The sequence below is a fragment of the Crinia signifera genome, chromosome 6, assembly GCF_055691185.1.
Source record: "Crinia signifera chromosome 6, ASM5569118v1, whole genome shotgun sequence".
Lineage (NCBI taxonomy): Eukaryota > Metazoa > Chordata > Amphibia > Anura > Myobatrachidae > Crinia > Crinia signifera.
Genome location: NC_139222.1, coordinates 244,362,301 through 244,463,586, shown reverse-complemented (window position 1 = coordinate 244,463,586; position 101,286 = coordinate 244,362,301). Strand labels below are relative to the sequence as shown.

Here is a 101,286-nt window from a genome sequence, read left to right as displayed (position 1 = left end):
GTTTAACCTGCTGCCATCAGGCAGACGCTACAGGGCTATTCCCACCAGGTCTACCAGAAGCCTAAAAAGTTTAAGGATTTAAGGACTAGCTCCAAGCTCCCAGTATCCTGATGTCGATGCCCTTGCTGTCCTGTGTATTTAGCGGGCGGCTTTTCTGGCTTGTTAAGCTGTCACCTCGGCCTGCTGGAGCTCGTTCGAGCTGGGGATTTGTGCGGTGTGCTGCACGCTCCTTTCCGCTGACAGGCAGTGCTCCCATGTATTGCTGCGGCGGCTGGATGTTACAAAGCCGTTCTCATGATCAATGTGACCGCACTTGATTGCTTGGCGAGCAGACCAGGTAGGAGGCCTCCACATTATCACATCACCTGCACTTTTATGCGTTTCACCGCTCACAGGGAAGCTTTTTCTACTACTGCCTTTTTTTTAATAAAAATAAATATTAACGACCTTCCCATTGTCCACTCAATGCTTGTGTTCACCTTTTGACCATGTTGAGCTTAGCCATGTTGACAGTTTTAATGTGTCGACCTTCACTGATCGCCCCAATGCAGGTCCACCTTAAGACTGTCGACCTAATGACCGTATAGCAGATTGACAGTTTCCAAATAGAAGGACTGTTCTACTAAACACCCTCGAGGAGTGAGGGTTCAGGGTATCTCATCTACTTCGTAGTGAAGCAGGCAGCATGGGGTGACCATACTGGAAATCACTATGCGATATGAAGGGTTTGGGGCTAAATTGTGCAAAATTGCATCAATTACTATCACCCCTTCCTTGCAGATCCACAAATCACGGTATTTTAAGGCAACGGGCCAGATGGGGCCCAATAATGTAACCGCTGCCCCATCTTTCAGAGTATAGGAGGCTGACTAAGCCTTGGCTGGCTATAGAAATCTGGCTTTAGAAATTTTGTCAGAATTCAAAGTAGGAAGATTCTAAGTAGGAATATACAACCTAGACTTAGCCTGGACTTGAACTGGACAGAAACTGAAGGAAACTACAATCAACATAAGTGCAACTCTTAACTGCTAAAACTTTTGAATATTACTCTTTCTGCTTGCATATGCACTGTCTGTTTTGAAAATGCACAGCTGTACCTCTAATGACTTCACCTCTCCTGCTCTTCCATTGATAATAGGTGTCCCCCAACATTTTATTCTTGGCCCTCTTCTTCTCTATCTCTACATGTCCTCTCTGGGTGAGCTTATTTGCTCACTTAACTTCCACTATCACCTCTATGCTGATAATACTAAAATGTACCGATCCTTTCCTGATCTCTCTCCCTCTATCCTCACTCATATCTCCAACTGTCTCTCTGCTATCTACTCCTGGATGGCCCAGCGCTTTTTTAGACTTAAAATATTAAAGACTCAGCTGACCTCTTCCCACCCTCCTGCATAAAACCTGACAATCTCTCAACCTAACCTGTTTAAGCTCACTTTTTCGCCTTCTGTGTCACCCCAGTCTGTCTAACCCTCCCCTTTTAGAATGTAAGCTCTCACGGGCAGGGCCCTCTCTCCTCTTGTGCCTTTCTTAGAATATATAAACCTCTGCCACCCTGATAATTGCTTCAGTGTCCTGTCCCCTAGTGCACCTATCCATATTAACCATGTACTTGTCCTAAACTGTCTTGTACTGTAATTTGTTATGTGTTTTTGATTATAACTATGCTCTGTAAAGCGGAATCTGTGTGCGCTATATAAGAAACTGTTAATAAATAAATCTTTCGAAGTGCCCAACAGCATTTCCTTTCTGGTCTCGGTGTTACAGTAGGCAAGTGTGCATCATAACCTTCATTACTGTAGTGTCCACATTATGACTACACCTCTCTATATATAATCTAGTCTTTACTATAACTTTTGTGATGGGTTATATTTAGCAGGCTGGAATTCATCTGGCATCCTATTTATCTAGCGTGCTCTTTATATGGCAATATAACCCAATAAAAAGATGTTTGCACATTGTTTTCCAGTGCTGGAAATGAAAACAAATGAACTACATGTACTTAACTTTGAATCCTCAATGAATCCCTGATGAACTGCCTTTAAGCAGCATATCCGGTAATTGCAGCAGAGCCATGACATGCTTGTATGTTGTGTAATTACCTGATACTGCTCCCCATCCAACTCTTCAAGTCTGCTATATGCATCCCAAATACAGCTTTTCTCTTTATTCTTCATTTACTGTAAGACCATATGACTGCCTGGCTCTGCGCAGATGTCTCTCACTCTCATTAGTCTTCTGTTTACATTCATTCAGGTGACTTGCCCTGAAGTAGGGGTGTAACTAGAAGTTTGTGGGCCCCATTGCAAAATTTTTAAAGTCCTTCCAGCCTTTGTCACTGCAATGTCCCTTAGGAGCAGGAGAGAGAGAGGGGAGTGAGAGAGAGATGGGGTGTCAGGGAGGGAGAAAGGGACTTAGTTATAGTGAAAGGGAGAGAGTGAAAAGAAAAAAAGGTCAATATGGTCAAAAGGTCGACACAAGCAATAGGTCATGGACAACGTGGAAAAGGTCAAGATATTTGTGTCTATGTCAACATAGGTCGACTCTTGGACACTGTGTACCATGGTTGTTGTATGACTGCACATGCGCTCGCTACACTGTGTGCAAGCCATCTGTACAAACAGCAAGCCAAGGCTAGCCTTCGCTGTCGGTATGCAAGGTGATTGACATCCTGCAACCATTTGGGGGCAATAACCCAGAGTTTTCTGGGAGTGCCCCAGAAAATGCAGGTGTTCCCCAGCCATTGGGAGGGAGGGTCGCTGACTTCATCAGCGGCCTCCTACGTCGCTGAGTAATTCTAGACTTACTCGCCACTTGCGAGCAGGGGGTGCGGGGGAAATCCATTCGATAGGTAATTAATTCATTATAAGAATGCTAAGCCAGACAAGTGAACACTTATCCAGGTGACCAATTGTATGGGTGATCCACTTGAATACCCGCATTTATTACCCCAAAACAACTCTTACTGCCGGAGGCGCTGCTACCCCTGAGGAAGCCCCTTGTTGGGCGAAACGCGTCGGGTAAAAACCACGTTTTTTCTTAAAAGACTTTTAATAAAGAGAATAACACCAAGTTATGGACTTTGTTTAATATATTATGGATTGAAGTTGAGAAGTGCGCCATTCCACATACATACATATATATATATTATATATATATATATATATATATATATATATATATATACATACACACACACACATACTGTCTCCTTAACTTAAATCACCTAATGTCTGGCTGGCTGTGAGCGGCTAGGCTGGGCATCTGCCAGCGACAGGAGGACCAGTGAGAGGAGGGCGGCAGGCTGCCGGAGCAGAGAGGAGTTCAACGGCCTGGCGGAGCAGCAGCAGAGAGTGCGGCCGCGGCGGGACTGCAGGAGGAAGACTCGCGAGATGATGACATCATCTTGCAAGCATCAGTCAAGTGCAGCAGCAGACGGTGAATGGCGGGCGGGCTGGTACTGGCCACTGTGGAGAGGGCGAGGCACAGGAGGCTTTTCTAGACACTCAGATTCCTGGAGAATCCCGGAATCTGGGAGACTTAAAAAAGCCTCCTGGGGGAATCCCGGAAATCCGGGAGAGGTGGCAACCCTAGGTATAACACTCATAGGGGGAAATTTACTAAAGGAAATTTGTAAAAAATAGGTGTATTTGTATCCAGAAATACACTTATTTTTGACATTTACTATCCCGAAAATACGGCAATTCGTATTGATAGCACATCAATACGAATTGCCGTATTTTCGGGATAGTAAATGTCAAAAATAAGTGTATTTCTGGAAAAAAATACACCAATTTTTTACAAATTTCCTTTAGTAAATTTCCCCCATAATGTTCAATAAACACTGAACAAGTGTATTAATGTCAACATTTCATGCGGTTATGCCCTTTATCAAGACAAGAAGAAATACAAACAAACATATACAAGCATATATACCTTGTGAATGAACCATGTGTGCAAAGGATCAGCTTACTCCCAGCTGCAGGTCTGTGATGTCATCCCCAGACAGTACTGACAGTGAGGGCGCTCAGTAACACTGTCAGATGGGGGGAGTGGCTGTAGTGGGTGTACCTTCAACAGGTGAACAATTACAATGATGAACAACTCAAAAACAATATATATCAAGCTAACAAATTTAAATACATATTGTTAAGCTGGCCATACAGCTAAAGATCGTTTGTCAGATTGGGCTGGTTGGAACAAAATCCTGGTAATGGAGGAGAGCAAATGACAGTTGACCATTTGCTTTGAAATGCTGGAAAACTGCCAAAAACTGTCATTCAGCTTATACCAGGTTTCTGCTCCAACCAACCAGATCTGACAATCGATCTGTAGATGTATGGTCATCTTAATTTTTTTTAGGGCTGCATAACCCAATGGTATTGATGGCTTATTATTGGCATTATTCAGCAAAATAGTTTTAGGGACACAGTACAGTATCTTGAGATATAACCATTGTTAGCGTTATCAGTCCAAAATCTATATTTGCTTCAAAACATTTTGGGCTGTAGGCATACCTCTTAACATTACCCTCTCCAGGAGGGACAGAATGCTCTATTCCAGGCATTCCCAACCACGGTCCTCAAGGCACACCAACAGTGCAGGTTTTGTAGGTATGCTGGCTTCAGCACAGGTGACTTAATTAGTACCTGAGTGATTCTGATTAATCCGTCTGTGCTGAAGCCTGGATATCACTAAAACCTGCACTGTTGGTGTGCCTTGAGGACTGTGGTTGGAAATGTCTGCTCTATTCCTGGACTTTCCCCTTAATTTATGATTACCATCACCTGTGTTGAAAAACCTTTCTTAACAATGAGCCTGTTTAAAACAGGTGATGGCAAGCCTAAATTAAGAGGGAAGTCCAGGAACAGAGCATTGTGTCCCTCCTGGAATGGGTCATGTTGGGAGGTATGTGTAGGCCAGTGTTTTCTGACTGGTTGGACAAGACGAAGAATCTCAGCCTCAATCTCCCGACATTCTTCAGAAGGTGGGCATTCTCAATAATCTGACCATACTGAGATTTACGAAGCCTTGGAGAGCGATAAAGTGGTGAGAGGCAAAGTACTGCGTAATCAAAAGGACGGCACATGAAAGAGGTCGACATAGTCAAATCATACTTGCCTACCTGACCCTCTCCATGCGGGAGAAAATACTCTGCTCCTGGACTTCCCTGGTAATGTATGATTGCCATCACCTGTGGTGAAATACCTTTACCTAGCTCCCCACAGGTGATGGCAATGATACATTGCCAGGGAAGTCCAGAAACAGAGCATTTTCTCCCGCATGGAGAGGGTCAGGTAGGCAAGTATGAGTCAAATGGGTCAACATGTAAAAACACTCAACATGCAATTTTTATGTTTTTGTGTTTATGTCAACATGGACACAGTATAACTGTACCGCATCTCCTCACATGGCTCGCCATGATTCGGGCACAGTGCCTCTCTGCACTCAGTACTAGGGTTACCACCTAGTCCCTTTAATTCCGGACACATATTAATTGCACAGGTTCTGTGGCTGGCTGACTTCAAGACTCCACTTCACCTGATTTTAAACTGCCACAGAACCTGTGTAATTAACATGTGTCCGGAATTAAAGGGACTAGGTGGTAACCCTACTCAGTACACAATTATAGTCTCCCTCTATGCCAGTGGTGCCCAATCCTGGTCCTCAAGTACCCCCAACAGTGCATGTTTTGCAGGTCTCCACACAGAATCACAAGTTCTATAATTAGCTCCACCTGTGGATCTTTTCAAATGTGCCTGAATAATGAGTGCACCTGCCGGGTGACCAGGAAAACATGCACTGTTGGGGGTACTTGAGGACCAGGGTTGGGAACCACTGCTCTATGCCCACTGGGATGGTAAAATATGAACTGTTTCTAACAAAAAAAATTCATGGAAAAATTAATGTCAACCCTTTTCCATGTTGACCTTTTGACACTGTCGACCTAATTTAGGTCAAAATTTTTTATGTGTTGACCTTTTGACCACTGACCTAGACACTGTAAAACGCATACCTCCCAACATGACCTTTTCCAGAAGGAATAAACTGCTCTGTTCCAAGATTCCCCTCTTTAATTATGATTGCCCTCAAATGTGTTCAACGCTTTAAGGACCATACACACTAGAAGATTATCTTTCCAATCTGGCTGGTTGGAACAAAATCAGGGAAATTTCTGGGAACGAATAACAATCAACCATTTGCTCCCAAAAGCTGGAAAATGAAAAGAAAAAAAAAAACAAAAAAACAGCCATCTGCATTAATGTAGTTAGCATTAATGACCATTTTTGTCTGTTTTCCATTTTCAGGAGCAAATGGTCAATTGTTATTTGCTCCCAAAAATTTCCTGATTTTCATTCCAACCAGCCAGATTGGCAAGACAATCTTCTAGTGTGTATGGGCCTGTAATCGATAAGAAAGGTATTTCACTACAGGTGATGACCATCATAGATTAAGAGTGAAGTCCAGGCACAGAACATGTTGTCCCCCGAGGAAATAGTCATGATGGGAGGTATCAATATGTGAACAAATTTTGTGTTCCACATTCAAACTACAAATTTGGGTCCGTTTTATAAAATGGAAAAAAACTAAATCAATAAAAACTAAATCAATAGAAATATTTTTTTAATCTCATATGTATAATATAAATGCAATATGTGCTAACCATATATTCTAAACCACACCTATCCATATAACCTGCACGCCCACACTCAGCAATTAAACCCTGAACTCTTACAGCTGTTATTTTCTGCCTGTATTTAACTATTTATATTTGTTCTAGATTTTTGTTTTATTATTTTGTCTTACCTTTATGTACATTGATGCATTTTATCAGTTACACAAGCAGTTTTTATTATAAAGAAAAGTTTCATAACAATTTCTATAGTAACACGAATGACACTCCCTTCAGAAAAAAACACGTCTGACAAATTGATTCCCATTTCCTTGTTAAAAAGAAAAAGCCAAATCATGTGAGACTTTGGTTTTCCTGCAGCTTTTTGTTCACATAGAGACCGCTTTCTATAGAAGGGTGAAAACCATCTCCTCAATGGCCAGCGGAACACAGTAGCCAAGTATTTTTTTTATATATATTTTGAAAACTTTAAGTAAACTTTTTGCTTTTCTGAAGACTCCGCAAGTGACACTCACAAGTGCAGCGCTGTAAATGGATAACAAGAAGACAGACTTTATAACTGGGGTAAGTCTTTAATGCTGGAGAACAGAACAAGGATTGTTGAGATTATTAATCATGTTGCTCAGGCCCCCTGCATTCCCCACTAGTTTTTGTTTGAGCTGTTTCTGAAGAGATGGCAGCACTTTGTTTTACTGGTAGAAAACCCCCTATCCTATAGTTGTAGGTACAAACTTGTTTAACCTTTTGCAGTTCACATTTTTTATTTTTTTTTTGCAAGTCAAAAAGTCTTTACATTTTTTAACGTTTTTGTTTTTTTTTTATTCAAAAATGATCTACATTGAACGATGTTAATGTTCTTATTTCAAAGTGGCCCACCATTGGATCTGCTACTAGCTCTAGGGCTGCTAAATAGATGTTGGACTTGAAAGGTTATGGTGTGTACACATGGTTGACGTCCGTGCTATTCTATCCTGATGCGATCAGATCAAATCGCACGGCAAGCCAGAAGACACACCAGCAATTTTGACTGTATAGTACAGATATGTACTATATAGTCAATGCAGCCCTGTCTATCTGGTTTCAATTTGTGCTGTGTGGGAGCACACATCGGGAGCGCAAGGTTAAAAAACCTGTGCGATCTGCATGCGATCCTGATACGATTTTCACTATATAGCCAAAATTGTATGCTGAATTGTATCATGTGTACACACCATTAAAGTGTTTACACACCATTTAAGTGTTTGTGTTATTCTTTAGTAGCAGTATTACCCCAGAATAGTGTAAGTATTTCCTTTACAGTTTCTTATTTTATTATAATGTTCCTTATGGTTATGTAACACAGAATAATGGGTTAGCAATCTAATAATTACAATAGTACTATATATATATTTTTTTCATTATTCTTTATGAATTAACCCCCACTGAGCACAGTGCTAGAACAGGATGTTGCCTGAGGGAATTCAACATAAAACAACAGTGTTGAATAAAAAATGTTTCTGATGTATTTGCAGTTTTCATACATTGTTTTTTATTCCCTGATTGTCCATAGACTAATGTGGAGAACTGTGTCTTGCTCGGTATTTCTTGTTGCTAATTTCATGTAAATAAAATAGCTTTTTAACTATTTAAACTCTCTTTACTTATTTTCATGGTTGGGGTATACAGCTCGACAGTACAGAGTGAATGGGATTATAGGCAGGGCTATTTTTCTGCAGGCTCCAGCAGGAACTGTGGCCCTTATTCTAGTTCACTCTTTCTGACTAAATATTTCTTAGATGGACAAAACCATGTGCACTGCAGGTGAGGCAGGTGTAAAACCCCACCCAAATCTAATTATCTCTGCACAAGTAACACCGGCCTCACCTGCAGTGCACATGGTTTTGTCCATCTAAGAAATATTTTGTCAGAGTGAACTAGAATGAGGGCCACAGTTCCTGCTGGAGCCTGCTGAAAAATAGCCCTGATTATAGGTGTGGAATTGCAGAGTTAATACAAATGTTTCTGGTTGTGTTATTGTGTTACAATGTCTCCCTGTTTATATGGAATGGAGGTTTGTGGATTACTGATATGTTACTGTATTCTATTTGCATATTTTTATTTTCTACTTTTTATGCTGTATATGTGACAGCGGAGACTGTTACTGAGTTTACAGATTGGACTTTTTGAGAAATCAGTGTAAGATACTTTCTGCATCTGTAGTGAACTCCTTTACCAGCAACATATCATCCGCATGGTTAAGGTTTATATTTGCCAACATGCATATCTCCTGAAGGCGTTGCCTGTTTCAGGTGTGTCTAGGATCAAATGCATGACTTGGGCCCTTATTCTAGTTGAATCGGACGGATCCGTATTTCGGATGGGCACCGAGTGTTCTTAGCCCCGCCTACCGTATGGATCTCTTACACCGTCCGAATGCGGTAAGATGCCGAGCGAATGGACCGCGAGTGGATGTTTCACATGAACACCTCCCCCATCTGTGGGAACCTCCCCCATTCTCCGATGGTCGCCCACCATCGAATGATGGACCGAGCGGTCAGACAGCTCCGAGTGCTCCAGACCACTCTGACATTTTTCCGTATGAAAGCAGGGATATGGGCGGGCAGCTGACATCCGGCTATGTCAGATGTCTGCTCCCACATGTGCGTCATGGCCGGATTACCATACGTACACCCAGCATTGTCATGGGAACGCCCATGAAATGCGGGGCGTACGCATATAGTAATGAGCCCAAACATCCCTTCACGCCCCTCTCCACCCCTTGCTCGGATGGTTCCAACCGATCATTTTTTGCACGGAACTCACGTAGTGTTCGGACGTGCGAGGCATTCGCACATGCGCAAACACAATACATCGGCCGTCCATCCGCACACGCAGCCATCCGACTCCAGAATAAGGGCCTTGGAGTGGACTTCACATAGAGGTTTAATGTAAAATATGCCTTTTCTAAAGACTGGTCTAGGACTCCTCAATAAATTATATATATCCCCCAACATGACCCATTCCAGGAGGGACAAGATTCCTGGACTTCCGGCTTAATGTGTGAATGCTGTCATCTGTAAACTAGGTAATAGATAAGAAAAGTGTTTCATCAAAGGTGTTTGAAATCATAGATTAAGAGGGGAGTCCAGGAACAGAGCATCTTGTCCCTCCTGGAGTGGGTCGTGTTGGGAGGTTTTATCTCTCTATCCTTTTCTACCACTGTGGATATAAAGGCTCTACATCCACCCAATAATTAGCTGGGCTGCCATAGAGCACTTACTGTTCTTTTATAATATCCATGTGATGTGTAAAGAGGATACAGCCTATTTAGTATGTAATAACATTTACTCCCAGCCTGGAACTCATTGGGAGTTATGTTCAATTACTAAGCAAGTAGTTACCAATGCGCATCTGTATTCATTGTCGCTAGATCCTTCATAGCCAATTCAAAAGTATTCTGGCGTATTAGTGTCCTGCGCGTCTTACTTCGACAGCCTTAAAATTGTCACGATATGTCTCACCTTGTGGTGATAAGTAGATGTGACAATATACCTGGCGCCAAAGTGTAAAACATATACATTTATTGAACAGATAAAAAGTGGAATAGGATTCTTACACCTGTGGGTATTTGGAACCTAAAAGAAAGGAGAGGGAAAGTGGACTCTCTTTGTGGGGCACTCTTGAAAATATGTAGTTAATTAAAACTTAACTTTTACTATTTAAATTTTAAAATATGATGGATAACCACACTAATTGGTTGCCAACAAAGCAACCAGGACAAACATATATGTTAAACAAACAAACATAGATTGCAGTGAGCCTTGGAAAAAATACGCTATGCAATGCAAAATATGAACGCGAGCTCTATTATAGTGGTATATTGAAATGTCAAACACAATATTTGAACCTATGCGTTCTTGACTGTAACTATTAAACACTATAGGGCTCTAGCGATCGAGGATGTGCCCAATTTGGCTGAAAATATCCTAGACTGGGGAGGATGTGCCTAGTCTGGCTGAAAGTATCCTAGACTAGGGTTAGTCTGAAGGCAAAAATAATAAGAAAAATTATATATATATATATATATATATATATATATATATATATATATATATATATATATATATATATATATATATATATATATTTGGAACCTGCAAGGATGGAATGGTGGCAGGGATGCAGTCCGGAAGTGCACCATGCCCGGCTCCAAATAGCTTTGCACGGGGTAGTCCAACAAGTAGGCTGTCAGTCCCTTCCAGGGCCGGCGCCACCACTAGGCAGCCTTAGGCATTTACCACTGGAGGGCGGCATCGCATGCTGCCATGAATGTACAGTTAATTTAGTTGAGCGCCTCCTCTAAAGAGGAGAATAGGGGAGCAGGGTTGAAGCAAGCCGCACACACGTGTGTCCAGTCCAGCAGCCGGCACTGACAGTCTGAGACTGAAACAAATGAAAGTAAGCAGTGCTGACAGTCTGCTGCATTAGGTGGACCTCCCCGCCCCCTCCATGACAGCCAAAGGTCGTGTGCTACCATTACCATTTGCTGCATATTGCCGGTTGCTTAATGTATTAATTACCCATAAACACCCCTTACCCCAGAAGTACCCTCACCGCGGTCTGGCGCTAGCAGCTCAGCAGAGCCAGGGAAGCGCCAAGCTCTCCCTGCTCTGCACCCTGCCAATGATGCTGCCGGCTGCTTAATGTAAAAAAATGAAGAACCAGTTTCTGGAACGCAGGTGCAGCCTAAGCCCTGTTCCCTGCAGCACCCCTACCTCTTCGAGGAGCAGTGTACTATAAGCGGGAGGAAGAAATTACAGCTGGCTCCATGTACAAAGCTGCTGCTGATATCCGCTGCTGACAGGAGTCAACCCTGCACAGTGGAGGTGGTTGTTCTACACTGCTGTTGCCCCGGGACAGGTAGGAAAAACGGCATGGAGATATAGGATGTGCAGCAGCAGCCCTTATTAAACACATGCTGCAGAGGGGAAGAACGGGGAGTGAAACGGGGTGGGGGTGGGGGGGTTTTGGTTGTTGGTGGTTAGCTTTGCCTAGGGTGTCTAGCCGGCTTGCACCGGCCCTGGTCCCTGCCAACACGATTCGAGCATCAAGTGCTCTTCTTCCTGGGCACAGTGACTGACCCATTAACAGTATTGACTTCTATAGCAAACACAGAGGTTCTGGATTACCGCTGCCAGAAGTATCGCAACGTCACTTCCGTTGTTGTAAAATGGAAACATAGTCAATATAAACTGTCCTGGATGTAAGTGAAAGTCTTGCAAGACCATGTAGGGTATAAAAACGTGTATAATTCTCTGCGCCGTCATCGGAAGTGCAGCGGCCCGCGGATTCCGGTATTTAGATGACAGCTTCCGGTTGGTGGCATGTATCTCCTGGTTGGCGGAAGAGGTTTTTTTTTTCATAGTGGATTCCAACCAGAAGGAATCCACTAAGAGAAAAACTTCTTCTGCCAACCAGGAGATACATGCCACCAACCGGTAACCAGAAGCCTTAAGGGCTGTTGTTGGGAACCTCTGTTTTATTGGCATGTCCATTGTCCCAAGTGCTGTATTCCCGAAGCTTAAAGCTGGGCAAACATTATTTTTTTTTATTGTACTAAACATGGGGTAGCCAACTCCAGTCCTCGAGAGCTACCAACAGTGCATGTTTTCCATGCCTCCTCACAGAATCAGAAGTGAAGTATTTAGCTCCACCTGTGGATCTTTTAAAATGTCAGTCAGTAATGAGTGCACCTGTGCAGCAGCTAGGTGGTCTGGAAAATGTGACCTGTTGGTAGCTCTTGAGGACTGGAGTTGGCTACCACTGGACTAAATTATATGCACGAGAAGTACTGTAGATAATAATATTGTTTAGTGTGTATGCACCATAGGCGAATCTAGAATTATGATAATGGGTGGTCCCAGATCCAGACACAACAGGAGGGGGACCTTTGCGCGGCGTAGCCGCGCTGCAAAAAGGGGGCGTGGTCTCATGGGAAGGAGGCGTGTCATCACAAAAAGGGGTGTGGTATTACACTTTAGACCATACACAGTAATGCCCATTACACATTTTAGCAAACTCCGTAATACCCATTACACATAAAGCCACACGCCGTAATGCCAATTACACATAAGGCCACACACCATAATGCCCATTACACATTGTGCCACATATCATGATGCCCATTACATACTATATAACAAACCGTAATGCCCATTACATATTTGCCACATAAGTGCTGCTTACCTACGTGCTCATTGCTAGGGGGTTCTTGCTTGATGGCACCATAGTACCCATTACACATGATGCTGCACACCATAGTACCCATTACACATGATGCCGCACACCATAGTACCCATTACACATGATGCCGTGTACCATAGTACCCATTACACATGATGCTGCACACATAATGTCCCTTACACATGATGCTGCACACATAATGCCCCTTACACATGATGCAGCACACATAATGCCGCTTACACATGATGCTGCACACCGTAATGCCCCTTTAAAATAATACCCCTTTCACAACAGTAAATGCAGGGATTTACCCGGGAATATGGTCCCAGGATCATGCAGGGACATTCCCAGGCTGACCCTTTATACACCAGCCTAGTCCCTGCATTTTCTGGTGTGAGGGGGAGAGACAACCACTCTTCTCTCCCTACCCCCCTTTAACAAACCAGCTATATCTTTGGAACCATCTGACCCATTTACATGAGACCAGTATCATATTGAAGAACTTTTGAGTTGGCTTCGAATGATTTTGGTCCCGTTAAACTGGGCTGTTTGGTTCCAGAGAAATCTGCCCTCAAAGAACATAAACAGTCATGAAAATACATTTAAGAAATAAAAAAAAAAAATGGTTTAACCTCAATATCCCTGGAACCAATTAATCCATATAGATCCAGCCTGGTATCAGATTGAAGGCCCAGCAATTTGGGTTCGACTAAGATCAACCTTGAGCTTCAGTGATGCCGAAGGGGGAACTGGCAGCCGTTGAACTGGGTGGGGGTCCCATGTTATCCTATAGGGAAAACTTTCCAGCTTTGCCTGGTCGTATCTCCGGTTCCCAGAGGGCTAGAGACACGGGGCTGGGCTCGTTGGAAAGCCCCATCCCTCAGCTACAAAATGGGCTAATGGGTGGTCCTGTGCACCCCCGGACCACCCCCTAGATTCGCCTATGGTATGCACTATATCGTTAAATGTGTGTGCTCCCATTGGACGTTATCGACCTCCTCTGTACAAACAGTCCAATCCGGTCACCAATGGCAGCATGCTCCTGGATGTGGCTGCTGAACGTTAATGTTCAGCATGTATGCACTATATCGTTTGTCCAGGAGTTCGATAAAGTTCAAGGGAACATCGTTATAGATATTGTTCATGTACATGTACAATATCCTCTGTTACCCAGCTTAACAGTTTGCCTAATGCTGACCTGACCTCTAGCTCGGCACTTTATACTGTATGTTAGCCACAATGAATGAAGCAGTGTATATGCCCAGTGCGTTGCTAACCAGTAACATAGTCCAGCAGCATGTGTTCCCCTGAGGGCTGGAGATGACAATAAGCACTTGTAGCACTTCTATACTAACACTGTACTACAAAAGCAGCTAGTATACATGAGTACATTGCTGCAGTCATTCGTGCAGCTCCTGCAGATAGGATGGACAGGGCTGCATGTAACAGTCTTTTAGGCATCAATGGTTAAGTGGTGACCAAGGGGAAATGTCCTCTAGAATCATACCTCCCAACTTTTGAACGATGTGAGGAGGGACAGTGCCCGGGGCAAAAGCGCATGCCGAAATTTGGGGTGTGTGGCCTGGCAGGAAAGAGCATGGCCTATACGCGCGATGCTAAGAGTGGGAAGACAGAGTAGGGGGGTAGAGAGAGACACAAGGACCAAGAGAGAGGCAAAGAGAGGGGGAGAGGGAACAGGGGTAAGAGACACAGGGAGAGCGAGCGAAGGAAAGAGCGAGCGTGGGGAGGAGAAAGACAGGTAGAGATAGAAGGGGAAAGGGACAGGGAGGAGAGACAGTGGGCAGGATGTACCAACCACACATCGCAATCATACTAATTGCATATGTACTTAGTAATGTAACTTATGTAACATATGCGATTAGTATTGCATAGGGCTGGATAGTCAACTCCGGTCCTCGAGAGCTACCAACAGTTAATGTTTTTCAGATCTCCTCACAGAATCTCAAATGAAGTAATTAGCTCCACCTGTGAATCTTTTAAAATGTGTTAGTGAGTAATGAGTGCACCTGTGCAGCAGCTTGGTCAGAGGTAGCCAACTCCGGTCCTCGAGAGCATAAACAGTTAATGATTTCCAGATCTCCTCACAGAATCAAGTAAAGTAATTAGCTTCACCTACAGTATGTATCTATAAAAATGTGTTAGTGAGTAATGAGTGATCCTGTCCACCGGCTAGGTGGTATGGAAAACGTGAACTGTTGGTAGCTCTCGAGGACTGGAGTTGGCTACCATGGGCATAGGGCATGCAGGGCCCTCTAAAGGTATGTCGGGTCTGGTAACAGTTTGGGGTATGGCCTAATCGTGGGAGGCGTGACCACCTTGCGCAGTTAGGACCCCCCCAAAAATTGTTTAGAGGGGGTGAAAAAAAACCTCTAATGTCGAGGGGGGTGTGTGTGTGTGTGTGTGTGTGTGTGTGTGTGTGTGTGTGTGTTAAAGTTCCCTACAAAATGTGCTGTGCTGACAGCAGGCTCAGCATGAGCTCTTACGCTGTTAGTGAGATGCTCATGCTGAGCCTGCTGTCAGCACAGCACATGCTGTAGGTGTGTGCTGCCTGGGAGGGACGGAGGGGGAAGGGGTTGGGGTCAGATCCAGGCCCCTACAGCAAGCATGGGCCGGGGTAATTAGTGCCCACTCCCCCCCTCGGCAGCCCTGAGGACATGTCACGACTCAAGGTTTGAGAAGCACTTCTCTCCCATCCAGATGCTTAACCAAGCTTGCGCAGAGACTATCACCTTCCATCTTCCTGCAGCACTCTGGTGCCTGTCCAGGGCTGGGTGCGTGTGACCAGTGATCCCCGCAATGTCATCTCAGCGGGTGCGACTGGATCGCATCTGCATCCTGGTCAGTGCAGTGTCTGGCACTGGCTCCCCGCTCCAGTACAGGCCTCAGGCCTCTCCACGTGGACGCCAGTCGCCGCCATGGGATGCCGCCATCTTGGATCTGCCCACATGCTTCTCTCAAGCCAATCCCCAGTCAGCCATCTCTGACATTATCCCACTGCAGCCAATCATCTGCATGCTCTGCCTATAAAAATGGCAGAGGCTGGACCCTGAAGTTAGTCAGTGCAATATTGTCCTTAGAGAGGCAGCATTCTTAGCTCTCTGAGTACTCTTTACAGTGTACCTGTTTCTACCTGATCATCTACAATACCTGCTATTCAGTCTACCTGCAATCAGATCCTGTATGTGTGATGTTGTCAGACTACGTGTAGTTGTGTACCCGATACCTGCTGTTCCTGGTCTCCGTTCCGGCACTGCTCAGCTGCTCTCTGCCTGCTTCACTCGCCTGCAATTCAGAGGGCGGAGGGACAAGGGCACCCCAGGGAGACAATACCCTAAAACACCCCACAAAATGGTCACCACACGTTAGGACGGTGATCAAAGGTTTTATTTTTGAAGCGAAAAGGACTGTGAATCACCGCTATGAAAATGACTAAACAATGCAATAACAATAATGACAATTGGCAGTTTATGAATAAAGACAATTCTCCCTTATGATATTGTGCGCAATGGGGTCACTGTGGCACCATAGGCCGCACTTCCCACAATACACTGCAGTAAATGCAATACACTGTTCAACAATCAATTCAATGGAAAGACAAAGAATAAAAATGTTCTATAAAGAGGATATCGTGCGCAATGGGGCCACCCGTAACTCCTGTAGGCCACAATTCGCACGGTATGCTGCGTTACCGAGGTCACCAGGCAATATGACTTCAGTGTAAACAATGCAAACCCTCAAAAAGACATGTAATAGTTTTACCAATAAATGACAGTAAGATGCAGCAACTGATACTTGCATAAGTAACCAAAAGTGTCCAGACACAACTGAATAAGTCCCTGTACTGCGCAGTTCTCTAAAGCAATAAGGTACCTGTTTGAGCCTAGGTGCACCGTAATTGAATAAGTAATTGATAAAGAGGTTTGTAATCCCTGGCAAAGGTATCCTGAGCTTTGGCACTGTGTTGGTACTTCAGGCCATTCATACAAGGGGTAGGATCTTTTAGGCAAGACCTGAGTAACTACGGTCCCACACAACAACTATGGGTTTAGTGCTTTACACACAGTCACAGGGGCATACAGAGGGTTAGTTGCAGCTGGGTGTCCAGATAGGGGAGCCCTTTCCCTGCTGACATGGGCTGCCGTCAGTATAGAGGAGGTAGAGGCAACCTGTCCCAGCGGGTTGGTAGGGAGGCCTAAGATGGCTCCTGAGTGCGGTGGTGTCAGTGGGGCTAACAGGCCAGTAGCAATGGTAGGCGGCAGGGGTAAGTGGGTCAGCGCTAGGGTACCCTGTGCCTCTGGGCGTAGGGTGGCTCCCATCAATCAGTGCCGGTCTATGGGTGCCGGGCACTGCTGCTCTGTCTCCCTCTCTCTGTCATTGATCACCGTCTCTTCCTTGTGCGTCACGCTGCCCCCGCGGCTCTCTCTCTCTACCGTCAAGCTGGTCTCTGCTCCGTCTCCGACCGCCCCAATCAGTCATCGCTGCCAGCTCCACTCCTTCGGCGGCTCTGCGCAGGATCTCTCCGCCTGACGCCACTGCTCTCTCTGTGCTCGGCGCGTCACCCCGCTCTCTGTCATGTAGCGCTCTTCCCCTCACTGCTACCCCTGCGTGCTCCTTACTCTTCCTCGGCGCGCTCCCCACACAGCACTTCGCGCCCCGTTTACCAGCTCCTCCTCACAGCCACTTGATACATACACCTCTGCCCAGCAACAGGCAGAGATGCCCCCTTGACTTTGGCGCCCACTGAGCCACCAATGCACATAATCCTTTTGCTTCAGGGAGTTCAGGTAGGCTCTGGATCCCTAAGTCCTGTGATGAGTGCAGCTGCAGGGCGGTTGCTTAGCAACCTAGTACAGGGAGCTAACACCTACAGCACAATTTGTAACAGTTTCTGGGAGCAGCATGGGCTGCAGTTAGGTGCAAACATAGTCAGTGCTGGCCACCAGTAAGTCTGTGGCATAAAAGAAAAGGGTACCCCAATTCTGGGATGCCACATATGTTCCTCATTCTCACTACAGTTACCAGTCACCATTCAGAGAGACAACATCAATACTTCCACCATAGGCAGATATCTGCTGTTGCCATTATCATCATCAGTGAACCTCTCCTGTGACTACACTAGTGATAATAACCAGAGCATACTTGCCTGTAGTGACTTCTTCAAGCAGTATCCACTGTTGGTTAGCATCAGTCAGAGCCAGTCCATATCCTTTGGCTCCTCCTCTTCAGTCACTTCATCATTACTCCTTTGTGGAGTTCCTATACTGTTCCTAGTTATCCAATGTGCAGTCTAAGCTTATCAACGAACCCAGCATCAGTTTTACATCAGCTAGAGTACAAAATCACCCAGTGGCGTAGCTACGTTTTGGGCGCCCCCCCGCCGAGCACCCCTACCCTGCCGCCCATGCAAACCCCCCCTCAATCCCCCACAACCTTACCTATTGCGCTGGTCCCGGCGGCTCCATTCTTCTGCTGAGGACCACCAGAAAATGGCCGCCCCCATACAGCAGACAGTTTCAGAGAACTGTGTGCTATATGGGTGCAGCCATTTTGTGGTGGTCCTCAGTAGAAGAACGGAGCCGCCGGGACCAGCGCGATAGGTAAGTCTGCGGGGGATTGAGGGGGGTTTAACTATAGCACCCGGCGCCCCCACATGCACAGTGCTCCCCCCCCCCCCGCGGTGCTATAGTTACGCCCCTGAAATCACCCCTTAGACATGACAGGGCAGTTCTTGTGATAAGCATCAGACAGGGGTGAGCACTCTACCCCTCCTGCTGTTCCCAGCAGCCTCCTGCTCAGATAGCTGCAGGGGCTGCTGAGTCCGACTCCTCCTCCATGCACCCGGAAGAGATGCAGGGAGGAGGAGGTCAATGGTCTGGGCCGGACACAGGTGGGGTGGGGTGGCGTGGATCCACGGGGGTCGCGTGGGTAGCAAAAAGTTGCCCATAGGCTTCTATGGGGTTACACCAGCTACAGCTGGCGTAACCCCCGTGGTGAAGCCCTGGCGGTTGGGCTTCAATGCATAAAGAATGCGGTAAAAACCCTGATAACTGGGTATACTGCTTTTTTTTGGGGGGTTTAGTACATTCCGCCCATTGAGAGAGTTAGTCCGAGTATGCAGGGTCCAAAACCCCATTGACTCTTTCCCCAGTGGCAGTGAGTCGCAGCTCTTTGGTGCAAAGACGGCAATGCTTGGGCAGCCTGTGTTTTGCATGATGAACCGCAGATCCTGGTTAAGAGCACACATCAGTATGGCCCTTTGGTCCTCCTGCCCACTATGCTCTGCAAGACTTCCAGATCTCAGAGTGGGTGCAGCCCGAAGAAAGTCCTGCAATCGTAAAAAACTGTAGAAGCAAATAATGCATGTGGACAAGAGACCTAGATCTTGTGGTCAGGTTGGGAGATATTTTGAGATGAGAGAAGAGATAAAGTTTGGTTAATAGCCTTGCTTGTAAGTAAAAGTATGTTACAGTATAAATGGATATCCAATGGAGGGACTGACAATACAGCTGTGCAGATGATGAACGTATAGTGAGGAAGAAATGCCTCGTAGTTGCATTCATGAGCCTCTGTTTTTTTAAGACCAGTAAGAAGACTATTAGATCAACGTGGGAGATCAGGCGAGCATGGATAAGCATATTTGCAGTGTCTTGGTGTGGTATGGTTATATTTTGGATATTTTCTTTTTTTAGATGTATGTAACATGATTTTGAGATGGTTTGAATGTGGGGAAGAAAGGAAAGTTCAGAGTCAAGGTTGACCTCTGTGCAGCATGCTTGCAGGGTAGGACTGTTTGAGTTATTGGCAGTGATAGCAATATCAGGTTGGTAATTACTATTGGCCAGGGAAATATTATTAATACTGTTTTGGAAATATAGTTTAAGGTGGCGAAATGGCACCCTAGAAGAAATGGGAGACCGCCATTCAGTGAAGCACACCAATACAGACACATCTGTGGAGGATAGGTAGATGTGAGTATAATCTGCAAACAGAAATTGAAGTTTAAAAGAACTGAGATGACCTATAGATTTAGTAAAGCAAAGGGCCTAAGACTGAACCTTGCAGTTCTCCAACGGCTTGAGGTAGCACATAGGAGGTGTATTCAGAGAAGCTGGCACTTAATTAGCAATTTGATAGGATGAGAACAAGAAAGGGCTGTGCCCTTAAGACTTAGGGATTGTAGTGTTTGTATGAGAAGACCATGTTCAGGAGTGTCAAATGCATCAGCGAGATCTAGAATAATACGAAGTTGTTAATCGTCTTTATTGGCCATACACATTGTGCATTTTTGCCCAGAGTGTATGGATAACGATTTTGTGGAAAAACGCTCCGTGCATACACACAGAGCGCCGGCTTTAGCGATTGACGACCACCACTCCCTCATCATCACTAGCCCAGCAGATGAGCGGCCGGGCCAGTGAAGCTGCAGGAGTGGGCATCACCACTCATTGCTGCCCCTGGGCGGCTTTCAAGCTAAAAGACACTCAAACAAGTAAACAGAGCGGCTTTCAGCTGAAAGTCACCCAGTGTGTATGGGCCTCTTTACACTTAGCCTTGACCTGATCAATATTCGAAACCTACTTGGATTATGCTGTTGATACCAACATAAAAGGTACAGGTTCATCCACGTGTTCTAAGAGCCATCCAGGGCTGTGATCAGAGGTCATGTAGCTACTTACAGTATTTCTCTGAAGGCACCTGAGGAAAATGACATACTTTACATACTGTAGACTAAAAGATTTCTAACAATCACCTTTGGATCTCTTAAAATGTGTCAATGAGTAATGTATTCACCTTTGCACCTGTCGGCTGACCTGGAAAACATGACCTGTGTGGGGTCCTGAGGACACCATTTGAGAACCCCTGCCCCATTGGACTCCCTCATTACCATTCAGATCCTTTTGCATCTACTTTGAATTATTCAAGCTTCAGCATCCATCACCACCCACTGTATTATCACTGCAAAGACTTCTTTTCTCCCAGGTCGGTAATGCAACTTCATTTTTGGGTATTATTTCTGGGACTTTTATCACAACTTGCAGTGTTTTGCTGACTCATAAATTTGGATTCTTACAGGTCCTGATCCTTGTGGTGTCTTAGTGATCTAGTGAGATCACTTAGAAAATGCCCTTTAATCGCCACATGCGTAGGCCCCATTAGTCTCTTCTATCCGTATTTACATGTATCTTAAGGGTGCATTATCTGAATCTTAATTGTTTTTTCCTGATGTACTGTTAGAATTTTTTATTTTTGCCCATACGTAAGGTTTGTTGCAAACTAATTCTATGTCCTGGGGTTATTTTGTTTTCTTCGAACTGTTATTATTGGCCTATTGTAAATTTGTTATTATTAGAAATATGTTCTTACCTTATTTGCTTTGGTTCTAATGGGCCCCATACATCAGCAATCACAATTAATGGTTTTCCAGATCCAGTGATTCCTCCCCCCCCCCCCCCCCCCCCCCAGATAAATGGTTTCTACAATCTATTTGACTTACCCACACATTACAGATTTATTTCAGTGATCGGCAGATTTTTCCCATGTTAAGATTGCATCTTTATATCTGGAAAGTGCCCATACATCACCTTAATCGGTTGTCATTTCAGATGTTACTTCTTTTCATAATTTAAATAGAAGAAGACGAAACGGGAACGCCCACACATATAAAAAACAACCGCAGATAATACCAGATTATTAAACATGTTTAAAAATCTGATTCAGCAATCGATTGACGATCCCTATTAATTGTTGATTGAGATCGCCAAAAGGGGGAGCCCACACATTAAAGATTAATTGTGACAATCATCTCCAGATCTGAGGATTGTCACAATTAATTGCTGATGTATGGGGCCCATAATGCATCATCGGGTTTAGGTCTTGGCAAAACCACGCTTGTGTTTTGTCTCCATTTTAACCCTTTCGAGTGAAAGTCTAGTCAGGCTCAACAGCCCTAGCGCTAATAGCAGATCCAATGATGAGGCACTTTAAAATAAAAACATTAACATTGTTCAATGTGGACCATTTTTGAATAAAAATGTTACAGGTTGAGTATCCCTTATCGAAAATGCTCCAGAAGAATTTTGGATAACTGATTTATTCTGTATTTTGGAAAATTGTTATATTTGAATGAGTTATCTTGAGGTATCTTGTATTTATGTTGCATGAGCACATAAAACACATGAACTACACACAAATATATTTTAGTTGGGCATGAAACAAGGTCCAAAACATGAAACAAAGTTTGTGTAAAATTACAGACACTGAATATGAATGCCAAGCAATCATGTCCTTGCATATATTTAGTGCCAGTTACATGTTATTTCCCCAGTAGTGCCCGTTACAGATGTACCCAGTAGGTTCTTTGCAAAAAATAAAAGTACATTTTGGAGACTATGGTTTTCTGAATAATTTGGATACCGGATATTTGGATAAGGGATACTCAACCTGTACAAAAATTACAATGAACTTAAACCAGACTGATTGAAAAGCAAAAAAAAAAAAAAATTGGACTGCAAATGGCTAAAATCGATGATTATATTTGATCTACTAGTATCATGTATTTTTTTTTTATTATTATTAACTTTGAAATTTGGATTTAAAATCAGAATTTCTGCACTGCAAGAAGTTTTGACCATGTATGGTTTAGATCACCTCATATTCGGACCGGGTGTTTGGATCCACAAAATGTATGTAAAGTAGTGTTAGACTTATTTCACACACTCCGACACCTGCTGGGTGGCGAAATCCCGCACGGCCAAAAGCCGTACCGTACAGTAGTTGTCAATGGACAATGGCCCGGCCGTCCAGTTGCAGCCAGTTTCCACCACTGGAAGGGTGCCGGAGTATGTGAAATAGCCCTTACTGGAGAACAGAGCTGGACATCTCCGTTATAAAATGTTTAAATGACATCTAGAAGGAAGTTTAGGGGTGGTAAAGACAGAATCTTCTCCAAATGACCAGATTTTTCATTTTCTCTTACTGACTAATAAAAATTAGTAGATTTAAATGATTTTTTTTTTTTTTTTCCCTAAAGCACCTGACTCTTCCTTTACTGGCCGTGTCCTTGCTGTCTTCATTTGGGTCTTCTATGCTGTATGGCTACAACTTGGCAGTGGTCAACTCCCCCTCTGTGGTAAGAAAAACGGTTCTTTTGGGTAACTGCACCTATTTGTCTTGTATATGTGTGTGTGTGTGTGTGTGTGTGTGTGTGTGTGTGTGTGTGTGTATAGATATATAAAATATGTAGTCTGCTAATATTCATGATAGGACACATACAATATTTCTTTCTTATGATGTAGTACAGGACAGGCCAACCTGTGGCTCTCCAGATGTTGTGAAACTACAAATCCCGCATGCCTTGCCACAGTTTTAACACTCCCTTATAGCAAAACTGTGGCAAGGCATGATGGGATTTGTAGTTTGACAACATCTGGAGAGCCACAGATTGGCCAAGCCTGATGTACTGTAGTAGATCAATTCTTACAATTATCATGTTTGTGGCCCTCCCTCTGAGGCCGACACCTGGGCACAGTGCGCAACCCACATCCCCTGGGGGTGATCCCTCTGTTCAACAGTCATATACATGCACTGTTGGCTAGACTAATTTTTATTGTCAAAACTTATTAGAAACTGGTGACATCAATGAGGGATGAGTAAGCGTGTCATACTGCATGGATGGTTCTTAGTGAATTGATGGACTTCTCACGAACCGAGGCTCAGCCCACAAATGTGAGAATGTTCTAAGAAAACCGAGCATGACCATTCATTATTAAAACACATGGAAGCAGTATGAAGTACACTGTCTGCTAAAGTCAATGGGCCTAAATAATAGTAATTCATTATGCCGATGCTATCGCAGTTGAGCATCTGGTCATGCATCTGAATTGCGCTGCATATGTCAGATGATGATGGGATGGGGGGGGCCCATATCACAAAATGAAGAATGACTATAAGAAGCATTCTTTGTTGGACTCAATGCAAACAGCAGGTGCTACACTTATAAAGTGCCACCTCCACTCTTTCACCCGAGGTTCTAAAAAATCGGTATTGGTTTGGAAATGGTGGTGGAATCGGTAAGCCAACGTTTTTACTTGGTTGAAGGCTAGCCTTACATACAAAGTTCACCCAAATAAATTCTTTTTTTTTTAATTAACTGAAATATTCTATTTTACAGTACATTAAAGCATTTTACAATGCCACCTGGTACCAAAGATACGGGGAACCTCTTGAGCAAAGCCCGTTAACTATTTTGTATTCCTTGACGGTGTCTGTGTTTGCGCTGGGCGGATTGCTGGGATCTCTCTTTGTTGGAATTCTGGTATCCAGGTTTGGGAGGTAAGTACACAAAGACCAAAAGACTGTCCTTTTTCTTTTTCTATTGAGTTTGTCTCCAACCTTATGAGTATATATTAATGGAAAAGGTAAATTTAATAGGAATAAATTATTTTTTTTGTGACCATATAGATCCAGACTTTTTTTTAAATAGTGTTCACTGTTTGTGTTACAATTGTACTGTTTAACATTTAAACTAAAGCTGTGCTAAATAAATGAGCTGAGACCATAAATGCAGTATATCCACTAGAATTGACCACATGCTAAACAGCCCTGTCAATACACCCCCCCCCCCAAAAAAAAAAGTCAAGTGATTTGTATTATGAGGGTTATTAAAACCTAAAACACGGCTGCATATTCGCAGGCCGGGTGACAAACTATCAAATGGGCTTGCGTACAGCTCGTTGTAAAATAATTCTATTGTTTTCTGCTCATTTTTCTGAGATGGTACGCATATAATCTATTGCTTAGTATGTTTTCACCTTTGTGTTAGATGATGTTCTTCTGTATGGTTGCTCAGAATATCCGTTGGTATTGGTTTGAAATTGTATGGTGTCTGTCGCTGCTTATCAATGCCTATTGGATCTCCATGCACTTTCAATCTACATCCAATGGTGTTAACCAATGTGACTTATGCTTGCGCTCAATGTTTTTCCTCATTTGAAATCTGAATCAGGCCTTAAGCGAAGAGGGTGGTGGGTGTGATTTTTCTTCTTGGCTTTCCTAAACATTAAAGTTAGGTTTGGTGGAAGAATCTTGAGTTGGTTGTCCTTTTGAGTGCCTACCAATGTGTTTTTTTTTTTATTTTTTTTATAATCTTCCCAATGTGACTTGCTAATTGTGGCCGGTATAAGGTCTCGGCACCCTAGGCAAGCTTCAATTGATTGCCCAACCCCACTGCCACTGATGCGTTCTTTTAAGTCCCTCAAGTGAAAGAGTGGAGGTGGTGTCTTAGAAGTTCCACAGCTGCAACTTTTATATACAGTAAGGAAAATAAGGATATCATCGTCAGTCATTCTAAATTTTATCATAGGCAGAATTGGTGTCCCCCCCCCCCCCCCCCCCACCCCACAGATCTCGGTGCCCAAGGCAGCTGCTTAAAGGTAGAGCTGGCCCTGAATAGTGTTCCAGCACCCTGCGGCTGTCTTAATCCATGCGGTTCCTCTTTCCTGCACTGGGTGTTGCTCTTTATATATTTCAAGATAAACATTTTTTTTATTTTCTCTTTACTGTGTAAAGTTTTGAATTTGAGGTTTATAGTAGGTACTGCTTTTCTTGCCATTCCAGATGAAATGGGAACAGGGGCGGATTGGGATGGAAAATCAGCCCGGTAAATGTATAAAAGCAGCCCTGATGGGGTGGAGTCTGAGGGAGTTGGATAACTCCTCATAGGGCATATTTCTGAGTTGAACACCATTGCGGCCTTCCTTGCATTTTTACCTCAATTCTACCCCCCCCCCCCCCACAACACTTCTGACCCTTCTATACCCCGCCACTACATTACTGACCACTCTATATTCACTGTTGTGTTACTGACCCCTTTAGAATGGATGCAGTCAGCATTTCGGTGGTCAAGATGCTGGAATTGCGACTGCCTTCAGAACACCGGTGCAAAAAAAAAACCTTGCACTTCTGCTTTCTGTGATGATAAAGACCAGGTGTTGAAGGGTTAATTGAAGGGTAAAACTGCCTTAGATAGCTCTTTTATTGTAGTCCTTTATCGCTATGGGACATATTAGTGGTTTGTTGTTCTCATGCACAGGACTGATTACACATAACCAATTAATATCCAAGGGATAGTAATGTTCCACAAATCTGCATGGCATGTCTACATATATGATGGGGACATATTGTGACTAGCCGAGCAGAATATAGTATACTTCCAACCTCATCCAAAGCTGCCTGCTATATTCCATTCCAGATTAACCACTTTCTCACACTATTAACCCCGGCGTCTTCATTTACATAATGGCTTTCTGTTAATGGCAAGAGGTTGCACTAGTAGATGATCACAGTTTATACTGCTTTATCAGCTGGTGTGTTATTATGTGTTCTAATTTATATACACCTCAAATGCTATTTTCCCCCATTATGTAAGACTTTGGTGTGGTTACAAGTAAGCGTGTGATTGGCATGACTAGGCTTACCATACTATCCTGATAAATCTGTACATCACAGTGAAAAAACCATATTCCCACATGATTTGTATTGGGATGTTGAGCACTGTGGAGAAAGACAAAGTACTCGAACATGAGCAAGTGGGAGACATGGGTTAAGGTTCTAGTAAAGGAAGACTGAGAAGGACCATGCTGTATGTTTAGATAATGAGAGATGGCAGAATATCTGAGGGGTACATGAAGATGTACATTGGAAGAGGGGCGGATCAGGAGGAATATAGTTCTAGATAAGAGGGAAAGAAGAGAACGTAGCATAAGAGATTTGAGTACTTGTGTAGTTTCACGGCAGCAGCCTAAGCTACGTTGTCATCATAACCAAACGGCTGCCTAGCGTAGTTAGCGTAGTGTCCCTGTCAGGCAGCATAGTCACTGTACTGTCCCCGCGAGCTGCAGCTTTGTCCCCAGCGTCCCTGGCAAGCCTAGTGAGCGCCTCTCACACAGCACCGGTAACCGCCAGATCCCCTAAACTGGCGGACGCCGGCGGAGAGGCCTTCTGCATCTCAGTAATTCTTGCAGCAGGGTACAGCAACCCTGCCCATGTCCTCTTCAGGGAGATGGGGTTAGGGGTTCGGTAGCATGTGCGTCTCTTGCACAAAGGGGGGTGCGGTCGCAAGTGCGTCTCATGCATAATAAAGGACGCATTTGCCAGTGCTCTATGTTACATACTGGCAAATGCCTCCTTTTCAAACCCCCACTATCTACGCCATCCTGAAGCGTGGTGAGGTGACACTTTACACGTCCTCCTGACCTGTCCGAGCCACCGAGTCCAAAGCGTTGCGAGCGGACGCGTATTACTTTACGTGTATTCCACGTCCCCTCGCGGGGCTCGCTGTGCTCGACAAGCTTTGGGTTCGCTCCGCTTGCCACACTTTATAAAGTCAACTCCACGCCGACGTGGATAGTGGGGGTATGAATGATTCTGACAGGGACACTGACTACGCTGGCCGCGGGAACACTACGCTGATTCTGACAGGGACTCTACGCTGACTCCGTAACTGTCGCCGTGAAACTACACAAGTACCTTCTCTTTTTTTTTTTTTTTTCGTACATTGACTCCATTAGGGTTTTGTAGTCCCTGATCCTGATTCTGATTGACAAGCAAGTCCAAATCCAGGCACCTCTAACGTGTTTTCTCCATATTCTACATGCATTGTGGGCTGCATCTTTGTGACTGTACGTCCTCCAAATCTCAGCCGTTTCTCTGCTGCCACTTAATAATATGAACGTTTGTAATATGAACGTTTGTAAGGGAACCAAATCTGTGGGCATGTAGCCAGAATTACTTACCATTCCTGCACGTAGCATAGGGTAGATATAAGTGCCAATGATGGTGGCTGCTCTCGCAGACGGAGCAGTCAGGCGGTGCAGTTGTAGGGATGAGTATGACTGAATATACATATGGTTACAATTTTGGTCTCGATTCAGACCTGATTCTCTGCCTACAAAGTAGGTAAACACTACCCCACCAAACGCATGCCTACTTGCAAGTCTTCGCTACCATGAGAGCAGATGTGTGCGCTTACACGACCATTTGCGCGCAGCTGCACAACGGAAAAATCATTCCATGATCGCTCACATCGATGATTTTTTTTATTTATTTACCGTTTCTTATATAGCGTACCATATTCCTTTGCGCTTTACAATTGGAACAACAATGATAAAATAAACTGGGTAGTAACAAACCGACATACAGTAGATAAAAGTAAATCTACTTACTTTTATCCTGGACGGTAATGGCGGAAATGGGGGCAGGCGCTGAAGTCATGTGATGTCAGCCACCCGCCCCAAGCCGGTATGGCCACACCTGTGTTCACAGGTGTCTGCCCAGTGTTTCCATGGGCACGCCCACCTTTTTTTTGTAAGCACGCCCATAAAACGCTGGGCAGACCCTGGCGACCGCTACTTGCCGTCCCGTTATTGAGCGAATGCCCCGGCGAGTGTAAAACTCCCAGAAGGCGTTCGCTCCAGGCATTTGCACATGAGCGTCTGTATGCATATGCATGGGGGGACGGGGAAGAATTTGGACCCTTCCAAACAGGCGTGAATAAGCCCGATTGCGCTTATTCAGTTTTCAGCAAACATCTGGAGTTTCATTCGCATTAAGGGGGTTATTGTAGTTTGCGAACGCACAGGGGAGCGATGTTTGGCATATGCGCATTTACAGTATGTGCATGTGCAGACTCTGGGGGCGACTGTGTATGTGGACCAGAATAAGGTTCTAAGTGCGCCTCTGACTCAAGCCTCCTGACTTAAGTCTATTCCTTGCTAATGGGCAAAACTGTTTATTATATTCTGCAGGAAAGGAACCGTATTAAAAAGCTCCCCTTTGGTATTCATAGCGGCTCTCTTTATGGGATTCAGTCGGATTCTATCATCCCCAGAGATGGTGATCATTGGACGGTTTATCACAGGCATTCACTCAGGTAAGGGTTCTAATCACATCTCCAACACAAAAAACACCCAATAACATTGCTCCTTATATAACCTTCACATACATTGTGAGAATCGTCGATTATTAGGTCAAGGGTGAAAAGGTTGACAAAAGAAAAATGTTGCCATGGAAATGGTCGCCATATGAAAGGTCGATGCAGTAATTACTGTCGCTTTATCAACCAGATACCCATTGTAACATACTGGAGACGGGATATAGTCATTAGGTCTACAACAACTAGGTCGACAAGCATTGAGTTGACACCACTAGGTCGACATGGGTTTAGGTCGACATGGATCTAGGTCCACATGAGTCTAGGTCGACCTGACATTAGGCACCGTTTCCGAAGCATTGCGAGCGATGCGAGGGGATGCAGTGCACTTCTAACTGTGTCCATGTCGACTGTGTCGACATTCGGGTAAAAAAAAAACCCAGTGAAAACCCCCTGTCGACCTTTTGACTGTTGACCTAGCCCTTGTCAACCTAATGCTTGTGTTGACCTAATGCTTGTGTCGACACATTGCCCATTGACATTTTAGCAATGTCGACATTGTGGCTATATTCCACTTCATTGTGACATGATGGGGTAAATGTACTAAAAGAGGAGTTCTATTGAAGATGGGATGTTGCCCATAGCAACCAAACGATTCTGCTTCTTATTTACTTAGCATCTTCTAAAAGATATCAGAATCTCATTAGTTGCCCATAGCAACTCTCATCTTGGCAAATAAACCCTGATGTGTTCTACTACTAGTCTACCGAAACTGTATGTCTTGCAGGTTACGATTTTATTCAGCAGTTTTGTATTGTGTATTAAGCATTCTACATATTTCTATTGTTTTCCCCTAAAGGCATATCCCTTAGTGTGGTTCCCATGTACTTGGGAGAAATTGCCCCGAAGAACTTACGTGGTTTCTTGGGACTGATGCCGAGCATCTTCATCTGCCTCGGAGTGTTTTCTGCGCAGGTTCTCGGCCTGCCGGAGCTGTTGGGTCAGGTCAGTCTGTAATGTCTATTGTTTATTAATGGAGTGAGGGGGCACTTTCTTCACCGTATTCTAGATCCGATTGTTTGGTGGCCGTAAGGGACTGTTAACAGGTTTACACTGACCACAGCTAGCCAGCCTATAATTCTCAGGTGTGAACTGAGGAGTTGGTTCTAGTGATTTTATTAAACCGGTTTATTTTTAAATTTGAGAAGGTCATTCATATATTATAATGTGAAAAGGGAATTCTAGATCTTCGCTCCATGTGCAGCCTAAACTATTTATGTGAACTTAATGCTTAAACATTTGCACCTTCTAAAACACCATCTCCATCTGCCCGTAAATGTCCACTTTAGTTGAAATTCCCACCTTTAGTGAGTGAGAATAAAGACTTTCCTAAAAAGAGACACAAAAGGGAGGTATGGGAATGTCTTTATAAATTCGGAGTAATTTAGGAAACCAGGGCTCTGAGAAGATTCAGCATGAAGCTCTTCACATCTAAATGAATGACTTAACATATACAGCTAAATGTATAACAGCCTCTGGGTTCTGGCAGGGCATGACTTTTTCGTGTGAATGTGACCATTTTTTAAAGCCACAATCAAAACAAGGTTGGATTTGCTTAACAAATGATTACTGGTTTTAAAAAAATATGTCCGGACTATCACAAAAGTCCTGCAACTCCAGAGCTTGGAGGCTATTACATTTTTTTTATATAGTTGAGGTTAATTTCTTAATTAATAATCAAAATTCTGAAATGGGTATTCTTTCTCCAGGCTGCAAAACCATCAGGTAGGTACCAAGCATGGTGCAAGATTCCCCCCCCATTGCGAATACAGAGGCCTCTTTCAAAGAAGATATGATCTAAAAATATCAAAGAAGGGGCGCTAATAGAAAGTAGCTGGTTTGCACAATAGCTGCAGCAATAGAATCAGGGGAGTCACTCCCTTATACAATATACAAAGCAAAAAGAGGGGGTTGGTTTTGCTGCTCTTCAGTTAATCTAATACTTTTAAAATAAAAATATTGGTGATTATAGTAATAATAATACAATTATTAAAGCATGCTTTAACCCCTTCCTGACGCAGCATGTTTTTGCCTTCCTGACAGAGCCCTTTTTTCAAATCTGACATGTATCACTTAAGTGGGGATAACTTTTTTTTGCTTTTACTTATCCCAGTGATTTTGAGATTGTTTTCTCGTGACACATTGTACTTCAAATTAGTGGTAAATTTGGGTCGATACAGTCTGTGTTTTTTTGTGAAAAATACCAAAATGTCGTAAAAAAATGGAAAATTTAGCAATTTGCAAAATGTTAAATTTTCTGCTTGTGAGACAAATAATCATACCACTCAAAATAGTTAATAACTAACATAGACCATATGTCTACTTTATGTTTCCATCATTATTTCAACTTCCTTTTAATTTTTTTGGACACTAGGAGGCTTACAATATGAATAGCAAATTCTCAAATTTTCAAGAAAATTTCAAACACTGATTTTTTTAGGGACCAGTTCAGTTCTGATGTGACTTTGAGGGACTTGTATGTGAGACACCCCCATAAATGATGCCATTTCAAAAACTGCACCCCTCACAGTATTCAAAACAGCATTTTGGAAGTTTGTTAACCCTTTAGGTGTTTCACAGGAATTAAAACAAAGTGTAGGTGAAATTTCAAAATTTCATTTTTTTTGCAGATTTGCAATTTTAATAATTTTTTCTAAGGAACACAGTAGATTTTACTAGAGAAATGTGACTAAAAATTGATTCCCCCCAATTCTTTTGTTTTCATAAATATCCTATATGTGGCCCTAGTGTGCACGTTGACCAAACCACAGGCTTCATAATAGAAGGAGCACCGACTTGATTTTGGAGCCTCCTTTTTATGAGATTATTTTTTAGGCACCATGTAGGTTTCTAGGCACCATAAGATGCTAAAAGTTAGGAACCCCCCCACAAGTGACCCCATTTTGCAAACTACACCCCTCAGGGAATTCATCTAGGGGTATAGTGTACATTTCAAACCCCCAGGGGTTTCACCAATTGTGGTACAACTGGGCAGTGAAAATGAAAAATTAATTTTTTTTACACAAAAATGCAGTTCTGGCTCAAAATTTTTCATTTTCACAAGGAATGAAGGAGACAAAGCACCCCAAAATCTGTGCCCCAATTTCTCCCGAGTACGGCAATGCTTCATGTGTGACCAAAAAATGGCAGGACTCAGAAGGGAAGGAGTGATATTTGGATTTTGCAGCACAGATTCTGGTGGAATATTGGTGGGTGCTATGTCGCATTAGCAAGACCCCCAAAGCACCAATACAGTGGAACCCCCCCCACAAGTGACCCCATTTTGCAAACTACACCCCTCAGGGAATTCAACTAGGGGTATAGTGTACATTTCAAACCCCCAGGGGTTTCACCAATTGTGGTACAACTGGGCAGTGAAAATGAAAAATTACATTTTTTTTACACAAAAATGCAGTTCTGGCTCAAAATTTTTCATTTTCAGAAGGTATGAAGGAGAAAAAGCACCCCAAAATCTGTGCCCCAATTTCTCCCGAGTACGGCAATGCCTCACATGTGACCAAAAAATACCAGTTGGGTGCATGGCAGGACTCAGAAGGGAAGGAGTGATTTTGGGATTTTGCGGCTCAGATTCTGGTGGAATGAATGGTGGGTGCTATGTGGCATTAGCAAGACCCCCGAAGCACGGTGAAATTATGAACCTAATAATCCATAGATGTGTGGTATAAAACACTCCTTTATACATAGGCCGGGTTTGTCGGGGCAAGTGTCACACTGGAAAATAGTTTGCTTTCTTATTCCCTTTTTTATAGCAAACTTTGCACCTTTTTTGTGTCCTGCCCTTTTTTCCAGTGGAGGGGATTTCATCAGGAAAATGCTGCCCTGGTACAATACGGGGGCCAGTACTAGAAGTACTGGGGCCCTCTGCCTGCTGGTTCCCAATTATTAGGCCCTTTATGACTTCCTCTTGAAAGTGCATAAATGTCCCCCTCTGGCTGGTAGAACGGAATAGCACGTAAGCGTTATACAGTGCCATCTGGATGATATACACGGCCAGCTTCTTGTACCAGATTTTTGTTTTCCGCAGGGCACTGTACGGCTTCAGTACCTGATCTGAAAGATCCACTCCGCCCATGTACCTATTGTAATCCAGGATACAATTAGGTTTTGAGGTGTGGGTACTGGTACCTCGTACAGGGACGGAGGTGGTACTGTCTCCGTGAATTGTTGTCAGTATAAGGACATCCCTCTTGTCCTTATATTTGACCAACAACATATTTTCGGTGCATATTCCCCTGCTTTCACCCCTTCTCATTACTTGGGCAATGTGCGTTTTTGGGAGGCCTCTTTGGTTCTTGCGCACAGTACCGCAAGCTGCTGTACCTCTTATACCAAGGGCCTTAAACAGGGGGATGCTGGTGTAAAAGTTATCCACATAGAGGTGATAACCTTTATCCAGGAAGGGGTGCACTAAATCCCAGACAATTTTTCCACTAACACCTACGAGGGAGGGGGGGCATTCTGGCGGTTCAATTCTTGAATCCTTCCCTTCATATACCCTAAACCTGTGAGTGTACCCTGAGGTGCTTTCACACAGCTTATACATTTTTATGCCATACCTTGCCCTCTTACTGGGAAGGTACTGGCGGAATTTAACCCTTCCTTTAAAATGTATAAGGGACTCGTCTATGCAAATGAATTTTTCAGGGATGTACATCTCTTCAAATTTGGCACTGAAGTGATCAATGACCGGCCTGACTTTGAATAGCCGGTCAAAGGTGGGATCATCTCTGGGTGGGCACTGTGCATTATCGTTGTAATGCAAAAATTTAAGGATTAACTCAAAACGAGTCCGGGTCATGGCCATACGGTTAAGTGGGGTGCTGTACAGAACATCTGTACTCCAATATTGCCTAATTTCTGGCTTTTTTACTATGCCCATATGAAACACCAGACCCCAAAACGTCATCATCTCTACTGCATCTACAGGGGTCCACCTAGCAAATGATGACGTGGGGTTTTGAGCAATAAACTGCTGGGCATATAAATTAGTTTGGTCCACCATTAAATTTATAAAATCATCAGAGAAAAATAATTTGAAAAAGTCAATTTCTCTGAGACCTGTGGAATCAAATTGGATTCCTGGGATGGCCAAAAACTCAGGAACCTGGGGCTCAAAATTGTCTGGTGGTGGGGTCCATACGAGATCAATTATTGGGGGGGGGTCTCAGCTGCTCTACGGGGGCGTCTTTGAGGGGGTCCCTCATCACTAGAGGAGGAAGAGGAGCTTAAGATGAATCCTTCAAATTCCCCGCTTGCCTCACTGGCTGTGTCAGAGTCAGAGGCAAGCATGGCATATGCCTCCTCCGCTGAATACATTCTTCTGGATGACTGGGATGACATTTGGGATGACATTTGGGATGCCATTTTTATTTTTGTGTTTCTGGTAGTGAAATGTTTCAACACGTGTATAGTGTAGGGGGGGTACAAACTTTATTTCTATGTAGTGTGTAGTGTGTATGTAGTGCAGAAAAAAAAAAAAAAAGGTCCTGCGCCAAAAATTGAGCACAGATGTTTGTCAGTAACGTCCGTCACTGAACAGCGCTCAAAGGCAACAGGAATTTGATCAAAAAAATTTGATCAAAAAAAAAAAATTAAAAAAAGACCCCACAGCACCCTCAAAAAAAAAAAAAAAAAAAAAGGTGATCAGTGATGCGACACTGATTACCAGTGAGGGGCAGCAGGTGCACAACCTTTGGTGCAACTGACAGTGCAACTGGCAGGTATATATATAAAAAAAAAAAACCTCTGCACCCCCAAAAAGTTGCTGATCACCTCAGATATAGTGATCAGCACAAAAGGGGGGGGGGCAGCAGACACAAAATATAGCACTCTCTATCACTCTCTGTCACTATCTCTCTCTATCTCTCACTATCTCTCACTATCTATCACTCTATGACACTGCAGCAGCAGCAGCACTGACAGTTATATATATAAAAAATAACCCCTGCACCCCCAAAAAGTTGCTGGGGGTGCACAAAAGGGGGGCAGCAGACACAAAATATAGCACTCTCTGTCACTATCTCTCTCTATCTCTCTCTATCTCTCTCTATCTATCACTCTATGACACTGCAGCAGCAGCACTGACAGTTATATATATAAAAAATAACCCCTGCACCCCCAAAAAGTTGCTGGGGGTGCACAAAAGGGGGGCAGCAGACACAAAATATAGCACTTTCTATCACTATCTCTCTCTATCTCTCTATCTCTCACTATCTATCACTCTATGACACTGCAGCAGCAGCACTGACAGGTATATATATAAAAAAAAAACCTGCGCCCCCAAAAAGTTGCTGATCAGTTAATTTATACTGATCAGCACAAAAGGGGGGGGCAGCAGTCAGTTGCACACGCAGTACAGCTGTATATATATAAAAAATATATAGCACAATCTGTCACTATCTCTCTCTATCTCTCTATATATAACTCTATCACACTGCAGCAGCACAAAATATAGCACTCTCTGTCACTAGCCCTCTCTATCTCTCTCTATCTCTCTCTCTCTATCTCTCTATCTATAACTCGAACACACTGCAGCAGCACAACACAGCACAGCACAACACAGGAAGTCACAAGAAGTAACAAGATCCAGGAACGCTACAAGCAGTGATCAGGTAAGTGTTTGCAAGGATCAGGTCAGTATATCGTGGCAGATAGGCACGGTGACCGCACTGCACGCAACTCCAGACCGGAATGGCGTCTGCAGTGCAGTCACCGTTAGTTTAAATCACCCTCCATGGCTGTGATTGGTTCGTCGGTCCGACGAACCAATCACGGCCTTTGGGGGCGGGTGAAGTGAGGTGGGGTGACACCAGTGTCACCCTTACACCCCGTGGTGATTGGTGCTGTACTTTACAGCACCAATCACCACCGATCCCTGTGTCACCGGCGAACGTTATTCGCCGGTGACACAGAAAACGCTGTAATTGGCTGTTCACACTGAACAGCCAATCACAGCGATCGCCGAGGGGGGGGCGGCATCGCAGCCCCCCCCTGGGCATGCAGGGACATGTCTGCTGTCAGGGACAGCAGACATGTTTAAACTGTCACCGCGTCTATAGACGCGGTGACAGTTAAATGGCATGACGTACATTTATGCCATGTGTCGGGAAGTACATCCCGGCCATGACGTAAATGTACGTCAAATGTCGGGAAGGGGTTAAATAAATGAATATTTCCACATTAAAAACATGATATATAAAACATAACAGGTTTAAACAAAAGTGAAACAATAGTGGCGCATAAATCAATTATTATAGTCACCCATGACCTCTTAATTGTTTATATGGTCCAGTTAGGTACCTATCCTGGTATCTGGAAAATAGACCCTTACAATGTCCGGTTGGTGGAATGCCGTGATGTTACTGGCGAGGTTTCTTACCTCCGGTGAGATGGTAGTTCACTGTATTGCAACAGCAGGCTGGATATACCTGTCTCCCTTGTACCAGTTGGCAATAATGGTTTGGTAAAGGTGGAGAGGTGCTGACCCACTGTACACCCAGTGACCCTGACCCGGCTATTTTGAGGACCATCCACCAGTAAAATCATCTGTCTGGAAAGACCCAAGGCGCCCCCCAAATAAACTGCACTACATGTGGACATACCAATACCATTACCAAATATATATATATATATATATATATATATATATATATATATATATATATATATATATATATATATATATATATATATATATATATATATATATATATAACTTATGAGTTATCTGGGCGCCCGATTTTTTTGATTGTATGCCTTAAGTTAAGGCATACAATCAGATGCGATGCGATGCGATATCGCATCGCATGCGACCATCGGATGCGATGACCCGATTTTTCCATAGGAATCAATGTTAAAATGGACTGAGTCCATTTTAACATGGAATTCAATGGGAAAAAGGGGTCCTTTTCATACCCCTACTATCCAAGTGGGCATGGAGTTGGATATAAACCTGTGGCGAGCGTAGCGAGCCACCGAGCCCGAAGCGTGGCGAGCGAAGCGAGCCCCGCGAGGGGACGGTATTCTGTGTCCCCTCGCGGGGCTCGCTACGCTCGCCACGCTTCGGGCTCGGTGGCTCGCTACGCTCGCCACGCTTCGGGCTCGGTGGCTCGCTATGCTCGCCACAGGTTTATATCCAACTCCATGCCCACTTGGATAGTAGGGGTATGAAAAGGACCCCTTTTTCCCATTGAATTCCATGTTAAAATGGACTCAGTCCATTTTAACATTGATTCCTATGGAAAAATCGGGTCATCGCATCGCATCGCATCGCATCGCATCCGATGGTCGCATGCGATGCGATGTGCCCGACCCGATTTAGAAATCGGGCGCCCAGATAACTCACAAGTACTATATATATATCTATATATATATCTATATATATATATATATATATATATATATATATATATATATATATATATATATATATATATATATATATATATATATATATATATATATATATATTTTTCAGAAAAGAAATACCCAGCGCAAAAGTCCTTTAGTATAAGGAAATGAAGTCCACAATGATCTCCACCATGTGTGCAGTTTTTCTCAACGGATCCTACCAAAGATCCAAGGATAGATACTTGCAAAAAAGTTGGAGAAAAACGCACCAATGAGCCAGATATAAACAACACTTTTACTTGTACTTATGCTCACATACATAGGGGTTTAAGATCATATGCTTGCCAGCCACATGTAACATCCGATATCTGCACGAGATGGTATGCCGGATACACAGGAAAGGAAGCCGCTCAGCCGCCGACCAAGGACCACGGACTCAGCGCTCACCGCTCTCTGGACAACAGCCGCACATGCAGGATACACCGGTGGACAGAAGGACGTCTCCACGTCGGACCAAGTTAGCCACGCCCAACGCGTTTCGTCAACAGGAAGGACTTCCTGTTGACGAAACGCGTTGGGCGTGGCTAACTTGGTCCGACGTGGAGACGTCCTTCTGTCCACCGGTGTATCCTGCATGTGCGGCTGTTGTCCAGAGAGCGGTGAGCGCTGAGTCCGTGGTCCTTGGTCGGCGGCTGAGCGGCTTCCTTTCCTGTGTATCCGGCATACCATCTCGTGCAGATATCGGATGTTACATGTGGCTGGCAAGCATATGATCTTAAACCCCTATGTATGTGAGCATAAGTACAAGTAAAAGTGTTGTTTATATCTGGCTCATTGGTGCGTTTTTCTCCAACTTTTTTGCAAATATATATATATATATATATATGTGTAAATCACATTCCCATGGTATTAAATTTCGTACAAGCAGGGTTGGAAAAAGGTTCATCTTCCAGTTCCCTAAAAGTTAAAATCTTTGCACAAAGTGTAATAATGGACAAGAACATTAGCAAATATGTGATGAGGTTATTTTAGGCATCAAAAAAAGTAAGGCCAGTTTATCAGTCACCCATAGCACCTTGGGACCTAAATCTGGTATTACATATCCTGACGGGACCACAGTTTCAACCCTTGCAAGATGTACATTTACATTTTTTGACTTGGAAAGTAGTATTTCTGGTGGTTATCAACTCAGTCAGAACTTCAAGCTCTGTGAGCAGAAGAGCCAATTCTCAATGTTTTTGAGGACAAGGTGGTAATGCGGACAAATCCAGTTTCTTTCCAAGTTGGTTTCGATCTTTCATTAAAAATTAAAAAAAAAATGACCTTGCCATCATTCTGTCTGAACCCAAAGAATGAGAAATAAAATTCAATGAGTTGGATCTTGTGAGGGCTCTTAAAATTTGTTGAAAGATCAGCAGCATTCAAAAAATCTAAGCCATTATTTGTGCTAATGGAAGGTAAAAGCAAAGGTGGGGATGCATCAAAGTAACAACTGCAAGATGGATAAAGTCTTGCATTAGAGTCCTATAAACTTAAAGGGTTGGAGCCACCCGAGGGCTTGAAGGCTCATTCCACAAGAGCTATGGTGACTTAATGGGCAGAGAAAGGTAAAGTGGAAGACACAGGAGACAGTGGGAGTGACGGTTATATGCTACTTTACCAGTGCCTTTTCTCTTTCCCGCCTACTGCCCAATGGGATGAACATACCCAGAAGTCTGTGCTGCCATCTTTAACTTCTTCACTGCTGTTAGAATAAGTACCAATAAAGAAATAATAAAGCCTAAATACATTTATTAAAGGTTCAGAAAGTGATAATTCCGGGGCATTTTTTCAGTCCTGGGATTCAGGATTGAAAAATGATTCATCCCGGGATTTCTGGGATCCTGGGATTGTCATCCCTAATTTTTTTTTTTTTTTTAAGTGCACCCCCCCCCCCCCCCCTTCCCCAACTGACTCCGCACAATTACTTTGTCGGTCCAGTGGGCGATGTGACTGGGGGGCAGGTGGTGCAGGGGTGTCACGCAGTCTTATCCGGAAATTGTAAACTCCAATCCTGAGATGAAAATCCAGGTGATTTTGGTCCCAAATCGAAGATTCTGATCCAGGGATTGGCCACCCTAGTGACAATGACAAGTAAGCTCTTCACTAAATAGTAGCATTGTTTTACTGATGATGATGATGATGATTATAAAAATCTGGGAAAACTGTAGGTCTTTAGTAGTTCAAAATAAAGGAAGTATAATTTTCTTAATGGATCTACTGAACAACAGATATTTCTTTGTTCTCCTCCCTTAGAGATGTTTTATAGCATATGGATGAAAGGGTCTTATGTTAAGGCCATACAATATGTAGAATTTTCTGCTACTTGCATAAACTGTAAACTTTTGGAAATTTAATATAAAATGCAATGAATTTTTGAGAAACCCTATATTATCGTCATATATACAAGTGATAAATTTCCTTTTCTGGATATGACTTGCGACTAGATGGTCATGTGTGAAGAAACACTTAAGGATCGGGAGTAGGAGCTTTCCTGAATCTTGGTGAATGTCTGTTTAGCAGCCAAGAAAAACGGGATGCAGTTAAAATCCCGGCGTTCAGAATCCCGACGCCGGAATCCCGACCGCCGAAATCCTGACACTTTCTCCCTCCGTGGGTGTCCACGACACCCCTGGAGGGAGAACAAATTAGCGTGCTGAGCGTAGTGAGCCCGCAAGGGGGGGCGATCCACGTCTCCCCCTTGTCGGGATTTCGGCGGTCGGGATTTTGAATGCCGGGATCCCGACCGCCGGGATTTCATACTGAATCCAGAAAAACAATAGATTTGGGCAAATAAAACAGGAAAAATCAATGACCGTATTAAAAAAAAAAAAAAAAAAAAAAGTAATGCCAACACACTAGATGAGAATGTAACAGATATTGCACAGTACGGCCCTTCTGAGCAATTTCATTAAAAATCTTTTCGTGTGCACACTCAATCTCGTTAACGATGCACGCTCCCACACATCGTTAATGAAGCCCATCTGCTGAACATGCATGTAAATTTTGGTTATAGAGCCAACGACCCACATGTTTACCAATTTATAGTGCAGCGGTTACACTCTAGTTTGCTCAGGAGTACATCGGGAAACACTGCCAACATGGCTCACAGAGTATATTGGCTATTGTGTATAGGGCTTATGATTTTTGGTGATATCCAATTGGCTTAAAAGAATGTTAGAACGGGAAAAAATGGGGGTGGGGGGGGGATGTTGCAGGACCCCCCCCCCACCCTTATTTTGGGGGGGGGGGGGGCTTAAACGTGTTTTTTTTAAAGAAAACACATAGGAGCCACAAAAATCTGCAGACCTATGTATTTTAGTGCCTGCGATCGTGTGAAAAAGACTTCTTAATGTGGAATTGGTTTCCGTTTATGCGGACACGCCCCCTTTTCTCTGATCAGCCAGTGGGACATTGAATCCCACCTGTCTATTTGCAGGCAGGTAAAACGAAAATTGGCCAGGGTAACTGCTGTCAGATGTACCGACAGTTGTGAGCCAGGATTTAATACCCTCCTAAATGGATAGCGCCAGACAAGGTACTTAGCCGCGGTAAATGTAGGTTAAGCCCTTAGGGTCAGATGTATCAAGCTTCAAAAAGTGATAAAATGGAGAGTGATAAACAACCAGCCAATCAGCTCTTTCCTGCCATGTTACAGGTTGTGTTTGAAAAATGACAGGTAGGAGCTGATTGGCTGGTTGTATATCTCTCTCTCCATTTTATCACTTTTTTTAACTGGCTCTAAATGTGGTGTAGAGAGGTAGATTTGAGTGGGGTACGTTCAAACTGAAATCTAAATTGCAGTGTAAAATCAAAGCTGTCTAACATGTGTGCCACTGCCACATGCAAAACTAGCCAGTGATTACCGTGCACATAAACCTGCATGGCACACATTTTGTGATCCAGGCACAAAGTTACTCTTCTTTTTTTTTTTGCTTTTCTTCAGGGTTGCCGACCCTCCCGGAATTTGCGGGAGTCTCCCCGATCGCGGCATTTAAATGCCGCAATCCGCGGGTCTCAGAGGAGGGGGCGGGGCCAAAATGGCACAATTGTCATTTTAGCCCCACCCCCTCCATGGAGATCAGCTACTTGACGTAATGGGAGAGGATTTTTTGCAAGTCGTCAACCCTGCTTTTCTTACAAATGGGAATCATGCCCTATATCTGGTGATAAGTGACAATGGGTTTGTTATTGGGGTGGTATAAAAAAAAATACTATAATTTGTAGTAAGGTGTGTGTATGGTCTTCCCCGGCATGAAAACAGCTGTGTGGATGTTCCATAAAATAATGACGTACATTTTATCCCAACAGGATGAGACGTGGCCCCTGTTTCTTGCCTTGATTGTGGTACCTACCATTGTGCAAGTCTCGATCTTGCCTTTCTTTCCAGAGAGCCCCCGTTATCTCCTCATTGATAAGGGCAATGTGCATGCCACGATACATGGTGAGTAATGGAAAAGGAGAGTGCGATTGTAGCAATCGAACCCCTCTAAAACTTCCTAATACATGTTGAGTATCCCATATTCAAAATTCCGAAACATGGAATATTCAAAAATATGAAAAGTTTTAAGCACAACACCTTTGCTTTCTGATGTTTCAATTTACCCAAAGTTTGATGCAAAAAATTATCACAAATATTGTATAAAATGACCTTCACTTTGTGTGTATAATGTGTATTTTGTCCTTTCCCGAAATTTCTCATTATTTTGTGCAAATATTCTCAGATATGGAAAAATCCCAAGTCCAAAAGAGTTGACCTGTGCTCGGTAATAATATTAAGCATATAGAGTATTGTGAGCTGCAGTATAATGGAATTTCTCTGTAAAACACTTCACTTGGATCTGTTGAGTTAAGATTATATATAATATTGAAAACAATAATGTTCTTCAGATTTCGGAATTGGAAATAATATAGTGCAGCAGCTCCCAAACTTGATTGAATCATGGCCCCCTAGAGTATAAGCCCTAGGCCAAACATTTCTTATTGAAAAATTGTGAGGAAATTAAGTAAATAGTCTTTACCTGTCACCCTGAGGCTTCGTTATATGATGGTGGACAGGGCTGTGTTATATTTTAACATCTACAAAACCAGTGCTGACCACAGCCAATCACATACTGTATGTGTTCTGTGACACCTGGTTTGGAAAGCACTGATCTAGTTTATACAGTATGTGCTCCGTGACCTCCCGGTTTGGGAAGCGCTAGAGGTGTCACCAGGGTTGGTGTCATCCGGTGTAGTGGCCTCCAACCATCAGGAGCGAATTGCAGAGAGCAGTTCTTATAGGGATAGCTGCCCTTTGGATTACTAATTGCATATGTAGGTACATATGAAATTACTATCAGCGCAATGGATGACGGGTGTACTGTGCTTGGTACATTCCGCCCACAGAGAGAGAAATATCTCAATGGGTACCTAGGTGTGCACAGCGCATATATTAGGGTTCAAACTGGCTGTGGAATTACTGCAAGGGACGTGCTTTGCAAAAAATGACTACCGTATACCCCTGTTTTGCAACCTGCACACCCAGACATTGGCCACCACAGGAAAAAAAACAAAAACATTCCTGATTCATGCGCCTTATATTGTGCTTGCTGCCACCCAGAGTGAATTCCCACCCGTGTAAGTCTAGGAATGGCTTGCAAAAATATCCCTGATCGTCGTACAGATGCAAATCCATACGCAACTCAGTCGGCATGGGATGATTTTCCTAGTCTGTGTAGGTGTGCGTAACTGGCCCTTCCACAGTAGTTAATCTGTTAGGTGTTATGCACCTAACAGATTATACCGCACACTATAATGCCCTTTACAAATGTGCTACACACCTTAATCCCCCTTATAGAATATGCCACACACCCTAATGCACCTTATATAAATATGCCACACACTATAATTCCCATTACATATTATGCCACACAGTTATGCCCCTGACACCATTTTATGTTCCACACATAATAATGCTCCTTAGAAATTATGGCCCACAGCTAGGCTTTTAATTACTTTTATATGACCTACTCGTTGCCAAGGGTTTCTATGCTCATTGCCTGGTGTTTCGTGGCAGAAGATGCAGCTTTCTGCATCTTGTCCCGACGGTGCCAGCATATCAAGCACTTCCAGGTAACACTATAAGTGCAGTGGTGTAACTATAAAATTTGTGTCAGTCTGCTCCTCTCCCCCCCCCCCCTTTATGGCAAGTAATGCCACCCATAGTGCCATTTATGTAATGCCCCCAATAGTTCCATTTATGTACTGCCCCCCGTTCCATTTATGTACTGCCCCCTGTTGTGGCAATGACATACTGCCCCCCATTTTGCCATTTATGTACCCCCCCCATTATGCCATTTACGTACTGCCCCTTGTAGTGCAATTTACGTACTGCCCCCACATTGTGTAATTTAGGTACTGCCCCCGTAGTGCCATTTACATACTGCCCCTCCTAGTGTCATTTACATACTGCCCCCCATAGTGCCATATATGTAATACCCGCCCCCAGTAGTGCCATTTATATAAACCCCCCCCCCTATAATTCCATTTACATAATCCCCCCCCCCCTTCGTATTGCCATTTACATATTGCTTCCCTGTAGTACCATTTACTTAATGCTTCCCCGTAATGCCATTTACTGAATGCTTTTACCGCAGTGCTATTTACTTAATGCTTCCTCATAGTGCCATTTATGTACTGCTCCCCATAGTGCCATTTATGTACTGCTCCCCGTAGTGCCATTTACGTACCACTCCCTGTAGTGCCATTTATGTACTGCTCCCCATAGTGCCATTTACGTACCACTCCCTGTAGTGCCATTTATGTACCGCTCCCCATAGTGCCATTTACGTACTGCCTCCATTAGTGTCCCAGGAAATACTCACCACCTCTGCTTCTACAGATATCCTGCTGACATACTGTACAGCTGCCCTAACCTGGACCTATGTAGCTCCGACCCACCTGCCGTGGTACCCCCTTTTTAGCATCCTCTGTGACGGCAGCAAAAGAACAGCAGCAGTAGGGAGAACATTGACTGTGGTGATGGGGGTGCCGGGCATTAGATTGTGACTGGGCACACCTCTTGCGCATGCCTTTGCTTAATAGTATTAATACAGTATGTGGCAAAGAACTGCCTGTTTTTCTATTTAAACTTAATATTCATCTGAATATCAAAAAATGGCCCCCTTCAGAATTGGAGACAAAAACTCCTTAAAAATAGCAGCTGTGTCCCATTGAAATCAATGTGAAATAGAGGGAAAATAGTGCTATATTAAAATATAAGTTGACTATATATTGTGATTCTCAAATGACGGACCGTTGATGCAGGGGTGCGGGTGAGTACAGTTCTGTTTGGTGCACTGATATATGTTGTATACAGTATTTGCTCCGTTACATCCCGGTGTGGGAAGCACTGATATAGTGTGTACAGTATGCGCTCAGTGACACAGTTGGGAAGCACTGATATTGTGTACAGATGAAGCCGCTCTTGTCTAGCCTGCCTATGCGAATTGTCCCGCCAATCCGCCACAGCGTGCCTAGTCGCTAGGCAGCGCAATAAGTAGCAAAGCTTGGTGTTTGGTGAATAGTGTTATCAGATGATTGCAATACCAGCGATCATCCACCAGATGTCACTTTTTAAAATCACCACTGCGCATGCATCAGATGTCTAATGCAAAGCTATAGCAAAAGGATCCGGATTGCATGTGCATGAAGTGTCCATTAAAATGCACTACAGCGCAAGAACAAGTGCAGTAGCAGATTATAAATGACAGATTGCAACTTGAGACACCCTGGTTCTTTACAATTTACCACACTATTGTACACACTTCTATATGAACCTTTGCAGTATGTACAATAGATGTACAATAGATGACTTTGAAGTACGGGCAGTCTGGCAACTTTCCTTGCCACCTCCTTTTCCAGCACCTATGGTCCCAAGCAACCACTTGGAGAGTGATAATGCCAAGTTTCAAAACCCAAACTATACTCTGAACGTTCAAGCTGGACATTCCCGGAAAGCATTGAGACTTTTTGAAAACTGCTTTTCTATAACTGTAAAGAGCATGATCGTTGACAGGTGGGATGCGTATTCCCATTGGATTGTATTAAATCAACTACCAAAAAACGTATATGTGTATATACATATGGCAGCACTATTCCAAAGGAATAATAGACATGGTTTTATTTCACTTTTTTACGTTTTTTTTTTTTTTTTTTAATTTTCTATAAAGGTCTACTTCACTGTAAACGTTTCCAACAAAAACAGTAGAGCAAGGGTGGTTGAGCATGTGAGGATCACAAATGAGTACATCATATAAGATGCGTAAAACAAGAATAAATCCAGTCTTTGCTCCCATTGTCGCAGATTTGCTTGTGCTCTTTCCTGCTCCTGAGAAGATGAATGGGTCGCCCCCATCACAGTCTTGTCTGTCACTTTCATTGCTTCCCTCAGGTTACAGGAGATACCTGTGAATCTTCACTCACTCTTCTTTCTGTCTGTTTGTTGAATTGCCCAGCACACACAAAGCAATGATCATTTGATATTGAGACAACACTGTTGGCTATTATAATGACTCATAATCATCGGGCTGAAAGTACGAGACAAAACGAAGGGGAGGTGTTACATGCTCCTCTCTTTCTCACTGACAATAGTTCGCTGGCCCCTGTCGAAAATCGATCTCCTTCCCTCTGTGCAATGGTAGAAAATAATTACATAACTCGTAAACATGTATTTTTAAAATGTAAAAATGACTGTCTGTCTCCTTTTTAAATGATGATTATGATGTGTTTGTTAAGGCTCATTAAGAAAGCCACAGGGCCAGATGTATCAAGCTTCAAAAAGTAATAAAATGGAGAGTGATAAACCAGGAACCAATCAGCACCTACCTGTCATTTTTTAAACCCAGCCTGTAACATGACAGGTAGGAGCTGATTGGCTGGTTGTTTATCACTCTCCATTTTATCATTTTGTGAAGCTTGACACATATGTCCCACAATGAGAAACGCAACTACTATTACTACTAAAAATATTTTTATTAAAAAATAGAAATAAAAAACTTTCCATTCTAATAATTTTTATTTATGGGCCTTACAAGGAGTCTGTGCAACCGTAGTAAAATTCAGTAAAAACCTAAATGGACAAAAACATTCTATACGTGACGGCTATTACTGTCATTACACATCCGTGCTAATACAATGGCCCTTATTCTAGTTCACTCTTTCTGACAAAATCTTTCTTAGATGGACAAAACCATGTGCACTGTAGGTGGGGAAGATGTTACTTGTGCAGAGAGAATTAGATTTGGGTGGGGTTTTACTTCAAAGTGAGATCTTTATTGCAGTGTAAAAATAAAGCAGCCAGTATTTACCCTGCACAGAAACAAAATGACTCACCCAAATCTAATTCTCTCTGCACATTTTACATCTGCCCCCCTGCAGTGCACATGGTTTTGTCCATCTAAGAAAGATTTTGTCAGAGTAAACTAGAATAAGGGCCAATAACCGTTAGTAATACCGCACTGTATAAACTGGTACCACTGTTGATGGTCTCTGAGCAGACTGGTCCATAGTCACTTACTACAAAACAATACTGTGACCAAACGCCTACACCTGCTGGCTATGCCCTTCGCTGACACAAATAGGGATTGGACCTGGCTAATAGGGGATTCCCTCTTACCATCAGTAACCACTTGTTACTGACACCAACCAATATGCAGTGGGCAGGGATATCTCTGCCACCACCAGACTCCTACTATGTGGTGTCTGGAACCACGGTTACTTGCTGAGGTCCTAACACTGTAACCTGAGTACTACTTGCTGTGGTGTATGTGTTGACACACTGCTGACGTGCCTGGCTGGTTTTCCCCACTAGTCACTAACAACGGACCAGGCCTCTGCAGTGGTAGCTGGCAGAGGGCAGAGCTTGGAGGTGCGGGGCTCGTACCAGGACAGGTGGAGAATGGGGCCCTTTTGGCATACCTCTTCTGGTCATTTTGAGGCAGAAGGTTTTTATTCGCCAAAGCCTTGAAAAATACTCTTCCCTATTGCATACAAAAGACGTTTACCATAGCCAGATACAAGTACACATCTCAGGCCGTCCAGTGGGCATTTTAATCCTAATACCACACACAATACAGCAGGTGGTAAGCCCACCCTGTTCTTTCTAATCAATCAGCATAAGTGCATGAGCTGCGCATGCCGGGTGTGGTATGGGACTCCGACAGTCGGGATCCCGACAGATATTATCCCGACTGCCCGGAGTCCGACAGCATGGCGAGTGCAAAAAAGCCCCTTGCGGGCTCGCCACGCTGCGTAGCAAGCCACCTATTCTATTCTCCCTCTATGGGGGTCGTGGACCCCCACGAGGGAAAACAGCTGGTGGCCGTCGGGCACACGGCTGTCGGCATTTTGACAGTCAGGATCCCGACATCGGGTAAACGACTGTCGGGAACCCGTCCGGCACCCGCGCATGCCTTGGGCACATTCCCACTCAACATTATTCTCTATAGACAGAGGGTAGTCTTTACTGAGCTTCAGCTCACCTGGGGTGTTGGTCACAGCCCAGGTGGCAGGCTGTTTGGGCTAGGGGATGTTTTCCCGACTAAACCCACTCCCAAAAGCTTACACAGGTCCCAGCTCACCATCTCTAGCCCAGATTTTGAGCTCCAGGGATGGACCCGGCCAGGGTCTCCACTAAGGGAGCATTCCATGATACATTTAAATTCACACCTTATACTGAGACTGTTAACCCCTTGTGGCCTTGCCGCAGCCTCCGGCCCATCCAAGACCCAGCTGGTGGCTCTACTTCCCCTCTCCCACAAGGGGTTAACAGTGTGCCGCCGGGGAGTTCCCAGGCAGTGTCAGAGCAGCTCCCTGGCCCGCTACACCCCCATAGTTGGTCCGGGGCTGCACGGGCCAGGGGGGCACAGCCACACTGAGCGCAGGGGGGCGGGGAGAGAGGGCTCTGAGGAGAGCCAGGGGAGAGGTCTTCCGCAGCTAAGCTGAGGGGGGTGAGGGCTCCAGCAGCTTCTAAGAGGGGGGGGGGGAGTGCAGAATTGCCATGGGTTCTGTGAAACCTTGCACCGGCCCTGCATATATGCAGCATTTGTTTGTGCCCAATGGGATCTTTAAGAACAAAATAAATAAGGCAGGAACCTTACTTCTGATCCTCCTATTTTGTTTTCCCGCAGCTTTAAGATGTTTCCGGGGTGAACACGATGTGCAAGATGTCATTGAGGAGATGCAGGAAGAGCAGCAGTCCATGACATCTGAAGATACCGTCTCAGTTTTCCAACTGTTGACGGACCGCACCCTGTTTTGGCAGATTATGTCTGTCATTGTGATCAATATGGGTATGCAGCTTTCTGGGATTGATGCGGTAAGTCGCCCATGCCTATAAATGGGGAAACCAAATTTTCCCTTTCTGAACTGCCTGCTTATGATGCTATGTATGAATCCCCATGCCCTAATCCAATAAGGAACGTATTATGTATTAAACTGACCACATCTCACTGGAAAAGGTCCCTTCTGCAAAGAGATCCATCTGTGACTCATGCAAGCCTGCTCTGGCCTGTTACAGCCCAGCGACTTTCTTTGCTGATGCATTCTATAGCAGGCTTTATATCAGAGTTCATGATATTGTAACACCTTGTGGCAGGGCTGGATTATAATGGGGGCACAAGGGGTCAGTGCCCCTGGGCCACCCACTAGCTAGGGGCCCCCTGTGGTTGGCATGTATTTTTTTTTTTTAGCTAAAGTTTTTTTGCATGGGAGTGGGGTAGTGCTGCAGCTTCACCTATCTGCCAATGTGACAATGATTAATGGTGCTGAGCATCAGGAGCCAAGGCACACTGACTGCAAAAGTGTACAGTGCATTACTGGGAGTTGACCAAGTCCCATGTTACTTTAAACCAGAGGGCAGAGGCTGAGAGGTTTGTGCTGAGCTCTAATTGATGGAGCTCATTACATGCCCATGGAGAACAGCAGCAGAAGCTTAGTCATGGGAGGGTTTTTAATCAAAGGCAGCACTAGGACTGTGAGGTCTCCTACAGAGTAAGGTGCAGAGGGACAAACACAGCTTTTCCTATGGTATGTGTGTGTGTGTGTGTGTGTGTGTGTGTGTGTGTGTATATATATATATATATATATATATATATATATATATATATATATATATATATATATATATATATATATATATATATATGCAGTTACCCATTGACCAAGTTTATACTGCCTTTACTATGTGTTTTGACAGTGTAATATTCTCCCATGCAGTGTGCGGCCAGTAATGACAAGTGCAAGGGGGCCCCCCTGGCTATAGTACCCCGGGCCCCCCGAAGGCTTAATCTGGCACTGCCTTGTGGACCAGATGCACTAAGCTTCAAATGTGACAACATGGAGAGCTATAAACAACCAGCCAACCAGCTCCTGCCTGACATGTCACAGACTGTGTTTGAAAAATGTCAGGCAGGAGCTGATTGGCTGGCTGTTTATTACTCTCCATTTATCACTTTTGAAGCTTAGTGCATCTGGCCCAGAGTGCAATCCATAGATTCAGCTGCATGGCGATGATGCATTTTTGGTCCACAAAAGCCTATATTATCACTTATGCTTGGCCACAGGTGACTTAATTAGGAACTCAGTCAGTCTGATTTAACCATCTGTGCTGAGCCATGGATATATCTAAAACCTGGACCATTGAGGTGCCTTGAGGACCGCCTTTGGGAACCTCTGACTTAAAGCATACCTCTCACCCACTGTCCCGCAGTGTCCTGCGGTTTGTGCGGACAGTTAAGTCCACCTGACACTCATTGTAGTTGTAGACGCACATTGACATGTACATAAGTAGCTATCAGAGCAGCTGGAGACAGACGGACTGGGGGCATACCAGCCCTCACAGTGGCAGCAAATGGGAGGTATGGCTGGGGTATCTGGACTGATCATAGAATGACTCATGATAGGCAGTCATATAGGCGACCACTAATGAGCCATGCGAGGGGACGCAGTACACTTAGACAGTGTCCATGTCAACATCGACAACCTAAAAACATTAAAAACTCCTGTCAACTTTTTTCCTGTATGTCAACCTTTTGACCATGTCGACCTTTTTCCTGTTGACCCTTTTCAGGTTGACCTTTTACCTGTCGACCTTGTGACTGTCGACCATTAGTGGATGACCATACAACACTCTATCATGAGTCTGTCTATGTTTTATACCATAACCGTGGCTGGTATTCTTGTCATTCCTGCTAAGCTACACCCCTTTTGTCGAGGCCACATCCCATTTTTTAGGAGTACCACGCCCCTTATTCAGGAGTCAAGATTAACCTATTTAAAAAGTGGGGCGGTACGCTAAAAATATATGACCAGACAGCCATGCAAGCGCAATAAGGAAGCCAGCTGTGCATCTAGCACTTAAGCGGTCACTTTTATTTTTTGATGTGATGGGATTTTATTGGGGCCACTGTACCGGTAACATTATTTAGATGAATAAACACGGTGAACAAAAATCAGCCTCCTAGATGCAGTTAATTTAATTGATTTAAAAGACCTGCTGCTTGTTTGGTGAATCCAGCCAAAAAGCTAATGTAGAGCCCAGGAGACTCTTCCCCCAACTATAGGACCTTCTGCAAGCAGGCGGTGAGTTTAGGGAATATTTTTCCTAGGTAAAAGTACTGGGAACACTTCTATATAGATGCTAAAGAAAACTTGTGCAACAAAGAGATTTTTGTTTATTAATGTTTTGAGTTGAGACAAATCAAAGGTAAAATATATAATGTGCCGTTTAAATCAAACCTTTGATTTTTTTTTTGTGTTACGATGTGTTCACTTCTCTGTTTAAATAAATGAACATTGCTTCATTACCGTCTAAAGCTGGGTACACGCTTAAAGGTTTATCTGTCCATTCAGTGGGATACGGTCGCTGGGTCGATACTATGAAGATCAAAAGACATTAGGTTGACATGGCAAAGGTCAGAAGGTCTACACAAGCATTAGGTCAACAATGGGAAGGTCGACAGTCAAAAGGTCAACGTGAATTTCTCACTTCTTTTTTTTTTCAAAGGTGGTATTTTATTCCCTACCATCCACTAGGACAGTGGTTCATAACCCTGGTCCTCAAGTACCCCCAACAGTGCACGTTTTCCAGGTCACCCAGCAGGTGCACTTATTATTCAGACACATTTTAAAATATCCACAGGTGGAGCTAATTATGTCACCTGTGATTCTGTGTGGAGACCTGCAAAACATGCACTGTTGGGGGTACTTGAGGACCAGGGTTGGGAACCACTGCACTAGGGCATGGAGGGAGAATATAATAGCGGGCTGAGCATAGCAAGGCACCGTGCCCGAAGCATGGCGAGTGCAGCGGTACACTGATACGGTACCCATGTCGACTCACATCGAGATTCTGGACAAAAAAAAAAACGTGAAAACCTCGACCTTCCCAATTTTTCTGAATGACCAATGTCTGTTTTCCAGATTTGGGAGCAAATGGTCAATTACCTGATTTTTTTACCTGATTTTTGTAACCACCAGATACAGCTTTTAAGAACTATTTAGATCTAGGGATTTATTTTCTAAACTGCCGTTTCCCTGCAGGTTGGAGGTGAAAATGTTGTAAAACTGATTTGAAAAAATGTTATATTTTTTCTTCAAATTTCCAAAAAGCCTTTGTAAATTTCAAGAAAATATCCTATCTACCTATCTATCTATCTATCCAATAGTGTGTGGACTGGCACTCCCTCCAGCTGGGTATTTAGTGCTCAGGTAACTTCCATGCAGATAATGTAGAGTTCCTTTCAAAGCAACGGCACTCAGAGACTTGATGATTTTTCAATTAGTTTTTATCCCATAAACAGGTGCGATAATGTTATCAATGTTTCAGGGTACACAGACCCTGTTTTCAAGGTGCAAATGATAAATGATAGTATAATATGTCCATTTCCACTTCTACTTGGATGAAAGGTTTTGAAGAATCACCTTTGAGTTCTGCGCCATATATAAAACCACTTACTTTTTTGCCGCAAGCTGCTTGGTCCTTTGACTCCCCAGTGACTTTTAACATCTGTATTATTTACTTCAGGACATGTATTACCTCAGGTGACACTGTGCATAATACACTTGCAGTCTCTCTGTCACAGTGTGGCCAGACCTTTTTTTTTTTTTTTTTTTTTTTTATGTCCCTAAACTTCATCAAAAGAAAAAAGAGAAACTGACTACATACTGTATAGTTTTTATATGAAATATACTGAAATTACTTTGCAAGGTACAGTCCATGCTAGGATAGTTTTAACAGCTGCACATTCCTGTACAGTACAGTTGGTTTCTAGATTACTGAGCATATTTGTGATGTTTGCCTGATTTCCTCCATGTTTGTAAATGATAGTAGTGGTGTAACTGCGAAACTGGTGGCAACTGATTTTTTTTTTTTTCAAGTTTTTTAAAATGTTAGAGATTTTTTTTTTTTTTAAATAGAACTGTTTTTCCTGCAAATATTGAATAAATAGTTTCACCGCACAATCGATCATGTCAAACTTTTTTTTTTTTATTCCTCTAATTGATATCCTGCAGTTTTAATTCTAGTCTTTTTATCTCCAAAATGATTCTTTTGTCTGCCACAAGTGGCTTTCTGGACTTCTTGGAAGGTGTTTGAATTCTATTTGATGCTCCGCATTAAGCTGGAAATTCTGTGAGACGTCCGGCCCTGGTACTATGGTGGCTATGTGTCCGGGGGGTGGACACACATACAGTAGTTGTGGTTACCTAGCACACCGCAAAGGGTGATGCACTCACTGCTTGCAACTCTGCCAGGCTCCCGTTTTTTATATGCCAAATCTGTTTTAAGAATAGGACTGGTGAATAATATCTAAATTCTCCCATATGTTTTTATACGATGCATACTCCTGCCATTAAAACATGACTGGTTTAATCAGGAACTGACTGCTACATTTCTGTTTTGTTGCAGATTTGGTTCTACACCAACTCCATATTTGAAAATGCTGGCGTCCCTTTAGAGGAGATTCCATACACAACGGTGGGAACTGGTGCAATTGAGATAATTGCAGGTCTGGTAGGGGTATGTGTTTACTTTCTACACTAAAGTGTGTTAGCCTCTTACTGTATGTCCTAATATCAAATCAGCAACAATGTATTGTAACATTCTGATTGTGTGTTTAACATTCTCACATCTTGGCAATGGATGGTTAACAGATTTGAAACTATGTATCCTATAGATTAGATATCCTAGTAAATATTTTGGAGTTTTTGCTATTTTTTTAGATTTAATTTATGTGCAACTTTACACAACATTATTTTCTTTCTTTGTTCAGACAGAATGGACACTGCCTCTAGTGTGCTTTCTGCACTACCGGGTGCCGGACAGCTTTCCGACAGTCATTACCCCGATGTCGGATCAAAAGCCCGACACTCAGGGTCCTGATGGCCACCGGCTATTCTCCCTCGTGGGGGTCCACGACCCCCATAGAGGGAGAATAGAATAGGTGGCAAGTGCAGCAAGCTTTGCTCGCCCCATTGTCTGAGTCCGGCCAGTTGGGATCCCGACATCGGGCTAATGACTGTTGGGATCCCAACTGTCGGGACCATATACCACACCCGCACTACCTACTTTATTAATAGAACACATTTACACAAGCACATAACAAACTGCCCCATTTATGTTCAAGAATGGGATTGGTTAAATTACTTTTGATCTTTATCAAAGTGTTAATATGATACAATGGAGCAGATGTATTAAGCCTTAACAAGAGATAAATGCAAGGGTGATAAGGAGAGATAAACGTCCAGCCATTTAGCTCCTTACTGACTTTTTTCAAACAGAGCCTGTAACATGGCAGTTAATAGGTGATTGGCTGGATGATTATCTCTCCTTATCACACTTGCATGTATCTCTTGTTAAGGCTTAATACATCTGCCCCACTGTGTGATATGTACAGCATATCTCTGCACAATGATATTTGCAGTGGACCATGAACCGCTATTGTTACACTATAAAAATACGAATAAAGTTCTACAAAATATTACACATATGCCGTTAGGCCCAAACGTGAGTCTTATATTTTATCTGCCCCTCTTCTGTATGCTCAACCTCATTTGTCACACATGACCCTACGTTTACCAGCATTTGCTACACATGTTCCCATGCAGAGTAGCATTTATCTCACATTTCCCCATGCTCTTTAGCTTGTAACACACATGCTCCCCAGCTTGTCACCTATGTAGAGCTCCATGTAGAGCAGCATGTCCCCATCTAGTCACATATGTTCCCATGACCAGCATGTACTGACATTAGTGCCCCTTATTCACATTATGCCACACAGTAGTGCTCCTTATTCCCATTATGCCCCACAGTAGTGCTCCTTATTCACATTATGCCACACAGTAGTGCTTCTTATTCACATTATGCCCCACAGTAGCGCTCCTTATTCACATTATGCCACACAGTAGTGCCCCTTATTCATATCAACAATACATAAACATCTTGAATTAATTTGAAACTGTTGGGTTGGTTATAGGATGGGGGGGGGGAGGAGTGAGGTAAGCAGAATGTTACAAAGTCTTGAACCAGCTTTGTAACCTAGATGTTCCTCTCTGGGGTTGGAGGGTGTCTACATTGTTCTAGTCAATGTGGGGACCCTTCTGACCGGGTTTCAGTGTTATGGGCTATGTTACTGGCTGGCATGATTGGATTCCAGCGATCTCTCAAGGGGCTTAGCTGGAATGATGGTAGGCTCAGGGATGCTGCTTCAAAATTACTATATGGAGGAGGACAGTGAGGGAGCCCTGGCTATTAAGAATCATTTTGATTGATTCTTACTGGTTATACCGATCACACAAGATGGCCAACAGGAGTAGCTTTAGCCAGCCACAGATTCAGTTCAGCAGTAGCCAATAAGAATGAACCTAATTCTTATTGGCTACTGATGACTGCTGCACAAGTCATTGGCCAGTCTGCAGAGGCTTCCGCTGAATAGCCCTGGCTTGTGCGATCACTTCGCTTACTGGTTTGGCATCATAACATGTACTGCACGTGTGTGGCAGGCACAGGAGCTAGTGGGGGATGATGGAGAGGGATCTTGAAAAACCCTCTTGGAAAAGAATCTGTGGTAAGTAACACAGTCTACTATAGGCTAATGCTATCTGCAGAAAACAGGGTCAATGTGAATCAGTTTGCATATAAGTCCCCATATAAACCAATGGAAACTGGCTGGAAATTAGAGACATTGGCGATACCTCCATAATTAATCCAGGGGGTCACTCCAAATTTTGGGAGCCCTCTAAATACATGTGTTTTTGGGGTTCCCCTGCAGGTATTATTTAATAAATATGCCACTTGGTCCCGTCCCTACAAAATATTACAATGTTTTTAATAGTAATAAAGAAAGAGAGAGAGAGAGAGAGAGTGGTTTTATTTACTAATCCTGTAATGTAACGCGGCTCAGACTGAAGAATAAAAAAGGGTATTGACGATTTAGCCTTTCTTATAAACACAAAGAAAAATTGCCACCTAACCAGCTGACCACTGTCGCTGTCTTGCACCCTTTTGATCCTGCTCTTGACCTTCCTCTCCCCTCCTCCCTTGCCAGCCTCTTATTCCCAACCATTTATAGTCTCCTTATTTGAGAGTTACCACAGCAGAGAAAACATCTATAACCAAGCGCACATTCCATATTTTTAACCCAGGGCTGGCCTGTGCTACATAACACTAAATTAGATTTTTGACAATTAGAGAGACTAATGTGAACCACCGCCTCCCAAGGGCAAAATCTCACAGCGCGGATTTCCTTTAATAAACACATCGCAGTGCAGAAGTGAAACAGCGAGTCCCCCACACCCAACAGTCTGCTTATTTACCCCTCTCTATCTTTCTCAAATCCCCCTCTTTATACAGCACTGCTCCGAACTGCTAAATGGTTCTCGCCCTTGCCATCTACTATTGAGCAGTAATAAAAGTGCTTGAAGAGGTGCAGAAGGAATGGATTTGCAGTAACTGGCTCACATTCACTCAGGCAGCCTCATAGCTCTGGAAGTCTGATTGGTCCTGAGTGGAGGCAGGAATGGCACCCGATGGACACTAGGAGATTGGTTATAAAATTACAAGCATTTGTTCTGCTGTCAATATTTTCTGCTGGTTTTGCTCAAAGCTTCTTTTTTTTTTTTTTACCGCCGCTCGTTTTCCAGAGGGGAGAAAGAAAGTTGAAGCTAATGCAGCTCTTAAGATTCTTTGTTATGTAGTTGTTTTTCTTAATACTCTTTGCCGTGAAAAAATAGCTACTTTGAGACGTTAAGAACGTTGAATGATCAAAGGCTCCTTTTATTACAAGTGAAGTACAAATTAATTCATTAAAGAGTAATCTGACATCCAAAAGGGAATGAGAGTCTGGCAGAATGTAACTGGTTTTGCATGAAGCCACAGTAGCCAGATTAACTGCTAGGTGGTGAGAGAATCTGAGCATTTGCAAGCGGAAAGACGCTCCACCTATTGATTTTATGCTAGTCAGAGCAACCGCCATGTTTAGTACCGCATCCTTGCGTCAGCCTTGCTAGGTGCAACAGATCCATCAAAAACAGTGCCCGCAGCGTGGCGAGCGCAGCAAGCCCGCAAAGGTCTTCATTGCGCTCCCCCCTCTGTGCAGTCGGGATTCCGATGTCGGAGAAATGACTGTCGGAATCCCGACTGTCAGTGTATCATACCACACCCATTTAGATACAATCTCGACCGATTTGTATGTAAATTGGGCATGTTTTGGGCCATTTCTGATCCGATGCTCGCTCACTTAAAGCCAATTCTGTCCATATCACATACTATGGTAGGTACATAGGTGCTAGAAAAAGATTTTGTGCAACCCTGACGAAATACACAAATACAATCCATTTTTTCTATAATCGCTTGCTTTCAACACCAAGTAACCCTATATCTTGGGAGAAAGAAACAGACCATCGTGCAAATATTGTATTTAACAGTGGCCAATTTAATGGTGATTGTTTGCACTCACATGGAGCTGTACTTTGATTGGCATATAAAGGGTCTTTCAATTAATAGTAGTCCACAGAGATCCTAAGGAGAATAGGGGTATAAGACTCTCAGAGCAGGGGCGTAACTATAGCACCGCACGGGGCTGCGGTGCTATAGTTAACCCCCCCCCCCAATCCCCCGCAGACTTACCTATCGCGCTGGTCCCGGCGGCTCCGTTCTTCTGCTGAGGACCACCAGAAAATGGCCGCCCCCATATAGCACACAGTTCTCTGAAACTGTCTGCTGTATGGGGGCGGCCATTTTCTGGTGGTCCTCAGCAGAAGAACGGAGCTGCCGGGACCAGCGCGATGGGTAAGGGGATTGAGGGGGGGTTTGCATGGGCGGCGGCGGGGCGGCGGGCAGGGGGGGGGGTAGGGGTGCTTAGCGGGGCGAGGGGGGGGCGCCCAAAACGTAGCTACGCCACTGTCTCAGAGGACCATCAGTGGCGGCAGGAATCATCAGGTACCCGTCCTATCCTAAGGAGTCCGGTCGGCAGCAGTGATTGGCTTTAGTGCGCTTTCGGGCTCAGGTGGCCCTTCGTCAGAAGCATGCTTCTGACGAAGAACCACCTGAGCCTGAAAGCGCGCTAAAGCCAATCACTGCTGCCGACCGGACTCCTTAGGATAGGACCCATAGTTGCATATATCTTAGAAAGCCCCCTCCCCCAAACTAAAGGTGCCCATACACAGTGCGATGGGCACTGTGTCAGCAGCGCTGACAATTGTGCTGCTGCGGTGGCCCAGTGCCCTGAGAAGGGTGGCCCTGGTACTTCCGCCTGGCAGTTCTGGGTCCCGTGGCATCACTGAATGTCATCTTCTTAGAAATTTTAAGCAGTTTGGGTAGCACAGTGGTTAGCCATCCTGCCTCACATCACTGGGTTCTTGAGTTAAATTCCAAACCATGGTCATATCTATATGGGGTGCTCCGGTTTTCTGTGTCACTCCACACACCGACTGGTAGGCGAATTAACTGCTGACTGAAATGTACATTAGTGTGTGTGTGTGTGTGTGTGTGTGTTAGGGATTTTAGACTAGAAGACAAATTACAGTGGAGCATCAACCTGTGTGAATAACAGATCTCTGCCCAGCACTGGATCACTGGTGGCAGTGTATCAATAAACAATAATTCATTTGATGTATCCTGATACCTCTGATAGATGTTTGAGAGGTTGGGATACTGAAGGTTCTTTCCTTCATATTTGGTGGTCTTGGCCTATTGCTAATTGGCCTAATTAGCTAAACACTCCTATCACCTCGCAGGTACACAGGTGCACTCATTACTGACTGACACATTTTAAAAGATCCACAGGTGGGGCTAAATACTTCACTTGTGATTCTGTGAGGAGACCTGGAAAACATTAACTGTTGGTAGCTCTAATATCTAGTAGGACTGGAGTTGGCTACCCCTGCCTAGACCTTCCTTCATTATCCAGGCACCAGAAGAAATTATTGAGACATGTGATATTGGCTACCACTTGCCAGATAGAAGTGGACAGGAAACAAACTAAACCACCATCCTTCTAGTCTATAATATGCCATTTTTGGCATGTTTATCGTATAGAATTTATGACTAGCAACATCATTAACTCCTCTAAATCTTTCCATAAAATATGGGACCCATGGTTGACTACGCAGCAACTTTCTTCTCCCTTCCACTCACGTTTCATAAAACGATCTAGGCAGTGGTGCAAGTAGAATTTTTTTCTTGGTGGTATGGATAGCAGGCACGTGTGCCAAAAACAGCCGTGGCCACCACATGTCATGAGGGAGCATGGTCACACAAAGCTAGAGGAGTAGCTTCATGACAATACAGGCATGGCCGCATTATGCCATGTACCGTAATGCCCATTACACATGATGCCACACGCCGTAATGCCCATTACACATAATGTCACATGCCGTCATGACTCCACACCCCACAATGCCCATTATGCCGCATTAGTGCCACTTTCCCACATGCTCATTGGTAGGAGTTTCTTTCTCAATGCCAGGGGTTTCGTGCGCATTGCCACGGCGGAGTGAGGCTTGTGGAGACAGCTGCCAGTTTGGCAGAATGCAAGCAGTGTGACAGCCAGGCAGTGAGCTGTGCGCTGCCCGGCTGTATTCTCAAAGCAGGTCTGTGGCTTTTTTGACCCACTGGACCGAAAGCCATTCAGGAGCCACCACTGCCACTGCCAGACCCGAGCTCCAATTGGCCTACAGTCTAGAGGGAGAGTTCAAAATAGCAGCGGACCAGCTTTGAGTATATAGCCGGGCAGCGCACAGCTCTCTGCCTGGCTGTCCTGCTGCTTTCATTCTGCCAGACAGGCCGTTCCAGCGTCTGGAATATAAATTAAAAAAAAAAACCATACCTAAATGACAGCATTCCAGGGGAAAATAGGATGGCTAACTTGCACCAATGGATCTAGATTTTTTACTTTATACTTCCAATAGCTATGATTCCAGATGGGAACTTTTTGCTGAGGACTCTCTCGATCTCTCCATCTCGATCTCTCCATCTCGATCTCTCCATCTCGATCTCTCCATCTCGATCTCTCCATCTCGATCTCTCCATCTCGATCTCTCCATCTCGATCTCTCCATCTCGATCTCTCCATCTCGATCTCTCCATCTCGATCTCTCTCTCTCCATCTCGATCTCTCTCTCTCCATCTCGATCGCTCTCTCTCCATCTCGATCGCTCTCTCTCCATCTCGATCTCTCTCTCTCCATCTCGATCTCTCTCTCTCCATCTCTCTCTCTCTCTCTCTCTCTCTCTCTCCCTCTCTCTCCATCTCTCTCTCTCTCTCTCCATCTCTCTCTCTCCATCTCTCTCTCTCCATCTCTCTCTCTCTCCATCTCTCTCTCTCTCCATCTCTCTCTCTCTCCATCTCTCTCTCTCTCCATCTCTCTCTCTCTCCATCTCTCTCTCTCTCTCCATCTCTCTCTCTCTCTCCATCTCTCTCTCTCTCCATCTCTCTCTCTCTCTCTCTCTCCATCTCTCTCTCTCTCTCTCTCGATCTCTCTCTCTCGATCTCTCTCTCTCGATCTCTCTCTCTCGATCTCTCTCTCTCTCGATCTCTCTCTCTCTCGATCTCTCTCTCTCTCGATCTCGATCTCCATCTCTCTCTCTCTCTCGATCTCTCTCTCTCTCTCTCTCGATCTATCCATCTCTCTCTCTCTCTCCATCTCTCTCTCTCTCTCCATCTCTCTCTCTCTCTCCATCTCTCTCCATCTCTCCATCTCTCTCGATCTCTCCATCTCTCTCGATCTCTCGATCTCTCTCGATCTCTCTCTCTCTCTCTCTCTCTCTCTCTCTCTCTCTCTCTCTCTCGAGATCTCTCTCTCTCTCGAGATCTCTCTCTCTCTCTCGAGATCTCTCTCTCGAGATCTCTCTCTCTCTCGATCGACTTTCTTTGCTTATACTTACTGTATCTCTTGGTTTATTTATCTGATGATCTCAGCATTAAAGTCTTTCTTCACTTTTACTTGTTTAATTACATATTTACAAATCGGATACTTCTATGTGTTTTGACAATCAGATTCATGTTTAAAGATACCATTGATTTGATGTACTACTATGTCTTAATTGTGAACATGTCTATTCTCATTAGAAGCAAGGGCAAACTACTGTCTCTGTTCACACACATCTTTTTATTCTACCTATATGTTAAATGTAATCCTTAAGTTTAATTAACCCTACTATATTCAATATCTTTGTTCAGAACTGAAGTTGGAATTCAGGGTTACAATGTTCTGCTTGCCAGGCCGGAGGAGGCTACACATGTCCCTCCTCCACTCTTAAAACACCCCCAGTCAGCCTCCCAGAGGGGGTTTGACCAGTCACCACAGAGGTTTGGCTACCCGTTAGGGAGTGTCTGGCCTGGCCTTTTATATACTCTATGCATGATACCAGACGAATGCACTGCAGAGAATACACAATAGTCCTGTGCACATAATGTAACCTATATGTATACTTCAAGTTCACAGTCTGGAATCCAAAGCCTAATGGGGATTTTCCCTGTACCCCTGTGGGCCATTCTGACCCTGCTTCTCTCACCACATTGGCTGAGTAATGGAATTGAGTGAAACCTGCCACCAAAGCTTACAGAGCATGATTCTGATCATAAAAGATGATCTCCACCTTTCCAGTTGTTTTTGTTTCTAGGAGGAATGTCCAAACATTGCAGGGGCACCAATAATTTTGGTTACTCAAGCTTCAGATTCTACAGCTTCAAGGATCCAACAGATTGAAGCTTCTCGCCTTGTAATGCCAAATGCGTGGCAAGTTTCCTAACCCATTGTGAGCGTGAGACAACTTATTATGTTGCTTTTAATTATTTATTTTTTTGTTTGTTTGTTTTTCAGTGTTTTACCGTTGAAAAATTGGGAAGGCGCCCTCTTATGATTGGAGGATTTAGTTTCATGGGGTTCTGCTGTGCTGGAATAACCCTAGCGCTTGTATTTCAGGTAAGTACTAAAAGGACAAGGGGACAAAAGGAAAAAGGAGGCCTTGGGACAGGATCATGAAAAATATAATACTGTGATCTAAAGTCCTTTTATTATTAAATAAAAGTGTAGTAACCGTATGTATATAAATTTTCCAGCAATCCAAAATACAGAATATTAAGTAATCTTTATAGATTTAGCTTGCTCTGCAACTGTCTGCTAATTTCAGTTCCCTACAAATACTGTAGGTTGCAGCGTTACAAATGTATCTATTCTTGGCAATTAAATAATGCATTCTGCTTTAAACACTCTGGGGAAGATGTATCAAATATTCTAAAGATAGGTGTAGAAGTTGCCCATAGCAACCAGTACACTTCCTCCAACATTTTACTTCTGTGGCAATTGGCGCAATCACGTTGCCATTCGTGTGCATTTTATTCGCTCCCGCGGCTCATAGAAAATCATTGAGCGGCAATGTTGCAGTGTGGCAATTTCACACCACAGGTGCAATTTTGGGGCAACAAAACATCAGGAGTGACCAGATCATGGCAATAATGAGCGTGGCTACATGTGTTTCGCTTTTTATCATGTGGGCGGAGACCCTGTCCCACCTTGACAAAATGGACGCCACTTCCTTTACGGGATTAATCCCTGTGCTGCAGCACCATCTTTACACAAAAGTGGGCACTTGACATGTTTAAAATGTGTTAACATTTTATATGTATTGCTGTAGTGCCTGGATATGGGAAGCCTGCTGCTGAGCACAAGGCACTAAGTATATATTTATGAAAAGAGTATTTAAATGTTTTTTTTATGAAATGTATGCACAGCACTGAGCTGGGACTGCACCAGATATTTTCAATGTGTAGGTATGTGTGTATCTAAGAGTATTGCACAAAGTATTCATTTTGAAGAGTATTGAGGAATGCATTTTAAAATGAATATGCACTTATTCTCTATATGACTCTATATGTATGCTGATCCCCTAGCAAATAGGGAAGAGTCCTTTTTCAGGACTTATATGACTGCTTCATCTTGTGACAAACTTCAAACAGTAGTCCCGTTATCCTCCTGTACTGGGTAAAGAATCCAGCGTCTCCTAGCTCCACCCTCTGCCAGCTACACCTGTAGAGGATCTGGTCTGTGTTCAGTGACCAGTGGGGGAGTAGCCTACATCAGTCAGGTAGTGGCATCTGGTGGTGGCAGCGATTATCCCTGCCCATTGCATAGTGGGTGGAGTCTTTAACACGTGTTTACTGATGGTAACAGGGAATCCCCTATTGGCCAGGTCCTGTGAGACCACAAACCACCTGTGGACATCTGTGGACCTGAAGGACATAGCCAGAGCTTAGGTCAGGCATCCGGTCACAGAATATATATGAAAATGTGATGGTATCTAGAAGCTGAGTAGTTGCTATGGGCACACGTGGGACATATTATTCCTTACGCCCATTTTTCTTCAATTTTGGAAATGTCCCGATGTTCTAGAGGCCAGGATACTTGCCTCAATTGTTAGGAATATTGTAGGCATTTTTCATTCACCTCTTGTATGGGCTAAATTGGTGCAGCAAAGGTGACTACAGAAGAGATGGTGGGAGGGGCTAGTGCTTTAGAAACGATGGAAGCAATGCGAGGCTATGATCTTCCCGAAAGTCACCCCAAATTATTTTGTCATGGGTATGAAACATTGACAGTCATTATGGTGATGACATTACCAATATATCAACAATCTAATATGGTCTCTGGTGGCACAGGCGTGACTTGACTGCTCCTGGTGGTCATGTGACTGCAACCTAATAGGTTTGACCCGGAAGAGACCCACTAAGTATTTCTCCCCTATACGTAACTCTCATTTCTAAACTTCTAGTGCCTAACCTTGAACCTCCCAGCTGTAGCCTAACCCTTACTCCCCTACCTAACATTGTTGTCAACTTTATGACCATATTGATTTCAAATCTACTAAAACTGTTAAAAAAATACTGTGTTTTGATGACTTACAATCATTCGTCTCTTATCTTCTATCATAGGCAAGGTTTCCTTGGATGCGGTATGGCAGTGTGGTCTGTGTAATTGGAATAATAGCCGGTTTCTGTATAGGACCTGGTAAGTGTTGATGCCAATTGTAGACTACTGTAACCTCTTCTTTCTTCTCTGAGTTTGATATGAGCTCCCGACAGTCAGGATTCCAACAGTCAGTAGTCTGACTTCAGAATCCTGATGGACGGTACTCTGACACAGGTTCTTGGACCCCATTGAGGGAGAATAGCCATGTAAGTCAGAATCCCGACTTTCATGAGGTCATCCGGCACCCCTCTTCTCCTGTGTGTACAGGATTATTGCAACTTTATTTTGTTTTTGCCTATCTTCAAAATTCATAGTTGTGGACTAGAACCTGAAAGCCGATGTGCTTCTTACAGATTGCGCCATTATATAAATCATTGGTACTTTTATAGTACTGGTTAATAAAACAGATGATACACTTCAAGTTCCTACAGCAAATGATCTCTTTACGGTTTTTATATTGGGAGAGCTACACACAATACAGTAGGAGCAGTAATTATGCCAAATCTATGTATTGGCTTCAATGTTCTGCCCCACAAGTCAAAACTGCAAAACCGTTTTAGCTCTTACCATCTGAAGCCCAGATACTGCACAATGGGCGAAATTTACTAAGACTTGGAAAGACGACTGATGCCGGGTATGGATTCTTATGACCAGCATCGCTTGTATTTTCAGCAAAATACAATTCGTAAATAGAGCAAATTTACTAATGTGCCATATTTACAGATTCATATTAACCCGTTGGCTAAATACAAATACGAGTCGTCAGCCTGTTGAATGATTCGTGCAGGCTGTAGTGTAAAAAAATTTGTATAAATAAATAATTTTTAAAAACGGGGTGGGGCCTGGGGCCCCCCACATGGCCGTAACGAGCCACGGGCTTAAGAAGCTGGTCCTGGTTTATGGACAGGACAAACTGAGTAGGGGTCCCCCATATTTTGTGAACCAGCCTGCCAGGGTAATGTCACAGCTGGGGACACTTATTATATAAGGTCCTGCGGCCAAACCATTATCCCCCTGACCGGTCAGCCAGGCAGGAACCCTGGGGGAGTGGAGACTCCCCCCAGTAAAGGGGTCCCCCCCTCCAGGATTAACCCTGTCCAGGCTGAAGCTCGGGGCTGTCCCAAGTTCCCCATTGCAGTGGGCACCAGGCTGATGGCATTGTTGTAAAAAAAAAAAATTATCTATAGGGTTCTGCTGTGGAACTGTGAGTCTCAGCAAGAACTTGGAGTTGGGAACCACATACCCCATACATGCTATACTCCCCTACCTTGACATCAAGGTTTCGGTCCCCTTGTCCAGTAGACAATCCATATGGGTACCTGTAGAAGGAAGTTTATACTTACAAGCTTCTATGGCCTGCATCGGTCCTCTTCTTTCTCTGTAGAATCCACATACTTGACAAAAAAAGAAACGACTCCTGATTGGCCGCTAGGCTTCAGCCCGGGCAGGGCTAATCCTGGAGGGGGGACCATTTTAGTCCCTACTCCCCCCGAGCTGACTAGTCAGGGGGATAATGGTTTGGCCACGGGACCTTTTATATAATAAGTGTGCCCTGACTGTAGTATTACCCTGCTGGCTGGTTGGGCCCAATACTGGATCTCAAAATACGTGGGACCCCTATTATTCCCCCCCCCCCCCCCCCCCCCCCATATTTTGGGAACCAGGACCGGCCCTTGAACTTGGTGCTGGTTGTTAAAATTCTGTGGATCCCAAATGTCATTTGCCCCGTGTATCTTTACTTTTTTTTTTACACTGTAGCCTGCACAGATCTGACTGATCCGTGCAGGCTTCACCCATATACGTCTGGAAAATGAGTTGTATTTTCCAGATGTATTTTCGTGGCAATTACCAGTCATATATAACATACAGCTGCTTAGTAATTTTTGAATCACCATTCAAATGAAAGGTGATTCCTAGTTGTATTCTTTTGATGACATTTGTATTCCTGCTTAGGAGTATGAATACGCCTGTCAAACAGAATACGAATTGGCGTATTTCTAGCATACTAAATGCCAAAAATATGTGCCTACGATTACGCCTATTTCAGGCCTATTCATGTTAGTAAATTTCCCACAATGCCTCCTGTGCGTCTATCCACTTTAACTAGGAAATGGTTAAAGCCACATTAGATGCTTTGCAGAGTCTATCGTAAAATGATGGATGAAGACTGGGGTGGTTTATCCCATTGATATATTAACCGAGCCTCCAACAAATCTATAATTCATTTTCAGCTAAGAATTTATTCAGTGTAATTACATCTTTAATTAGGATTTTTATGGCTCATTGTTCATAAACAATGATGAATATGACTTTTAAAGCAACCAGGATTAGTGGGGAAAAAATCTGCATAAACAGAATTCCATATACTGTGTTCTGCATGAATCTTTCTGCGTTAAGAGTTCTATACATGGTGTCATGTGGAAATAATGAACTGGCGTCTACGATTTTTCCCTAAACACATTAACCTCATTACACCAACAATGGGTAGGAGATGGTTCTATTAACATTGGTCTATAATCAGTAGGTGCTTTAGGAGTTGATTAGAATATGAAGAGTGGTAACTGATGGAGACTTTTGTTATCTTTTGTGCCTGAAATAACTGTCATCACATCATCTGGTTGAAAGCTATTATTGTTAGCATGTTGCTAAGGGAGATATTTATCAAAGATATACCAACACAAATGTGTATTGGGGAGGTGATGAAGAAGAGGGAGGAGGTTGATGAAAACCTAGCAGGTGGCACCTAGACCAGCAGTTGAGTCCTCAATGTTGACTCCAAAATAGATTGGGTTGGCACCCATCGTAGTGGCCACTGCACGCCACCCGCCACACATTACCTACTTGATGCTGTTTTGACATGAGGAGGAAGTGGCCCCATCCTCCCGATTTTGGCCATGCAACCACTCATTACCGAAGCTCGGCAGACCTGTCAGTGCCCCTGCCTCCCACTGCTGGTCTTCCTTCAATTTTGCCCACACGTGCATCAAGCATATAATGAGGTCTGGATAAGATGCATATTTCGAAGCTTATCACCAAATGTTCTAGTCTATCCACAACTAATGCTCACAAAGGGTTCCTAGAGTATTTAGAAGATAAAAGATCCTTTGTAGGATGGTAATCTTCAATCTTCTTGGTATGCCCCTATCTGAAATCCTTGAATGTTTCATTTAGTTAATATATAGAAGAAAAGGGAAATGCAGGTGCACATTTGAAGCACTAAGAACACTGGTAATCAAAACAATTCTAATAAACTCTACAAGTAATATATAGTTAACATACAAAACTTGCGAAATGTCCTTAGTGGTGACCAGTTACTTTAATGGACTGATTTATCACCCCTGGGAAAATATCAGTCAAATTTGCAATGTAATAACTGATTATATCACACTGATGTATCAATTATAAAAATTGATACATGTATCAATTATAACATTGATACATTGTGAGAAAGGTCTATCCCTGTGATGAGTCTCTGCAGCATTATCGGGGGAACTCTGCCACAGAATTCAGGATTAAGACTACGAGTTGGAGATCACTGCCATTGCATCATTAACAAATAGTGGTAGCGTGTGAAACGTAACACCAACTTATCAGAATTATATCTTCTCTGTTTTTAGGACTTCATACAAGGCATAAATAGAAGTTGTTATATTGGACGCCTTTGGCTTGTGTGGGTGGTTTTCCACCCCTTACAATTCCAAGAGCCCAACAAGCCTTGCATAAAGCATTTATTTATTCTATCAAAAGCCTTTTCAGCGTCTGTTGACATTTGCATTTTTTTGGCCAGTAGAATCCTGTAAAAACTCACCTTATCCAGTGTAGATCTTTGGACCATGTAGGCATCTAGTGGTCAAAAAAACAAACAAACAGCCAAACGCAAATAAAAAGTGTGTAGATAGGGATTCTCTTTCCCAGGTGACATCTGTCACCTAGAGACCTACCAGCCAATCAGGGAGCACCACATGGTAGCGCTCTCTTGACTGGCTGAGCTCTGCTGAGCTGTCACAGAAGCGGAGCCCATAGACTTCTATGGGGAAAATCCTCAAAGAAATCTATGGTTGGGAACTGGCGGTTTAGCACAAAGGTTAATTAGGTCAAACCACAAGCTTGACCTAATTAACCTTTGTGGTAAAACACAGGGAGGGTAGGCAGGTATGCCTCAATGACTTCCAATATGCACTTTAGAGAAAATACCCATTGTAAGTGTGTTTTTTAATTGGGATTGTGTGAAATAAAACTTCTGAAGTACTTGTGCGCCTATTTATACCATTTTACAGATTTTATCTCAGGAGGAAAATCAGAGTAAAAGGAACTGAACTTCATATTTAAGGATTTAATAATGTGCTTTGTGAACAAACCAATGATTACAGCTGGTTACGCTGGGCAGTTTGTGTTTGGCCGTGGTGTACTGTATGTGTTTCTTGCAAAAAACTCAACTAAATGCTGCAGTGTGTTTACAATATAACATTCTGCTAAAACTGAAAGTGCCTGCCCTCTCCTGGTTACAGTAACAGCTAGATAGAAATGCTCTTGTACCGAATGCAATATGATTAACTGCTGATTGCTAACTTGCAGGAATGGTGCAAACTAGTGCGTGTGAAAATGCTTAGGCACATAGATTAGAGTCTGTTTAGTTTTACCAACAGTTTAAATTATGGCCTGATAATAGATAACTACTAGATATAGCTACTTTTACATATTATAAAGACTTTTTGCCATGTTTTCTTGGCCACACCAAAGAGGTCATTCTGATTGCTTCATTCCCACGTGCGTTCATACAGGGAGCACATTTTTGTGTGTCTGCATTTATGCACATGTGCAGTTCTGTTTGCGAACAAATGCGGCGACTTGCATAGATGCTGGCCCATTCGCACGGAGCAGTGTGGATGGGGACATAGGGCGGTGGGCATGGGCCGACCCCATGCAAACACTGGGCGCTCCCATTCAAATTGCAGCATGAATCGGATGTCAGTTGCCCATCCTGTTCACGTAGCAGGGCACCGCAAATCTAAGTCACCAGAGAGTGATTTAGATTTGCGAGCGCTTAAGAAATCATTCGATGGTTGTGACAGTCGAATGCTTTCGGAACCGCACACAAGGCTGCGAATAGATGTTTATGCTAAACATCCAATCGTATGCATGCAGGGACATTCGGCATACGAGCAGGGAGTTGGCTGTGCATGCGAGCGGTAGGTGGCGTTTAGTTGGCTCACCAGAATGACCTCCCAAGTGTCACTGACCCTGGTGACTCCACTGCTTCTTGGTTAAATGTTTTTTATCAAAACACGAATATATAATAAAAAATATATATACACACACCTATTAAAAGTGCCACGCAGCTTATACTGGCAGACCACATACTGTACATGTACATGGTAAGTAATTATTCAAGTGAGCATTTTAAAGGCCATACAATTGCACAGAACACATTGGCCCTGTTTCTGGTTGACTTGATAAGCTGTGAAGCACGCAATTTACCGAGTCCCAGAGGGCCTGCCCCGCCGAATCGCTGCTGCATCCCCTCACAACCATGCAAGGGCATGTGTCATGAAGACACATTCTCTCGCATGTGCCCACAGCAGGAGAAATCCTTCAATGGCCATCAAATAATTTCTCCAGCCGAAGGCAGGTGGCTGACGTCATGTGATGTCAGCCGTCAGCCCCTGGCACACCTCCTCCCGCCCTCATTCCCATGGGAATGCCCAGTGTTTTAATGGGGGTACATGGGTCCGTGCAAACGGAAGGCGACTCTGTAAGTTGCCGAGTCCGTTCACCCAGGGACCCTGCACATGTACATAAATCATTATGAACAGGAAAAATAACAGGGTACTTATGTAGTATCTGAGCGCCCGATTTTTTGATTGTATGCCTTAACTTAAGGCATACAATCAGATGCGATGGACCCGATTTTTTGCGGAAAAATCGGGTCCATCGCATGCAACCAAATCACATGCGATGGACGCGATTTTTACATTGGATTCAATGTTAAATGGTCCGTGAGACCCGATTTTACATTGGGTCCAATGTTGAATGCCCCCCAGACCCCATTTTTTATTGTATACCCACCCTGTTCATACCCCCACTATCCAAGTGGGCATGGAGTTGATTTTATATAGCGTGGCGAGCGGACGCGGAATACATTTTAAGTAATCCACGTCCCCTCGCAGGGCTCGCTGCGCTCGCCACGCTTTGGGCTCCGTGGCTCGCCACGCTATATAAAATCAACTCCATGCCCACTTGGATAGTGGGGGTATGAACAGGGTGGGTATACAATAAAAAAAAGGGGTCTGGGGGTATTTAACATTGGACCCAATGTAAAATCGGGTCTCAGGGACCATATAATATTGAATCCAATGTAAAAATTGCGTCCATCGCATCGCATGTAATTTGGTTGCATGCAATGTGATCGACCCGATTTTTCCGACCCGATCAAAAAATCGGGCGCCCAGATAACACATAAGTACCAAAAACATTGCTCCCCTGTGCGAGCGTGTGAGGGAGAGAATTAACCAGAATGACCCCCGTTGTGCATATAAAGATGCACCATGCGATATTGCAACGTCTTTGGTGACAGTAGGCATCTAGTAGGCAAGAGGGTTTTTTTTAACGTGAGCAGTGCATTATAACTCATATACTGTATAAGTGTAGTGACTATAAAAGCTCAAGTTTTTAAAATATAACAATTTTTTTTTGAAAATGTCAGATAAAAATACCAGATAAAATCCCTTTTTACCATTTATGCTTTTATTTTATTTTAATCTGTTGATAAACATATGTTTGGTCAAATAATATATACAAATGGTATTATTTATTTAATATATTTTTGTTCATGAACCCGATAACATCTGCTCTTATACATGAGATACATTTGTGTTTGTTTGCCCAGCCGGCCTTCCATTCATAGTGACGGGAGAGCTCTTTATGCAGTCTCATCGCCCTGCAGCGTTTATTGTCGGAGGATCACTCAACTGGTTATCAAACTTTACAGTTGGCTTTGTGTTCCCATTCCTCCAGGTAATGTGCATTATGTCCATGTTTTGTATGTTCTAAAGTGTAAAATCAGGGCCGGCGCCACCACTAGGCAAATCTAGGCATTTGTCTAGGGCGCCGGCCACTGGAGGGCGGCATTTCGCCCCCCCCCCCCCCGTGCCGCGGGGGTACCTGTCCTGCGGCTGTGTATATAAAGCTTGCGGTGGCAGCGGGGGGTCCCTGCAGTCAAGAAATAACGAGCGCTATCCGCCTGGCTACGCGGAAGCGCTTCTGTTGTGAAAACACTGGCCGCACGCTGATTGGCTGAGATTCAGCCAATCAGCTTGCGCCGTGCGGCCAGTGTTTTCACAACAGAAGCGCTTCCGCGTAGCCAGGCGGATAGCGCTCGTTATTTCTTGACTGCAGGGACCCCCCGCTGCCGCCGCAAGCTTTATATACACAGCCGCAGGACAGGTACACCCCCCCCCCCCCCCAGGGGCGCCCCCACCCCGACTCGCCTGGCACCGGCCCTGTGTAAATTATTTATCTCTAGTTAGGGTTTCCAAATTTCCGGTGGGCTGGGAGGGCCACACAATTTTTGGGAGCCTCCTGGAAGTTCCATGAGGCTAGTATGACGTTGGTATTAGCGTCATTGAAGAACTACAAGGAGCTGTAGACATAAAGTATGGGTGCACATTTTATCAAACAACATTGATATTAAGAATCCCCTATATATATTTTATGTATGGGGGACCAGAGGAGCCATGCTCCTGATAGGTCATTCATGTCCCATAGACGCCTATGTTAAGAGTTTAACATGGGCTCCTATGATGAGAACCGGCCAATCAGGAAGAAGAGATGAGGACAGGTACATATGAGCCCAAACAAAGGACAACTAATTGCGCTTGTGTTATTACTGGGTATTTGAGGCAATGGGCCATATCAGTAAATCAATAAAGCAAGTAATTTTGTGTCTGGGTCAAACCACATTGCTATGCAAGGGGAGTGAGTACATTTATATTGTTTCCCTGCAGGGTAACTACAGAATGCTTCTGCATGTAGCCCATAGTTAGACAGCGTTTTTTTTTTTTTTACACTGCAATTTAGATTTCAATTTGAACACACCCCACCCAAATCTAACTCTGCTTGTTACATCTGCCCCACCTGCAGTTTAACATGGTTTTATCCATTTTCTTGCTTTTCTGCTTAACACCGCTAAATCAAGACGAAAGTGCGTTACTATTTCTGTGCCATCATCTATTATCACCAAGACTTAAGGGGCATACCCACAGTGAGATGTGTGCTAAAATTTTGTGCTGAGCAATTTAGGGTGGGTGATTTCCTGGTGTCTAGATCACCCATACCTCAATCTGTGCTAAGGGATTTTACTGGGCAATTTAATTAAGCGATAAAAAATAGCGTTATTTTAAATAATGGGTTAATATTGCAGGAGGGGGGTGTGTCTCTTTCTAAGGGTATACATTTAACCTCTCCCAGCTTGGGGCTGATTCTGGCAGCACTCCGGTTACTTGGAATATGACACTGTGTGTCATTATGCCTGCAGCGCTGGGTGCCGTGTCACTTCCTCAAGCAGCTGCCTGCCTGGTGGAGGAATAGTGCTTACAGCTGGTATGTAGAAGGGCTCTGCTGTAACACTTCCCTGGAGAGAGGGCACAGTGCCAGGCGCCCAGCACATAGCAGGCGATGTGCCCCAGAGAGCACTCACAGCACTGGCCAGTACAGGATGCCAATCTTGGACAACGCAGCAGCGCACAGTGCATGGGGAGACTGCCCATCACTAGGAGACCAACCGGGGGGCAGAGCTATGCCCATAGGGCAGCACTGGGAGCCTACTGTCAATTGACGTAAACTCTCCGGCATGTATGGAGGTGAGCAACCCTCATCCCCAGCACCACCATCATTTCCCGTCCTACATCTCCTGACAGCCAGGGGACTGAGCAAGGTGAGGGATCAGCACAGTATATCCCATGTCAATGTGGTGATACCAACAATGTGCCTGGTCATTACGAGCTGGGATTACATCTCCCCTGTGTAGCAGCAACAAGCTGAGTGGGCACTGGTGCTATGCATGGGGGGGTGTAACCATGCTGCTCCCAGCACAGGGGATGACCGTGCTCTGCCCCTCTGCCAGCACACAGCCACACTGGAGCTGCCAGGCTTTCATCTGTGATCCACTTCGTTAGGAGCCCATTGCCTACTGGTGGTGTCTGATCAGGACATCTGGTACTCGACTGTCTCTACACGCTAATACCACCCAGCATCATCTTCATCTGCCCAGGGTGACACAAGATGAAACAAGAGGAGGGCTCACTGGGAGATGCAGGTGGGTGGATCACAGGGATAGGTAGGGGAGTGGCTCACAGGGAGGCAGGGGAGTGGCTATAAAGCTCTTGAACACTCATTCTGTACACAAGAAGTGATATGAAGTTCTACATTTTCATTACATGTAGTCAAGATCTACTCAAGCGATGGAAACACGTGGGACTGCACCTCGTCATCGCTATACACATGGAGCAATCTGTACTTTACCTCTAAGCAATCTAGTCTGTTCATATTGTTAGGTCTAAATTAGCTTTGTAAACCAAAGTTCTAACTCCACTTTCCTTTGCTCCCCAGATGTCAGCGGGAGCGTTCTGCTACTTGGTGTTCTGCGGCATCTGCGTGTTTGTAGCCGTCTATGTTTACTTTGTCATCCCGGAGACAAAGAATAAAACTTTTATGGAAATTAGTGAAATGTTTTCTCCACGAAAAGTATTACACACGTCCGTGTTATCCGTAGATGACATGAAACTGAGGAAAATGAATGGCTATGGGGCACTAGAAAGCAGCTCTTTGGAGTTCTCTTGATGTAGACTCTGCTCAATATAAGATGTGATATTCCTCGCGGTACGGCTGATGGACCTTAAATCCAAGCAAAGGACAGAAACCATTTCTACAATCAGTCCAGGGTTAAACTTTGACTTTCTGATAAAACCAGTGTTTATGCCTAATAAGTATTATAATGGACTCAATCTAAGGTTGAAAATAAATGTCATCCGACTGTATGCTGACATCCTATTTCTTACTTTTATTTCTTTTACATTGTCAAAATTGAATTTCATAAGTTTTACAGAGATTGTTTGACAGATGGAGAACATATGGGGGCATAAGTAATAGCTTCTGAGATTGCTCCTGGTGCAAGATGTTGGCCTAGCAGTGAACGATTGAGGATATATAGATTGATTTGATTAAATGTAAATAAAACCTTTTGCCATGTATTTTTGTGAATCAGTATCTGCTCCCTCCCCCCCTCCCCCCCTCCCCCCACACTATCCATATCTTCCCCTCTCCCTCTCTGATTGTCAGTTCATGCCATAATCTCAGCCCAGGAGAGGAGAAGGCTGATGTATGGGAAGGACCAGAACACTGATATGTCCCCACAGCTCCATCCCTTGTGTTTTGCTGGCGTTCCTGGCTTTGTGTGGGTAAGAGGGAGCAGAGCAGTGTGTTTTTCATCTTCATGTCCACTGGTGGTTGCCTAAATGAACAGCTTTTTGATACTGGAGGCCAGGTCTGTGAATTGATTGATGAATTCACCTGCATCTTGTCCACTTCATGCTTAACTAGTAGGATAAAGGGCTTTTACCTTCTATTTGCCCACATTACCAAGCATGGGGAGACTCTCCCCAAAATTCATGAGTGGACAGTAATGTTTCTCCTTGGTAACGAAGATATATGTGCACGAGCATGGTGGTTCGGAAAACATGAAATGTTCTGAGTGTCCCATTCTTGGTTAATGACACGTTGAGATGGCAGGACATGGCACTGCTCCATCTGTATATTGGGTGACATAATGACTTTCAAACCTATGACCCGTACCCCATTTATCAAGTGCTTTTTATAAAATGATATGTAGCAGCTGATTGGTTGCCATGGACAACTTCTCCAGTTGCTCACTTCTCCACTGTTCTCACTGCTTTATAAATCTCCCCCTCTTTCCTCAAGTCCATACCAGCCACCTTGACTTATTCAATAGTCCATGTTTACTTCATACAATGGCTCTATGTGCCAATCTGGCATGGTACTTAACATGGTACTTAATCGCTTCTCTGCCTTTTGGCTAAGATCAAGTGTAGTATCTGTTCTTATCAGTGGGTCTGGACCGGACCCTGGCAGAGAATAGAGAAAAGCTGGACCGAACCGTCTTGCTAGTGAGCTGAGGAACAGCCTATAACCTCATGTTCTGGGCGGGTGCTAGGTCTGGCTGAGTATCGATGCCCTGCTGGGGGAGGGAATACCATTCTTTCCACTTGTAGGGAGGGGAGAAGCATCGTGCCTAGTAGATGGGGCTCTTGTTCAGGGGTCTATAGCCTCTGAGGGAGAGTCACTCGAAAAGCCCGGTCTAGTATCCACTCACAGGAAGACTGGAAAAGCTGGGACCGAGTAGATTGCGCTCTGGTCTGTGGGGCTGGTACCCTCAGTCAGAGAGACAGCGAAAATCCCTGGGAGAGATGAAACACTCGGACTGAGTAGGTGTTTTCTTCTTCTTCTTCTTCTTCTTCTTCATTGGTCTATTTGGCCGTTGCAGGGGAGACTCATCGAAAAACCCGGTGAAGTATCCATTCCCATGCCGGGGTCTGGAAAGGGCCTGCTGGTGGAGCAGAGAAACACTGGGTCGGACGCTGACTGGCCGGCTGCCTGGAGTCCGAGGCTGCACTGTGCCCCCGGGGAAACTCGGGGGTGCCGAACATGCACGGGTGATCCCCATATCACCATGCACTAGTAAGCACTAGCACTGCACACTTCCCCCTCTAGGTTAGGCTGCACATCCTTACCTTATCCTTTGGATGGGGTTGGACAATTTTTCACACCCCCACCCCGGCCTTCTGGCTGGGGTCCTCTTTATTATTTATTTATTTATTTTCCTCTCTTCACGTTCGTCACTTTTCACGTTTTCTGTAGTGTCACGTTTTTGTTGGGTTGTGTGGTTGACCCTTATGGGCCTACATTCCCCAATGTACCGAAGCTCTCATCCTTTTAGGGAGAGCTTCGGTCCCCTCGAGGGTGACCACAAGCTGCAAGGCGGAGGGAAGCCTAATGCGGGTCTCTCCAAACCTTCCGGGGGTTGAGGAAAGAGGGTCCCTCTGAGCTCCGGCAAAGAGGACCCACCGATCCCTTTTTTTCCCCTCTTCGGCCTTATGGCTGAGTGGTGTTAGGGGAAAAACAGGGCCCTTCTCCTTTGGGAGAGGGTCCATTTCGATCGCATGACCCCTATACACTGCTTTAGTCACTGCACTGGTGGTGGGAGCACACCTCGGGCTCCCTGAGTTTCTTCAAACTTAACGTGCCTAGACTAATCACATACAGTATGTACTAACATCTTCACTTAGAATTGCAAAGGGCAGCTCTCCTGATCAGATCTACTCTTTGCAATTTCCATTGGCCCCTGGGCTTATGGGTTTCCACCCCAATAGAACCTCTGAGCATGCACAGAGTGACCACGACAATGCTTGGGGGGGGGGGGGGGTTGATCAGATGTGTTTAAGAGGCAATACTATTATGGGCATTATACACCCTTTTTTTCAGCATGTACATTCGGCATGCAGTCTCTTTGTAAAGTATGGGAGGGCGCAAATTTATAGTTTACAGGGCTGTGCCGAACTCCCTGGCATCACTTACTTCCTCCCTGTCACCTATTCCTTGTGGTCACCCACTGCTGCTGCCTGTTATCCATTCCCTGGTGGCACCCATTGCCTCTCACTCCTGTCACCCTCTGCCTCTCCCTCTCACCCATGGCCTATTTATCACCCATTAGCTCTCCCCATCACCAACTTCCTAATCCTCTGCTTTACCCCTTTGTCACGATCTCCCTCTCTCTGTCATACAGATAAGGAACTACTCCTGTATGCGAGGCCATGTTGTGAGACCACAGCCACTTTTCCAAGAGCAGCCTTCAGCGCACACAAAATAACCACTTTTCCCCCTGTCATTTGGTTTTGGTCCTTCCCTTAATTCTATGTGGTGCATGCATCATAATTTAAGTTGTTTGAAAGATAATAAGAAAAATAAACGTTAAGTAGAGTTCCACGTGGTCCAAAGCCATTTCTGCTGTCTGCAGAGTCCAGCTGCATAGTACACGAGAGTGCTAAGTACTCATTGACTGCACTTTCAGTGTAGGGAAGAGATTCGGTATCACTAGCAGTGTCTGGCTGGGGCATGAAGGGTAGGGGCCCACATATATGGGCATGGCCAGGGGCGGATTTGTGGAGCGATTCAGCCCGGGAGAAGTTTTTAAGCAGCAGTGGGGGAGGTGCTAGTGACCAGCTGGGGGGGGGAGGGGGTTGGGGTGCTAGTGATCAGCTTGCGGGGGGGGGGGGGTGTTAGTGACCACCCCTATAACCTTATATAACCCTGTATGCCAGTCCAACCCTGAAATCCACAAGGACAGGTCATTTTGCTGTCCAGCTGATCCGGAACTAGGACCTGGTGGTGCAGTCCTATCTATATAATGCTAATATTAATCAAATAATGGTTTCAACATATTCCATTTAATAGGTAATTGGAAGAAAAGCTGTAAATAGACTTCTGATCATAAGAACAAATTATCCCTTGCGTACAGTATTTGTTACATCTATATAACAATGTAATTCTCAAGTGAGCAAAACAGAATGTCAGCGAGGTGAGATGAATTAGACGACACATCTGATGCAGTAAAGATAGGTGATTAATGGGACAACAGCAGTTTCATTGAGTTGACTGCCATCCATGAATTGATTAAATGCAGCGTGTTATGCAGTTTATATAATGATGAATGGGAGCAGATTCTTTTACCAGCCTCTGGGCTGAACTTTCACAGAGTTTGCCACGGGTACGGGGAGCGAAGTTTACAATCTAGAATCTTCACCATCCGAGAGCTTGCTGCAGACCGTTAATGTATAGGAAACATACTCCCAGGGAAATCAAGTGGATTAACATCGCGGGCAGAATCTTCAATACATCTGCATTTTAATGGTGGTCTTTCCCGGAGGGGTCATCTTTATTTTTTTTAATAAAAATAAAAAGTAGGACTTTGCTTTGATGTGTTGTTTATGTAATTCCTAAAAGTCATTCCTTTCATTAACACATTACACAACGCTTTTCCCTGAGACAGTTTTGAGAAATAAAACTACAAACTTGCTGCGCTAGCAACGAACAGTGCTGTCTGAGCCTATCCTTACAGATCACTGGCAGCACTGAGAATGCAGTCAGGATGATAACTAAATGGGGGAGGGGGGAACCTAACATACATGGGAGGGGTGGGGCCAAGCTAACATACATGGTGCAGGAGCCATGCAGAAAACTGCAGCCTAGAAAATGACTGTCTGGGACATTCTTAGGGTGCTCTGGGCTGTAACTTGTCTTTGGTCTAGGTGGCCCTATTCTTCACTGTGATGTTATGACATGATTGGAGGAAAGGCCAACCCAGGGCTCATTTTTGCCCTGCCACTGGCTGAATGTGAAGGTGGATTTTCCACAAGGCCCCATAAAGATATCTTGGCCGTCCAAATATTCCCAGGAATTTGGCGAAACTGAAACAGGTGGGTCCGTGTACATCTCTATCACAGATATAGGTGGTAACATAGAGATGAGTACTTACTAATGAGTTGCAACCTTGATTCAAAGCAGCCATAACAACTTTTATATAATTACCAATGTCCCTATCTATAAGGACCAGTGAATCCCATCCTGTCCAATTTCCGAGGGTGTGGGGGTCTGCCCGAAAAACTGTTGTCTCCTACATACTTGCAAGAGAATAGGTAAGTACAGTATGGCCTGCATTTGTCATTTGGGGGTTAAGCAAAGTTGGATTCCATTTCCGTCCTAAATCTCCTGCTTTCCTGCATTGCACTTCAAATCTCTTATATTCTTTAGATTCTGCAAGTGATGCCACTAAAGAGTATATTTGAACCCCTGACAGACGAGAGAGACAGCACATGATCACACAGGGTCTTCTGTGCCTATGTGGTCTGACCCACAGCCTGTTGCTGCTGCTTCTGCTGTGAGTGACATAGGGATAGAATTTTTGCTAGCAATCTTTTTTTTAAGTTAAAACACATTTGGTGTTCATAATGATTTGGCTAATGTTATAATGGTATGTAAAACAGCACATCCAATAAATATAGATAGTGCCTACAAGTTGCAGACAGTCCAGTGTTCACAATAAAATAACATTTAAAAAGAAACCATGAACTTACTCATATGTTTAGGGATGAATTCACACAAAGTCAAATTGACTAAGGAATTTATTGCATTTACTGCCTTTATTGTATACAATACTGAGTATCTAACAGCGAATATGCAAGCTAGAATCCCATATTTATTATTATTAACAGTTTTCTATATAGCGCCTACATATTCCGCAGCGCTTTACAGAGAATATTTGAACATTCACATCAGTCCCTGCCCCAGTGGAGCTTACACTCTATATTCCCTACCACATATACATGCACACACAAACATTCTAGGGTTAATTTTGTTTGGAGCCAATTAGCCTACCAGTATATTTTTGGATTGTGGGGGGAAACCGGAGTGCCCAGAGGAAACCCACGCAAGCATGGGGAGAATATACAAACTCCGCAGAGTCAGGGCCATGGTGGGTATCGAACCCACGACCTCAGCGCTGTGAGGCAGTAATGCTAACCATTACACAAAGACAGGCCAACCTGTGGCTCTCCAGATGTTGTGAAACTACAAATCCCTGCATGCCTTGCTACAGTTTTAACACTCCCTTATAGCAAAACTGACGCAAGGCATGATGGGATTTGTAGTTTGACAACATCTGGAGAGCCACAGGTTGGCAAGGCCTGCATTACACCATCCGTACTGCCCCAATTATTTCATACAGCAATATTAATATAAAAACTAACATTCCAAAAAATAGTGTTACTGATGTTATATAGTTAATATCCCGGAACACCAAGTGTTTAATCATAGACACACCTATATGCAGAACTAAACATGTCCTTTGTGCAGAGTGTGACACGCCGCCGCGAAGGTGCGCAACACAGCCTAATGTAATCTCCTTGACTCCCTAGCTTTCAAAAGTAGGCAAATATGGGGTTAACCCAAAAGACAATCTGCAACTCTCAATGGGCGGGATGTATTAATATACATCGCCGCCCAGCCGCCGCGATGCTAACATATGCGGCTAGCATCGGGGTGCGGTGGCATTCCGGCGGCTGTCGGTGTCCCCAGCGTCTGCTCCTCCCCCCTGCAGCTGGATGTTCTCCCGGCTGTGACACCTGCTGGGGGAGGAGGAGATCGATGGAGGACGGGAGGGGGGTCGCGTAGACGGTGGGCAGCGGAGACGGGGCGGACGGGTAATGGTCCATAGGAAAATGTGGTAAACGCATTTTCCCTTAAGTATATCCCGCCCAATGTTCTTGACATTCTAAGACATTGGGCCTGATTCAGACCTGATTACTGGGCTGCTAATCTTAAGAGCCCAGCGATCAGGTAAATGGCAACCCTGCCACAGTAAAATACCGCTCATGTGCGCTGCTACAAATGGTATCGCAGCCATGCAAATTCCAGTAAGTCCACTCGCATCCACCGCTCACCATGGATATATTCTACCCTCTCTCCCCCATGAGTTACTCTGTGGTGCAAAGATAATGGCATATTATCGCTGGTGATGACATCAGAGGTCCTTCCTTTAAATGCCTGGGTCCCGTCTGCGGTTGTTACAAATTCTCCCAGGAAACAGACGGGTGACTTTTAATCAACCTGAGAAACGCCATCAATGAAATCCGTCACTGGCTTTCATCGCAAGATGGCCTCGTACATACGCGCTACTATTCGTGTGCATGCGCAGTGGATCGATAATCGCGAATTTGCAGCAGAACGATTGGGTCTGAATGAAGCACATAGTTCAGCGACCATTGGCAAACCACAGGATTTTCTAACTACATTCTCTCATGTGGGAAACCTTAATTAACTTGAGGGTTTACATAATGCAGTACACAGCCTTTACTGGGTAAAAAAATACTTTGCTTTAAGATAATAAAAGTTGCCTATCCCATAATTTACCTTAATTTCCATTACATCGAGAATTCTGCTTCTTTCCCCTGTTCTGCCGACAGTTGAAATAGTATATTACGTATGTACAACAGAGTGTAAATAACTAAAAAGTGTATTGTAAATAGATTCCAAGTTTATTCTTTATTAATGAGGCACTGAGTATCCTGCTGTTTTACAGCACAGAGACTTCCATAATATCCAAAGCTAAATTACACTTGTGTTGCCTTGGCAAAGCACGTGGCGCGGAATAAAATAAAATGCCGAGCTTTGCTCTATTTAAAGTTATAAAACAAATCTCTCTCCCCTATTTAAAGCTGCTTGGAATAATACAGATCTAAAGAAATATATTATGATAGTTATTTCTCACTGAAATGATTGGGATGTTTATCATCAAGCAATTCCGTCTCTTAGCGTGTTATGTATATTTATATATATCACGTGTATTTGTGTGATTTATATTTTATATACCAAGTTCGACATTATTACTAACAGATGGTAAATCACGTTCGGTATCATTTTGCGGTGGAAATATATATTTTTACCACAACCCATTAGACGCTAGGAAGTAAATTTTTCCCATGAGTGTGCGCTAATCACTTAGTGCAACTCTTTGGATGGCGCATAATGTTTTTATGTTCTTGTTTGCATCCCAGGGAGATTTACAATTTAGTTAAAATGTGTCTACTTATATGCATGATTGCAAGAGCAACACTAGAACGGCTTCAAAGAAAAATAGATACTGTACGGCCAGAAGTGGTGCAGTCAGCAGTCTTACCTAAATCCTAATAAAAAGGTTTCCAGACATAAAACGTGTTGTCAATCTAATATAATCTTCCATCCTCATACTGGACCTTATTCTGGTTGACACGCAACGCTGTGAAGTTCGCATCGTTGTGTGTCATTTTTCATCCGCCCGCCGTTTGCGTATGCTGCTTTCCCCCTTTAGCAGGGTGAATTCCTCCGCACGGCCGCGCATGGATGTTTAGCATAAACATCGAATGATGTGGAAGGAACATGATAAATGAAGACACTCTGAGGTATGAAAATGGCGGGCAGCTGACATCACTGGGTAAATACCATGGGAACGCCCAGCATCTTTGGAGGGGTGCTGGGTCTCTAACGCTGTCAGAGACTCTGCACCTCCATGACGCTAATCCCACCCCCCCCCCCCCCAATTGTTCTGCCTCCACGCATTGTTGGACAAGCTGCATCCTAAAAAAAGAAAAATAACAAAAATATATTTAGCTCTTGTTTATTGTTTGTGTGCACTGCACTCCCAATACATCATAGTGATATACTGTGTCAAGTTCCGTGTGTGATTGTTCTGCCTCCATGCAGTGTTGGACAAGCCCCGTCCTTAACAAACAAAAAAACTAACAAAGGGTGGGTGGCCCCAGGGCTAATTCTATCTTGCATAACCATTCATTAATCCCACTGCTGGGAGGCAGATATGTAACAACAAACTACCATCTGTTTGTGCCGAGGCTCTGTCGCCTAGCATAATATTAATAACCAGCCAGCTTGCTGCAGACTTTGGCCTAAATTGAATGAAAACAACATTGTGAGCTGTAAAGTGGTCACAATTGTCTGGAAATGGCTGGAAATTTATGTTATTGAGGTTAATATTACTCTAGGGACAAAAAAAAATGCAAAAATTAAGTGATTTGGGCGTTTTTTGACCATTTTTGAAAATAATCCAGATCCAAAGCCTTTCACCACCGCTTGACAAAGCCAAATCTAAATCCTGGTGAAGAATCAAAATCCAAATCTTTGGCCCATCTCTAATGGCAGCAAGCATGTAATACACACTGGAAATTAGCATTTAACCCCATATGGCAGCAAGAATGTATTCCACCCTAGCAAGGAGTATGGAACCCCTGGCAACGTGCATGGAACCCCTATGAGAAGAGCATGTAATCCCCCTATGAAACAAGCATGCAATCCCCCCTTGGCAACAAGCATGTAATCCCCCTGACAATGAGCATGGAACCCCTGGCAACAAGGATAAGCAGCACTTATGTGCCTATCAATGCGATTAATCTAAAAAATGTCATGCAATTAATCACGGTTATAAAATTGTATTCATTGCCCACCACTAATATATATACATATACATATGTATATACACAGCAGAGTCCGGACAGCAGAAACTGGAGAGGAGCATCTTAACCCTTGCGCTACTGGAAAAATGAGTTAATACCACAAGTGTCTCTGCACCAGCAAATGACACTGTTGCTTTTTATTGTGGCCAGACCTCCCCTTTTAAGGAAGGACATCCTGAAGGACTTGAGTTTTAATTTCTTGGATTGAAGTTTCCTACCTCCTCTTCCTCCAGCTTCCACTTTCCATCTTCCACCTCCCAGTCGGCACTTGGTGCATTTGGATCATTACTATTTTGGGAAACCACCACCTGCTTATTCTTTGGGACTTCAGCCATCAGGAGAGCCTAAAGCTGTGTACACATGGGGGAGATATATTGCTCAGCATTATATTGCTGAGCAATATATTGCTCAGTGTCTCCTCTTCATCAGTAACCAGAGATGGTCGCTGATGAAAGGGAACCTCTACCGGGGGAGCCGCAGAGGGAATAAACAAGCTCCTGCGACCAGCGATCATAAGGGGGCTAAAAACGGGAGCGCGCACCCGGAGATTTATCGCCGGTGCACACTCCAATCGCTGGCAATATGGTCACTCAGCGACCTTATTGCCAGGGATTTTAGCCCGTGTGTACGCACCTTAACTCCAGTTGTAAAACTACAAAACATGCTATTCACCCAGTCAGATTTATGGACACCCACTTCATCCAGCACTCATTATGTGGACGGAACAATGTGGACTATAACAACAATATGGAAGCGTTATAGGAACAAGTGGGACTGCAATAAGTATACCCATTAATCCTTTTTTCTTTCCCAAATCTCTCAACAACCAATAGTAATTAATACCCCTTTCAGACATACGCGAAAATCCCGGGTTTTTTCACATGAATGCGACCAAACCCGGGACTAGTGTATGTCTGAAAGGGTATACCCGGGATTTCACTCCCGGATACTGAGCACCTGCAATTGACCAGGGTTTTTCCCTGTATTTAACTCCCGGGTATAATACCCGGCTTATGTCTGAATGGGTTTACCCGGGTTTTTCAGTTTTAAACATGTGATGTTGCTTTTTTTGCTGCCGGGGGGCGTGTCCCATTTTAATGATGAATCACTGAAATGCTTGAAAAGCCTGGCTTATGTGTGAAAGGGGTATACCCGGGTATTTCCCGGATTTGAGGTGTAGTGTGAAAGGGGGTCTGTTACTAAAATCCTGGGAGTGACCTGGGTTGAAAATCCCGGGTAAACCTGGCCAAAATCCCGGGTAGTATGTCTAAAAGGGGTATCAATGGTTTTTATTACATGATTTTATTTTGTTTACTATATTTCTTATGCATCATTGACAGATGCTTTTTTAATAAATTGAGCATTTTATATAATAAACCAATGTTTACATTCCAATGTGATACCGAATTGATCTGAATTAAGTTTTTGTTTTTTTCATTCTTTTGTTGGGGAGTGACCTTCCCTGGTGTGTGAGCAGCTGACATAACACCCCATTTTTTTGGCACCCACTTTCTTCACCCAAGGGTGATATTATTTCTTTGCCTTAGTGAGAACATTCTTTAGACTTTAGAAGGGCTTACATAACTGCTATACAGAGTCAGCAGTTCATGGTTACTATATAGAGCACTTATATAGGTACTTCCCCTAGCCCACATGATAGATAGCTAGCTTCTCTCCAAGGCTTCTAGTAAGTAATAGCCATGAGCCAGAGGTCCCAGCATTGGGACACAGCTGGCCAATCACATGCAACTTTCTCCTGCTCCAAACCAATCAGTATCCTAGCGACCACCAGTATACCTTATTTTCCCTAACCTAACCATTTACCATGATAAGCTCTAGCCAATTATCATCACAAGCAGCAATCCAAATGTCACACAAAGGGGTAATCATACCCTTTAAGTATGCTAACATATAGCATTAAAAGAAAAAAACCAGTCTGATATTGTTTCCAAATTCAATTTAAATCATTTTGCCTGAGTCAGCCAAATAATTCTAAGCTCATGCACAGAATCATGAAACAATAAACTGAACCTTAAGGCGCTGATAAGATCATCAAAAAGTCACCGGACGATTCCTGGGCCCTGTGGCAAGTCTGCCATGAAATACGTCATTGCATACAACACATTAGGCCGTTTAGCCTCAGAGCCGGCTGTTCTTCTAATACCCAAATATCACTGGTTTGGTTCACACAAGATAAGCACTTGTCAGATGCTGGAGGCAGCAATGTCAACAGTTGCCCTTAAATCTCTGATGAAAGGGTATTTACATAAAAGAATTGCCTTTGATGCATCCCCAAGGTTGTGTACCAGCAGACAGCATTAAACAATTTATGGCTACAGCAAGATGCCTCTCGAAATTCACTCATGTAGTAGATGTCCTATTATATGGACAGTTGAGTTTAATAGTCATTGTGTACTTAAGCACAGCCGAACAACAATGTGAGAAAACAAAAAGCGTTTCCTCTACTTTGATGTCCTGTTCCCTCGCTCGCTATACAGTAAATTAAAAATATGAATCACATTTCTGCTGCCTCCCCAAACACTCGTGTTGTCAAGCTTTGTGCTGTGTTCATTTGTATTACCTTAATTTAATGTTAATTATGTTCTTCATTTACAAAGAACAAGCAATTCAGTTCACATCTGGGAATTTTGCCGCTGAATCTTACACCACATTCGTTTTGCTTGCAACTTTTATTTTTGGTTTATGGGTGCCGGCGTCCTTTGTGTTGCAAGAAAGAGCTCGGTATGAGAAGCACGGCAAAACTAGATCGAGTACGAGTCAAAAGAGATATTCCTGATTCCTGGTGCGGTGTCCTAACGTGCTGATGCCAGAATGTGCCAAGGCCTATTCTCATGTGTTAGGGCACATTCGGCCTGATTCAGGGAAGGACGCAAATGTCATCACAGCTGCGACTCATTATGTATCAGCTGTAAGAAAATGTGCAAAAGTCACAGCCGGCAGGATTTGTATTAAGAGTTAAGATGCCCAGTCTGAGATCTGCCGCTTCTGTAAGACTACGCAGCTATCGGAGGCACATCGGTGGATAGCAGTCTTAGTAATGGTGATAGCAGTCGTGTAAGGACCACGGCACACAACATTTTCACATAAAAAGTTATTTATTGATCGAGGATAAACATAAATGCAAATAGATACAAATGACGATGATATCAATGATAAAAAGGATTGACAAATAGACTAAAAATCAGGGAAGCGGTGAAGTCCCCGTGGTGCACCAGAATGTCCTTGGGTGTGCACCTTCAAAAAGAGCCCTCAGCAGCTCGAAAGGTGTTGGCGTGACTGTTTGGTGACCATATCTTATTGGACCATGACCCTCCCCAGTCTCAGCTATGGGAGCCTAGCAGGGTGCATGCACCCCCGGATGCACTCTGCTAACACCACCTCTGGTTCCATCCCACAGCCTGGGTAAGACCACATCCTGTATCCATGAACCTTATTAACTTATCGAACATAATTTCTCTACTTTAATACCCCATTGCTCTTCGCATATGCTTAAGGACATTCTGTGGTACCCACAGGGACTACAGTACATCATTCCCCTGATTTTTAGTTTGTTTGTCAACCCATTTTATTATTGTTGTCATCATCATTTGTGTCCTTACATCACTACTATCACCATTACGTATTTGGTGTGAGGGACATCACAGCACAGCTACCAGGGCAGCACAGATCAGAGGAGCGCTTGGTGGAAGGGTTCCCCATTACACAAACAAATCCCACTTTCTGAGTAACCCTATGGTTGTGCAGCATGGCCGTCCATAGAAAGATGCTGGAGCCATTGTTACTGTATATGGGAATTATACACATGTGCAGCTGCAGTGCAACTTAAACACGTGCAGTGCGACTTATACACATGCGCAATATCACTTATACACATATGCAGTGTGAAGTATACATGTAAGCAGTGCAACTATATACATGGGAAGTGCAACTAATACACATGTGCAGTGCAACTATAAACATATTAAGTGCAACTATTTACATGCAGAGTGAGATTTATACACATTTGCAGTGCAACTATACACATTTACAGTGCAACTATACACATAAGCAATGTGAGTTACAGTATACACATGTAGTGCAAATATACACTTTTACAGTGCAAATATACACATGCGCAATGCAATTTATACACATGCATAGTAAAACTAATACATACTGTATGTGCAGTGCAATTCAACACAAATGCAGTGCAACTACACACAAGCACAGTGCGACACACACATGCACAATGTGACTTTTATACATGTACAATGCAAATGCAATTCACCACCTGCAGCTCCACCACTTTGTGGAAATTCCATAAAACACGTGCAGTGCAACACGTGCAGTGCAACTATATACATGTGCAGTGCAATTTATACACATTTGCAGTGCAACTATACACATAAGCAGTGCGATTTATACACATGCATATTGCAACTATACACATGTGCAGTGTAACTTATACATGTGCAGCACAACTATATACAGTACTTTTCAGTACAATACACATGCGCAGTGCGACTTATACGCATGCACAGCACAGTTTTCACACATGTGCTGTGCCACATGCGTGCAGTGCCACTTATACACATGCATGCTACCACTTATACACATGTGCAGTGCAACTGTAAACATATGCAGTGCAACTACACACATGCGTAGTGCGACATACACATTCACAATGCAATCCACCGACTGCAGCTCTACCACTTCATAAAACGCTATGTGCCTGTTAAATGCTATATACTGTATATATTAGTCATTAGTCATTGGAATTAACCTCTAATATCCTTAGCAATGTTGGTGTCCAAAAGAATGTCGTCAGGGGTATTTTAAGAGAGGAGGAGACCCATGTTCAGCCTCCTATGTCTAGGCCCCCTCAGGGGTAGCCAATGAGAGCAGTTGAATATGAGCACTAGAGCGCTCAGACCTGGATTCAGTAGGATTTACCTACAACTGAATTATAAAAGTTATAATGTTGACATGGACACTGTATTAGTGTACTACGTCCCCTCGCATAGCACTTGCCTTGCTGTGATGGTGGTGCAGGGGAGGTGGAGTCTTGAGAGGATACAGAGAAAGAATGGACAGAGAGGTAGGAGGATAGTGAGGAGAGAACAGTTTTGTTCAGGCCAAGGGAGTGAAGGGTTTGGCGAGGGAGTGGGAGCAGAGAGGTCAAGAAGAATAAGAATAGACTAGTGGCCCTTAGATTTGGCAGCATGGAGGTCATTGCAGACTTTCATAAGGACATTTTCAATCTGCTCAGGGGCCCTGAGCACTAAGTGGCCTACTGCTGCTCAGACCAGAAATGAGTCGCCCCTCCCGGCAGACCATTTTAATCAATGTCAGATAAATGACCCAGATCAGAGAGTAGTGTGGGCCCCTTACCTAAAGGAGGCAGCGGGAAAGTCATTGTATGGGCCAGACTGATAGAGGAGACCTGCCACCTATCCGTGCTGATGATCACAGCCATAAACTGCTTCTAAATAACAGACATTTACTACTGTCTGTGAATTAAAGGCAGCTCACAAGCAGTGCCCCTTCTGCTGCCAGAGTCTGCCTACCTGGGTGTCAAACTAAGGAAAGTGTAATGGGAGGTGGCTCCTTTCACAGACAGAACAGAAGCTACTGTGTTCATGACCCCACCAAAATACATGCCTCCTGTTCTTTGCACCACTGAGGACATTGTGCTTGTACCCCTGTCACCCACTGCCTCTCCTTGTCATCCTCTCCCCTTTTGTTTGGTCCTCAAAATGTGGACCAAATATTGCATGGACAGATGTGAAAAAATAAGCATCTCCGACCAAAGTACTATGGTGGTGGTGGTGTCGGTCCAACACGTCCCCTGTGATATTGTTCCTCCTTGCAAATGGGTTTCGAATCTACCAACGTATCTTCTTCCAGGCTCAAGGAGCATGTATACTAAAATCCATATATACATCTCTAAACCAAATGATGATTGGTAATGGGAAAAGCCTATTTCCAGACATGTACTTTCTATCCACTAAACATTCCTATCTACACACTGGTGAATCCTGTTCCAGGATGTCCCAGCCACCTCTTTATATCAAATCGCACTAGGCTGTACAGGAAGTCCCACTCTTTTCACTTCCGCATTCCAAATACTGGAACTTCCGGCGGGCATCACTACTGGTCGCCATATGGATCTAAGATTATAATATTGAGTGTCCTCATTTATGTAGCTGCCATCTTCCTCCGATCATTGCAATCTAATGGCCATTTTGTTGAAGTTCAGGTTTCATAAATATCCCATAAAAGAGAAAGACAGATATCATCATAAAAACCATTTTATCTTGAAATCCTTGTTCAACTCTGATGGAACCAGAGGGTAGCTGGGAGCGCAGGCATCTCTCACCGGCTCCCGGCTCCCCTATAAACTGACTGACAGCTGAGCAGCCTTATAGCAAAACAGGACAGTCGAGCTGCTCAGCTGTCTAATAGTATATTAAACAGCAGCTTGCCACTAAGTCATTGGCTGGCAGGGCTGGCCTTAGGCATAGGCAAACTAGGCAATTGCCTAGGGCATTTGGAATGCCTAGGGGCACCAGCAGCTTCTGCTGATTAAAATGATATGCAGCATGCCTATATTCTGTGTGTAAGTGAGGCTGTATCTACATATGAAATAGTGTATTCATGGAAATCACTGTAATATAGCATTCCATATGCAGGTACAGCCACAGTCTCTCACAGAATATAGGCATGCCACATATCATTTTAATCATTGGAAGCTCCTTGTGTGTGCTGGTCATAACAATGCAAATAAGACAAAGGCAGCAAAAAAAGGCACCCAACGTTAGCAGAACTGGCCAGGAGCTGCATGGACTATTGAGTCAAGATGTATGAGGAAACATCTGTATCCAAGCAGAGGCAGAGGTCACAGTGTTTGGCGGCTGTGCGAGTGCTATCTGCGGGTGGGTTGGTTGTGCAATAGTGTTCGGCATATGTGTAAGGGGCATTATGTGTGTCATGTATAATCGCATTATTAATGTGCGACATATGTGTAACAGGCATTATGTGTGTCATGTGTATAAGGGCATTAATAATGTGCAACATATGTGTAAGAGGCATTATGTGTGTCATTATGTGTATGAAGGGCATTAATAAAGGTTGGCATAATGTGTAAGGGGCATTATGGTTATAAGGACATTAATAATGTGTGTCATGTGTAAGGGGCATTACTGTGTGGTATTATCAGGGGTGCTGAGAGAAAGGGGTGGGGGTACAAATTACCCAGACCAAAGTCTGATGGAAGGGCCCAGTGGGGGCCCCTGGCCGTCTCCCCTTAAGTGACAGCAGCAGCTGCAGCTCTTCTCCTCTGCCCAGCACACACTGCTTTGTACTGGGTTGCAGTGTGGCCATGGAGGTGCTTAAAATACAATATTTTCTCAGGATTTTTTTGTAAGGGTATAATGTGAATAATGTGAGGAGTAATGTACATAAGGTAAAGTGGTACTACTGTGTGATGTAACGTGAATAAGAGACACCATCGCATGATATAATGTGAACAAAGTTGATCTACTGTGTGGCATAATTTGAATTGGGGGTACTATTTTGTGGCCATGCCCCTTCCCAGCAAGAACACACCCTTGTTTGGGCTGCGCACCAAATGTGTGCGCTGTTTCTATTTAAAATATTGCGGGTATGAGCACCAAAATGATGACTGCTATGATGAGTGTTGATGGTGCTGGGAAAGGGGCGCAGGGTCAGAGGCGGAACTAGTGGCGATGCTAAGGGGCACCAGCCCAAATCTTGCCTAGGGCGTCATTTAGGCTAGGGCCGGCTCTGTTGGCTGTGCATTCATGCTGCCGCTTCAGGGAAACTCTGGCGGCGCAGGGGAGGGAGGGGGGGGGGGGGCTTTGCCAGCAATTTCATTTGTGCGGGCCCCCACAAAGCCATTGCCCTTCGGCCCTCACTAGTCTCGATCCAGCCCTACTTCATCATAAAGCACATTTTTTCCAATGTGGGGTAAATGTAACATGCAGAGAGAGAGAGAGAGTTAGATTTGGGTGAGTTATTTTGTTTCTGTGCAGGGCAAATACTAGCTGCATTAATTTTACACTGCATTTTAGATTTCGGTTTGAACACACCCCACCCAAACTTCTGGTTCTTCCTAAAAACCAGAAGAGCACAAGATATTTTTTCATCTTTTGTAATGAACAATATCACATTTTTATTCCCCCCTTGTTGCTTTAGAAAGCATTCCAACCAATTAATAAAAACCAAAGCCTTAGGCATGTTAATTTACACCCTCTGCTCAAGGATTATTATTATGTAATCCCATGAAATAGTGGGAGTCCATAGCTGATAGAGACCTGTACAGAGCAAGTCATTTCTTTATTTTTCTTTAATGAAGGTCATTATTAATAATAATTTACAGGCCTCATGGTTGATAGTGCAGATTTTTGTCAATTAATTAAAGCCTGTTCAGTACAGGAATATGTTTTACCCTCGGTATGAGGATAATTACCGCAGTTTTTCTGAAAGCCTGAAGGGAGGATTATCATGTACTAGAGTCATATTAATAATCTGCATTCTAGTTTTCTTCCTTAACATATAAAAACATTTTCAAACCCAGCCTGTAACTTGACAGTTAGGAACTGATTGAGTGGTGCGTTATGTAATTCCACTTTATCACTTCACCAGACTTAGTACATCTACCCCAAAGTGCCTAATTTGGATATGCAAATGAGGTTTGGGAACTGCACTTGTGCAGTATTCATTCTGCCCATGTTCAGAATGTGTGATCACTTACAGTACCCCTTAACAGCAGCATGTGGTGTTTGGGGAGGCGGAGCCATGACAGCAACCAGGACCTAATGTTAACAAGTAAATCTTCCGGGAATGAAAAAGAGACGTCTACCAGACCACCAGATCCATGGCAAACTAATTTGCAATTGCATACACATTCGAAACTTATACGCAAAAGAGGAACATTAGTGTTAGGAGTTGGCCTATAGCTACGCAGACTGGACACAGCAGTAGCCGCACAGGCACATTGTTACCGTACAAGCTTGTAGCTGCCATCAGATACATGCCCCATAAATGCTAGTCCGTGACTGTTCTTGTTACACTGTGACTGGAAGTTCCTATTGGAAGTTCTATCTGTTAGTCCCAGACCATCCCATTGGGAGCTGTTTCCACAATCTGGGACTGCCAGAAAAGGCTGCAATAAGCAGAGAACTGGCTTCCTGTAGACTTTCATGCAGCCATAGGCGGTTTCTATGGGATGCAGTCAATACAGTTCATAGAAACATGCGCAGTTGCCCCCAGTACCTGCCAGATCTGTTGCGCAGGAGCAGGGACCTGGGGCTGGTGGCTGTCTCCTCTCCAAACATGTTGATAGCCGGAGCCCCATACTAAAATTAAGTAGGAGCAGCTGCAATTACAGATGGAGCCGCTCTCTACCATTCCACCATATCGGAAGCTGGCGGATGGCAGGGACGGTGAAGCACGAGCGTCTCACGCTCGCACATCCCATTGCCGAGAATGGGGTGTGCGCGTCCCGTGCACACGTGCCCTATTCCTGGCTGATGGCGGACCTGGTGTGTGGTGGTAGTCGCGCCAGGTTCCCGTCCAAAGAGAGCGGCCCCATTTGTAATTTACGTGAATACAGCTCTTACATGTAGGCTTACCAAACTGTCCCTTTAAACTGAGACACTCATGCATTACACAGATGCTGTGGTTAGCTGATGTTGTATGGTTTTAATCAGCCAAAGAACCTACATAATCTATTGTTCAGGTCACCTCCTGGCCTGATCTTGGATCACCACAGTGGATCAGTGATGTCGGCAGTTGGCATCTTTTTACACATTACAACTTTTGCAGCTTTTACATATTGTTGAACAGCATCTACACACAAACGGCCTAATTCAGTATGGACCGCAGATTACCGAAAATGGCGATTTACGCTAATCAGTGCATGCATGCACATGGCAACGTGACCCCTTAAATTGTGGTTATATTCAGGAAAATTAGACCACAGTCTAAGTTTGAGCGACGTGGCATTTTTGGGGCATCATCACAGCGTTGTGTGTGTGTGTGTGTGTGTGTGTGTGTGTGTGTGTGTGTGTGTGTGTGGGGTTGAGGTTGAGTCAAAGCAGACGTATCTAGACTGTTGCTGAGTGGCCCCGTCACACGCTAGCAACGGGAATTGTAGTTTTGCGATTGCTCAAAAAACAACAACTCGTGCTGAATCAGTCCCAAAACACAGCGACAGCGGCATCAGTTCTAAGGGGTATGTGTTGATGTTTTTATTTATTGATAGTCTTTTAAAGCCAATCCATTGTATAAGATTGATCTACCATATTGACTATTATATTATATTTGGATAGCTATTTATGTTGTTTTGAGGCATTGTAAAATATGTATTTTTAAAGGATAATTAAAAACTGATTAATATTCCAAAACATAGTGCTAGGATAGTCATAAAACTACTTAAAATACAATGAGTTTTGCATTAACTCTCTGGTTCTAAGGCCTGAAGAATAACGTAATGCCTGCAATAGGCATGTAGTGGGTTAAGCATCCCCACCTTCGTCACACTGAATACCATGTGACTTGGGGATCCAATAGAGGGGGTAGGTTTGGCTGGGGTTAGTTCTACTATAGGGGCAGGAAGTAGAGGAGGAGTCCTCTTCTTCCTTCTGAAATTCACCAGGCAAGACGTGCCAGGGAGCTCTGCGTAGTACCTGTCTGAGGCCCGTTAGTGATCCAGAAGCTGTGAGCCAGGCACCTCGTTGGAGATCACAGTGCAGGTACCTGCTGCCATGTCCCGTTCCCCCGGTGCTCGTGCGTCTCGCCCGCGGCGTTCCGCCCGGCAGCCGGCTCGTTTCCGGCCGGACGGCGACATCTTGGGCGCCGATGGTGTGGCTGATCCCATCCCCGCTGCCCTCTCTACAGCGCCCGGCCGCCGCTCCCGAGCGGGAGCACTGAGTGAAGCGGGCATCACGCTCGTGGATCAGGTGCGGCCTGCTCGGCGGGCGGCTGGCGGTCGGCGCGGGCGGATGACGCGCAGCGGGTCAGGGGATCCCGGCGTCCAGGGTGCATCCGGCCGGACACGCGGTGCTGGCGTGCCGGCTAAGGGCCGCGGTGGGGAGGCAGGCAGGGGGGCTTCCGAGGCGCAGGCCAGGGCTGGAGTTACACCCCCTGCAGCAGCACGCGGAGGGCGCCCTCGTGGACGGGGGGCCGCCCGGAGGGGTCAGGCTGCTAGCAGGGGTGGCGGGCAGACAGGCGGCCGCAGTAGGCGGCCAGCAGGCAGAGAGGCCCCTTGCTCAGGGGGCAGACGGACAGCTGCACCACCCAGGGCCAGGCTCCAGGAGTCTGGAGGGGGGGGGAGGAAGCAGGGAAGGGCCTGCGCAAAGCAGCAGGGGAGCCCAAAGGAGCTCCAGTCATGCAGGGTCTAGGGGAGGTCAGGGCCATAGGAGGGCAGCGATATCCCCAGCCCAGGGTTTTGATCCTTCCCTGCTTTCAGCAGCCCTAACTTCAGTGGCGGGAGCCCTTGCACCCTTAGCCGACAGCATGCCCACGGGGGGAGGGGGCGCAGAGGGAGGAGGGGACCCTCCGGCTCTCTCAGAGAGCCCCTTCCCGGGTGCTCCCAATTTATGCAGGCGTTCAGGGACATGGGTGAAGCGGTAGCAGTTATGGAGGGCGGAAGCTCCTCGGCCGAAGGGGGCTCTGCTGCAGCTCAAGGCCGCAGGAGGACCCGAGGGATGAGGAGACACCCGTCTGGGCAGCCGTGCCCTGTCCCGGCCGAGCCAGATGATTTCGCCGATGAGATGGTCGACAACGACGACGCGGAGGAATGGGATGTCGACGCTGATGACGATGACACATGGGTCGAGCCGACAGGATCGTCAGGTGAGGGGTCCTTTGGGACTGATGAAGGCTCCTATATTGCTTCCTCCGCAGGGTCCCGCAGCAGCCACTCCTCCTCTTCCTCATCCTCTTCTGCCGGGGGTTCTGATGCAGGTAGTGCGACCAGGGCGCGCAAGCGAGCCGCTAAATACGCCAAGAAGGAGGCGGGGAGGCAGGCGCAAGGTAGAAAGCGCAAGCATAAAGCCAGGCTGTCACGCAGGGAGAGGAAAAGGCGCAACCAGCCAGGAGTGGTACACTGCGACTACACAGCAGTTTTGAGAGGGTTGCGCGAGAGCTGCAGGGTGAAGATCCAGAAGGGGGATTATGTCGATGTGTTTAGTCTGACCGAGGACTCCAAAAAAGCATTTAAGGCAGCCAAGGAAAAAGGGGGCATCGGATCTGATGCATACCGTTCCTACGATAACTGGCTGGCCGGTTTCTGCGTTTTTGCAGCCTGCTATTTGGAGGATCGGCCGGACGAGCACATAAATGTAATCCGTTACATTCACATGGTGCACGAGATGCAGCGTACATACGGGGGGACTGCCTGGCGTACTTATGACGAGCAGTTCCGAAAGAAACAGGATTGTCTTCACATATTGGACATGGGTTGCAAGGACGTTGAAATTTGGATGGGGCTCACGAGGGTTCGCACGGATGCAGCGGAGACCTCCGCTGCGTCTACAGTGGCGGCCGTAGTGACCCCCAGCCCACTGCGTCCGGTGTCAGACACCCCGCAGATGAGGCGTTTTCCCGCAGGAAATAGGCCAGCGGCAGTGGGGGCCTCCAAAGGCAAATGCTATGCCTTCAACAACTCATCATGCCAGTTGGGGCAGCGGTGCCGCTTTCGGCACGTCTGCATCAACTGCTCGGGCAATCATCCAGCCGTTCATTGCTTTCGGGGTTCCCGCTCCTCTAGAGGGGCGGGCCCTGTCCCTGCCCCCAGGCCTGGGGGTACCGGGAACCCTCGATAGGGCACACACGCCAGTGCGGGTGGAGGCCATGTTTGAGTGGCTTCAGCGTTACCCGAATCGGGAGGCGGCAGATTTCCTCCTGCAAGGTTTTAGTTCAGGTTTTCGTTTACCAGTTCAGGGGGCGGTACGGGGGGGTTCCTTTAGGAACTTACAGTCCGCCCACTCCCTTCCCGACGTGTTGAGGGAAAAAGTTGACAAGGAGATTCAGTTGGGCCGCATGGCCGGCCCCTTTTCTCGGCCCCCATTGGATGACCTGGTCATCTCACCGGTAGGGGTGGTCCCAAAGAAGGCCCCTGGGAAGTTCCGCCTCATACAGCATCTGTCTTACCCAGCGGGGTTCTCCGTCAATGACGCTATCCCAGAGGAATATTGTTCGGTGACTTACCAGTCATTTGACGATGCCCTGGCAATGGTACGGTCGTTTGGACGGGGGGCACTCATGGCTAAGATAGATGTGGAGTCGGCTTTCCGGCTACTTCCGTTACATCCCAGTGCATTCAGGTTTATGGGCTTCCGCATAGGAGAGGAGTATTTCATCGACAAGTGTTTGCCGATGGGGTGCTCGGTATCCTGTGCATTTTTTGAAAGGTTCAGTACCTTCTTGCACTGGTGTGTGGAACAGTCATCGGGGGAGAGCGGGCTCGCTCATTACCTCGATGACTTCCTGTGCGTCGGACCCTCAGGCTCCGACCGTTGCATGAAACTACTGTCCGGGGTTCAAGCTCTTTTCCGACACTTTGGCGTCCCTATCGCTGACGACAAGACGGAAGGTCCGTGCACTCGCCTGTCGTTTCTGGGCATTCAAATTGATACAGTAAGGGGCCAATGCAGCTTGCCGCACGATAAGGTCCTTAAGCTCAGCGAAGCTATTGCTCTGTGCAGCGGGAGGAGTAAGATTTCACTGCGCCAAGCTCAGTCGGTTTTAGGACAGCTGAATTTCGCATGCAAGGTCATTCCAATGGGCAGGCTTTTCTGTAGGAAATTGGAGCGGGACACGGCTGGGGTGAGCAAACCGCACCACCTGGTTCGTTTGTCTTCTGAAGTCCGGCGAGATTTGTCAGTATGGTCCTCCTTTTTAGAGGATTTCAATGGTGTGCGGATATGGCTCTCCCCGGTGGTGGCCAACAGGGAGCTGCAATTATTCACCGATTCCGCTGGATCGGCTGGATTTGGTTGTTTCCTGGCTGGGCATTGGTGCACCGGGACGTGGCCCAGTGTTTGGGCCTCGTCCGGGCTCACTAGAGATCTACTGTTGCTGGAACTGTTTCCAATTATGGTAGCAATCGAGATCTGGGGGACGAGATTGGCTAATAGGAGCGTGCTATTCTGGTGCGATAACTTTAGCGCGGTCCATGCCATAAACAACCAGAAGGCCAAATCCCTCTTGGTTTTGCGAGTTCTTGCGCAGCTCTCCCTACAATGTTTAAGATGTAACATATCATTCAGAGCACAACATGTACCAGGGGTCGAGAATGAAATAGCAGATGCACTTTCCCGCCGCCAGTGGCAGCGTTTCAGAGAGTTGGCTCCGCAGGCTGATGTTGTGGGGGTGCCCTGCCCCTCTTATGTTTGGCAGGTGATCGGGCCGGACTGGAGGGGTTAGCGGTATCCTCATTGGCCCCCGCTACCCTACGAACATATCGGCAGGCCTGGACAGAGTGGGAGGCTTTCTCTGGAGGGAATGCGCAGCCAGGTAGGCGGGGTCAACAGAGTTTGCTATCTTTCCTTTGGTCCCTATACAGCGCAGGAAAGTCCAGGGCGGTAGCTGCGCGCTATTTAGCGGGGATTTCCTTTTTCACTAGGCTTAAGGGTCGGCCAGACTTCACTAAGGGTTTCCTAATAACCAGGGCCATGAGGGGCTGGTCCCGAGTGGCCCCTCCTCCCCCTGACTGTCGTCGGCCTATCGATGCCTCTCTTCTTTCAGCTCTGCTGACAGAGGTTGAGCATTGCGCTAGTTCAGCGTTCGAGACACTGCTGTTTAGGCTGGCGTTCTCCATGGCCTTTCACGGGGCATTTAGGATATCAGAGTTGGTTGCGCCCGGGAAGACCAGGGATGCTGTCTTGCTAGGTTCTGACATTAGGCTAGAGGGGGGAGCGCTATGGTTTAGGATTAGGCGGTCCAAGACCGACCAGTCAGCCAGGGGCAGATGGTCCTCCATGCGCCCGGTCGTCCCGGTGTTGGCGTGCCCAGTGGCGTTGGCGTCACTTTACATGCAAGTGAGACCGCAGGTAGGGCGCTCTTGGCTCCTACATTATGATGGTACGCCCATGACGGTTTATCAGTTCAGATGGATGATGGGCCGCTGCTTGGTGCGTTTGGGGCTGTCTCCGGGCGATTTTGGCACTCATTCATTTCGCATCGGCGCCGCTACTGCTGCAGCCGCGGCTGGCTGGTCTGTAGCTGACATTAAATCACTAGGAAGATGGCGCTCAGCAAGCTATAGAAAGTATATTAGGCCCCATCTCCTGCCCTGAGCGCTGCTGTGTCTGTTTTGTCTATCTGGCTGGTGTGATGGATGGTCATTTGTTTTCCCCTACCCTATGTCCACCCTACTCGGGGCTTATCTACGCTCTGCTGTTGGGCCAGCGTCCGGAGTTTTGTCGCTTTTTTGCCTGACCTGACGGACTGAATCTGTTGCTACCAATTCGGCTATAGTCCAATTAAGAGTCCCTCAGCAGGTTCGCGTTTTTCTCCGGCCGAGTACACCCCTCATTCCCTACCTTCCACCACCTTGCCCTACCCTGTTTGTCGCTTCCCTATTGTGTCTTGGATGGCTCCAATCGTGATTGGAGCGTGTCTTAGGCACCATTACTTGTGCCTTAGCTTAAAGTTTCAAATTAGTTTTTTTCTTTTTGGCAGATCCCCCTGATAGGTAAATAGGCCTGCTTAACCGAACCAATCCTAACCCCAATATTTTTATATCTCTTCGTTTTAGGTCTGGGATTCGATAGGCTCCAGGTGTGGGTAGTCGGCCACTCTTTTATTCATTGGGCGGCCAGATTGGCTGACTCAGGCAGGGGCCCCTACTGTGCTTGCTCAGGGTCGATCAGATGGCTTGGAGTTCGGGGTATGTCGTGGTTGGCACTTCGGGACTTCCTTATGAGGAATGTCCACAGCTACGGGTGGCCCCGGGTGCTGGCGCTTCATTTAGGGGGTAATGACCTTGGAAAGTTGCCCCAATTGGAGCTCAGGAATTTGATCTTAAGTGATCTGGCTGCCATCATTACATCTTGGCCTGGCTGCACCATCGTCTGGTCTTTTGTAGTTCCCAGGCTGACATGGAGGGGGGTTAGTAATCCTAGGGCGATTGACGAGGCCAGGAAGAAGCTGAACGCAGCTGTAGCGAGATACGTGCTGGTTTCTGGGGGGGGGCAGTAGTCTCCCACGATAGGATAAGATTCGGGTACCAGCACCTCTTTAGACCGGATGGCGTTCATCTGTGCGATGAGGGCCTGTTTATATTTCTGGAGGATCTGTTTTTAGGTATTGAGTCAGTATTTGAGTGGTGGCGGGGCGGGGCATCTTTTTAGATGCCTCGCTTTGGCGGGAAAGAACGGCAGGTTTTAATAAAAATAAGTTTACATTAGTTATTGATCTTGTGTATATGGTTTGTTTCGGTGCTCTCACCTCTAATTTATTTAGGCCTGTCACTGTAACACCCGTGTCGGGGTCAGTGACCCCCACCCGGCTGGGTGGGTAGTTCATGCAGTGGGGTGAGATGGATACCGCTATGTTGAGTTAGGATAGTCACGTGGGTAGTTGGGGTGGAGTTTTGAGTTAGTAGCCGTTCTTTCTTGGCCACCATTAATCAAATTAATTAAATTAAAATAATCAAATTAGATTAAAAAATTTTCCGATTAATAAATCAGTTAACAACTTCTGCCAAACCAAAGTCTCTGAGTCATTATTTCAGGTTATAGTGATAAGTTACGAAATGTTTAAGGTTTTATTTGATAAAGGATGACAAGTAAGGTGATGGGATGCTTAGAATAACGTAATGCCTGCAATAGGCATGTAGTGGGTTAAGCATCCCCACCTTCGTCACACTGAATACCATGTGACTTGGGGATCCAATAGAGGGGGTAGGTTTGGCTGGGGTTAGTTCTACTATAGGGGCAGGAAGTAGAGGAGGAGTCCTCTTCTTCCTTCTGAAATTCCCTCCCGCCCTCCCTATTTAAGGGGTTTTTTCTTTTGTTTAGAAGGGTGGGAAGTTTAATCGCGTTAGCTGATAGGCGGGAAAGAACGGCAGGTTTTAATAAAAATAAGTTTACATTAGTTATTGATCTTGTGTATATGGTTTGTTTCGGTGCTCTCACCTCTAATTTATTTAGGCCTGTCACTGTAACACCCGTGTCGGGGTCAGTGACCCCCACCCGGCTGGGTGGGTAGTTCATGCAGTGGGGTGAGATGGATACCGCTATGTTGAGTTAGGATAGTCACGTGGGTAGTTGGGGTGGAGTTTTGAGTTAGTAGCCGTTCTTTCTTGGCCACCATTAATCAAATTAATTAAATTAAAATAATCAAATTAGATTAAAAAATTTTCCGATTAATAAATCAGTTAACAACTTCTGCCAAACCAAAGTCTCCGAGTCATTATTTCAGGTTATAGTGATAAGTTACGAAATGTTTAAGGTTTTATTTGATAAAGGATGACAAGTAAGGTGATGGGATGCTTAAATAACCTGGGTCACCAGATTGTGGGTACCAGGTGATGGGGAGGACAAGGACATTATAGGTATTTTTGGGGGGGGGGGATGTCTACTTGGATGTAACACATTTCTTTAATATTACCATGGGGACTTTCTTAGGTAAAGATTAGACTGTGTATTTTAGCTGTAATGTACGGTTTCAATTAAGCAACTATGTTTTTTTAGTAGGTGTCTTTAAATAATTACTTGGATGCACTTTTTTCCATTTATTCAGATATGCCCCAGTCTCATAAACAGATAAAAGTAATGATTATGTAGCATCCGATCCTCTTTTTTTTGTGTGTTTTAAAAGTCGTACTTAGCACATAATATGAATGTCATTATAAGGTGCAAAATACTTCTTAGGTTTCAAGGTACAAATTAGAAAAATGCTTAAAACATTTAACTAATGGACCATAATAAGCAATGATGTTAATTTAACAAGTATTCATTAATGAAAGAATTCAGCTGGAAAATGAAAACTGGTGTACTGGCTATGTTATATGATCCCAAAATACGGGAGAAAACAGCAGCTGCTTGTACAAGCAGATTTCTTAACGGAAATGAAATATTTAACTCTCCAATGTATACAAGCGAGATCTGATGGTATAATGTTAGGTTCACACTTGTGATTCTTTACTTTCCTAATTATTAGGAGTTTTACTACGGTGCAACTGCATATAACTGTTTCTATCCAGTGACATTATCCAAGCCTCATCTTTCTACTGGGTAACCTTATGTCCCCCAGTTTAGATTCTAGTTCTTATTGATTCATATATTCTAATCCCCGTCCTCAACTCTTGGGAAACGAATTTGCTCTTTCAACCGGCATT

General features: G+C 44.6%; 1 protein-coding gene and 1 pseudogene across 1 annotated transcript; both read left to right on the top strand.

Annotated features, from left to right (window-relative positions):
- The first annotated feature begins 6,911 nt into the window (after positions 1–6,911).
- Positions 6,912–74,030, top strand: LOC146009132 (solute carrier family 2, facilitated glucose transporter member 9-like). Its single transcript, XM_083149210.1, has 12 exons — positions 6,912–7,201; positions 22,911–23,009; positions 24,051–24,211; positions 28,684–28,808; positions 29,668–29,813; positions 41,589–41,721; positions 48,449–48,636; positions 53,227–53,337; positions 61,639–61,740; positions 63,747–63,822; positions 70,670–70,797; positions 73,390–74,030. The coding sequence occupies exons 1-12, from the start codon at positions 7,169–7,171 to the stop codon at positions 73,618–73,620; spliced, it is 1,533 nt and encodes a 510-aa protein (XP_083005336.1). The 5' UTR covers positions 6,912–7,168; the 3' UTR covers positions 73,621–74,030.
- Positions 74,031–74,852: 822 nt separating this feature from the next.
- On the top strand, positions 74,853–74,958 carry LOC146012751 (U2 spliceosomal RNA; annotated as a pseudogene).
- Positions 74,959–101,286: the final 26,328 nt, after the last annotated feature.

Bases quoted from the DNA above. Each gene is read 5' to 3' on its own strand.
- LOC146009132 (XM_083149210.1), top strand. From the start codon at position 7,169: ATGGATAACAAGAAGACAGACTTTATAACTGGG. The intron at 41,722-48,448 runs GTGAGTAATGGA...GTTTTCCCGCAG, and splicing joins TGTGCATGCCACGATACATG to CTTTAAGATGTTTCCGGGGT. The intron at 70,798-73,389 runs GTAATGTGCATT...TTTGCTCCCCAG, and splicing joins TTGTGTTCCCATTCCTCCAG to ATGTCAGCGGGAGCGTTCTG.